The following is a 141887-nucleotide window of genomic DNA, read 5'->3' on the forward strand; positions in this document are numbered from 1 at the left end:
CCGAAATCAAACCTGTCCTAAAGCTCTAAGATCCTAGAAAAGTTTGTAGTACAGCAGTTCTGTTCATATTTGCACATGAATAGCATCCATGAGATCTATGAGTCAGGATTTTCGCCTCATCAGTACTGAGACAGCACTGGTTAAAGTAGTAAATGATCTACTACTAGCCTCTGAACAAGGTCGTGTCTTTTTGCTTCTGTTGCTTGACCTTAGTGCAGTTTCTGACACCATAGCTCATACTATTCTTCTCAACAGCCTAGAAAATGTTGTTGGAGTTAAAGGAACAGACCTCTCCTGGCCCACATTCTATTTGAATGCAAACTGTTATCAGTTTGTAGCTGTTAACTGTGTCTTCTCTATGTATACTAAGGTAATGTGGCCTAAAGGCCAATTTATGCTGACAACCCAGTCCTCGCAGACGGTGTCGCAGATAGCATCTGCGTAGCCCCCCCACCTTCACAGACGCTCTGCGCGCACCTCCCAAAAATTGTGACTACCGCAGAAGCCTCGCAGACAGCGTCGCAGACAAGAGGGCTCTGATTGGTCCACTCTACATCCGCTGTACACGCACTTCCGCTTCCCTACTTTCCCAGTTTGGTTTGTTTTCACGACTGGCATTTTTAAAAACACGAGCGAAGATGGAGCAGCACGAAGAGCGGTTGATCAAGGAAGTACGTACATCTATACGACTCCAGTTCTAGTCATTATAAAAAAAAAAGTTCTAGTCATTATAAGTAACCGGAGGATAAACACTCCACTAACCACACCCACCAACTACTCCTAGCGACTTCGCGCCCCCTTGCATTGTGCCGGTGAATAACATCGCGCACGCCGCTCAACAATAAATTACAACTGTCTGCGAAAAGCTATCTGCGAAAGCTTTGTCGCAAGAGCATGCAGAGGCCTTAAAGGTTAGGGAAGCAGCTTTGAGACTAAAAGGTCACCAGTTCAATTCCCTGGACCAGCAGGAATGGCTGAAGTGCCTTGAGCAAAGCACCTAATCCCCACCTGTTCCCTGGACACTACAGAGCTGCTCACTGTTCTGGGTAATGTGTGCACACATCCCCAGATGGGTTGAATGCAGAGAATGAATTTTACTGTGCTCTAATGTACATGTTGCAAATTATTTGCAAACATGTTATTAGCTTATATGGTTATGCTGATGACACACACTTATATGTTTTAACAAAGTCAGAGAAGAGACACCAGCTTCCTAAAGTTGAGGAATGTGTAAAGGACATGAGACACTGGGTTACATTGCAACACTGTTGAGTAACTTCCTCCTACTTACAGTAAGTCTTCCACTAAAGACAGAAGTATTTCTGCTGGGACCACATGCAGTTAGAAGTAAGCTTTCTGATTACACAGTAACTCTGGATGGCCTTTTATTTGCATCATGGCAAGCAGTAAAAGATCTTAGTGTGATTATTGACTCCAATCTCCATTTTGAAGCTCGTCTCGTCTTCTTCCGCTTATCCAGGACCGGGTCGCGGAGGCAGCAGTCTAAGCATGGAAGCCCAAACTTCCCTTTCCCCAGACACCTCGGCCAGCTCCTCGGGAAGAACACCGAGGCGTTCCCAGGCCAGCCGAGAGACATAGTCCCTCCAGTGTGTCCTGGGTCTTCCCCGGGGCCTCCTCCCGGGGGGACATGCCTGGAACACCTCCCCAGGGAGGCGTCCAGGAGGCATCCGAAAAAGATGCCCGAGCCACCTCAGCTGGTTCCTCTCGATGTGGAGGAGCCTCTCGATGGAGCCTTTCTCCATTTTGAAGCTCATTTATATAATATTATTAGGATAGCCTTCTTTCATCTCAGAAATACACTGAGTGCAGAATTATTAGGCAAGTTGTATTTTTGAGGATTAGTTTTATTATTGAACAACAACTATGTTCTCAATCAACCAAAAAGTCTCATAAATATCAAAGCTGAATATGTATGGAAGTTAGAGTGGGGCGTTTTTAGTTTTGGCCATTTTAGGAGAATATGTATGTGTTCAGGTAACTTTCACTGTGCAGAATTATTAGGCAACTTAATAAAAACCAAATATGTAGCCATTTCACTTATTTATTTTCACCAGGTACACTGATATGACAACTCCAGATTTGCAAATAAACATATCTGACATTCAAACACAAAACAAAAACAAATCAGTGACCAATATAGCCACCCTTCTTCATGAGGACACTCAAAAGCCTTCCATCCATAGATTCTGTCAATTTCTTTATCTGTTCACGACCAACATTGTGTGCAGCAGCAACCACGGCCTCCCAGACGCTGTTCAGAGAGGTGTACTGTTTTCCCTCTTTGTAGACCTCACGTTTTATAATGGACCACAGGTTCTCTATGGGGTTTAGATCAGGTGAACAAGGGGGCCATGTCATTATTTTTTCACCTTTCAGGCCTTTACTGGCTAGCCATGCAGTGGAGTATTTGGACGCATGAGATGGAGCATTATCCTGCATGAAAATCATGTTCTTCTTGAAAGATGCTGACTTTTTCCTATACCACTGCTTGAAGAAGGTTTCTTCCAGGAACTGGCAGTAGGTCTGGGAGTTGAGTTTGAGTCCATCCTCAACTCAAAAAGGTCCAACAAGCTCATCTTTGATGATACCAGCCCATAGCAGTACTCCACCTCCACCTTGCTGGCGTCTGAGTCAGAGTGGAGCTCTGTGCCCATTACTGATCCAGCCACAGGCCCATCCATCTGGCCCATCAAGAGTCACTCTCATCTCATCAGACCACAGCACCTTAGAAAAATCAGTCTTAAGATATTTCTTGGCCCAGTCTTGACGTTTTATCTTGTGTGCCTTACTCAGTGGTGGTCGTTTTTCAGCCTTCCTTACCTTGGCCATGTCCCTCAGTATTGCACACCTTGTACTCTTTGACACTCCAGGAATGTTGCAACTCTGGAATATGGTAGAACTGGATGCTAATGGCTGCTTGTTAGCTTCACGCTTGATTTTCCGCAGATCATGTGCAGTTATTTTGCGCCTTTTTTTTCCCACATGCTTCTTTCGACCCTGTTGACTATTTGCAATGAAACGCTTGATTGTTCGGTGATCACGTTTCAACATCTTCGCAATTTCAAGAGTGCTGCATCCGTCTGCAAGACATCTCACAATTTTAGACTTTTCAGAGTCTGTCAGATCTCTCTTCTGACCCATTTTGCCAGAGGAAAAGAGGTTGCCTAATAATTATGCACACCTGATATAGGGTGTTGATGTCATTAGACCACACCCCCTCTCATTACACAGATGCACAGCACCTGATATACTTAATTGGTAGTAGGCTTTCAAGCCTAAACAGCTTGGAGTGGGACAACATGCATTAAAAGGATGTTGTGGTCAAAATACTCACTTGCCTAATAATTCTGCACTCAGTGTATAGCTAAGATAAGAAATATAATGTCATTACATAATGCAGAAAAACTATTTCATGGTTTTGTTGCCTCAAGGTTAGATTATGTCTTGTTGTCTGAATGTCCAGTAGGTGCATAAACAAGCTCCAGTTAGTTCAAAATGCAGCAGCCAGAGTCCTTACTAGAACTAGAAAATATTACATCACCCTATCTTATCCGGACTGCAATGGCTCCCAATCAAGTTTCACATTGATTATAAAATACTACTTTTGACTTATAAAACACTGAGCAAATGTTTGGTCGTTTATGATCTGCCACATCTGTTTTGATCAAAAGGTGCACGCTCTTTCTTGGTACCCTGAATGATGAAGGCTTTCTTGTGCAAAGCCACACAATTATGTATCAGCCTTCCGATTAGTGTTCGGGACTCAGATACAGTCTCAGTCTTTAATGGTGTATTCACACAAGGCGATCTATATCGCACCCGAGTGTGTTTGACCCTCAACGTCCTGTTCATTTTACCACCATGCTCAGGTGTGGTTCATTTGGAAAGCTTGGAAAAAGTGCACTCAGGCACGGTTCAGTTGGGCTTGTGCACAGTGTGATTGCTAATTGCATGGAACTCGAACACTATAGTGTGCACTTTTCAATTCATTGGAGAATATTTGGTTTAATAACGGGTCTGATTCTCAACTTATTGATGAGCGCAAATTGTAGTCAGCGAATAAAGCTGCATCATGATAACGTAAGTGGACTCAGGACCAGAACATAAAGCATAGTTTTGAGGCCTGCAGCAGAGTTGAAAGAGGGGACAATCACTCTCAGAAGTGGTACAAGGCAATCCTTTCTGGTGTGAATACACCCGAAATCTAAGATGAAAACTTATTTGCATAGTCAAGCCTTTTGTTAATTGTTTCTGTTAAGTAAAGGTTCATATGTGGAAGGATCATGTGCATAGAGTGTTCTGGTAAACTGCTTTCATGCATTTACTTGGGTCTGTTGACAGTGGAGTGGCTTTATATCCCAGGTTGCTTTAATGTCTGTGTTACCTTCTGGCTCTCCCTTTTAGTTATGCTGTCATTGCTAGTATTGCTGAAGTCCCTGTTTGCACTCTGTACACACTGTCCACTGTCTTTAACCATTATGTGACAATGAGCATGCCTAATAATCTCTCTCTCTCTCTCTCTCTCTGAAAATCATTTGATGCTGCTGAAGATGACCTCATATGGATAGCCTACAGCTCATCATGGGTCTACTGTGGATGGTACCATACCACACAAACACGCTAAAGTTGGCTATAGATGTTCGTCTTTGGATAGCCTACAGCAAAAATCGCTAAAAGCAGTTTACACTCAAGTCTTAATCAATGAACAGTTGATAACTTCAGTTACAACAGAACTCGAGATATAAGTGACTTAAAATTAAAACTCTCATGATGCTCAGACTCAAGTTCCTTTTAACACACTTAGCTCTGCTTGACTTTATAGCAGTGGCACTTGCTTTAAGATTACATGGGAAACCTGGCTTCCCCTATCATTTCATTAAAATGCAGCATGATTACCAAAGTGTATATATTATTCACCAGCCTTGGTGTAATTCAATATATTAGTGAATCAAATGCTCAAGTATATCACTGCAATACTCTACAGTTCATTCGTTAACCTCAAATTGTTTTCTGATAAACAGCACAGCCTGCTTGAAAATTTCCTTTGATGCTTCCGACACTGAGATAACAGACACTTATGGAAGCCTGTGCATCAATTAGTGTCTGTTGGATTTTTTTTCCTACTGTTTTAATGGGACAAAAGATTAACACTTATTGGACAACAGACTGGGTGGCATGGTGGTGCAGTGGTTAGCACTGTTGCCTCACAGCAAGCAGGGTCTGGTTTAGAACCTGCCAGTTGACTGGAGACCTTTCTGTGTGAAGTTCTCTGTGTGAGTTTCCTCCTGATGCTCCTGTTTCCTCCCACAGTCCAAAGACATGCAAATTAGGTCAACTGGCTGCTCTAAATTGCCCTTAGGTGTGAATGTGAGTGTGAATGGATGTCTGTGTTAACCCTGCAATTGCTGGGTTTCAGTCAGGTGACTTTTCTTAGCGGTTTTACCGGAAGTGAAATAGCTGGTGGTCTAAATGGCTGCCGTAGTGCAAACAACTAGTGATAACTTATCAGAGTATGCTTGTAATATCGAAACCACTGCTTGCTTTAGATATATTCAGAAGATTGCTATGTGCAATGGAATAGACCCCTACAGTCTGGGAAAGAAAGATTTGTCATACGATCTCGAAAACTACCCTTCAGTCGAGTTCCCTAACATCTCAAACTATCTGGTGTTGCAGACATCCTTCTACACTGCAAAACAGATGAAAGCGTGGAAGAGTATGGAGGCTTACAGCCTTTTGTATGTGGCTGGGTAAAGGACCTCAGTATCAAGTCGCTGCCGAATGAATCCTGTATTGTTTTAGTCTGTGTAAGTATGTTTTTTTTTAACTTTTCGTTTGCGTCTTTACAACGAAGCGCTGCAAGTTGCAGTGTAAACAAACAACAGTTCGCTTGATTTTCACTTGTGTTCACTCTTATCTCTCAGGTAAATCATTCACAAAGATCATCAGAAACCCCTTTAAAGACCTGGATCTTAGTTAAACAAGATGGAGAAGTGATCACGGCGCATTGTAACTGTATGGCTGGGTAAGAATTTTGTCGCAACCTTCATGCATATGGACTTTATGAGTGAGGAGTAAACAAAGAAACAGCTGGGGACTTTAGCGCTTCATGACTAAAAAAAAAGTACCGTAAAATAATGACACACAGCAAGAAAAGTACTTGGAAAACACTAAGGACATAGCTGAGAGGGATATACAAACCTTTCATGAAGTGATCACTGCAAACTTGAGTATGCTTCGACTCGGCTCCCTTCGATTTCAGTGAGAGGTTCAAAAGCCACCTTTCTTGATGTCTTTTTGTGAAATCCTGTGTTAATTCACCCTTTTTTATTAGTTCACGGGAAGCCTGAAGAAACTTTTCAGTTTCACGGTTTGATCGATTCGAACAAACTAAAACAATGCAAGCGTAAGGCATTTTTCATGCAAGCAATGCACCTTCTTCATATAAACGCTTTGTCAAGTGAGCTTTGGTAGACCACCAGCTAAAGTTCTGAATAACTAATGAGGCAGATGTGACGTCACATGAACCCCAGCAATAAACTGGTGTCCTGTCCAGGGTGTACCCCACCTCTCACCTGAAGTCAGCTGGGATTGGCTCCAGCTCACCTGTGACCTGCAATGGATAAATGGCATAGAAAATGGATGGATGGACAACAAGCTTTTAATTTTGAGTCCTGCTTGAATGCACAGCTTCACTGGGAGTGAATACAGTGCGGGTGGGTATACTTTGCACAGAAAAAACCTGTCTCAATGTTTATTGCCAATGCTCTCTTGATTTGTCCTGCCTGGACACATGGCTTCATGATGACTGGTAGGCCTCTCAAAGGGACAGAACCTTGTAACCAATTGTCAATCAGTAAATCAGGAATGAACATGGCTCGCATCTCAAACTTAAACATATCGGCACCAGTTGGAATTGCTTGAAGCCTGCAGTGATGGTATAATTTGTAAATACTGCAAATAAATTGTAAGTATAAAGTTCTGTTTGATTATTTGCATTTGTTTCTGAAATTTGTTGTTTGTAAGTCTAACTAGCTAGCTGTCAAGTCCAAAGACATGCAGTTAGGTTAACGTGGGGCGGCCTTGGGCTGAAGTGCCCTTGAGCAAGGTACTTAACCCCTGACTGCTCCCCGGGCGCTCTAGTGTGGCTGCCCACTGCTCTGGGTGTGTGTGTGTTCACTGCTTCAGATGGGTTAAATGCAGAGGATGAATTTCACTGTGCTTGAAGTGTGCATGTGACAAATAAAGGTTTCTTCTTTCTCTGTCACTTCATTCTTCAGCTAGCAGCTTAGCTGTTTTATGGTATGAAATGGCAGACAATGTTGATCTGGTTTTAGAACGGACTTGTGATGATCGTACTTATCAGGAGAAGAAAATTAAACAAGAGAGCAGAATAGCAACCAAGATTTTAATTCAAATGTTAGGGAGCAAACTGTCTTGGTACAGTAAAATCAATAGTCAGTGTTTATTGTTAATCTAGGATTAGAATGATTAGTGAAATTAGCATATTCTATCCACATTCACTGGATATGAGCAATTGCATGCTCTGATTGGCTACTCTACTACTAGGCTATCAGCTCATATACCATGAGTAGAGAAAAACAAAATGGTGGAGCATGTTGCTGAACCAACCAAGGACGAAATAAAAACTCTACTTGAAAACAAAAACCCCCAAAATACAAAAAAGCAACAAAATATGGAATAAAAGTATTTGATGGTAAGAACATATCTTTTTTTATTTTTCAATAATTATTATTATAGCATTTTTCACAAATTGCTACTGTCATTTACATTCTAAGCAGAAATGATTTTGTCGGACATTTTGTATAAAGTTTTTATTTATTGACTTTGCAAAAAATAAAAATGCTCTGTTTCTCAAAATCCAGTGAATGTTGATAGAATAAAACAGTGCTATGCACCTTGTCGGGTATCAGCTCATGTACAATTCGATTTCGTGGAATAACTGTTAAATATATAGATAAAGTCTTGTTTTTCCTCTTCTTGTTCTTATTCTTTTTTATGGTTGCTCCTGTTAGTGGCTGGGGGGATATTTGATTTGGCATAGGTTTTTACACCGGATGCCCTTCCTGATGTAATCCTTCCCAATCTATCCAGGCTTGGGACTGGCACTAAGCACTGCCTTATGCAACCCCAGTGGCTGGGTATTTAATGATACATATGCAAGTATAATCCATCATATAAATTGTGCGTCTCTATTTTAATAACCACTAGCCACCACTGCCACCACTTATAGAAGAGAAATTATTTATAATTGCACTATCTGGTGTCACCCAGATGAGGATCTTTTGAGACCTTTTGAGTCTGGTTCCTCTCAAAACTTCTTCTTTTTATCTTCTCAGGGAGTTTTTCCTTGTCACTGTCCCCTCTGGCTTGCTCATTAGGAATAAATTTTAATTTGAATGTTATATCTGAACTTGGCGGCACGGTGGTGTAGTGGTTAGCGATGTCGCCTCACAGCAAGAAGGTCCGGGTTCGAGCCCCGTGGCCGGCGAGGGCCTTTCTGTGCAGAGTTTGCATGTTCTCCCCGTGTCTGCGTGGGTTTCCTCCGGGTGCTCCGGTTTCCCCCACAGTCCAAAGACATGCAGGTTAGGTTAACTGGTGACTCTAAATTGACCGTAGGTGTGAATGTGAGTGTGAATGATTGTCTGTGTCTATGTGTCAGCCCTGTGACGACTTGTCCAGGGTGTACCCCGCCTTTCGCCCGTAGTCAGCTGGGATAGGCTCCAGCTTGCCTGCGACCCTGTAGGACAGGATAAAGTGGCTAGAGATAATGAGATGAGATATCTGAACTTTCTATAGTGCTGTTTTATGCCAATGTCCATTATTAAAATCACTATATAAATAATATAAATGGACTTAATAATGTATGCAAATTGGTCAATGTGTATTTATAGAAATCTTGCATTCCAGTGCATGGGTTTACATCAGAACTTCATGACCTTAGTTTATGTGTATTAGCTGAACCAGGACTGAGTGCATTCATGACTAGACCCTGATCTCTGCCAAATATAAACCATCACATATGCAGGCTTTGTTGTGATCATACGTCATTGTGATTCTGCCTGGATTGATCTATTTATAGCAGGAGTGTTGATTAGCAAAGGCCCTTTTGTAAAGCTGTGACATTTTATTCCACAAGACACATGGGGCTGAGGTGTGGTTATGGGGTACGGGGTTCTTTTTGTGAAGCTAAGGGTAATGGTAACTCTTAGTCCAGTGGTCTAATGTACAGTCTGTTGCTTTTTCCTTTTGTTCAAAGGCATGAAAGATATAGTAGTTATGCAGAATTTTTTTTTTAAATTCTATTTTCTTTTAAACTGCAAGAATGCATGAACAGTGTTAATAATTGCACATTATGTTGGGTATGGATGGTACAGAACAAGTTTGTTTATATCTACACTCCCCGGCCACTTTATTAGGTACACCCATCCACCTGCTGTTTTATGCAGTCATCTAATCAGCCAATCCCTTGACAGCAGCACAACCATGCAGATACAAATCAAGAGCTTCAGTTAATGTTCACTTCAAACATCCGAATGGGAAAAATTGTGATCTCAGAGTGTGACTTTCACTGTGGCATGGGTGTTGGTTTGAGCCAGATGGACTGGTTTGAGTATTTCAGAAACTGCTGATCTCCTGGGGTTTTCACACACAACAGTCTCGCAACAGAATGGTGCGAAAAACAATAAACATCAAGTAAGCGACAGTTCTGTGGGTGGAAACTTCTTGTTGATGAGAGGTCAGAGGAAAATGGCCAGATTGGTTTGAGCTGCCAGGAAGGATATACAGTGGTGCTTGAAAGTTTGTGAACCCTTTAGAATTTTCTATATTTCTGCATAAATATGACCTAAAACATCATCAGATTTTCATACAAGTCCTAAAAGTAGATAAAGAGAACCCAGTTAAACAAATGAGACAAAAATATTATACTTGCTCATTTATTTATTGAGGAAAATGATCCAATATTACATATCTGTGAGTGGCAAAAGTATGTGAACTGTTGCTTTCAGTATCTGGTGTGACCCCCTTGTGCAGCAAGAACTGCAACTAAATATTTCCGGTAACTGTTGATCAGTCCTGCACACCGGCTTGGAGGAATTTTAGCCCATTCCTCCGTACAGAACAGCTTCAACTCTGGGATGTTGGTGGGTTTCCTCACATGAACTGCTCACTTCAGGTCCTTCCACAACATTTCGATTGGATTAAGGTCAGGACTTTGACATGGCCATTCCAAAACATTAACTTTATTCTTCTTTAACCATTCTTTGGTAGAACAACTTGTGTGCTTAGGGTCATTGTCTTGCTGCATGACCCACCTTCTCTTGAGATTTAGTTCATGGACGGATGTCCTGACATTTTCCTTTAGAATTTGCTGGTATAATTCAGAATTCATTGTTCCATCAATGATGGCAAGCGGTCCTGGCCCAGATGCAGCAAAACAGGCCCAAACCATGATACTACCACCACCATGTTTCACAGATGGGATAAGGTTCTTATGCTGGAATGCAGTGTTTTCCTTTCTCCAAATATAATGCTTCTCATTTAAACCAAAAAGTTCTATTTTGGTTTCATCCATCCACAAAACATTTTTCCAATAGCCTTCTGGCTTGTCCACGTGATCTTTAGCAAACTGCAGACGAGCAGCAATGTTCTTTTTGGAGAGCAGTGGCTTTATCCTTGCAACCCTGCCATGCACACCATTGTTGTTCAGTGTTCTCCTGATGGTGGACTCATGAACATTAACATTAGCCAATGTGAGAGAGGCCTTCAGTTGCTTAGAAGTTACCCTGGGGTCCTTTGTGACCTTGCCGACTATTACACGCCTTGCTCTTGGAGTTATCTTTGTTGGTCGACCACTCCTGGGGAGGGTAACAATGGTCTTGAATTTCCTCCATTTGTACACAATCTGTCTGACTGTGGATTGGTGGAGTCCAAACTCTTTAGAGATGGTTTTGTAACCTTTTCCAGCCTGATGAGCATCAACAACACTTTTTCTGAGGTCCCCAGAAATCTCCTTTGTTCGTGCCATGATACACTTCCACAAACATGTGTTGTGAAGATCAGACTTTGATGGATCCCTATTCTTTAAATAAAACGAGGTGCCCACTCACACCTGATTGTCATCCCACTGATTGAAAACACCTGACTCTAATTTCACCTTCAAATTAACTGCTAATCCTAGAGGTTCACATACTTTTGCCACTCACAGATATACTTGCTCATTTATTCCTCAATAAATAAATGAGCAAGTATAATATTTTTGTTTCATTTGTTTAACTGGGTTCTCTTTATCTACTTTTAGGACTTGTGCGAAAATCTGATGATGTTTTAGGTCATATTTATGCAGAAATATAGAAAATTCTAAAGGGTTCACAAACTTTCAAGCACCACTGTAGTAACTCTTTACAACCATGGTGAGCAGAAAAGCATCTCAGCATGCAACAGCAGAAGACCACTCCTGCCAGCCAAGAATAGGAATCTTAGAATCAAGAACAAGTTCCTATTCAAGTGTTCTGTGAGTGTATGTGTAATACAGTATTTTAACAATATGGAAACATAACTAGTGTAGCAATAGTTAAATATAAAACAAGCTGTGCACTCATGGTGCCCTTTTATTCTTATAAAATATTAACAAAACACTCCCTCAAGATTCATTAATCATTGCCGTCCCTAGCACTGTACACTAAAGAATATTAGTGTTCTTGTAATTCTCAGTGAAAGAAATTGGAGCAGGAATCCGTGTGCACTCATTGAGGTGGAGACCGGGGGGGGGGGGCTGTGTGCTCCAGGGCTGCGTCCCAAATCACATCCTGTTGTCCTAAATAGAGTACTATGAGAATGCTCGTGCAGCTGTGGTGTGGTGGCGCTCTGGAATGCAATCTCCTAGGATGGAATGCGGTTTGGAACGCAGCCCCAGGTGTCCTTAACCTTAGCGCCTTTCGTCCTGTCGTGAACGCGCACGAATGCACGTACGAGGCGGGATCCTGTTACCATGGCAATTACGTCAACATTGGTGTCGCGCGCGGTCGGGTAACTAAAGGTCAAACTAAAGACAAGCGACAGAGACGGAAGGAAGGAGGCGGAATGGCGGAGACTCGAAATTTGTGGCAGCAAGAGCAGGAGGAGATAAATAATAATTTTTAAAAAAAAGAGTAATAAAGTGTAGTGTAAAGCCGCGCTGCTGTTGAGAGCTGAAGAGTGAAGAGAAGTGACGGCGGATATAATGAGGTAGACTATACTGGAGTGAAAGGACACAGTCTGTGGGAGTTAGCTAGCCGTTAGCTAGCCGCTCTCTCTCTCTCTCTCTCTCTCTCTCTCTCTCTCTGTGATCTTCCACTCGGCTCATTAGCGGAATGACTTTGACTCGCCGTGTCTAGCAAGTGTGCTCCAACACTTTAATGCACAATAACGGCTCGGTTTTTTTCCGCCTGTAATTCTCTCTAAACTAAGTTTACAGCGGTTTTTGAGGAGCAGTCTGGTCGCACAGTCACAGTTAGCTTGTGAGCTTCCTCTTCGAACAACTTTATAACTGGGACAAAAAACAACTTGGCCTGGGTTTCAGGTTCAGGAGCTTTTTACAGGAGATGGCTGTTTTCTCGTTCTTGTCTGGGTTTGGGTACGAGCTTTAAAGGTGTTTTCTTACTTCCGGACTGTTATTGACTAGAATAGACATGTCTACTTGAAACCATTCTCTTTATAACACTGAAGTTTGGCTTTAAAACAAACACACACACATCTTGACATGTAGGGCTTTGGCAAGAATGTGTAGTTGCCAGAGGACACTTTTTTTTTTTTCCAGAGAAGTGATTTAGCTAAGCGTGCAAGTGAAGTGTGACCTGAATACTTGACTAATCACATTAAAAACTACTGTTTAAACAGACAACTTGTGTAGGCTTTGTTTTTTTTAAATCATGTGAATGTTCAGATCATGTTCCCTGCTGAAAAGGAGAATGAGGATAACTTTGTGTTTTTACCCTGCTTTGCTCTATAGAGGGCAGCCCACACCGCACTTTCCAACATTTTATTACTTCTCCTTTTTGTTTTTGTTTGTTTGTTTGTTTGCTGTGTTGGAACTGAGCCGGTTGTTTGTGATTGTAAACATCCCCGACTGGAAGCTGTGTGAAGCATTGAGCTTTCAGTTGGATGTTTGCTACCACTGACCACCACCACCATCATCATCACCACCCATACTTTGAGATGTCTCCATTTAGACGCAGAACAATCCAGTCCAATTACAGTAAGAAGCTGTTTTTTTTAAACAGATATGAAGTGCAAGGTATAGAAAGAACAGTGTGTGTCAAAGTGAAACAGGTTCCCGTGCAGTGCTGGAACACTTGTGATACAAACATGATAAAATACTTTTTTTTTTTTCTTTCTGTTGTGAGTTCAGTGCCAGTCCAGCTGCAGTCCATGTAAACATCCTACACTCAGCTTTAGTGTGGATGAAATGCTGAGAGGAGGGTGTTTGCTTTGACTGGCTGGAGATGCAGATTGACGACAAAATAGATACAAATGCATAGAATTTCACAAACCTTATAATCGGACACTCTGAGGACACTTTGTATGACTGATAACCCGAATAAACTTTGTTCTTTATTCCTGTTGTTTGCTGGGTTTGTTGTGAAGACAGTACAGAGACGTCAGCGCGATCAGATCGACACCACATGTTTTAAATAAGGTGTGGGTTCAGGAACAAAACAGAAGACAGTACAAAACTTTTGCCAGGTTGTGTTGTGTTCATAGTCTATTCTTGTAAGAATTGAACATGATGTGAAGGTCGCAAATTGCTTAATTAAAACATTCACGTCATGACTTCAGTTAACAGGATCTAGCAGTTTGTACAGAATTCATGACTTATTATTATTATTATAATACTGCTATAACTACTACTACTAATACTGGGGTGTGGTTGGTATTCCAGTTCATCATAAAGGTGTTTGGAGAAGACTCTGGAATTGGTCAGGTGTCCATGTACTTTTGGCCATAAAGCATGTACAAAAACTGATCACGTTTGCAATATCTTAATGTTCTTTTTAACACAGTGAGTGAGTGTAAAGATGTTCCAGTCTTTTGAACATTACTGTGGAGCAGCTTAATCATCATCATTGTCTTTCGGCTGCTCCCGTTAGGGGTCACCATGGTGGAGCTGTTCAGCATGTTTTGATTTGGCATAGGTTTTTACGCTGGATGCCCTTCCTGATGCAACCCTCCCCTAACTATCTGGGCTTGGGACTGGCACGAAGCATGCACTGGCTTGTGCAACCCCAGTGGCTGGGTATTTTACCTAATCTGCATGTCTTTGAACTGTGGGAGGAAACTGGAGAACCCGGAGGAACCCCACACACACACAGGAAGAACATGCAAAGAAAGGACCCAGTCAGCCGTGAGGTTCAAACCTGGAACCTTCTTGCTGTGAGGCAACAGTGCTGCTGTGGCACAGCTTAATGTTTGAATGAAAATCCCAGTACCACCATGCTGCCAAGACACTCAATTTTATCCTTTATCGTTTTGGATAAAACCGTCAGCTAAATAACACCATGTATGTAAGTGCTGTTGTGGAAAAAAGTTGCACACGAGCAGCTGATTTAAAGTGTGAATTATGGCTAAGGACAGTATGCTGGGGCAATCTGAAGTACATATACAGATGTTTTCACAAAATATATTGTTGTGATCTGCAACAACAGCTTTGATTTCAGATATGCTGTCCTATTTACAGCTTGAAAAATGGATTCTGTTGGGTATAATTTGTTTACTTCATGAACTCATCTGTTTTCTATGCACTTGTATGTCTTTGAAACTATTCACACCTTCTGTGCATGTTACCAATGCGTTAACATATTTTCATTGGGTGGGGTGTGGACTTTTTAAAGGGATTATCCTTTTATTGTTGATGTTCCTTTCTGGTGATCTTTGTTTAATCTTCTTTGTTAATCCAATCCTTTAAAATCACATGGATGCCTACGTAAAAACATACCAGAAAAGTGACACAGGTTAGTATGAGCTTGATGTGTAATGGTACTGTGATTTAAAGAAATCTGAAATGGATACACCATTAATGAATGTATTGTTAGACAATAACTACTGACGTCACAAACTTATCATTATTACTACTCACAAAGATAGGCAACATTTCTGCATAGTGTTCTGGTAAACTAATTAAAGAAGGCTAAATTAATTAGAGAAGGCTCAAAACGATAAACAAACACATTAAAAATAAATTCCAGCACTTTTCCTGACCACAATGTAGAATTAGAAGTAGACAGATAAAGCGAGATTGGTGGTGTGTCCCAGTAAGAGAGTTGTACACTATTTCCATGGTTTAACCTCCAGGCCGCCTGGTGGCGCTGTGACTAACCCGCGTTACATTCTTTTTGAACAGTTCCAAAAGGGAGACTCAATCCGCCATATGTGATGTCGCAGATTCGCCATAAATGCCTGCTAAAGTAATTTTAATACAATAAATTCTACTTAAAATGTTGTTTAGAGCTATAAACACAAATAAGGATCATTTGTTGTTTTTTGGACTATTGGTTTAATTCCGAAGCATGGACCCAGCGCGAGCAGGTAGGTAAAAAGCGCCTTGGTTTATAGTAATGAAAAGAAACAGCCAATGCCGATGATTTGATGAACAGCGAGCAGGTAAAACTAGCCAGTAACTTCACATCCGAAAGTTTAGCAGTTAATTAGGCACACTGAGGGGCGGCAGCGTTTCACTTTTGTCTTGCATTACAGCACTTATTTCTAAATTTTAACTCTTCATACGCTCTTGGTGGTCACTGGCATTTCCAGTTGCTTTAATTATCGCAGTTTAGTTCACACCCGAGTCTAAATGTTCGTCTCGAAACTAATAATAAGTGTTCAAACTCCTTACCATGAGCTGGTACTAACCCTCAGCTCGAATAGCCCTAAACGCCTCAGACTGTTCAACCCTGCAGGCACACAAACACTGTAATGCTAAATAAGTCTTCTGCATTTTCACCGAGTATAAAACTGAAAAATATATTACCAGAAAATGTTTTTAATTCTTAAGAAATGGAAAACTTACTCATTCTAAAAAAAAACCCCTCAGAACTATAAGATAATTATTCTTTTTAAAATGGTCCCTGAATTCCCTCATTTGCAGTGAGCAACACATTAAAAACTAAAATGTTTAATTCCTCTCATACAGAAACTATAACCATCCATCATACCCTCACTAACCTCCTTTTTCTAAGCATACAGTAAAAGTTATTCATATCTACTTATTAGTTGAGCGATTTTGTTTGGTGTTTTCTAAACTGTAAATGTAATCATTACACAGCCTGCTAAGACTCCAGAAACTCTTACAGTATAATGTTGATGTTTAACCCTTTCCCAAGGAGAGTTCATTAGATGAGTGGAGAAATAACTTGAATTTCCATTTGCCCTGACGAAATTCAGAATAACCTGGATATCTGAGAACATTCGTCAAAACAAACCCAAACACAGCTACTCAAATACCTGATGCAAAAAAAAAAAAAAAATCAGTATATGCCCTAAACAAGGACTGCAAATATGTAGCTTTTTCCTGATGATCACTTAAAATTGTTTTTCAAAGAGGGACTGGTATAAGAAACATGGTCAGAATACCACAAATAGATCTCAGACTAAACTGATGATTCCACATTACTCCAAAGAAGCAGCAGGTCAAACCACAAACCTGTCCAGACAAACCAGAAGCTCATCTATCTATCTATCTATCTATCTATCTATCTATCTATCTATCTATCTATCTATCTATCTATCTATCTATCTATCTACATTTGGCATGTCACTAAAGTGACTTCCATCAGAGTTTCTAGGGTTTCCCATTGCCTTCTACTGGATTATTATAGAGATTTTCTCCTTTCAACCATTCACACCTATGGACAATTTAGAGTAGCCAGCTAACCTAACCGCAGGTTAACTGTGGGGGAAATCCATGCAGACATGGGGAGAACGTGCAAACTCCGCACAGAAAGGCCCCTGCCAGCCATGAGGTTTGAACTCAGAACTTTCTTGCTGTGAGGTGACAGTGCTAACCACTGCATGACCATGACCATGCTGCCCTACAGTACAATATGCAGAGAGTGTTTTCTCTAGCAGGGGTCATTCCATATCAAATGAACCAAAAAACATTTAACTTTCATGCTCAAAAATTAAAATTTTCTTTAAACTTTTTTGGGTGAAGGGGACATGTATCCTGAGCCCAACTGCCAAGTTTTAAAGCTGAAATGTTACTATTAGCAGAGAGAAACTACTGGTTTGGGTTCAGGGGGTCAATTTTAAGAAATCAAACATATTTCTGGAGCCATTTGGAGGACCCTGTATGCTCAATTATAGACTATTCAGGTGAACTATTTTTCCCTCTAGCCCTATAGTACATACACTTCTGAAATATATAGTTTGAACTTTCTTTATTGTCACCACCTTCCAACTATTTAGGTCGGAAATAAAAAATATATATATATCACATGACACAAATTCGTGAGCGTTTTTTACTAGTTTTAAGGAGCTGTTTTCTAGAAAACTAAGCAAGTCTCAGACATGCTACTTGGTGACCAAAGTCTCAGTAAACTTTTCAGGCCAGGGCTATGTTAATATAGCTCTAGGATAGTATATGGCTGGTATTCAGGTGCCCAAAGTTGGCCCCAGCTAGAAAATTAACAAATTTGCCATATTTCATGGGGGGGTCCAGCTCGAAGGTCTATAACTTAGCAATTTAGAAAGTTGAGTATCTTTAGAGTAGGGTTTAATGCCTCACATTATGTGAAAACTGGCAATGGAAAATGTTTCCTTTTTGTTTTATTGGATGGTTTGTCATGGTATGGTTATTGGATTTTTACATGATATTAAAAGCATTGAAATTACTGGCCAAATAGTGAAAATCAGCTAATTATCTGATGATACAACAGTGTTTGTAAGAGAGAAATTATCAGTAAACTCATATGTGTAATGCAGTGATACTTGTACCTATGTAAAAATAAAAAAATTTAAATAAAAAAAAAATCAGTGAAATGCCTGGAAATATTGTGGTACTAGAACAACATAGATGCATTACATAGACATTTCAGAGGGAATTATAAGCAGCTTATAAGATTTAATGATATATAAAATGAGTAATAATGCTATTAGAAGAAGAAGAATGTACAAGACAAAAAGTATGTGATTATTGTACACATTTTAGCTGCTGTAACGGCCAAATCCGTCACATTATATAGTTATTGACAAGCTTTTTTAAAGCCTAGCATCATATATTTATGGTCCAAGATGACATTTTTCAGAAATTATATTGTTCCCCAAGTAAAATTACAAGCAGAGAATAATATATTGGGTAATGCAGGTATCTTGTGGGCTCTTTTACAATACCACAAACATGCCTGAACATGCAACTTAGTGTATTTCACACTGTACATATATACGTAGAAGCAATGCTTCATAAAACCATAGGGAACATTTTTCCATTTCCAGTTTTCACATATGTTAGGCCTTAGCCCCTACTCTAAATGTACCCAACTTTCCAAATTGTTAAGTTGTGGACCTTCTAAGCTGGACCCCCCCCCCCCCCCCCCCCCCCCCCCCATGAAATAAGGCAAATTTGTTCATTTTCCAGCTGGGGCCAAATTTGGGCACCTGAATATCAGCCAGATGCTATCCTAGAGCTATATTAACATAACCCTGGCCTGAAAAGTTTACTGAGACTTTGGTCACCAAGTGGCATGTCTGAGACTTGCTTAGTTTTCTAGAAAACATCTCTTTAAAACTAGTAAAAAACACTCGCAAATTCGCGTCATTGTGATTTTTTTTTTTAATTTCATTTTAGAACTTTTATAGAAAGAAAGAAGTCAAAATGAAGAAAGCTTATTGGACATTTTTCAAAGGTATGGGTGCCCAAGGGCCCAGGAAAAAAAATTGGGCTGTCTGCAATACCCAGAAGTGGGTATAAAAACCCCTCAAAAAGCCTCCAGAATGAAGAAAAATTAATAAAAATTGACACCTCCACCCCCTTGGGTTAAGTGGCTATATTTCAGTAACAGAAGCAAAACTGGGCAAAATATTTTGCCAGTGCTCTCCAAAGACATTAAGGGTGCAGTCCTGATTTTTTTAAGCAAAATTGATGATGTAAGGCATGAGACTCTGGTTGAATTGATGTGGGATGACCCGCAGGTATTTACTGTAAACACAAATGCACATCTGCACTCCACCTGTAAAGATGTGAATGCAGTGGCAGTTCTGCTGTACTGAATCCTGGAAGTGAGAGTGTGTTTGAGACATGCTGTGAGCACTGTTATCTGCGAGGTGAACTTGTAACACTGCTCTGTAAGACATGTTACATCACAGGGGCATTAGAATTGCCATCATACTTCCTACATTTGGGTGTACATACAATTACTCACAGCCACCACAAGGTCAGAACATTTATTCTTAGATGTTCATTTAGACCAAGGCCACAACAGATGAACTACTTGTAATTCCAAATGGTTGATTATAACACCATCAGCCAACAAGTGTGACGAGCTGGAGGCACTGGTGAGAAACCGACGACTCTACCGGAAGTGTAGTCTGATGTGCTTCACGGAAACGTGGCTGAATGATAACATTCAAGTCAAGTCAACTTTATTGTCAAATATGCGATACATGCTCAACATACAGCACAGATGAAATTTCAGTCCTCTCTGACCCACGGTGCAAACAGGCAATGCAATAAATAAAAATAGAATAATTGAAAAAAAACACTCTAGATAAGAACTAGACATAGACTAAACACTCAAACAAACAATCTAAACAATATAAACACTCTAGATAAGAACTAGACATAGACTAAACACACACACGTAAATTGGTGCAAATAAACAGTCAAGGGCACTTGAGGTATAGCAGGTAAACATGAAATAAGCAGTATAAACAAACTAATGGCTGTTAAGGTGAGGTAGTGCGGAATAGTGCAAATGAGCGAGGTAAAGTGAAATGTGCAGTCCCTGAGTTCAGTGTGTTAATGAACGTTGAGAGTATGTATGTATGTGTGTGTGTGTGTGTGTTGGGGGGGGAACTGTGAGGGTGACATGTCAGATGCTGAAGGAGGGGCAGGGGGGTGTGCGAGCAGAATCTGTGGCAGGGGGCAGAGGGGGGAGGAGTGGCAGAACAGGGAGGGAGTTGAGCCTCCTGACCACCTGGTGAAAGAAACTGTTCTTGAGCCTGCTGGTTTTGGCCCGGAGACTCCGCAGTCTCCTCCCTGACGGCAGCAGACTGAAGAGGCTGTGAGATGGGTGGGTGGGGTCACCTGCAATCCTGATGGCTTTGTGGGTGAGGCGGGAGTTATAAATATCCATTAAAGAAGGGAGAGAGACACCAATGATCCTCTCAGCTGCTCTCACGATGCGCTGCAGAGTCTTGCAGCAGGACACAGTGCAGGCGCCGTACCACACGGTGATACAGCTGGTCAGGATGTTCTCGATGGTGCCTCTGTAGAATATGTGCATGATGGGGGCCGGGACTCTTGCTCTCCTCAGTTTGCAGAGGAAGTACAGACGCTGTTGGGCTTTTTTGGCCAGTGATGCAGTGTTGTTGCTCCAGGACAGGTCTTCAGAGATGTGCACACCCAGAAACTTGGTGCTGCTCACCCTCTCCACTGCAGCACCGTCAATAGATAGTGGAGCATGCTGGGTGTGCGCTCTCCTGAAGTCCACAACAATCTCCTTCGTCTTCTCCACGTTCAGGCGGAGATTGTTGTCCTTGCACCACATGGCCAAGCGGCTCACCTCACTCCTGTAGATTGTCTCATCGCCATTGTTGATGAGACCCACCACAGTCGTGTCATCCGCAAACTTAATGAAGAGATTGGAGCTGGATGTTGGTGTGCAGTCGTGGGTCAGCAGAGTGAAGAGGAGGGGGCTTAGCACACATCCTTGGGGGGCCCCTGTGTTCAATGTGATGGTGCTGGAGGAGTTGCTGCCAACCCGTACAGACTGTGGTCTCCCTGTCAGGAAGTCCAGCAGCCAGTTGCACAGGGAGGTGTTGAGTCCCAGCTGGTCCAGTTTATGAATGAGTTGCTGAGCTAAAGTCTATGAGCAGCATTCTGACATACGAGTCTTTTGTCTCCAGGTGGGTGAGAGCTGAGTGGAGGGCAGTGGAGATGGCATCATCGGTCGAACGGTTGGACTGATATGCAAACTGGAAAGGGTCCAGGGCGGGGGGGAGGGCAGACTTGATATGTCGCATGACTAGCTGCTCGAAGCACTTCATGAGAATGGGAGTGAGTGTGACAGGGCGGTAGTCATTGAAGCAGGAGGGAGACGGCTTCTTCGGGACCGGGATGATGGTGGTGGCTTTGAGGCATGTGGGGACAACAGCCTGGCTCAACAAGATGTTGAAGATGTCTGTAAAGACATCTGTGAGCTCCTCAGCACAGTCTCTCAGGACACGACCAGGGCACGACCATGTTATCAGGACCCGGGGCTTTTCATGCATTTGTCATCCTGAGAGCTCTCCTCACGCTGTCTGGGGACAGCATCAACACCTGGTCACTGGGAGGTGGTGGGGTCTTCTGTGCTGTGGTGCTGTTGTCTGCCTCAAAGCGAGCGAAGAAGTCGTTCAACTTGATTCAGCAGAGATGTGGAGTTGTCACAGGTCTGCGGCGAGGGCTTGTAGTCTGTGATGGTCTGAATCCCCTGCCACAGGTTCCTGGTGTCTCTGCTGTCGTTGAAATAGTCAGCAATGTACCTGGAATACTGTCTCTTGGCCACCCTGATGCCTCGTGACAGGTTGGCCCTAGCTGTCCTCAGGCCCACCTCGTCCCCAGCTCTGAAGGCGGCATTCCGAGCCCACAGGAGCCTGTGGACTCCCCCTGTCAGCCATGGCTTCTGATTAGCCCGAATGGAGATGGTTCTGGTGACTGTAATGTCATCCATGCACTTCCTCATGTAGGCAGTGACAGTCTCCATGTACTCCTGTAGATCTGTGATGATGTTGTAGGTGGCCACTTGTCTGAACATGCTCCAGTCAGTGGTGGAAAAACAGTCCTGGAGTGCCTCTGAGGACCCCTCTGGCCACACACATATCTGCTTTGTAGCTGCTTTGGTGACTTTAACCAGCGGCCTGTATGCTGGCATTAGCATAACAGAGTGATCTGAGGCCCCAAGGTGGGGGAGGAGTAGGGCTTTGTAGGCATCTTTATGCATGGTGTAAACATTGTCCAGAGTATTGTTTCCACGTGTGGGAAAGTTATGTCCATAGAGTTTTGGAAACACGCTCTTGGGGTTTGCATGGTTGAAATCCCCAGCCAGGATGAGAAAAGCATCTGGGTGGGCTGTCTGCTGCTCACTGATGTGCTGATAGAGTTCATTCAGTGCTTCACTCCTGTTGTTATTGGAGCCGGGAGGGATGTATAATGCTACCAGCAATATGGCTGTAAATTCCCTCGGCAGGTAGAATGGCCGGCACTTAATAATTATAAACTCCACCAGTAGTGAGCAGTGTTTGCAGACCACAACAGCATCGCGGCACCAGGCATCACTGATGTAAACACAGAGTCTTCCTCTGCGAGTCTTCCCACCCCCCACCCCCCGACTAGCGCTCTGTCTGACCGGTAGCATGTTAGCCGGGCTAGCTGAATGGCACAGTCCAGGATGCTGTCGTTAAGCCATGTTTCCACAAACACGAGGACACAACACTCACTCAGACTTAAAAGATGAGCGGAGTAGGTGGACATAATCCAGCTTGTTGTCCAGCAAGCGTACGTTGGCCAGAGTGATGGTAGGGATAGCCGGCTGGTGAGGGCTAGCCGCTAGCCTAGCCTGGATACCGCCACGCTTGCCCCTCTTCTGCTTCCGCATGTTCCACCTGTGGTGCTTCCACTGTGGGCTGGATGCAGGAGTGGGGGTCAGTGATTGAGCAGGCCTCCGGGGGAAACCGGAGCATACCTGACTCCTGTGTGGACTTAGCCGGCTTCATTACTGTGTAAGCTAACAGAGACCGGAAAATGAGCGGCAAGAGCAAAAGTGGGGGTCTGATTCTGCTTGTAAACAATAGATGGCGTCACTCTGGACATGTTATGGTGAAGGATGTGATTTGCTGTCAGGACACTGAACTGTTGGTAGTCAGTCTTAGACCGTATTTTGTACCGAGGGAATTTTCATACATCGCCATTGTTGTTTACATTCCACCATGGGTGGTAGTGGCAGTAGCATGTGACATCATCTGTGAAACTGTCACAAGTGTTCAGACCCAGTATCCTAATGCTTTCATTGCAATAACAGGGGATTTTAATAACACCACTCTCACCCCACCCCCACCCCCCATCTGACTGGGTTTGTACAGTATGTGGACTGTCCCACGAGGGAAAATAAGACATTGGATCTGTTTTATGCTAATGTGAAGGATGCTTACAGTGCCCCTGCTTTACCACCACTTGGCACATCAGATCACAATCTGGTCTTTCTTCAGCCCACATGCAAACCCTGTGTAACGAGGCTGCCTGTTACCACCCGCTCATTCAGGAAATGGTCCCCGGAGACCAGCGAGTCTCTCAGGGACTGTTTCGAGTGTACGGACTGGAGTGTGCTGCTGGAGCCACAGGATAATAACATAGATGTGGACATTGACAGCAGGGTGGACATCATAATGGACTACATTAACTTCTGTCGGGATACTGTGGTTCCAGTAAGGACTGTTCGCTGCTTCCCAATAATAAACCTTGGATCACCAGTAACCTCAAGGAGTTTGTTAACCAGAAAAAGCAAGCATTCAGGGAGGGGGATAAGGAGAAGCTCAGTTGTGTGTAGCAGGAACTGAAAAGGAGCTTGAAGCAGGCAAAGGTGGATTATAAAAGGAAAGTGGAGAGTAAGCTGCAGCAGAATAACACCAGAGAGGTGTGGTGTGGAGAGGAATGAGGAATATTACTGGCTACTCAAAGAAGAACAGCCAGGTCTTGAATGGTGATGAGAGTAAGGCCAATGAATTCAACCTATTTTATAACAGATTTGATGGAATGGCCAATGCCCAGCCTGCTTTATCATCTGTCCTCCCTCCCACCACTTCAGCTGCTGCTCCTACTTCACTGACTCCTGTATACAACGGCTCTCCCACCATCACTTCAGATGCTGCTCCTGTTCCACTGTCCACTCTACTGTCTCCTGCATGCAACAGCTCCCCTACCAATGCAGCTATAACACCTACCACATCTGGTTACCTGCCCCCATCCTTCACAGTTGATGAGGTGAGAGCAGAGCTTAGGAGACTGCATCCAGGGAAAGCAGCAGGCCCAGATGGTGTGTGTGTCCAAGACTCCTGAAGGACTGTGCAGCCCAGCTAGCTGAGCCCCTCCGGTGGCTCTTCAACATGAATCTACTACTAGGCAAGGTTCTGGTGCAGTGGAAAACATCCTGTCTCGTACCAGTGCCCAGAGTAGGGCGACTGGTTGAAATAAACGATTACCACCCGGTGGCCTTAACATTCCATGTTATGAAGACCCTGGAGTGTCTTGTTCTCCACCTCATGAGGCCAGAGGTCGCGCATGCACTGGACCCCCTCCAGTTTGCCTACCAGGAGCATGTTGGAGTGGAGGATGCAGTCCTTTATATGCTGCACAGGACCCACACATACCTGGAGGAGCCAAGATGCTATGTGAGAACCTTATTTTTAAATTTCTCAAGTGCTTTTAATACAATCCAGCCCCTCGTATTGAGAGACAAGTTGGAGGGTATGGGTGTGGGTCCCTCCCTGATGTCCTGGGTAACAGACTACCTGACAGAATGACCTCAGTTTGTCAGGTTGGGGAACTGTGTCTCTGGCATGGTGAGGGTGCAGCACAGGGACCCCACAAGGGACCGTCTTAGCACCATTCCTGTTCACACTCTACATGGCAGACTTTAAATACAGCTTAAAATCCTGCTATGTGCAAAAATACTCTGATGATACAGCTATTGTGGCATGTATCAGGAGTGGACAGGAACAGGAATACAGGGACCTTGTGGAGGACTTCAGGAACTGGTGCAGTAGGAGTTGTCTCCACCTTAATACCTCTAAAACCAAGGAGATGGTGGTGGATTTCAGAAGATGTAGGCCACCCCATCTGCCAGTCTCCATACAAGGACAGGAAATTGAGGTGGTGCACTCTTGTTACCTGGGGGTCCTATTGGATGACAAGCTGGACTGGTCCCTGAACACTGATGCTCTCTACAAGAAGGGGCAGTGCTGGCTGTTCTTTCTGCGGAGGCTGAGGTCCTTTGTGTGTGATGAGATGCTGCACATATTTTATTATACTGAGGTAGCCGATGTCCTTTTATGCTGCTGTGTGTTGGGGGTGCAGCTTGATGGACAAAACCACCAAGTGGCTGGATAAGCTGGTGAAAAAAGCCAGCTCGGTGCTTAGCAGGAGGCTGGACTCACTTAGAACTGTGGTGGAGAGGGATATATTGAACAAACTGAAAGCTATAATGGACAACAGCGGACACTCTCTCCATAGCCTCCTTGTTGAGCAGAGGAGCAGCAGTGGCAGGTTGCTCCTCTCACTGCACTGCAGATCTGAGTGGTTCAGGAGGTCCTTTGTCCCCACTGCAGTAAGGCTTTTTAATGCCCTCTGACCCCCCCCCCTTCATCTTGCACTTTATCTATTTATTTATCATGTTTTTATTTGTTATCCCTATGTTTGTGATTGTTCTATTTATTTTAGTTTTTATTATGGTTATGATTGGTGAATATGATTTTTTTTTAATGAGCTGCTGGATATTTGAATTTCCCTTTGTGGATAAATAAACTATCATCCATCCATCCATCCATCCATCCATCCATCTATCCAACATGGCCTCCAGCAGTATGTGAGAACATTTCCTCATCAATGCAGATTTTCCCACATCAAGGCAAGCTAGATTAGATTAGATTAGATTAAACTTTATTGATCCCTTTGAGAGGGTTCCCTCAGGGAAATTAAGATTCCAGCAGCATCATTACAGATAAACAGAGAAAAGAAATAAAGAAAAACTTCTAGATAAATTAAAATTATTAAGCTAGGATGTGAAATAGAAAACATTCTTGAGAAATCGTGTTCTAGCTTGTTTGGATAATAAGAAATGCAATTACCATCTGCTTGTGAGAAGAAAGACATAATACAAGAGCATGTTAAAGTTATAAAAAACAGAGTGAAGACATAGACACTTCTGCCAGGTTGGTATGAAATGCAGTCAGTTCTCCCTCAGACACCTTCAAGCAGGTTTTTCTCAAATGGATGAGTATGACTCTGATGATGAACTGGACACACTGCAGAACAAGAAGTCTGTGAAGATTCTCAGTCATCCAGGTCATAGTAAACTGTTGGTGCTAAAGAAGGCAACTGGACTTGCTTGAAATTCTTGAAGATGTTTCACCTCTCATCTGAAAGGCTTCTTCAGTTCTGTCTGACTAGTGAGGAGTTCCAGGTATTTATCCTCTAGTGGATCAAAAGCAATGCTAAGGAGTCATTGAGGTCACCTGGATTGTTGAGTCATCCTGTAGGTGTAGATCACTGGGGGCCGTGTGTGAACGGTGTTAGCAGCCTAGAGAGTTGTTTGGGTGATCTGTGGGTCGTTGGCTCTCTACCATTATGTGCCATTGAAATCAGCTGAGTTTTGGTGTGGATGTGTATTCAGTTTTTTGGGAAGTGTGCCAAGGACTGCATTGTAGGTGGCTGATAAGTGGTGTTTCGGACCACCTCCTTTGTTTAGTGATGGTCATTCCAGGTTGATGAAGATGGCTTCTTTTACTCCTTTTTCAAACCACCGGTCTTCTCTGGCTAAAATGCGTACATTGCAGTCCTGAAATGAGTGTCCTTTATTATTGAGATGAAGATAGACTGCAGAGTCCTAGCCTGAGAAACTGGCTCTCCTGCGTTGAGCCATGCACCTGTGAAGCAGTTGTTTCGTTTCCCCAATGTACATGTCCGACACCTTCAAGCAGGTTTTTCTAAAATAGATGAGTATGACCCTGATGATGAACTGGACACACTGCAGAACAAGAAGTCTGTGAAGGTTCTCAGTCATCCAGGTCATAGTAAACCGTTGGTGCTAAAGAAGGCAACTGGACTTGCTTGAAGATGTTTCACCTCTCATCTGAAAGGCTTCTTCAGTTCTGTCTGACTAGTGGGGAGTTCCAGGTATTTATCCTCTAGTAGATCAAAAGTAATGCTAAGGAGTCATTGAGGTCACCTGGGTCGTCGAGTCATCCTGTAGGTGTAGGTCACTGGGGTCTTAGGCACACTTGGCACAGGGTGTAGGTCCTTGGCACACTTCCCAGAACACTGAATACACATCCACACCAAAACTCAGCTGACTTCCACACCAAAACTCAGCTGATTGCATTGAATTGTGTACACTGCGTTGTCCTGTTTGTGTCTAGGTATTCTGTCCATAGGGTGGACCAATTTCTGCCTCAGAGTGTTGCTGGATCTGAAGTGTACAGGAATGTTGTGTTTGTAGAAGATCCTCCTGAGTTTCTCAGATAGTCCAGAAATGTAGGGAATGATAATGTTCTTGTATTTGTTGCTGTTTTCTTCCCTTTCTCTTATGTTTCTTTTTTGGTTTTGATGAAAGCCCAGACTCTCACCACTCATTGGAACACAAATTGGGGATCATTAGGACCTTACATCACAGGGCTCAGAACATTCCTACAATGGTAGAGAGAAAAGAGAAGGTGCAAAAACACATCAAGGAAGCACTTGAGAAGTGTGGGTATCCCAACTGGGCTTTCATCAAGACCAGAAAAAGAAACATAACGGACAGGGAAGAAAACAGCAACAAATGCAAGAACGTAGTCCAGAAATGTAGTAGGGAATGACAATCTGAGAAACTCAGGAAGATCTTCTACAAACACAACATTCCTGTACATTTCAGACCCAGCAACACTCTGAGGCAGAAATTGGTCCATCCTAAGGACAGAATACCCAGACACAAACAGGACAACATCTCATCTCATTATCTCTAGCTGCTTTATCCTGTTCTACAGGGTCGCAGGGAAGCTGGAGCCTATCCCAGCTGACTACGGGCGAAAGGCGGGGTACACCCTGGACAAGTCGCCAGGTCATCACAGGGTTGACACATAGACACAGACAACCGTTCACACTCACATTCACACCTACGGTCAATTTAGAGTCACCAGTTAACCTAACCTGCATGTCTTTGGACTGTGGGGGAAACCGGAGCACCCGGAGGAAACCCACGCGGACACGGGGAGAACATGCAAACTCCACACAGAAAGGCCCTCGCCGGCCGCTGGGCTCGAACCCAGGACCTTCTTGCTGTGAGGCAACAGCGCTAACCACTACACCACCGTGCCGCCCACAGGACAACATGATGTACACAATTCAATGCGGTGAGGAATGCACAGACCTATACATTGGGGAACCTAAACAACCAGGTGCATGGCTTAACACAGGAGAGCAAGTTCCTCAGGCCAGGACTCTGCAGCCTATCTTCATCTCAATAATAAAGGGCACTCGTTTCAGGATTGCAATGTACGCATTTTAGCCAGAGAAGACTGGTGGTTTGAAAGAGGAGTAAAAGAAGCCATCTTTGTCAACCTGGAACGACCATCACTGAACAGAGGAGGTGTTCTGAGACACCACTTATCAGCCACCTACAATGTAGTCCTTGGCACACTTCCCAGAAAATTGAATATGGATTAGGCAGGATCAGACCTGTCTGATCCATCCTAATGCCCTATGTCTGGCTGGAGTCTCATCACCTTGCTCCTGTGAAGGACGGAGCATATGGACAGTCAAAAGTCGCACTTGGAAAATGGCTCTGGACTCTTACAGTAATGCTTTTATGGCTGAGGACTACAGTTGACTTGCTAATAGGTGTCATTAACAGTTTTGCACTCAAGTTTCCATCAATGAACAGTTTATAACTTCAACAAAACAGACTTCATGTTAAAACAAAAATGAATTTCCTGGTTTCACAGTTGTACTTTGTGACTATATACAGTGCCTTGAAAAAGTATTCATACCCCTTGAACTTTTTCACATTTTTCCACCTTACAACCACGAACTTAAAAGTTTTTATTGAGATTTTATGTGATAGACCAACACAGAGTAGCACATAATTGTGAAGTGAAACAAAAATGATAAATGGTCTTCAAAATTTTAAACAAATAAAAAATCTGAAAAATGTGGTGTGCATTAGTATTCAGCCCCCTGTACTCTGATACCTCTAAATACAATCCAGTGCAATCAATTGCCTTCAGAAGTCATCTAATTAGTTAATAGAGTCCTACTGTGTGCAATTTACTCTCAGCATAAATACACTTGTTCTGTGAAGGCCTCAGTGGTTTGTTAGAGAACACTGAAGAACAAACAGCATCATGAAGACTAAAGAACTCACCAGACAGATCAGGGATAAAGTTCTGGAGAAGTTTAAAGCAGGGTTAGGTTATTAAAAAATATCCCAAGCTCTGAACATCTCAAGAAGCACTGTTCAATCCATCATTCAAAAATAGAAAAAGTATGGCACAACTGCAAACCTACCAAGACATGTCCATCCACCTAAACTGACAGAGCGAGCAAAGAGAGCACTGGTCAGAGAAGCAGCCAAGAGGCCCATGATCACTCTGGAGAAGCTGCAGAAATCCACAGCTCAGGTGGGAGAATCTGTGCACAGGACAACTATAAGTCGTACACTCCACAAATCTGGCCTTTTTAGAAGAGTGGCAAGAAGAAAGCCATTGTTGAAAGACAGGCATAAGAAGTCCCGTTTGCAGTTTGCCAGAAGCCATGTAGGGGACACAGCAAACATGTGGAAGAAGGTGCTTTGGTCAGATGAGATCAAAGTTGAACTTTTTGGCCTAAATGCAAAGCGCTATGTGTGGCGGAAAACTAACACTGCTCATCACCCTGCACACACCATCCCCACTGTGAAACATGGTGGTGGCAGCATCATGCTATGGGGATGCTTTTCTTCAGCAGGGACAGGGAAGCTGGTCAGAGTTGATGGGAAGAGGGATGGAGCTAAATACAGGGCAATCCTGGAAGAAAACCTGTTGGAGGCTGCAGAAGACTTGAGACTGGGAAGCAGATTCACCTTCCAGCAAGACAATGACCCTAAACATACAGCCAGAGCTACAATGGAATGGTTTAGATAAAAGAAAATTCATGTGTTAGAATGGCCCAGTCAAAGTCCAGACCTAAATCCCATTGAGCATCTGTGGCAAGACTTGAAAATTGCTGTTCACAGATGCTCTCTATCCAATCTGGCTGAGTTTGAGCTGTTTTGCAAAGAAGAATGGGCAAAAATTTCAGTGTCTAGATGTGCAAAGCTAGTAGAGACATACCACAAAAGACTTGCAACTGTAATTGCAGCAAAAGGTGGCTCTACAAAGTATTGACGCAAGGGGGCTGAATACTAATGCACATCACATTTTTTCAGATTTTTATTTGTTTAAAATTTTGAAGACCATTTATCATTTTCGTTTCACTTCACAATTATGTGCTACTCTGTGTTGATCTATCACATAAAATCTCAATAAAAAACTTTTAAGTTTGTGGTTGTAAGGTGGAAAAATGTGAAAAAGTTCAAGGGGTATGAATACTTTTTCAAGGCACTGTAGAACATTGTTATAGAAGCAAATTATTTATAATCACGTTGTCTGTTATCACCCAAATGAGGATGGGTTTCCTTTTAAGTGGTTCCTTTCGAGGTTTCTTACTCATGTCATCTGAGGGAGTTTTCCTCGCCACCGTCACCACAGACTTGCTCAGTGGGTATAGATTAGGGATAAAATTAGTTCATGTTAAAAGTCTTTAAATTTTTGTAAAGTTGTTTTGTGACAATGTCTATTGTTAAAAGTGCTATACAAATAAACTTGACTTGAATACACATCCACACCAAAACTCAGCTGACTTCAATCAGTACGTTTACATGCGCATCCAAATCGAGCTGCTGTCGGTAATTGAGCAAAGGGTCCCAGCAGGGGTGCCAGAGAAATCCAATCCTACATGCATAGTGTGAAATCGAGCTATTGAGTGAGGTGCATTGTGCACCCGAGTCACAGGTGGCGCTACACGCCCCATCGTGTTGGTACACTTCCGGTTGTCGTCATGAAGAAGAGCTATTCAAGAATATAAACAAAGGGACTACAGGCGGAAATTAGCATGTACTGCTATAACCTGGTACAGACATCTGTCCTTGCCACAAGGATAATGTTTAATTTGTACACTGTCCCTTTTAAAAATAAAATAAACTCTAAACTCTAAGAAGAGTGTTTGTTTGTAGTTTGTATGTACGAACAGAAGTGTTCCTAATAAAGTGGGCAGCTAAGGTGAAGTGTCATGCCGACCGAGGCTGTTGTGTTTCCCGCTTGTGGTCTCGTCACTCGTCACTTCCGGAAGGGGCAGTGCTGAAGTAAGTAGATCGAATACGTAGCTCGATAGGGTTTACATGCACTAAGAAACTCGGCAGAAATCGCATAATCTAGGTCGTGTAGCTCGATTGCGAGAAATCAAGTTCGGTTCAATTTCAGCCTAGCTAAGGTGTTTACATGCCATTTAGAACTTCGATTTCAGACGAGCAACGGCAGAAATTCGATTTTCTCTATGTGCATGTAAACGCACTGTATGACTCCCACATGATGAGCCAACAACCCAACAGATCACTCTAATGACTCTCTAGGCTGTTAATACTGTTCACACCCGGCCCCCAGTGACCTACACCTACAGGATGACTCGACGACTCTCCTTAGGGTTGCTTTTGATTCACTAGAGGATAAATACCTGGATCTCCCCACTAGTCAGACAGAACTGAAGAAGCCTTTCAGATGTGAGGTGAAATGTCTTCAAGAATTTCAAGCAAGTCCAGTTGCCTTCTTTAGCACCAACGGTGTAGAACAACAAACATTGTAACACCTGCCTGATACATCTACACTCACTGGCCACTTTAAAAGAAATATCTCTCAAATAAACAAATTGAGCTAAAAGTCTGTCTTTATGTCTGTCCTTTATAAAAAAAAAAGCTACATGTTGAATTTGTTCTGAACAATATAAAAGCTAAAGTGATGAAAATAGACAGGACTATTTTTTTCTCAGGGAGGCCACCATAACTCCATCGTGTGTGAGGTCATTTTCTGCGAGCACAACGGAGGTGTACAAGTGAATGCTATACTAGACTATAGGATAATATTATGGTCTAGCTTGACTTCTTGGTCAGTTTGTTTGAATTTTTCCACAAAAATTATGGCAATGCAGTATTAGAAAAGGAATCAAAATAAAATAGTGGCTAGTTTATTGCCTGTTTATTAAAAAAACTTACATATATAATTGGGTTTATTTATTTATTTATTTATTTTTACCTGCTTATCTTCCATCCAGGGGCGGCACGGTGGTGTAGTGGTTAGCGCTGTCGCCTCACAGCAAGAAGGTCCGGGTTCGAGCCCCGTGGCCGGCGAGGGCCTTTCTGTGCGGAGTTTGCATGTTCTCCCCGTGTCCGCGTGGGTTTCCTCCGGGTGCTCCGGTTTCCCCCACAGTCCAAAAACATGCAGGTTAGGTTAACTGGTGACTCTAAATTGACCGTAGGTGTGAATGTGAGTGTGAATGGTTGTCTGTGTCTATGTGTCAGCCCTGTGATGACCTGGCGACTTGTCCAGGGTGTACCCCGCCTTTCGCCCGTAGTCAGCTGGGATAGGCTCCAGTTTGCCTGCGACCCTGTAGAAGGATAAAGCGGCTACAGATAATGAGATGAATGAGATCTTCCATCCATTTGATGGATATCGGTATGCTGTTGTGATGTTGGTGTTTTGTGGTGAAACAAAGTTGGGATCGCGTTTGGCTTCAGTTGTCATTTCTGCCTTGTGTCTCACTTCTTCCCAGTGATTTTTTCATACAAGTCCTTCACAAAACAATCTTCTGTAAAATGCTCACTGCACAATTTGCTGCTTTTTCCAGGAGTCAAGATTTCTCGTTTTACTTTACTACTTCTTCGAGAAGATATTGATAAAGACACTACTCCTTCACAAATCACTAGAATTATACTACTTAAAATGTAATACACAGACAAAATAATGCTTGAAAAACATGGAGAGTGATAATAGAATTGGCTGCATGCAATGGCAGATCCAGGATGGAATGAGGGAAGACATGCAGAATCCTACATCACACAGCGCCACCCTTGTTTTCATCTAATACATCCCTGTATCTGGCTAATCCAGTATGGCCGCACCCAGGGAAATGGCCCAATGGACTGGTGTTACAACTTTAACGGTTTTTAAGCTAAAGTCCACTTAATTTTTTTTCCGTCGAGAGCATCTTATTTTAATGTATAATGATGACATTTCATAACCCCGTAATTTCAAAATGTCCTGGTTAATTGCTTTAATAGGTACTTGTTCTTGATTCTAAGATTCCTGTTCTTGGCTGCAGGAGTGGAACCCAATGTGGTCTTCTGTTGTTGCATGCTGAGATACTTTTCTGCTCACCACGGTTAAAAAGAGTGATTTTATATTGCCCATATATGAGTTACTATAGCCTTCTTGGCAGCTCGAACCAATCTGGCCATTTTCCTCTGACCTCTCTTATCAACAAGGTGTTTGTTTCCACCCATAGAACTGTCACTCACTCAACTCAATGTTTTTTGTTTTTCGCACTATTCTTTGTAAACTCTAGAGACTACTGTGTGTGAAAACCCCAGGAGATCAGCAGTTTCTGAAATACTCAAACCAGTCCATCTGGCTCAAACCGACACCCATGCCACAGTGAAAGTCACACTTTGAGATCACAATTTTTCCCATTCTGATGTTTGAACATTGTGAACATTAACTGAAGCTCCTGATTTGTATCTGCATGATTTGATGCACTGTGCTGCTGTCAAGGGATTGGTTGATTAGATAACTGCATAAAACAGCAGGTGAATGGGTGTACCTAATAAAGTGGCCGGTGAGTGTGTGTATATAGGGATCAGTGGTGTCTAGTATGTATAGTAAGATGGATGTGAAAGAAAATATATCAAATAAAGAGAATTTCAGCTGTATTTTTGCGGCCACAAACGGGTTGTGAAAATTGGAAAATGAAGAGTGTGAAATGAAGTCTCCACACTCATCTCTCATCACCCTCACCATTCTCTTAGACTTTGTTTAAGCATTGTGTGGCACCAGGGTTTTTTTGTGCTGATTTCACTCTGAAGCTATTGTATTTACAGAGGGATCTTCAGTCTTCATGTGTAAAATATGCCACCTGTTCTCTCCCAATAAATCACTGCTCCTGTCTCATGTACTTGAGAAACACACTGATGAAGGTGGAGATACAGAGGACATTATTATCCCACTCAAACCTTTACAATCTCCAAATCTACCAGGTATGTCTTCTAAAGCATCAGTGTCTGCAAGAACCACATAATGAAGAAAAGTTTCAGATCAGTTCCATACAAGATTGATTGATTTTTTTTTCAACTTTTATTTAACATTCAGTATTATTATACAGTATACTATACTATTTGTATATTGTTATAGAGGGCATCAAACGAAAAAGAGGCAGACCAAAGGGATCCACTAAGAAAGCTCAAGCAGATGTCCAGATGCCTAATAAATTGTCCAGTCAACCAAAGAAAGAGATATCCAATGTGCTGTCAGAGCCTCCAGATAAACCACAACATTCTGAAGATGCCACTGGTTTGGAGTGCAAGAAATGCCAACGCAAATTCCGCAACAAACGGCAAATTTCCAAACACATCTGTTTTGCAGAACTCGCAGATGTTCCTGATGAGGATGACTTCCACAGTAAGAGTCTTTATAGTCTTGTTCTCATCAGCAAATGTATGTATTCCCATCATCATTCTGAGTACAACCATCTTTTAAGTATATAATATTGTCAACCCTTTGCTATCCAGGTGAGAATTTTGATCCTATTGAGACAGTAGATGAAGAAGATGAAGCTGTAGAATGCTCACCAAAGAAGGCAATAACAGTGAAGGCAGACAAGGTCTCTAGCATAAAGGACCCTGAGTCTACAGGCTGCACCAAAAACCCCATCGTCAGTGTGGTTCTTGCAGCACATGAAGCCATTCCTGGTGAGATATTATTATACATACGGGCCACTTTTTCCATGGAATAAAAACATGTATTCTATTCCTTTCTAGTGGGTTTGTGCAATATTGTTTGAATATTGCACATTGTCAAAACAAAACGACGTCACACATCGGCGCTCATGCGAAGATCCAGTGACAAAACTTTTATACTGCGCATGCGCAGAATCATTTCTTTGTTGGCCAGGAAAGCAAGAAGATGAGGCTAATCCAGTGCGAGGCTCATAGGCTTGCACTAAATAAATAAACTGAAAACTGAAACTAAAAACGCACTGCACACCCAAAAGGCTACCAAAACTTCATTATATATTCTTCACGCATATTTACAAGAGAAAAACATGCCAATGGACATTGAAAAACTGGAAAAGAGACACATCGGAGATGTACTAAAACTTCCATGCTAGCGAGTGACTGACAGTTTGCAAACAAACATGGACGCGAGGTTTGCTTCATTAAAAGAGGAAGATTTTGAGAGAATTTTGGCTGCCAGGTAGCTCTGTTGTGTGTAGTTGTCAGTTGATTTTAAAAGTAACTAAGTAAATTACACAGGAAAATAATAATAATAATATTCAGCTTGCCTGCACTAGCATTGGCCTTCGCTAATACTACACTAGCTAGAAGGTAAATGGACTGCCGTGCTAACAGCACCGAGTCACGGGTAAGCTAGCGTCGGCCTTCGCTGACACTACTGCTACGCCGGCTGGAAGCTAACTGGACTGCCACGCTAACAGCACAGAGTCACAGGTAAGCTAGTGTCGGCCTTCGCTAACACTACTGCTGCACTGGCTGGAAGCTAACTGGACTGACAGCGCTGAGTCGTGGGTAAGCTAGCGTTGGCCTTCAAGAATGTTTGTTTGTTTATATGAAGAGTGTATAATAATAATAATAATAATAATAATATTGGCTGGCTTTTTGTCGTGGTTTATCAGATATATTCCATTCAGCTAGCACAATATTGAACTTGTCTTCAACTCGTTCAATATCATACTAGCTGACTGGAATATAGACCACTCAAAGCCAGCCAACATTATTTAATTATAACGCTATAAAGCCACTTGCAGACATTAAATTTTTTATGAAAGTGTTATGAAGGTGCTGTTTTATTATAGGTGCCACAAAAATAGTTCCCATCGAAGCTGCTCCAGCTGAAGCGGTTATGCAACCTGATGGAACTGCAGGAGAATCCACACAAAAGAAAGGTTACCAAGAATATGCCATACAGCAAGCTGCTTATGAAGTGCCTCTGAAATCTAACAGGTACAAATTTCATTAGAAACAAGGCTGCTCAGGGCTCCTGGGCTAGTGCAATAGAAAAGTGTTTGCTCTGCCATTGGGAAATTGCAAGGTTGAATCCTGATGATATATCTGCCATCAGAAGCCAAGGGAGCAAAATTGGCAGTGTTCTCTACATAGGAGGGGATTGTGTACTCTTTCTCACCTGTCAATCACAATGACACTAGGTAATTGATGGTGTCTGATAGCTCATGTATGTGGAAGAGGGTAGGCGGCTCTGTGTGTGTTACGCTTCCCTGTGACACAGCATGAACAGCAGTTCAAAAGCTGCCTGACTTCATGTGTCTTGGAGGAAGCACGTATTAGCCGCCTTCTTTAGTGTTCTACCTGACGGCAGATCCAACTCTGACGTACAGAAGAGTTTCTAGGGAACATTACAATCCAGTGTCTACTGGATTATTATAGAAGTTTTCTCCTCTCAATCATTCACACACACGTTCACACCTATGGACAATTTAGAGTAGCCAGTTAATCTAACCGCATGTCTTGGACTGGAGGAAACCCACGCAGACATGGGGAGAACATGCAAACTCCACATAGAAAGACTCCTGTTGGCCACTGGGCTCGAACCCAGAACCTTTATGCTGTGAGGCAACAGTGTGAACCACACCACCACCATGCTCCCTGTTAGCCTTTACCCTCCCTGATTTGTAGCTGCTGTTTGACAGCGGAAAGCTGGCTGGATGGTGGGAATTGGCCAAAGACCAAATTGGGGAGAAAATAGGAGGTAAAACCCAATGCTGTTCAGATTTGCTGCAGGAGTAATCTGACTTTACCAACAAACAGCAGCTCTACATCCAGGTCCTGACATTTAACCATCCAGTCCATCATAATATACATTTTATTGTATAGGTGTTGTCTATTACTAAGTTAAGCCGTTACTCATCAAATGATTGACCTTTTTAACTGTGTTTTCACACAGGATAGGGCAGACCCAGTTGAAAATTTTCACCTGTGAATACTGCAACAAGGTTTTCAAGTTCAAGCACTCCCTTCAGGCCCACTTGCGAATTCACACCAATGAGAAGCCATTCAAATGCAGCCAGTGTGACTACGCCAGCGCTATCAAGGCCAATCTCAGCGTTCATATGCGGAAGCACACCGGAGAAAAGTTCAGCTGTGAGCACTGCTCATTTAACTGCCTGAGCAAGGGTCACCTTAAAGTGCATGTGGAGAGGGTGCACCAGAAAATTAAGCAGCACTGCCGCTTCTGCAAGAAGAAGTACTCCGACGTCAAGAACTTGCTTAAGCACATCCGAGAGAGCCATGATATGGAAGATGGGAAAGTCAAGGACTCTTACGACGAGTACAGGCTCCAAACTAGAGAAGGCAAACGACAGTTGCTATATGACTGTCATGTCTGTGATCGTAAATTCAAGTACGAGTTGGAGCGTGATCGACATCTGATGGTCCACGGTAGCAACCGACCTTATGGCTGTGAGTTGTGCGATCATGGGTCAACAAAGTTTCAGGCTCTTCAGGCTCATGTTAGAAAGCATCCCTTTGTGTATGTGTGCTCAGTTTGCTTGCAGAAGTTTGTCAGTACCACGCGCCTCAAGTTGCACTTCAGGGAGTCCCACCCAGGAATGGACGAATCCACGACTTTTGCTGATTCTATCAAAAGCAGTTTCTGCCTGTTGAAACCTGGGGATGACATTCAGCGGGACATGCTGAGACAAGATGAGTTGGAGATCAGCAAAGAGTTGTCCCTCCTCAATGCACAAGAAGTGCTAGCCACTGAAATGGACAGTTTAGAGGACCAAGAGGCTCAAGGTCCTGGCAGTTTAACTATAGAGGAACTGGTACATGATCCCCAAGAGGATATCACTTCAACGGAGATCAGCAGCTGCCCAGTTATTGATACTAATGCAGCTGTGGAAGATCAACTGCATGGGAGAGTCTCTGAGGAGTTGCTAGGCAAAGAACAGCTGCAGGATAATTTGCCAAACATGGACTGTAGTGTAATAGAATTTAATAGTCCTGGTGAGGTGAATACAAATTTGTCCACACAAACTTCTACATCTGAGATACCGTACATGTCACCTAAAGCGCAAATGCTGTCAGAAGTCACAATGGACATGTCAGTTACTCAGAGCAAGACTGAGTCTAGTGTTCCTCAAAGAAGCCCTCCTCCTAGTGGTATGAAGGACATGGAAATGACACAACTAGAAGAAAAATCTGCTTTTGTGCAGATTTTAGAACAAATGCAGAAAAGGCAACTAAACATGGATGTTTTTGAGAGAATACGGAAAGTCTACGGAGATCTGGAGTGTGAATACTGTGGTAATCTTATATGCAAGGCTTTTTTTTTTAAAACAACAGTTCTCTTCTTTGTTTTTTGACATCTTCTCTTTCTTTTTTGTATAGGTAAGCTTTTCTGGTACCAGGTACACTACAACATGCATGTAAGAACACATACACGAGAACATCTGCATTACTGTTCCCAGTGCAGCTACTCTTCCATTACCAAAAACTGCCTGAAGCGTCATGTAATCCAGAGACACAGTAATGTTCTCCTCAAGTGTCCTTCAGAAGGATGCCAATACTCTACCCCTGACAAGTACAAGCTGCAAGCCCATCTTAAAACTCACTCAGAAATTGTAAGTACTAAGGATGTTTGTCTGGGGAAAGAAAAGCAATGTAAGTTGCAATTTGCTAATTTTTTATTTTTAAACAACTCAAGGTTAAGAAGATCTTTGTTTGTCCCATCTGTAAGAAGACATTTCCAGAAGACAAACTCAGGCATCATATTAAATCTAACCATCCAGGTGAAAGAAATGAAGATCCCAGGCAATTTTCTTTGTCCCGGTTTGTAATAGAATTATAAGAAGTGCTCTTTCTGTTTAGATACATCACTAACAACCACTTTAGAGGCACTGGGAATACGTGCCCATGTAAAAGGTGCAATAGGAAAACGAGCCTCTAAATGTCCATACTGTGATTGCTATTTCACAAGAAATGGAACTGATATGCAGCAGCACATCTGGGCTCATGAAGGTGAGGTACAGTGGTTTCTTGTTATTCAAAAAACATCCTGCAACAAGAACCTAAACTTTGGATGCCAACTCAGAAAATAACATTTTCTCTCAAAAACAAGAACAAACAGTATTTAAAATGTATTTAAGCATAAGATCTTAAGATCTTGTCTTTTTCTGTACTTTTACATTAAAAATGTCCAGCCCATATACAGTATTTTAATTTTTCATTATTAAATATGTTTAAAATCTGTCTGTAATACACACATCAAGCTCATTGACTTATCTGTTTTTGTTCACACACGCAGGAGTAAAACCCTTTAAGTGCTCGTTGTGTGATTACGCCTCACGCAGCAAAAGCAACCTGAAGGCTCATTTCAACAGGCACAACACGGAGAAGAGCCACCTGTGTGATCTGTGTGGGAAGAAGTTCAAGTCCAAGTGCACGCTAAAGAGCCACAAGCTCATGCACTCAGCTGATGGTGAACCACTTTTCGTTGTCTCCTTAATACGAATAGCTCCCCAGTCAGTTATATAGGGAGATGGAAAATAAATATTTATCTCTTTCAGGAGTAGACTGTAAACTTCAGTGTATAAATGGCTACCACATAAAAACTTTATATGTTTATATTTATAATTATTTATACCCCCGCTCCAAAGCAAAGGGGGTATAGTGGTTTACCTCTGTTCGTCCGTATTTCCGTCCATCCGAAACACCTTTTTTCTCAGCAACCACAAATCATAGCCACTTGGTACTGTGTATACCGTTTTCATGTCTGTCCCACATCAACTTCCTGTTTACCGACTGAATGTATTTACGAAACATATAGGGTGGATTTTGACGCTATTTCAAGAAGCAAAATGCTATTTCAAAATGACTGTTTACCAGGATGCTGTTTGAAATCCCTGAGGAGAACACTGCTCTTTACTTACTAGTTTCAGGGTTAATTATTTGTTGAAGTCAACATTCATAATAAGTGTCCTATTCCTTCAATTGCTTGCAGTCTGATATAAACGAGAGCGGGGGTATATGTAAGTGAGCAGTAGCTCACAGTTGATCTTGTTATATGAAGTGAAAAACACTCATGAACACAACGAGAGTACGGAGAGCAGGAAGATGAGCAATGGATGTGTAAGACTTTGAGCGGGTGGGTGGAGCACAGAAGTACGGCAGGTCAGAACTGAGTTGCAAAAACTCTTTGTGACACTTTTCAGTCGACACAATCTCCCAGCCACACAGACATGCACACACACACATCAGTCGTCTGGTTGGGGAGAGAGCTCCCTTCCTCTGCTCTCTCTCTCCTTATATAGGGCGCGGTCACTGGGACAGACACACAAACACAGGTTAATTGACATCAGGTGCAGTGATTCTGCCACTTACCTTCCCTGACTCCGCCCTCCGGTCACAGACCGATGCTTGACCACGCTCCCGCTGCCACATACCCCCACCGCCTGACTCAGGCCGGGCAACCGTCTGGCCTGCAGCCGACCCCCCCCTCCCCCCCCGACGGGAGAGGAAGTCCTCCACGACCATCTGCGCCCCCAGCCTGTGGATCACTTTGAAGTTAAAGGGCTGGAGTGCCAGCTACATTCTTCATGCGGTGGAGCTACTGGAGGGGCGCGTGGTTCGAACAGAGGGTGAAAGGGCGTCCCAGCAGGTAGTAGCGGAGGGCGAGGACCGCCCACTTGATGGCTAGGCACTCTTTCTCTATTGTGCTGTAGCACCCCTCACGCACCGACAGCTTTCTGCTGATGTACAGCACGGGGCGATCCTCCCCCTCCACCTCCTGGGACAGAACAGCCCCCAGCCCTCTGTCCGATGCATCCGTCTGCGACATAAAGGGGAGAGAAAAGTCAGGGGAGTGTAACAGTGGCCCCCCACACAGTGCAGCCTTCACCTCAGAGAAAGCCCACTGGCATTGCTCTGTCCACTGGACCGGATCTGGTGCCCCCTTTTTAGTGAGATCAGTCAACGGGCTGGTGACGTCCGAATAATTAGGTATAAACCTACGATAGTAGCCAGCCAGCCCCAGGAGCTGTCTCACCCACTTTTTGGTCTTGGGCCTCGGGCAGGCCGCAGTCGCTGCTGTCTTATTAATTTGGAGACGCACCTGCCCATTGCCCAAGTGGAAGCCCAGATACCGTACTTCCACCCGCCCAATCGCACACTTCTTCGGGTTGGCTGTGAGACCCGCTCGCCTCAGCAACCCAAGGACAGCCCTCAGGTGTTGCAGATGCCGCGGCCAGTCATGACTATAGATTATGATGTCCAAGTATGTGGCTGCATAGGTGGTGTGGGGGCGGAGGACCCTGTCCATAAGCCGCTGGAACGTAGCGGGCGCCCCAAACAGTCCAAAAGGAAGTGTGACAAATTGGTGTAAGCCAAACGATGTGGAAAAGGCCGTTTTTTCCTTGGGATAGTGGAGTCAAGGGGATCTGCCAATAACCCTTTGTCAAATCCAGTGTTGAATAAAAGTGAGCCATGCCTAGTCGATCCAGCAACTCGTCAATACGAGGCATTGGGTACGCATCGAACTTGGACACCACATTGACTTTTCTATAGTCGACACAGAACCGGACCGACCCGTCGGCCTTGGGAACCAAGACCACCGGGCTGCTCCAGTCACTGTGGGACTCCTCGACGATGCCCATTTCGAGCATGGCCTCGAGTTCTTCCCAAACCATCTTTTTCTTGTGTTCGGGTAGCCTGTAAGGGCGGCTACGCACTACCACCCCTGGGGGCATCTCAATGTGGTGTTCTAGGAGGCGGGTGCGGCCAGGCAGGGCCGAGAACACGTCCGAAAATTCGGTCTGCAACTGGGCAACCTCCGTGAGTTGGGTCAGGTAGAGGTGGTCTCCACAGGGGACTGGAGAGGTAAGCGATGTCAATGTTCCCTTTTGAACCTCTGGCCCCAGCTCTGCCTTCTCTGGAACCAACGACACCAACACCATGGGGACCTCCTCGTTCCAGAGTTTGAGCAGACTGAGGTGGTAAATCTGTAGTGCCCCACCCCTGTCCGTTCGCCTCGCCTTGTAGTCAACGTCCCCGACTTGCTGTGTGACCTCAAAGGGTCCTTGCCACTTGGCGATCAATTTGGAGCTCGACGTGGGCAACAGTATGAGTACTTTATCTCCCAGTGCGAACTCCCTAAGGCGCGTACCCCTGTCGTACAGGCAGATTTGCCGTTCTTGGGCCTGCCACAAATTCTCCTGGGTTAGATGTGTGAGTGTGTGGAGTTTTGCGCGCAGGTCGATAACGTATTGAATTTCATTTTTGCTCGGTGAAGATCCCTCCTCCCAATTTTCCCACAGTACATCTAGGATGCCGCATGGCTTACGCCCATATAATAATTAGAACGGGGAGAACCCCGTGGAGGCTTGTGGGACCTCTCGCACTGCGAATAACAGGGGTTCGAGCCATTTATCCCAATTGCGTGCGTCCTCGCGTAAAAACTTTTTAATTATGTTCTTGAGGGTGCGATTGAATCGTTCGACTAAACCGTCCATTTGTGGGTGATAAACGCCGGTGCGGATCGGCTTAATTCCCAGTAACCCATACAGTTCGCGCAGTGTGGGTGACATAAACGAAGTGCCTTGATCAGTCAGAATCTCTTTGGAGATTCCGACTCGGGAGATGACGTGGAAGAGTGCTTCCGCAATACTACGTGTTGAGATATTGCGAAGAGGCACTGGTTCCGGGTATCGCGTTGCATAGTCCACCAGAACTAAAATAAAGTGATACCCTCGTGTTGACCGATCTAACGGCCTGACGAGATCCATCCCAATTCTTTCGAACGGGGTCTCGATCAATGGTAGAGGGCGCAAAGGCGCTTTTGGAATGGCCGCTGGATTTACTAATTGGCATTCGGGGCATGCCGTACACCACCTACGGACATCGCCGCGAATCCCTGGCCAATAGAACCGGGCCATTATTCGGGCTAGTGTCTTATCCTGCCCCAAGTGTCCGGCCATGGGATTAAAGTGAGCCGCCTGGAATACCAATTCCCGGCGGCTCTTTGGGATCAAAGGTTGTGTAATCGGCTCCTTAGTATGAGTGTCCTGCGTCACTCGGTATAATCTATCCTTCATAATGGAGAAATAGGGGAAGGACGGGGTGGCGTTTGGATGGAGCGTTTGACCATCGATTACTCTCACTTGGTCAAACGCATGCCGCAGAGTCTCGTCTCGCGACTGCTCTAACAGGAAATCCGCGAGGGATTCCCCGAGAGAGGGAGGAGGAGCCTGCTGCTCCTCACTCTGATGCGGTGATGACGTAGACTGCTCTGTGACAGCTGCTCCTGCCAATGCCACACCGGGACCTCCCCCCGCTAAACTGTGGCAGGACCCACTCTTCACTAAATGAGTCATTAATGCCCGAAATCCCGGCCAATCAGTCCCCAAAATTATCGAGTGGGTAAGGCGAGGATTAACCACCACCTTTACACTAAATTTTTCCCCTTGAAATAGAATGTGGACCGACACTAAAGGGTAGTTGTGAACATCCCCGTGCACACACAACACCTTCACCAATTGTGCTCCCCCCAATGCCTCGTCTTGCACCAGGCTTTGGTGGATTGAGGTCTGATTACAGCCGGAGTCCACCAAAGCCTGATATGTATCCCCTTGGACACTCACCGGTATGCAATACGCTCCGGCCCAAACGAGGGCGGTTCCTGGCGCATCGGGGATCTGGACCACCGCGCCCACCTCCATTGCCGAACACTGATGCTGGAGGTGCCCCGGCTCCCCGCAGCGCCAGCAAACCGGTCCGGGCTCTCTCTCTGCACTGGCGCTCTGGGGCTCACTCACCTGAGGGGGGAGAGAGACAGACACGGAAGCAGGAAACGGGAGGGCACCGCAGGTGCAGCGGGCCAGCTGGGGTGGAGCCAGCCCCCGCCTCCGCGGTGGGGGAACGGGGCGAGGAAGAGACACAGAAGGGGAGGGAGAGAGAGGGAGAGAGGAGATCTGCAATCCTGCCGTGGCAACAGCCGCCAAATGATCCTCCACCAACTCGATGGCCTGATCCAGCGATGCTGGGCGATGGCACTGGACCCACTCCGCTGTCCCTTTGGGAAGTCAGGCGATGAACTGCTCCAGTGCCACCAGATTGACGATTCCCTCGGTGTCACGGTTGTCAGCCCTCAGCCACCGCCGGCAGGCATCCCGGAGTTGCTGGCCAAACGCGAACGGGCAGCCAACCTCCTCTAGGCGTAGAGCGCGGAAGCGCTGGCGTTGTTGTTCTGGGGTGCGCCCCACACGCTGGAGGATGGCCCGGCGCAGGTCCGTGTAGACCAGCCAGCTGTTGGCGGGGAGCTGTAGCGTGGCCAGCTTCGCCTTGCCTGTTAGCAGGGGGAGGAGGCACGCCGTGCGCTGCTCCACCAGCCAGCCCCAGGCCTCTGCTGCTTGCTTGAAGAGCGCTAGGAAGGCCTCGGGGTCATCGTGCGGGCTCATCTTCATTAGGGTGAGGTGGGGAGGGCCCGTGGAGGTGCCGGACCCCACCGACGCGAGGAGGTGCCGGAACGCCTGACAATCTTCCTGTTGCGCCAGCACCAGGGCCTCGAACCTTTGCGCTTGCTCCTTTCGGAGGGCGACCAGCGCCTGGTGCTGGCTCTGTTGGGCCGTGGCGAGGGCATGGATCAGGTCCGCGAAGGGGGAGGACTCCATGGGGCTGTTCTCTTCTGTGCTCTTCCCGGGTTTCGGCACCACTGTAAGACTTTGAGCAGGTGGGTGGAGCACAGAAGTACGGCAGGCCAGAACTGAGGTGCAAAAGCTCTTTATTGTGACACTTTTCAGTCGACACAATCTCCCAGCCACACAGACACGCACGCACATTAGTCGTCTGGTTGGGGAGAGAGCTCCCTTCCTCTGCTCTCTCTCTCCTTATATAGGGCGCGGTCACTGGGACAGACACACAAACACAGGTTAATTGACATCAGGTGCAGTGATTCTGCCAAGACCTTCCCTGACTCCGCCCTCCGGTCACAGACCGATGCTTGACCACGCCCCCACTGCCATAGGATGAGAACAAGTTTTGAGTGTAATCCCCAACATGAATCCTGATAGAGGAGCTCTTATTAGAACTTGGTCTAACAAGTCAGGTTTGTTAAAAAAAAAAAAGAAAACATGGAACACATTTTTTAAGAAAGTGTACATTGATACCACACTGTAGAAATGATTTCTTAGCAAGTGAAGATATCTTGAATAAAGGAAACATTATCTATTTTTCATTGAGATTATTATATAACAAACATGTTTACTAATTTCAACATTACATTTTCTTATTCTAGTGGCAGATAGTTTCACTTCTTTCTAGAAATAAACATTTGAAATAAGCTAAGGCCACACCAATTTAATTAGTTGGTTCTTGGATTTTTTCAGGAAAAATATGAAGCGAGCGGGCGAAATAAAAATAAAAAAATGCTCTGATGGTAAAATTAGCGGTGGAAATAGACCAGACAATACAGGCAAACCAGTAAACAGATAGGCTAAATAAACGATTGAATTACAGTCAACTGAACATCTACAATTCACAGAAAAAAAAGATTTGACCAGGAGTAGGCTACTTCACAAGTCTTTAACAAAAGTGAAAGGGGCAATTTGATTGGTTTTCGACGTCACATGATCTCACGTCACGTGACCTTTTCTGTTGGCGGGAGTTTGATTTTGATTTTTTTTTTCATTTTTCATTTTCTTCAAATAGCGATTCCGAGAACCAACTAATCGAATTGGTGTGGCCTAAATTATCTGTTAATAGAATAAGACAGTGTCAAGCTTGAAGTGAATAAAAATAACCAGAAAAGGTGTAATAATGTTATATTGTTTAAAAGCAGCCCAGTAAATGGAAATATGTGTTGAATGCACAACCCCAAATCAGGAAAAAGTTGGGATAGTATGGAAAATGAAAAAAAGAAAATGGTGATTTCGAAATCTGTTTTGACTTGTATTGCATTGCAGACAGTATGAACCCATGATATTTCATGTTTTGTCTAATCAGCTTCATTTCATTTGTTAATATACATCCATTCCTGTGTTTCAGGCCTGCAACACATTCCAAAAAAAATTGAGGGGGCAATTTAGGGCTAGTAATGAGGTAAAACAATTAAATAACAATGTGATTTGAAACAGGTGATGTCAACAGGTGATTGTAATCATGATTTGGTACAAAATCAGTATCCAGGAAAGGCCTAGTCTTGGAGGAGCAAAAATGGGCCAAGGCTCTCCAGTTTAACAAATTCTTCTTCTTCTTTTGGCTGCTCCCAATTAGGGGTCACCACAGCGGATCTTTCGTCTCCATTGCTCCCTGTCTTCTGCATCCTTCTCTACCACACCTGCCACTTTCATGTCCTCTCTCACCACATCCATGTATCTCCTCTTTGGCCTTCCTCGTTTTCATGTGCCTGGCAGCTCCATAATCAACATTCTCCTTCCAACATGTTCTGCGTCTCTTCTCAGGATGTGCCCATACCATCTCAGTCTCATCTCTCTTAGCTTAATTCCCAAGCTCTCCACATATGCTGTCCCTCTGATGTGCTCGTTCCTTATCCTGTCCAATCTTGTCACTCCCATCGCAAACCTTAACATCCTCAACTCCACCACCTCCAACTTTGTCTCCTGTCTCTTCGTTAAGGGTACTGTCTCCAATCCATACATCATAGCTGGTTTCACTACTGTCTTATACATCTTACCTTTCACTTTTGCTGGGACTTTCCTATCACAAATTACTCCCGAAATCCTTCTCCAACTGCTCCACCCTGCCTACACTCTCTTTCTCACCTCACTATTGCAGCCCCCATTTTCCTGCATAGTTGAGCCCAGGTACTTGAATTCACCAACTTTCTTTACGTCTACTCCTTGCATCTTCACTACACTCTCATCCCCATTCTCACTGATGCACATGTATTCTGTTTTGCTACTGCTCACCTTCATTCCTCTTCGTTCCAATGCATACCTCCATCTCTCCAAACCCAACTCAACCTCCTTTCTACTTTCACCATATATCACAATATCATCCGCAAACATCATGTTCAATGGTGACTCTTGCCTCACTTCATCCATCAAGCTATCCATCACTATGGCAAACAAGAAAGGACTCAAAGCAGATCCTTGATGAAGTCCCACCTTCACCTTGAACCATTCAGTTGTTCCAACCGCACACCTCACTGCTGTTTCACTGTTCTCATACATGTCTTGCACCACTCTAATATGCTTTTCATTCACGCCACACTTTCTCATACAATATCATAACTCATCTCTCGGCACTCTATCGTATGCCTTCTCCAGGTCTACAAACACACAATGTAGCTTTCTCTGGCCTTCCCTGTACTTCTCCATTAACATTCTTAAAGCAAAAATTGCATCCGACGTGCTCTTCCTTGGCATAAACCCGTACTGCTGTTCACAGATTGCTACCTCTCTTCTCAGTCTCGCCTCCAATACCCTTTCCCATAACTTCATGGTGTGGCTCATCAATTTTGTCCCTCTGTAATTACTGCAGCTCTGTACATCTCCCTTATTCTTGTATATTGGGACTAGCACACTCTTTCTCCATTCATTTGGCATTTTCTCATTCTCTCGGATCTTATTAAACAATCTCATTAGGAACTCCACAGCCGTCTCACCCAAACATCTCCAAGTCTCAATCGGGATACCATCTGGTCCGACTGCTTTCCCAGTCTTCATTCTTTTCATGGCTGCCCTCACCTCATCCTTACTAACCAACTCTGCTTCCTGATTTGCTGTCTCCAACGAATCTGACCTTTTCTCTCTTGGATTCTCCTCATTTAATAAATCCTCAAAGTACTCTTTCCACCTTCTTAATACCAGAGGTGGACAAAGTACCCAACTTCATTACTTAAGTCAAAGTACAGATCCTACTGGTCAAATGTTACTCCGATACAAGTGAAAGTTGTACAGTCAAATTTTTACTTCAGTTAAAGTACTGAAGTAATTGCTTTTTTAAAAATACTTAAGTATTAAAAGTACATTTTCTGTCAACGCATCGTTGTATTATTACCACAGCACTTACAAAACCTAATGCCGTTACCAAAGACAGAAATGTGAATTCACAAAATTAACACATGCTGTGCATGATGGTGGTTTAATGTTAAGCTAGCTAGTCAGTGAAGCTCCACCTGACATGCTAGCAAACTCTTTTCAAACTTGAAATCATATTGGATAGCTAACGCTACTAGAAAAGAAAGATTTCTACATTCTGTTTATTTGGCAAGATTGTGCTAAAACATATTTCTGAAAGGACTTCAGGTAAGTTAATGTTATTCATGTTGGCATAACTCTGTTTTTACATGCTAACTAACAGTCTCCAAGTTAACTAGCTATGTGTAAATGTTAGCCGTGGACAAAACTACGGCAACTTGGCAGCCAAATCCATAGAAAGTCATGTGACTAACCAGACTGCATAGCTATTGCAACGTTATCGCTAGCTCTAAAAGTACAGACAACTTCATTGCAAGCTTTCTCTTGGAATTTATATAGATCAGTATGCTTCTGCAGGTTAGATGGCGAGTTTTTTGTAGGCCGTGATGTGGTTTGTTTTCGGCAAACATTTAAAATAAAATGAATCTTTAATCCATGCAGAAAAATGAAACATGGGTTCATGGGCCATGAGTGTGTGCACTCTCCAGAAGAACTGCCTCCTTCCATTCTGCCATCAACTGATCGTGTTCAAATAATGCTGCTGAGAAATCACTGAACTTGATTTTATACAGTCTGTGGATGTAACATTACCCTAGTGATTACTGATCGGCTGTCTCAGTGTCCCCTGTGAAAACAACAATCAAAGGAAGAGAAAAGAAAAAACATCCACTTTCAAAGCTGTTTCATAGTAACGAGGACCTTGATAGAAAAGTAGTGGAGTAAAAAGAATGATATTTGCCTTTCAAATATAGTGAAGTTAAAGTCACAAGTTTCCAAAAAAAAAAAATACTCAAGTAAAGTACAGATACTCAAAGTGTATTTAAGTACAGTACTCAAGTAAACGTACTTCGTTACTGTCCATCTCTGCTTAATACACTCTTGTTGTTTGTCAGCACATTTCCATTTACATCTTTCATCACTCTCACCTGCTGTACATCCCTCGCTTCCCTGTTTCTCTGCGTAGCTAGTCTGTATAAGTCTTTTAGGGTGTTCACACGGCACATATTTGCATCGATGCTGCACCGATGTATTTTGTTGCGATATATCTTACACCGGTGTAAATTTTGCGCAGCGTTCACACGTCACAATCCTGCTTACTAGAGAGAAGCGTGTTAGCACCGGTGCAGCCCCACTTGCGGTCACACGGCAGTTTCTGCGACCGTGTTATAGTAGCAAAAACTTTATTACTATCATTTCCTTTGATAGTAATAAAGTTTTGATATTTCCTTTTATTACTATCATTTCCTATCATTATTACTATCATTTCCGATAGTAATAATGCGGAAATGAAATATGCGCATGCGTGAAAATGTACTTCTTTTTCCTGGTTGTCATGGCATCACCAAGCGCCGGGAAAACAACGTGGATGAAGACACCAGTGTTGCCAGATATTGCTGACGTTTTCCATCCCAAAATATGTTCAAATCCGTCAAAATGCACTTAAAACTGCCAAATCTGGCAACACTGGAAGACATGCAGTTCTGTTGTTGTTGATATTCGCCATTTTGGAAGCGCAAAATACCAGGATGCAAGTTATGCAATGCCCGTATGTAATCAACTCTCCTCACGCGTAGCGAGTCTACCCCTGTAGCGTTCAGACGTCCCATTTTATATCGGTGCTGCCCCGCAAACTAGCATTTACTCCGGAGTAAATTTCTTAAACCACCTCCCGAGCAGGGTTAGATTTGCACCGGTTTAAGCAGCTTTCAGGGGCTACACCGGTATAACTTTGTACCGTGTGAACGCTCTACCGGGGCAGCCCCGGTGCTACACCGGAGTAAAAGTTGCCGTGTGAACACCCCTATACTCTCCTTCTTTGGTCTCCAGTCTTTCGTACAACTCCTGGTATGCATCTGCTTTGGCCTTCACTACTGCTCTATTTGCCTTCTGTCTCATCTCTCTGTATAACCTCCTGCTTTCCTCGTCTCTCTGATCGTCCCAGTTCTTCTTTGCGAGCCTCTTCTCTTTTATAATTTCCTGCACTTCTTTGTTCCACCACCATGTCTCCTTGTCTTCCTTCCTCCTTCCCGATGACCACCCTAGCATCTTCCTTGCTGCCTCTCTTACTAGTACAGCAGTAGTATCCCAATCTTCTGGCAGACCTCCATTACCACTCAATGCTCATCTCATTTCTTCCCTGAACTCCTTCTGATGTTCAACCTCTTTTAGTTTCCACTACTTAATCTTCGGCTGCACTATTTCACGCTTCCTCTTTTTCACTTTCAAGCTCATCCTGCACACGACCACTCGATGTTGTCTAGCTACACTCTCCCCTGCCATCACTTTACAGTCTCCAATCTCCTTCAGGTTACCCCTTCTGCAGAGTATGTAGTCCACCTGTGTAGATCTTCCTCCACTCTTAAACGTCACCCTGTGCTGCTCTTTCTTCATGAAGTATGTATTGACTATTGCCAAATTCATCTTCTTTGAAAAATCAACCATCATTTGCCCTTCCACATTCCTCTCTCTTACACCATATCTGCCCATCACGTCCTCATCTCCTCTGTTTCCCTCGCCAACATGTCCGTTGAAATCTGTGCCCATCAGCACGCGCTCCTCCTTCGGTATACTTTCTACCACTTCATCCATCTTTTCCCAGAAAGACTCTTTCTCTTCATTCTCACATCCAACCTGTGGGGTGTATACACACACACACACACACACACCATTGATTACCACTCCTTGAATCTCCAACTTCATGCCTATCACTCTATCTGACACCCTCTTCACATCAATCACACTGTTGACCAACTCGTCCCTCAAAACAATACCAACATCATTTCTCTTTCCATCGACTCCATAATAAAACAACTTGCATCCACCTCCAATGTTCTTGGCCTTGCTTCCTTTCCACCTCGTCTCCTGCACACACAAAATGTCCAACTTCCTTCTTTCCATCATACCTGCTAACTCTCTCACTCTGCCAGCCAGTGTTCCCACATTCAGTGTTCCTACCCTCAATTCTAAGCTCCTTCCCTTCCATCTTTCACGCTCTCTCCTAGCACGCCTCCCCCCTCTCTTTTTCCTTCTCCGTTTTGGTGCAACAGTAGCACACTTTCCACTGGCACCCTGTTGACCAACAGTACTGGAGGCGGCTGTTGTTAACCTGGGCCCCGACTGATCTGGTATGGTATTTTTCTTTTCAATCTGCATGTTAGATTTGGCACAGTTTTATGCCGGATGCCCTTCCTAACGCAACCCTCTCCAATTTATCTGGGCTTGGGACCGGCACCAAGAGTATGCTTATGCACCCCCAGTGGCTCGATTAGTTTGTTAACAAATATGTGAGAAAATTATTGAAATATTTAAAACCAAAGATATGAAGGGATTTGGATATTTCACCCTCTATGGTGCATAATATAATTAAATTATTCAAGGAATCCGGAGGAATTTTGGTGTGTAAAGGGCAAGGGCTCAAGCTGAATCTGAACACCTGTGATCTCCGATCCTTCAGAGAGCCTGCATCAAGAGCCGTCATTCATCTATAGCTGATATATCCACATGGGCTCAGGATTTCTTTGGCAAACCTTTGTCAAGCACTACAATACAGAGTTGCATCCACAAATGCCAGTGAAAACTTTACTGTGCAAAAAAGGAAGCTTTATGTTAACTGTGTCCAGAAGCGCTGTTGACTTCTCTAGGCTCGGAGGCATCTAGGATGGACCAACATACATATTGTGGTCAAACAAATCTGTATTCCAGACCAAAGATGAAAAGGACCATCCAGACTGTTGCCAAGTCCAAAAGCCAGGGTCTGTCATGGTGTGGGGTTGTGTCAGTGCCCTTGGCAAAGGTAACTTACACTTCTGTGATGGCAGCATTAATGCAGATAAGTACATTGAGGTGTTGGAGCAACGTATGCTGCTTTCAAGACAACATCTTTTCCAGGGATATTTCAACAAGGCAATGCAAAAACAAATTCTGCACACATCACAAAGGCATAGCTGTAGAAGAACAGGGTGCCTGTCTCCAAGAGAGAATGTGTGGCGAATTTTGGAATGAAAAATATGACAACGACGACCCCATATTGTTGCACACCTAAAGACCTGTTTGCAAGAAGAATGGGACAAAGTAACATCTGAAGCGGTTTATCACTTGGTGTCTTCAGTCCCTAAACATCTTTTAAATGTTGTGAGAAGGATTAGCAACGTTATAAAGTGGTAAATGCTTTACCGTCCCATGAATCAAAATTGAACTGTTTATTTTGAAAAAAAAAGTCATGAGGTAAAACATCAGATAATGTGCTGTTGTATTGTTTTGAGGGCAATACAGGTCAAAGGTCAAATCGTTATTTACAAATCGATTTCAGTTTTAATTACAATTTCAGCATACTGCCTCAACTTTTTCTGATTTAGGGTTGTATATTCAAGATATTTTACTTGGTAAGATTTTTTTTTTTTTTTTGCAGTGCACTTCAACAATATAAATTATCATTATGACTATAGCTGGGTTTCCATTAACCTGCTTAACATACAATTTGAACTTGTGAACTAAAAAACAATTAATGAAAACTCTCTCATATATCACAAAAATGTTTCATGCTTGCATGACATGGTTTTTTCAGACGATTCGCTAAAGCAATATTTCGCAAAATTGAAATGGAAATGCGTTTTTTGCATTTAAATCAGATGACATGAAGAGCAAATGGAAATGCTACATTTTTGGGAAAAAAAAGAGTGCTCTGTAAGAGCTATCACGAGAGGAGAAAACCCAGCTTTAGTTGCACAATATCCCTCAATGGAAACACCGATGATTGATTGATTCGCAATTGTGTTTTGTCAACATTTTTAAAGCATCACTTCTAGTTTGTGCAAAACGAGGGTTATGTATATAACCGCGGTTCTATTTCGTTTCTCCTGACCGCCAGAGGCGGTGCTTTCAGCACATGGATATCCATCACACGAACGTGCAGGTCGAGTAATAGTAACAACAAAGTCACGTGTGACCTGGGTGACATCACCCCGTGACCCTGGCATAAAAGACCGGTAAACCCAGGAAGTGACCTCTTGGCAAATCTTCTCGTGTACACTCTGAGTGACTGCCAAGCTCTGGCGGTCATCCGAAACTCATAGAACCGCGGTTATATACATAACCCTCGTTCTATTTCGTTTCTCCTGACCGCCAGAGGCGGTGCTTTCAGCACATGGATGACTAATACCAACCAGGTCATGAGGAGTGCCTACCCGTACTCAGTGCTGCTGCGACGGGCCTGGAATGACGGCCGTCGCCACAGGATTATGTGGGACGACATTAAGACGGTAAAACCTGGTGAAGGTGCAGCTGGAAGCCCAGGAGGCTGCGCTGCATATGTCTGAAAGGGGCACGCCCTTCAGTGATGCCCATGAGGCCACCATGCCCCGTGCAGAGTGCGCCCTGACAGTCGGAGGAATCGGGGAGCCACTGTGCCTGTAGGCATGTAATATGGCCTCAACTATCCACTTGGATAGCCTCTGCTTAGAGAGCGCCAGACCCCTCCTCGGCCCTGTGTGGCACAGAAACAGGGCGTCACTCCTACAGAAGCCCTCTGTACGGGATACGTACACCCTGAGGGCGTGAACTGGGCACAAAAGTTCCGACCTCTCACCATGGCCCGCCTTGAACGCCGCAAGGCTAAGGGGCTGGTTGACGAAGGTAGCAGAGAGGGTCTTCGGGAGGAAAGAGGGGTTAGGCCACAGAGTGACCCCACTGTCGCCGGAGTGCCACTGCAGGCACTCCCCACTGACTGACAGCGCGTGTAATTCCCTGACGCGCCTCGTCGATGTAATGGCCAGAAGAAAAGCAGTCTTCAGGGAGAGCCATGAAATGTCTGCCATGAGCAGGGGCTCAAACGGTGCATCGCAGAGAGCCTGCAGCACCAAGTGAAGATCCCATGTGGGTACCCGGCTCCTTCGGGGGGGTCTCAACCGGAGAGCACCCTTCAAGAAATGTGCCACCAAGGGGTGGGACCCCACGGTCCTTCCCCCAACTCTGGCATGCTGAGCAGAAATGGCAGCTGCATAGACCTTGATGGTGGCAGGAGTAAGACCCTTATCAAACAGAGACTGGAGGAACAGTAGAATGGTCGGCAGGGGGCAGCATGTAGGCTCCTCCCCCCGAGTTAAGCACCAGTTGGAGAAAAGCCTCCATCTGTTGGCGTAGAGGGCATTGGTGGAGGGTGCCCGAGAGCTTGCAATGGTGTTGACCACTGCCGGCTCACAAAGACCTAGCAGGGGGTCCGGCCCTTCAGTGGCCACACCCAGAGCTGCAGACGGGCTGGATCCGGGTGCCAGATCTGCCCTCCCAGCTGTGATAGTAGGTCCGTCCTCACTGGCAGGCACCAGGGGTCGCCGTTCAGAAGTTGCAGCAACTTGGGAAACCACACTCGGCCCGGCCACCGAGGGGCGACAAGCAGCAGCCCGTGGTGGTCCATCGCAACCCTGTGTAGGGTTGGCATGATCAGCGGCAGAGGGGGGAAGGCATACAGCAGTTGCCTCGGCCAAGCATGCGCCAGCGCATCCTGGCCCAGAGAGCTGGGGCCATGGAGGCTGAACCACAGAGGGCAGTGTGTCGACTCCTGGCAGGCAAAGAGGTCCACCTCTGCCCTGCCAAAACGTTCCCAGATGGCGAGAACCACCGCTGGGTTGAGTCTCCATTCCCCGGGATCGGGGTCCTGGCGGGACAGCAGATCCGCTGCCCTGTTGGCAGTGCCTGGCAAGTACATGGCACGCAGGCTCAAGAGATGTCGATGGGCCCACCGCAGAAGTTGGCCGGCCACTTCCAAGCACTGGAGGGACTTGGTGCCTCCCTGGTGGTTGATGTAGTACACTACCATAGTGTTGTCCATCCGCACCAGAATGTGTCTGCCGGCCAGGCCTGGGAGGAAGTGCTGTAGGCCGAGGAACACAGCCCGTAGCTCCAGCACGTTGATGTGCTGCTGTCGCTGCCCTGGACTCCAGCAGCCTCTGACGGTCCGGCATTGCCAGACTGCACCCCAGCCTCCCAGGGAAGCATCCGTGGTGATGACCTCCCTCCGGGAGGGGATAGCCGCCAGCGGAACACCCCGCAGAAGGTAAGCCCTCCTCCTCCATGGACGGAGGAGCCTGAAAAAAGTATCCGTCACCTTCACGAGCCTGTGCCCGTGCAGCACCGGGTGGAGGTGGAGACCGTTGAGCCACCTCTGAAGCGGGCGCAAGTCCAGGAGTCCCAGCGGGACCAGAGAGGAGGCTGCCGTAAGCATGCCCAGCAGGCGCTGAAAGGTCTTCAGGGCGAGTGACCTGCCCCGTCCGAAGCGGCCAAGCAGCAGGTGGATGTTGTGGATCCTGGTCTGGGAGGGGGTTGCCATCAACGACCTCGAATCCAGGTGCATGCCCAAGAAAGTCGTCTCCTGGCTGGGCACCAGCGAGCTCTTCTTGTAATTCACCCTGAGCCCCAGCTCTGCGACATGCGAGAGCACAGTCGCGATGTCGATGCGGGCCTGAGCTGCTGACCGTGAACAGACGAGCCAGTCGTCCAGGTAAGGCAGGACACGCAAACCCCTTGCCTGAAGTGGTGCCAATGCCGCTGCCACACACCTGGTGAACACACGGGGTGCCAGCGATATCCCAAAGGGCAGAACATTGAACTCGAAAGCCTGGCCCTCGAAGGCAAACCGCAGGAACTGCCTGTGGTGTGGCGCAATGGGAACATGGAAGTAGGCGTCTTTCAGGTCGATGGTGGCAAACCAGTCGCCCGCCTGGATGTGGTGTAAGACATCCACTGTACGCAGCATGCGGAATCTCATGGTCTTCAAATGGGAGTTGAGGGACCTCAGGTCAAGGATCAGGCGGATACCGCCGTCCTTCTTCGGAACCAGAAAATACCTGGAGTAGAACCCACCTTGCTGTCTCTGCCTGTCGACGGGAGAGATTGCTCCTTTCTCCAGGAGGGTGGCGATTTCCTGCCGGAGGACGAGGGACTTCCCTGGATGGCTCACGGTGGTGTGTTTGACCCCATGAAAACGCGGCGGTCGGCGGCAGAACTGGATGCGGTAACCCTCGGTGAGGGTCACCAGCACCCAGGGGTCTGGGGTCAACGATCTCCAGCTTTGGAGCTGTTCGCTGGAAAAGCGGCCGTCCGCCGGCGCGCTGATGTCAGTGCCGTCCAGAGCGCCCCCGTCGGTCACCATGGGGGCGACGAGGAGCGGACTGGATGTAGGGGGCGGCACCGCGGGTCCGGGAGGTGGTGGGGCGACGAAAGTCATCAACCCGTCTGGTCTCCTGGCGGGTGCGTGGCCGAGACAGAGTCGGTGTGGGCCCCCTGAAGGACTGGGCAGCATTGCCATGGTGGTGGACCTGGCGGAGGCCAGCAAACTGCTGTCGCGCCTGGACGACCTGGGCACTCCGGTCCAGGGCTTGCTGAGCGGCCTCGCCAAACAGCTCCCCGGGGACAACAGGGAGAGAGCGCAGCACACGCCGGTCGGGCTCGGCCAGAGGGGACTGTGCCAGCCATATCTGCCGGCGGGCGAGGGTGAGATACGACATCAGCCGGCCCAGTTCCCGCGACGAGTAGGCAAAGGCCTGGAGAGCCGCGTCGCACAGCTCCCGTGATGCCGCGCTCGTCCCCTCCAGCGTCTGGGCGAGGGCCAGCAGCAGATGGGACATGGAATTGTCAATACGACCCATTCGTGCCGCCGTGTCGTATCCCCGCACGATGAGGTCGTCGGTCGCACGGCATTGGGTGCGGGGGCATCGGGCGTCAGGCCGCAGAGCCTCGTTGGGCGAAAGGACGAGGGCAGCCACGGAGGGCTCAATGTTGGGCATCTGCTGGGGGCCGTAGGTAGGGGCGTCCTGCATTGCTGCCAGGGCCCTGCAGTCACTAGGGAGGTGGGAAAGGCGTCTAGGGTCCGCCCAACACCTCTGTAACTCCTCGATGTATGGGGCCGAGGGCGGAACAGACAACGAGGAAGGCTGTGTGGAACCTCTGAAGAAAACGCTCTGATGCTGGGCCACCGGGGGCGTGTCCAACCCCAGACGGGCCAATGCAGCCCTCAGCGTTGCCTGGATGGATGGATGAGCGTCCACCTTCCGATGCTGCCACGGTGCCATGGCTGGTGGCCTGGGAACCGGCCGGAGAGGTGGAGTCGTGACCGTCAGACCCACCGCAGTCGAAGCTCTCCGACGCCCGGATCGACAGTTCATCCAGGCCGCGTGCATCAACGGCCGGTGACAGAAGCGGTGGTGATGGTGAACGGTCGGGCTGCCAGACAGAAGGGGTGGCTGCGGGAACACTGCTGCCCTGTGGCGGAGGCTGGAGATTCGCCAGCAGGGCCTTCATCTCCTCCAGCTCGGTGGACATCACCTCCACCTTCCAAGTCAAATCGCCCGAGCACTTCTTTTTTGCCTTAGAAGCGGAGACGCGTGGGGGAGCCCTGCGGCGCTTGCTGGGCCCCACTGCTGCAGCCGGGTCCATGACACCTGGCTGGCAGAAGGGAACTTAAAAAATAGGGCGAGAACACCTCAAGTAAGTATCCCAAAATAAACAATCAGGCGGCAATGAAAAACGACCGGGCGAACACACCCGTGGTCGGGAATATTAACAAGGATAGGCGCCGTGCGCCACAGAACTGATAAACAGCGGCGAGAAACACCGCTTTAATTTAAATGAATGAAAACCGCTTACCTGAGCGACAACAAGCCGGCCTCCAGCGGCGAGGACACGCCTCGGAGGGCTAGTCAGCTAACTCCAGCAAGCGAGAGCACTCAGCTTAACGGAGTAACAAACAATACGGATACAACACACAAGACAGCCGGCCCGTGAGCAAGCCGGAGGCAAGGCTATACAAAACAAGGCGGTTGATAATATTAACAAGGATAGGCGCCGTGTGCCACAGAACTGATAACAGCAGCGAGAAACACCGCTTTAATTTAAATGAATGAAAACCGCTTACCTGAACAAAAAACAAGCCGGCCTCCAGCGGTGAGGACACCGCCCCGGAGGGCTAATCAGCTAACTCCACCGAGCGAGAGCACTCAGCTTAACGGAGTAACAAATCAATACGAATATAACGACAAGAGAAAAAGAATTGGTGGACTTAACGCAGTTTCTTGGAGGATGCGTAAGCACAGCCCCAACCCTACAGGTAACGAAACTAACACAGCGCTTTGTCCAAATTCCAATCCCACTCGCAACCTGCAAACGCGAGAAGATGCAAGAGATCACTTCCTGGGTTTACCGGTCTTTTATGCCGGGGTCACGGGGTGACGTCACCCAGGTCACACGTGACTTTGTTGTTACTATTACTCGACCTGCACGTTCGTGTGATGGATATCCATGTGCTGAAAGCACCGCCTCTGGCGGTCAGGAGAAACGAAATAGAACTGCAATGGAAACCCAGCGCATATGAATAGCCCATTATTTTTAAGGATTTTGTAGAACAATCAGAATGGAGTCTGTGCTTTCTTACATTTGGAGTGGTTCTCGTAAGAATACAAAGTACAGGCTGTTTTACCAGCATTAACAGGAGGCGGAAGGGCTATTATTTATGAATCTGTATTGAAACCGCTACTTGTATTTCACTCTACTGTAGGTAAGCAGTTCAAATGCACGGAATGTGATTTCACTGCAGCACAGAAGCCACAGCTGCTCCGCCATATGGAACAGCACGTCTCCTTTAAGGTAAATAAAATTTATCTTGTGTATGGAACTGCCTGCAACTTTTAATGTAATTCAACTTTTAACTTAAATTGCATTTTCCACATACTTAGTATTTTAGCTCAAGAATATAAGCTAAAATAAAAGAGCCTAACATTCATGAGTAGGTTAATAAATTAACATTTAGGGAGTTGTCCACACTAATGACACTTTTAAAGGTCTGATTTTGATATTTATGCCTCTGCCACCATAAGGTGCAGGAGGCATTATGTTTTCAGGTTGTCCGTCCCGAAACCTTGTGAACGCGGTATCTCAAAGGCTAATGAAAGGAATTTCACCAAACTTTCACCATTTGTGCGCTTTGGGACAAACATGAACTGATTAGATTTTGAGATCAAAAGGTCTAAGGTCAAGGTCACTGTGAGGTCAAATGTCTGTCCGAAAACCTTGTGAACACAATATCTCCAAGGCAAATGAAAGGAATTTCACCAAACTTTCACCATTTGTGGATTTGGGGACAAAGATAAACTGATTAGATTTTGAGATCAAAAGGTCTAAGGTCAAGGTCACTGTGAGGTCAAATGTCTGTCCGAAAACCTTGTGAACACAATGTCTTCAAGGCTGATACAAGTAATTTCACCAGGTCAAGATTACTGTGAGGTCAAATGTCCATCCCCAAATCAACTTAATAAGGCGTGTAGTCTACCGGGCGGAGGCATCCCCATCGACACCGTTGGCGTTGAGTTCTATCTAGTTTGTACTCTGGATTTAAATAGATACATTAGGAAAGAATTGTAGTCTACAGTAATGCTTTGCAAAGGATTTTCCCTGTTTCTTTGTTTCTGGCTTCTGCTAACATTTTCTGTTACTTTTCTGAAACTTTTTCTGGCCCAAAATTAGCCCCATCTATAGCAAGACTAGAGCTGCGGCTCCACCCCTTTCTCAGAAAAGGCAGTTCATAAGTGAAATACGGTTTGGGTAGGGGGTAGGAAAGCCTTGTTCTAAAAATTATAAAGTGCTTCTTTAGAAAGTACACTATAAAAAATAAACCGGGGGGAGTAATTGAAAATGCTAGTTATGAATGTAGTAACTGTGGTTCTATGGATGCCAGACGACCTGTCGGGGGGGGCTTAGCCTATGAAAGTACCCTTACATGTAGCACAGATTGAGTCTTTATACCAACAAGGTTGCGGGAGACATACGTCTGGATATAAATAGCATTGTCATATGTCCTATGTCCTCAGAAAATGTCTTGTGTTACACCCCACATGTTCTGAGTAGCGAGTAACTCAGGTGGTCATCTGGCATTCATAGAACCTCAGTTACATTCATAACTAGCATTCTGTTTCATGCCTCCTGACCACCAGAGGTGGCTTGGCCAGCATTGTCAAGCATGCCCCTGAAGATTGGACTGAATTTGAAAGGACAAAGTCCAAAGCCTTTTGGCAACAACAGTGTGTTGAAGTTCTTGAATCATCACACCAGTTAGCAAAGAGTTGCCAATGGTTTGCATATAACAGTCTCATTGAAGGAGCCCTTGAATTTTCAATAATATTTATAACTGCAAGGTCACAGTCTAAGGCTACGTTCACACTGCAGGCTGAAGTGACTCAAATCCGATCTTTTCGCCCATATGTGATCTGTATCCGATCTTTTATTGACAATATGAACGACACAGATCCGATTTTTTCAAATCCGACCCAGGCCGTTTGGATATGTGGTCCTAATTCCGATTCCTATCCGCTCTTTTCATATGCGACTTCAGTCTGAACCGCCAGGTCGCATTCATCCGACTTACACGTCATCAACAAGCCACAAACGTCACTATTCTGCGCTGAAGTAGGCGGCGGGTCTCTCAAAAAAAGTTACAACAACATGGCGCATAATGACATCAATGCGAGGGACACTTCGGGCTGTGAAGGTTCTGAATCTTCTCAATGGAAGGATGCAGAGGCTAGGGAGCTGATTTCCATTTGGGGGGATACAGCTATTCAAGCTAGATTGGATGGGTCATACCGCAACCGGGCGGTTTTACTTCCGTAAACACTGGCCATGCTCACTGCGTGTGATGTCGTCGTATCCTGCAATGCGCATGCGGAACACTTTTAGGTCGCTTTTCGTTCATACTGAGGATCACATACAAGTCGCATATATTTGTTAATGTGAATGACCTCACAAAAAAATCGGATTTCACAAAAAAATCGGAATTGAGCATTAAGCCTTGCAGTGTGAACGTAGCGTAATATGAGTTCACTGTTCCCAGAGACCATATTCATAGCTGAAGGTGTTCTGTGCAAGAGTGCCACACCTTGCCCTCCATATGAGAGAGCAGATCTGCTCCGAGGTAACTGCCATGGAGTTCCCTGCAGCAGTGAATGTAGTAGTGTAAACTATGACCTTGCTGGCCATCGTGATGCTAAACTAAGGCTACATCCACACGGCAACGAGATGTTATTTAAAAAAATATTGCGTCCACATGGGCAACGATCAGTAAAATATCAGGTCCATATGGCAACGCAACGCTTGCTGAAAACGATGCAATACACATGCCACACCTCTAGGGGCGCTGTAAGACGGTCCCTTCGGAGACACCAGAACAATAGAAGAAGTAAGGACGCATGCGCATAAACTATTATGCGCGAGACTTCATATTAGCCACAAAGTCAGAAAAATCTGTTCGTAAAATTACATTATAATGAAAAGTATACAATGAAAAGTATTTTTCCAGTCTCACCTGTGAAAGGTAATCCCATGTGATCTCGTTTGGACGGTAAACCTGTTGGTACAGTTAAACGCAGCACATGAATGAGGCATCTTTATTCTCTGCTTTGACCCATCCAATATGGCGGCGAGGATGACGTATGATTCTACGCGGAAGGCGGCGTCTTTAATGGTCCGGAATAAATTGAATGCTACACGTTGATGGATTAATTTGTTCTTCTACGCCCTTTTTGAGGAATGTATTGGAGGACTTAAACCAACATCTGAAGAGGTGAGATCGCTCCTTTTTTCCCCTATTTTTGCTGGCGGGATTGACTCTGCCCTAAGGGCTATTTTCTCTCTCTCTCTCTCTCTCTCTCTCTCTTTCTCACTTTGCACCATTACACAATAAATATTCACAGTGAAAATATTTTGTAAGCGCGTTTCATGAACCAAGTTATAGGATTTGTTGACAACTCGCATCGAGTTCGTTACACTTCTACCCGGCGTGAAGCACTCACAGTCATGTGGTTGTGACGTCATCGTAAACAAATCCGTTCTACTCATCCAGACGACTTCGCAACGGCAATGTTGCCAGATCTTTCCACTCTGGAACCCGTTCTCAAAAGATTGCGTTTTGGGGCACCCAAAACACTGGTGCCATGTGGACGCCAGGCCGAAACGATAAACAATTGTATCGGATTCACCTGAATCTGTTGCCGTGTGGACAGGGCCTAAATGAACTTGATGGTTGCGGTGGCAGATTTGAAGTAGCACTTCTAACATGAAGTGGAGACATGCACTCTTGGCTGATGGAAATCAACACATTCTTGTGTCAAACTGAGTCATACTTCCCACATCTGTAGAGGCTGCAGCTTGAGTAGGTCCATGGTATAATCTGGGTCACTGCTGTAAGCATGCCCTGAAGGCATAACAGCAGCCTGAAATATAGTTGGCACCCGTGATGAATTTGTGTAATTAGTCATGATGTCTTTTTCGGTTTCAGATATTTTTATTGCGAAGCAACAGTTAATACAATTCTCAGTATCATTGCTTTGTATAAGCATTGCTTCATTTTTACAATATTCAAAAAACAAAGTGAAAACATACCTAAATAATGTTGGGGAGATAAATAAGGCATAATAAACAAACAATGAGACCTCCCTCCCTATCCCACCTCCCCATCAAGTGCCACTCAGATCTGCGTCACATCTTAGAAGCGATATCATTGGTTTCCAAGTCCTTTTAAAGTCCTCCAGCCTGTCGTTCAGAGCATAACGGATCCTTTCCAAGTGTAACGTCTCGGTCAGTGCAGTTATCCAAGCCCTGAAAGTTGGTGTTTCTTTCAATTTCCAGTGTAAAAGGACAAGTTTCTTCCCACATAGGAGACCGTAAGATAGAAGGCGGCGTTGAGTGTTCTGTAGACTCCTTGAGTTTTCTGACGTCCCCAATATAACCAGAAGTGGATCTGGTCTTAATGTAGTCTTAAAAACCTTTGAGAAGAATGAGAAAATTGCTGTCCAAAAACCTTCCAGTTTAGGGCATAGTGCATAGCTGTGAAGTAAGTCTGCATCTGCCTGACTGCACTTTTCACAGATGGGTGACATTTCTGGAAAAATTTTATGTAATTTAACCCTTGAATAGTGTAACCTGTGCAGGATTTTAAACTGGATCAAGCAGTGTCTAGCATTCAGAGAGCAAATGTTGACATATTTCAGGCTTTCCTTCCAGATATCTTCTGCTATTCCCATACCCAGTTCTGATTCCCACCTCTGCTTTACACACTCCATATTTACTTGGTCCTGCTCTTGCAAAAAATCATATACGAATGAAATTGCATTTCTTTCCGTTGTGCAGTCTCGGAGACATCTGTCTAGTCTATCAGGTGTAGAGTTTTCAAAGTGAATCAAATAGGTCCTTACAAAATGCCTGATCTGAAGATATCTAAAAAAAAATCATTTTTCGACAGGCCATACTTCTGCTGCAGTAGCTGAAATGATGAAAATGTCCCATTAGTGTAAAGATCTCCTATACTGCGCAAACCAAGTTCTTTCCACCTATCAAAACCTCCATCTATGATAGAAGGGGTGAATGATGGGTTTGCTGATATCGGGAGTGCAAATGATAGTTTCCTAAGTTTAAGCTGCTTTGTTATTTGCCTCCAGAACTGAATACTACTATGAATGACCGGGTTATAGTTATAACAAGATTTTTTAAGGTGGATGGGAGACATTATAACAGCACCAATTGAATAGGGAATACAATCCTCTTGTTCCATATCTAGCCAGCTGGCGAGCACAATCGTCTCATCCAACCAATAGGAAATGCAACGGATATTTGCTGCCCAGTAATACTTTATAAAATCTGGGAGGGCCAGCCCGCCCTCTGTCTTACTCTTCCACAAATGCCCCTTTCTGGTCCTATGAGATTTGTAATTCCAAATAAATGAAAGAATCATAGTATCTAATCTCTTAAAGAAGGTTTTACTCAGAAATATAGGTAAGTTTTGGAAGAGCTACAGTAACTGAGGTAGACATATCATCTTCACTGCATTTACTCTTCCTATCAAGGAAATGGGGAGGGTTTTCCAGAACTCCAATTTATTTTTGAACTTATTCAGTATAACCATAAAATTAGCTTCAAATAACCCGCTGTATTTTTTTGTAATTTCTAACCCCAGATATGTAAATTTTCCCCATGCCAATTTGAATGGAGTCCTCTCTAACACACCCGGGTCGCTGCATCGTACAGGCATCAGCTCACTTTTCCCCCAATTTATTCTGTATCCTGAAAATGAGCTAAACAATTCAGTTGTCTCCAGTAGAGCAGGTATTGAGGTTTGTGGCTTTGTAATAAAGGTCAAAATGTCGTCTGCGTACAGTGATATTTTATTTGAGGTGTAATCTGTGTCATAACCATGAATCTCTTCCTTTGCGCGAATTGTTGCTGCTAAGGGTTCCAACGCAAGTGCAAATAGCAAGGGGCTGAGCAGGCACCCTTGTCTAGTGCCTCTGTGAAGGTTAATCGAGTCTGAAATTGTCTGATTAGTGAGGATTTTGGCGTTAGGATTCGAATACAGTAATTTTATCCATGAGATAAATTTTGTTCCCAGTCCAAATTTCCCTAGCACATCATGTAGGTATGGGAACTCTACACAATCAAAAGCCTTCTCGGCATCTAAGCTTAAAATGAATAAGTCCTCCTTTGGATGTCTGGGCGAATATAGGATATTAAAGAGGCGTCTAACATTTTGAAACAAGTGTCTGTCTTGAATAAATCCGGTCTGGTCAGGGTGTATCAATTTGGTGACAAGAGGGCTGAGCCTTGATGCCAGTGTCTTGGGCAGGATTTTCAGATCAGAATTTAACAGTGACACTGGTCTGTATGACCCCACCTGCTCTAGGTCCTTCCCCTTCTTCGGTATAAGTGTAATGGTAGCCTCGTTCAGTGACTGTGATAGTTTGCCAACCTCTAGGGATTTATTGTACATGATGTCTTTTTCATGCACTGTGGTGGTAAGATGGCCATCATGCCTATAAATTGAATTGTTTGATTTGGAACAAGTGAGCTCTTTTCCAGGTTGATATTCAGCCTCAGTCTTGTGATATGTTGCTATAGGGCAGCTATGTCCGCAAGACTGGGCTCCTGTGTTGGGGAACAGATAAGCCAGTCATCCAGGTAGGGAAAGATTTTCATGCCTGCCTTCATCGGGGTAGCAGTATGTATGTATGCATCTTGAGAACACCCTTGGCACCAGGAAAAGGCTGAATGGTAGGACAAACTGGTAGAGACAACCCTGGAAGGTAAAATGTAGAAAGCAACAACTGGCCTGGTTGATGGGGATATGGAAGCAAGCATTCTTTAAGTTGAGAGTTGTGAACCACTCATTGAGAGAGATTAGCCTCACGATATCTGCAGTGTGTAGCCTTTCAAATGGTAATCTTTTTAAGTAACAAATTAGTCCAGGATTGGACTTTAACTGCCATCCTTTTTTTGGAACAAGGAAATAAACTGAACAGAAGCTGTTGGACATCATAGAACTTCCTACTTCCTCTATGGCTCCTTTTGTTAACAGAGAGTTCATCTCCATTTGTAGGGCCATAGATTGAGCAGAACTTTTTACAATTGTGGACCTGAGGCAGGTCTTTGGGGGGGCAGATGCTTGAACTGTAGCTTGTAATCCTCTGATATTGTCATAAGACCCCATGGGGCTTGGGTTATTTTGGCCCATGCAGCCAGTTGGGATTCTGAATACAGTCCACCCATTGGCCCTTGGCCCTCAACAGGGGGATGAATTTAAGCTTTGTGCCAGAGTTAGTGGGGGGTTGGGGGTGGCTGGTGATGAAAATGCACTATCTGTGACATGCCCACATACGGTCTTTGGACTTCAGACACAAGGGCCTGACATTCTAGGCCATCTTTAGCAGCTGGCCTGAACAACTGGCCAGGCACAAAGTGGAGCTTCTGCAGTGTAGCTCTGCATGCATCTGGCAAGGGGGTTTTGGAGAGCCAGACCTGGCAGCACGCATGCAGCAGAACTGCCATAAGACAGCCCAGATCCTGGGTGATGAAACCCATTCCATGGAACATTGCCGCTACTGTCTCCCTCACAACTGGATCTGCATTGCTCTGCTATAGAGATGATTCTACAGCTAGCAAGAGATGAGCGATAGTATTGCCAATCTAAGCTGCATGGTTATAGACCCTGATGATGTCATCATCTGTGCACTTGCATGCCCTGCTAGGGCAATGTACCTGAGCGTGCACACCTTCATCTAGGGAGACCAACAGGAAACTGATAAAGGTATCCACTGGGTTTTTTTTTTGATCCAGCCGAAATGGTAGGGTGGCACCATGGAAGTAGGGTGTGAGCGAATGGCTGCTGCTTTGAAAGTGGATTGAAACTCCTTTTACAAAAGCCTCACTTAGGGATGAGTGTAGAGGTCTTTGCCAAGGAGTGCCTGAAATATGCACTAACCCCTGTAGCTGGCTGTATTGATTGGAAGCTATGGTGTGCTAGAGCTGATCAAATAGCACCCATTAAGGAATGAGACCCCACTTGATATACTCTCTCCACCTTCATCTGAGAATGCATTGAAATGAGTGTCTTCAAGGGATGTATAGTAGAGTGGGGAACCTGGTGGTGCATTAGACTCACTGTCTCCTGCTGAAGTGAACAAGGAATTAGTAGTGGTGGTGATCACATCATCATCAATCCATTCTTCATTAGGGGAAGAAGCAGGTGGCGTGACTGGAGTGGCGCCTGCTGGTGGTGTGCTGGATTGTGGGTACGCATTCTGGACCTGTAGCAGCAATGTTTCAGTGTGATTCACTGCTGTGGAGAGATCATCCACTGTCTTACTGAGCCCTGAATTAGTGTGTGCCTTAAGACTTTCCTTAGGCAGCTCTGTGGCTGCAGGATCTGGAGCTGTGCGTTTCAAAGATCAGTAGGAGACCAGCAATCCAGATGGTGGCAGCTTAGCATCTTTACTGACCATGTGATCTGTGAGCCTGTGCTTGTGGATGGCCAGCAGTAGGACAGCACAGTGCACACATGGTTCTGTCAGTCTTGTCCTAAGGTGATCTATACAAGGCAGGATGGACATTCCAAGTGGCCATCCTCAATTTCAAGGGGTTCCATACAAGTGTTGCAGCAGGGAGAATTCGTAGGCTATAGCTTGTGTACAAAGAAGCTTCTGTCCAACATTATGTAACTGAATTCTCCCTGCTTGGCTGCTACCAACGCATAAGCATAAATAATAATGCAATAAAAAGGAGCAAGAGCAGCTATCACTGGAGTTTGCTACAAGCCACCATGCAATCGTGGACTAATCTTTATTAAGTAATGGTTAGGATACAGTGCGAGGCAAGGAGCCACTGTGCAGCCCAGGGTTATTGTATGTGTGGAAGTGGACACTGGGAGCTGCTGTGCAATCTCGGGATGACCTTTACTCTGCTATGGTTGGAAAACCATGCAGGGGAGCTGCCATGCAATCTGGGGTGACTGGGCTTACTGGATGTGTGAGGTGAACACGGGGTGTGCTATCCTGTATGTTTGTGATTTAGGAGTGAACACTGAGGAGTCACCGTGTAAAAGACTTCAAATGGGAAACTTCAATATTTATGCCAGGGCAAGAATTTTGCAACTCTGCTATAGAACTATGAAATTGATCTAAATGTGAGAAAGATAAGAGAATGTATGACTTACAACAATGCTATTTATACCTGGAGGTATGTCACATGACCATGTTGGTATAAAGACTCCATCCATGCTATGTATAAGGGTAAGATTATTATGTTAAGTTGCTCTCTGGTGGTCAGGAGGCATGAAATAGAATTTGTAATTGGCATGCTATGGCTTGTAGATCAAGCTAATTCACAGTTCAACATGAAGGCATGTTTATATTGGAATCAAAAGTCAAAGTCCATCCCGTGCCAGGACCTGGTTTTCCCACATAGTCTCCTATCCTAGTACTAACCAGGCCCCTAAGGTGCATTGAGCGGTGCCGATCTGTGTCACGCCAGATGGCAGTAGGTACCATTTTTATGATGGTTTTTGGTATGACCTGACCATGGGTATGACCCAACTGGTCAAGAAGCAGACATGCTAACCACTAGGCCAACTCATGGTTTACATTGGAATAGTATTCCTTTAATTTCTTAACTGCTTTTTCTATACATTATATGGCCAGAGGTTTGTGGACAGCTGACCTTCACAGTCACATATGGACCTTCCCCAATCATACAAGGCACAAAAGGGGCTGTGATGTTTGGGTGTCCACATACTTTTGACCATGTAGTGTATGAACATATGCTCACCAAGCACTTTATTAGGGATGCTAGATTAATACTGGGTAGGGCCTCACTTTGCTCTCAAAACAGCCTCAATTCTTCATGCCATGCATTCCACAAGATGTTGGAAATATTCCTTTGAGATTCTGGTCCACGTTGATATGATTGCATCATGCAGTTCCTGCAGATTTTTTCAAATACACTTTACAAATGCTGTGAATCTCCCATTCAACCCCATCCCAAAGGTGTTCTATTGGATTTGGAGCCAGTGACTGGAAAGGCCACTGAAGAACACTGAACTTATTGTCATGTTCATGAAACCCATTTGAGATGACGTTTGCTTTGTGACATGGTGCACTATCATGCTGGAAGTAGCTATTAGTAGACATTGAGCCTCAAGGTTCGACATGTAGTGCATTCTGAGATGCTTTCTGCTCACTACAGTTGTACAAACTAGTTATCTAACTTACTGTAACCTTTCTGTCAGCTTGAACCAGTCTGGCCATTCTCTGTTGACCAATAAGGTATTTCCATCCATAGAACTGTGACTCCATCCATCCATTATCTGTAGCCGTTTATCCTGTTCTACAGGGTCGCAGGCAAGCTGGAGCCTATCCCAGTTGACTATGGGTGAGAGGTGGGGTACACCCTGGACAAGTCACCAGGTTATTGCAGGGCTGACACAGAGACCATTCTCACACTCATTCACACCTACGGTCAATTTAGAGTCACCAGTTAACCTAACCTGCATGGTTTTGGACTGTGGGGGAAACCGGAGCACCGGAAGAAACCCACGCAGACACTGGGAGAACATGCAAACACCACACAGAAAGGCCCTCGCCGGCCACTGGGCTCAAACCCAGGACCTTCTTGCTGTGAGGCAACAGTGCTAACCACTACACCACTGTGCCGCCCCTGTGACTCAGTGGATTTTATTATTTGTTTGTTGCACCATTCTGAGTAAACTCTAGAGACTGCTGAGTAGTTATAGAAATACTCAAAGTATACTCAAACACTGTGTTAATATTTGTAATATTGCCTTTTCAGCCATTCCATTGTGCACACTGCCACTACTCATGCAACATCTCAGGTTCTCTTAAAAGACACTATAACAAGAAGCATCCTGGGGAGCAGTACAGCAATGCAGGTCCTGGAACACCCACTTCAGAGACTGTGATAGAGCAAGGTCTGTTCTGTATTTCATTTTCAGTGGAAAATATAACTGTAACACACTGTTGTGTGAAAAGTCTCTCACTGAGTCTCTTCAGACTGAGATGCGGTGTGTTGTAATGCCTTTGGGTTGTATATTTGCAGGGGGAGTGAAGTGTCCAGTCTGTAACTATGTTTATGGAACGAAATGGGAAATGAACCGACATTTGAAGTGCAAGCATGGACTCAAAGTTGTTGAGAATCAGTGGGAGGTGAGGAAAAAAACAACTTCACTCGCACCTTTATTGAATAATCTTGTTTTTCGTACAGAACACATGTAACATTTATCATGTATACATGCAGTATATGAAGTGTAATAGTAATTAGTTAACTCCAGCTAGTTGGTTAAGCAAAAAAAGAAAAATGTTTATAATGTTTGTTAACAATAATAGATTAATTGAATTTGTTCTATAAAATAATTGTCCTTTTTATTGTTTCTGAGTCATAAATGAGGTTCTAGTTTAAAAAAATTCTGATATACAAGTATTGGATAGGAGAGTGGTTGTATTTTGACCATGTACTGTACCAAGTTCACATGACATGTCCAAAACATCTTCTGATCAAGGATTATGGGGATGATTCACCAGCAGTCCTTTTTTCCGGGGAACTTGTTAGAGTTTGACTGACTGACTGACTGACTGTATAACAATAATCCAATCTATGCTCTTTTGCGTCTTCAGGTGGTAGAATCAGCAGAGGAACCAAACGCACAGTATCTTCAAATTGCTGAGACGGAGGACGTGCAGGGAACAGAGGCTGCTGTTTCAGTACTGCAGAACCTTCGCTTTAACACCCACAACGGTCTGTATCAGGACTTTGAGATGTAGCTACAAAATATTCAGTGAAATGTGCAACTATCTTCATTCTGTTGTTTCGCAGGTGTTGTCTCAGCCACAGCTGCAGACAGACTGGATCCAGCATCAGTTAATATTCTTCAGCAGATAATCGAGCTTGGCACAGAGAACCCCGATGCTGTGGCCTCCGTGGTTGCCATGGCGCCTGGAACAGTCACCGTGGTGGAGCAGGCGAGTGTAGTTGCTTAAGCATGATGGAGTTTTTCAATAATGATTGAAAAGGTTGAGAAAATCCACACTGGTGTTTGGAACAGAAGTCAAGTTTATTTTTATCATGCTTTTAACAAAAGACCTTCGCAAAGCAGCTTTACAGAAAATTAAAGACTTTAAAGGGCATATTCTGGACCAATTTCGGGGTTTTTTTTATATGGAAATATGTCCCTTTACACACTCATCTGGAAGGGTAATTTTGCACAAGGCCATCTGTCTACAGCAGAAAAAAATAAAATAACAAAACACGTCTGGAAAAATCCCAAGGGAGTCTGGAGCCAGAATCGTGACATTACCTGCGGAACCGTCAGCGGGCTGCGCGAGCTCACGCAGTTTCAGTACACAGCCTGTGTAGACAAAGCACTCCCATTTCTCTCTCATTGTTCGGTCTTTTGGAAAACGATGAGTACTAATCCCATCATGATTGGTGTTGCTACACCCTCCTACGATACATCTGTTAACCATTTTAATAATTATGTGATAACGTTGAAGAAATTTGCAGAAAACCACCAGGTCGTTTTTACATAAACAAACCAGCGCTGATGTAGGATTCAGAGGGAGGCATCCCTCACATGACGTCACGAAAATCAATGTTTCCCGGGAAATTCAAATGCAAAGTTTTTTCAGAGGCGGACCAATTTGCCTCAAATGGCTTGATTTCAACTGAATTTTTCTAGTATTGTGCAAGGTAAAAAAATTGCAGAGAATGCAAAATGTTACAGATATTTGACCAAAGTTTAATATAAAATAGGAGAATTACATTGATCTTGCTCCTGAATTTACCCGTGATATGCCCTTTAAACATGAGCCAGGGATGAGAATTTTCCGCCGATCGGCGGATTTCCGACTTTTTCAGACCAAAATGATCATTTTTGAGATCAATGTAAATCCATTGAGAAATTTTCGGGGGGGGCGGTGTATGGTTAACGATCTGTGGTCACCTTAAAACGTCTTGATTCTTGGTGGGCTCCGGGTTAACACACACGAGTCTTTCGACATGTCGTAATTAACATTCACTTTTGCGACAATTTTCGACTTATTTGCAGTAGAATTTTCAGGAAATCCCATCACGTGCAGTGTATAAACACAAGTACGCATGCTCTCCACACGTGGCTTGCAATCGCCGTTCACCGACCGTGCACACTGTTTGACGATACGCATTGGTAACATCGGAAAGACACGTATTCAGGCGGGATATTTTAGCATATCGACAATGGCAAAAGTCCTAGATAAGAAAGAAGAGGATCGAGCGAGGGAGACTGATAAAGGTGCAGGAATAAAGAACTGTTTTCGATGGGCTTGGTTAGAAAGAACACTGAATGTTGAGATCAACAAGCAGACTGTCACAACGAAGCTCGGTGATCACATACGGAAATTAGACATCCCAGGAAAAGTACTTTGCTCATTGTGTTCTGACATGATAAACTATGCTAGTAGAGGGGCAAGGACTATCGAACTTCACATATACACCAAAAAACACAAAGGTAGGTCGAAAATCATTTTGCCTGTTCAGTGATTCATTATATTATTTATAATGTATATCGCACGAATCAGTGCCATGGTTTGTGTGTGTGTGTGTGTGTGTGTGTGTATATATCTCAAATACATGTCATATATAAATGTGTATCTTTTATAAATGGGGTTAGCTTATCTAATGTAGCATGTTGGGGAGAATCATAGTATCATATCTATTTCTGATAAAATTTTAGGTATGATACCATGTATAACTCTCCTATTTATTGCTCATTTCATAGGGGGATGGGGGGGGGTTTGCTGGCATGTGCCGCGCGGGAGTGTCTGCCCAAATTTTTTAGGCCGAGATGAACTTATAGCTTTTGATTTAAAAAAAATTTCCAATATGTAATGCCAATTGTACATGCCTGTTCTTTAATTCAAAATCACCATCTTGATCTTCAAATTGACCATATGGTATATGTATTACATTACACAACATCCTGTCCAGATAAAATCTAGTTAGTACACACAACAGTTGAAAGGGAAGTGATAAGTGATGTTGAATGCTGCCTGCTTAATATGCAAGACCTCCTGCTAGCATGATAACATCAGAAGAAAGCTTAAGAGAATTATATGATAGAACTTTTTTTCTGGTTTGCACTTCATTTTAAAGGATTAGAGTATTCAAAGACATGAATAGCAAAAATGCAGAAATATAATACTGTAGAGCTCATTTATCTTAAAAGGTGCATTGATTTTTTTAAATCATCAAATGTGAATTGATTAAAAACAAGTCTCTTGTACCATATTAATCATTTTCACCTGGTAGTCCACCAAGAAGGGGAATTTATTTCCAAATACATTGCAACTTTTTGCTGATAAAATTAATGGTTTTGGGGTTTAAAAAAAATAGCCAAAAATCATTAGCTCCCGCCCCCTGGGCCCTGCTGGGTGCCTGCGGCCCCCAAACCCCCGACTTTTTTCAGACTTGTTAAATATTTTTCATTCTCATCCCTGATGAGCTAATTTTATCCCTAATTTATCCCCAATGAGCAAGCCTGTGGTGACGGTGGCAAAGAAAAACTCCCTCAGATGACATGAGAAAGAAACCTTGAGAGGAGCCAGACTCAAAAGGGAACCCATCCTCATTTGGGTGATAACAGACAACATGATTATAAATAGCTTGCTTCTATAACAGTGTCTGATATAGTCACAAAGTATAACTGTGAAACCAGGAAATTCATTATAGTTTTAACATGAGGTCTCTTTTGTTGAAGTTATAAACTGCTCAGTGATGGGAACTTGAGTGCAAACCTGTTCATGACAACTGCAGTCCTGAAGTTAGCAAGTTAACTGTAGTCCTCAGACATAAATGTATTACTGTAAGTGTCCAGAGCCATCTTCCAAGTGTGACTTTTGATTGTCCACATGGGGCCATCCTCCACAGGAGCAATGTGATGAGACTCCAGCCAGACGTAGGGCATCGGGATGGATCAGGCAGGTCCGAGGAGCAGAAGAGGTCAGCATCTTGGTCTCAGGATCGACATGTAACTCAGAGGGACAGAGTGAAGGGGGGAGGGGAGAAAGCAAGAGAGAGAGAACACAGGTTGTTAGGTATGCCCAATATCACCTAATGAGTAAGAACAGTGTACATTTTGCGTTGAGTGCAAGCAGGGATTCTGGCAAAACTACAGTGGTGCTTGAAAGTTTGTGAACCCTTTAGAATGTTCTATATTTCTGCATAAATATGACTTAAAACATCATCAGATTTTGACACAAGTCCTAAAAGTAGATAAAGAGAACCCAGTTAAACAAATGAGATAAAAATATTATACTTAGTTATTTATTTATTGAGGAAAAGGATCCAATATTACATATCTGTGAGTGGCAAAAGTATATGAATCTCTAGGATTAGCAGTTAATTTGAAGGTGAAATTAGAGTCAGGTGTTTTCAATCAATGGGATGATAATCAGGTGTGAGTGGGCACCCCGTTTTATTTAAAGAACAGGGATCTATCAAAGTCTGATCTTCACAACACGTTTGTGGAAGTGTATCATGGCACGATCAAAGGAGATTTCTGAGGACCTCAGAAAAAGCGTTGTTGATGCTCATCAGGCTGGAAAAGGTTACAAAACCATCTCTAAAGAGTTTGGACTCCACCAATCCACAGTCAGATAGATTGTGTACAAATGGAGGAAATTCAAGACCATTGTTACCCTCCCCAGGAGTGGTCGACCAACAAAGATCACTCCAAGAGCAAGGCGTGTAATAGTCGGCAAGGTCACAAAGGATAATCCCGGGTAACTTCTAAGCAACTGAAGGCCTCTCTCACATTGGCTAATGTTAATGTTCATGAGTCCACCATCAGGAGAACACTGAACAACAATGGTGTGCATGGCAGGGTTGCAAGGAGAAAGCCACTGCTCTCCAAACAGAACATTGCTGCTCATCTGCAGTTTGCTAAAGATCACGTGGACAAGCCAGAAGGCTATTGGAAAAATGTTTTGTGGATGGATAAGACCAAAATAGAACTTTTTGGTTTAAATGAGAAGCGTTATGTTTGGAGAAAGGAAAACACCGCATTCCAGCATAAGAACCTGATCCCATCTGTGAAACATGGTGGTGGTAGTATCAGGGTTTGGGCCTGTTTTGCTGCATCTGGACCAGGACAGCTTGCCATCATTGATGGAACAATGAATTCTGAATTATACGAGCGAATTCTAAAGGAAAATATCAGGACATCTGTCCATGAACTGAATCTCAAGAGAAGGTGGGTCATGCAGCAAGACAACGACCCTAAGCACACAAGTCATTCTACCAAAGAATGGTTAAAGAAGAATAAAGTTAATGTTTTGGAATGGCCAAGTCAAAGTCCTGACCGTAATCCAATCGAAATGTTGTGGAAGGACCTGAAGCGAGCAGTTCATGTGAGGAAACCCACCAACATCCCAGAGTTGAAGCTGTTCTGTACAGAGAAATGGGCTAAAATTCCTCCAAGCTGGTGTGCAGGACTGATCAACAGTTACCGGAAATGTTTAGTTGCAGTTATTGCTGCACAAGGGGGTTACACCAGATACTGAAAGCAAAGGTTCACATACTTTTTGCCACTCACAGATATGTAATATTGGATCATTTTCCTCAATAAATGAATGACCAAGTATAATATTTTTGTCTCATTTGTTTAAACTGGGTTCTCTTTATCTACTTTTAGGACTTGTGTGAAAATCTGATGATGTTTTAAGTCATATTTATGCAGAAATATAGAAAATTCTAAAGGGTTCACAACTTTCAAGCACCACTGTAACCATGACAGCATAACTAAAAGGGGAGAGCTAGAAGGTAACACAGGCATGAGGGTGCCCTGGGACATAAAGCAACCAGCCACTACACTGTCAACAAACCCGAGTGAGCGGAGAGGCTGACAGCATCCATACATCCCAGTTTACCAAAACACTCTATGCCTGAGGACCCTCCAGATCTACTCCTTTACCTAATAAAACTATTAACAAAAGACTAAACAGATATGTTTTCAGCATAGACTTAAACACTGAGACTGTGTCTGAGTCCCGAACACTACTTGGAAGGCTGTATAACTGTGGGGCATTGTAAGAAAAGGCTCTGCCCCCTGATGTAGCCTTCACTATACGAAGTCCCAGCAGATAGCCTGCACCTTTTGATCTAAGTAGGCGTGGCGGGTCATAAAGGACCAGAAGTTTGCTCAGGTACTGTGGTGCGAGACCATTCAGTGCTTTTAAAAGTCAATAGTAGTATTTTATAATCAATATGAAATTTGATTGGGAGCCAACGCAGTGTGGATAATACAGAGGTGATGTGGTCATATCTTCTAGTTCTAGTAAGGACTCTTGCTGCTGCATTTTGAATTAACTGGAGATTGTTTGTGCACTTATTGGAACATCCAGACAGTAAGGCATTACTCCAACCTAGAGATAACAAAAGCATGAACCAGTTTTTCTGCGTCATGTAGTGACATTATATTTCTTATCTTAACAATATTTCTGAGATGAAAGAAAGCTGTCCTAGTAATGTTATTGACATGAGTTTCAAATGAAAGACTGGAGTCAATGATCACCCGAGGTCTTTTACTGCTGCACATGAAGAAACAGAAAGGCCATCCAGAGTTACTGTGTAATCAGAAACCCTACTTCTAGCTGCATATGGTCCGAGTACAAGTACTTCTATCTTGTCAGAATTAAGCAGAAGGAAGTTAATAAGCATCCAGTGTCTAATGTCCTTTACACATTCCTCAATTCTGTTAATCTGGTGTCGCTCATCTGGTTTTGCAGAAACCTACAACTGTGTGTCATCAGCATAACAATACCATGCGTATGAATAATATCACCCAGAGGTAACATATATAAAGAAAAAAGCCGTGGACCTAAGACAGAACCTTGTGGAGCACCAAACTTTACCTCAGTATGTCTAGAAAAATTACCATTTACATCAACACACTGATAGCGATCAGTTAAATAAGACCTGAGCCAGGAGAAGGCTGTTCTCTTAACTCCCACAACATTTTCTAGTCTATCCAAGAGAATGGAATGATCAATGATGTCAAAGGCCACACTAAGGTCAAGCAACACAAGCAGGTAGACACAGCCCTGATCAGACGCCAACAGTAGGTCATTTACTACTTTAACCAGTGCTGTCTCTGTGCTGTGATGAGGTCAAAATCCTGACTGATACATTTCATGGATGTTATTCCTATGTAATTATAAGCATAACTGCTGTGCCACAGCTTTTTCTAGGATCTTGGAGATAAAGGGGAAGTTTGATATTGGCTGATAATTGGATAGCTCAGAGGGTCGAGGTCAGGTTTTTTAATCAGGGGTTTGATAACTGCTAGTTTAAAGGATTTGGGTACATAGCCAATTCTAAGGGAAGAATTTATTATTTTTAGAAGCGGTTCAATTGCTTCTGGTATTATCTGTTTGAAGAGTCGTGTAGGTAAGGGATCTAGTACACAAGTTGAGGATTTTGTTGCGGAGATTAATGAAGTTAGTTCGATTTCCCTAAGGGGAGTAAAACATTCTAATAGCTGATCTGATATACGTAGCAGCTATATTGTTAACTACAGGGTTACTTAAATTGTCTGGCCTTAAATTAGTAGTTTGAATTTTTTTGTCGGATATTTTCAATTTTGTCACTGAAAAAAATTCATGAAGTCATTGCTATTACATATTGCAAGTGTGCATGTGTTTATAGTGGTCTTTTTCCTACTTAATTTTGTATTAAATAGGAATCTAGGATGATTTTTGTTATCTTCTATTAGGGTGAAGAGATATGTTGCTCTAGCAGCACTAAGAGCTTTTCTATACTTCAGGAAGCTCTCCTTCCATGCTAATTTGAACGCTACCAATTTTGTTTGACACCATTTTCGTTCTAATTTTTGAATGGTCTGTTTTAAAGTGCGAGTGTAATCATTATACCAGGGTGCTAATGTTTTCTCTCTAATCATTTTCCTTTTAAGTGGAGCTACATTATCTAAAGTATAGCGAAACGTTGACTCTAAACATTCAGTTGCCTGATCAAGTTCTGCGGGGGTTGATAGTGATCCAATCAAAGTTGATAACTCTGGGAGATTATTTATAAAACTCTGTGCAGTAGTTGACATGAATGTACGTTTAATAGAGTAGTGTGGTGAGGTGCATATATTATTGCTGAGACATATTTTGAATAAGATAATGATTTGAGATCACTTCACCCTGTGGAAGTTTGGCTATATTTTCTATATTTAACCTGAATGTTAGTATTAGATCGAGAGTGTGACCACCATTATGGGTCGGTCCTATGATGTTCTGATTAATCCCTACTGAATCTAGAATGGACACGAACGCTGTTTTCATAGGATCTTCATGTTTATCGAAGTGAATATTAAAATCTCCAACAATTAAAGCTTTGTCTAAGGAAATGACAAGGCCTGAGATGAAATCCGCAAATTCAGAAAGAAACTCAGAATATGGCCCCAGGGGCATGTAAATAATAAGTATTGACTGGGTAGACTTATTTTTCGAGACTACATACATTATATTAGTATGAAGAACTTCAAACATATTAAATTTATAACCAGGTTTGTGTGTTACACCTAGATAATCATTATAAATAACCGCGACACCACCTCCTCTGCCAGTTAGATGAGGCTGGTGTATATAACTGTATCCAGGAGGACTAGCTTCATTTAATGGTATATATTCATTTGGCTTAATCCATGTTTCAGTGAAACACAGTACATTAAACTCCTGATCCAGTAATAAGTTCATTAACAGTTAGTGCTTTAGATGTAAGAGATCTAATATTTAATAGCCCTACTATTAGATTAAAGGTGCTGGCAGTGGATGTACAGTCAGTATGATCTAATTTTATATTAATCAGGTTAGTAGAACAAACACTGAGTATTTTTCTACTTTTTGTTTAGCTCGGGGAACAGACACAGTCTTGATATAGTGGAACCTGAGTGACAATTCTGTGCAGCTAGCAGACCGTTGGTTTAGCTTGTTCATCTGCTCCCTGGCCTTGGCTTGTCATAAGTTAACTAGGCCTGTTCTGAGATTATGAGCTATGCTACAAGTAATGAGAGCAGCACCTTCTCAAGTGGGGATGGATGCTGTCCCGCCCTAACAGGCCAGCAGTGCCCTCAAAATTTGTCCAATTATCTATAAAGCCCACACTGTTTTCAGAGCACCACCTGGACAACCAGCAGTTCAGTGACCATAACCTGCTGTAAGCTACATTGCCACGCCGCATTGGGATCGGGCCAGAGCACACTACAGCACCGGACATTACCTTTGTTAATTTAAACACCTCTACAAAGTTACTTTTAGTAACTGTTACTCTTAGAAGTAAAGTGTTGTTAAAGCTGTGGAGGTAAAAATAGTATTAATAAATAACTCCTTGAGAAAATCAACAGGTTTCACGTCATGTAGCTTCACAAGCACTTTGCTTCCATGACACATCTTGGAAACCCTGTTCGGTATCGGTCTTATAATGGGGAGAGCTGACTTGTGGGTGGGGGTTAGTAGAAGGCCATATTGGATAGAAAATGCAGAGGGGTGTGTGGCTCCCTTGTGTTCATCTTGTGGCTGCTTCCCAATGCATTGCATGTAACACGCATAGGCGGTTGAGTAAATATGCTTAGGGTGAAAACAGCCTAAATTCTAAGCACAGTGTATCAAATTTTGTGGGGCACTACATCACCTTTTGGCACATTTATCAGCTCAATGTCTTTATCATACTACGGTAGGTGACTGAGGAGGAGCAGCAGACAGACCATGCCATGATGATCCATGATGCACTACAGCAGGCCAGTGTAGGTTTGGGAGAAGAGCATCACTTGGTGGTGTCTTCAGACGATGTGGAAGGTATCAAGACAGTCACGGTGTACACACAGGGTGAGGACGCGTCGCAGTTCATTGTCTATGTTCAGGAGGCTGTCCAAACTGAGGAGAGCACTACAGAGGTGACCTAAAAGACTTTTGAACATTCAGAAAGCTATACAAATGGAAAGGCTTTCAAAGGTTTGGAAGGATGTAGGAAATGAAATGAAGTGTGTCGAATGTAAACTGATAGCTAATGCATAAAAAAAAAATAGAGGCAGTAGTTGCAATGCAGTATACAAAAAATGGCATATGATTTTTATTTTTATTTTTTCAGTGAAATACAGAATGAGTGTACTGAAAATTTCATTCACACTCATTCTTTTGTAGCTTTTTATAATACAGTGATTTTGATGGGTTTCAGCATTATTGAACGGATTTGTTTGCTACGTTATCTGTACCTGAGGGAGTCACACATTGTTTTTTACTGTTTTATAACAGCTCATCTCAAAAGTGCTTTATTTCTTAACTATTTAACATTTTTGCCTTGAATCTTATACAATACAGATGTTGTGTCTGAATTCATCTTTTGATATTTGGGACTTGAATATTTCAGTTTAAAATATTCAAGCCATAGAAACTTCTGCAGCTTCTGCATGTGACTGAAAGTTTACAAGAATCATCCAGGAAAGAGCAAACAGACCAGGATGTGAACAAACTCCTCAATGTTGCCAATTAACAGTTGTGAAATAGGCAAGGTCATTAATCAAACTATTTAGCAATTTGTGTATGTAACTATGTAAATACTGTATCATGAAATTTTAACAAGTAAATACTTGTGTCAAATGCATTTTTTTCTATGTTAACACACATATTTTTGTCCCATTAACATGTTACAGTGGTCTTGTGCTTAAAGGGGCTGGCTCACCCTTCCCAGAAGTATTTGCACTAAAAAGCGAATCGCCATTTTCAGTGCCATCAATATTCCACAATAATGCGCAAACAGCTATGTGGACAGCAAAGAAGGAAAGAAAATATCAGCATATTGTGTTCAAAACTCCCACGTATAACACGTGGATGAAGAAAAGGTTCGAGGTGGGGTTCAAAGAGCTCACTAACATTTGAATTTTTGAAGGTTTTGCTGCAATGCTTACGAAATAGCCTGTATGTAAAAAAATAAAAAAACGTATTGGATCCTGGGAAAAGTAAGCTTGCCCCCTTAATGGCTGTTTCCATTTTTGTTTTTGGTGAGATACATCTTACTGCCACCTATTTGCAATAAGTGGTGAAGCCTGACAGCTCACAAATGACAGAGACTGATGAAATAGCGGAAAATTAATACTGAAATGAAAAATGAATGTAAATTCATATCAGATGAATGTAATGTAAGTTTTCATATCTAAGGATTTCTGAAATGTCTGTCTACTTCTGGAGCTGTCAGTGAAGTACCACAATATCGGAGTAATATTTTACCTTGGCTATTATATAGTTTTCAGTATTATATTACTTAGTAATATATTATTGTATAATAACAGGTCAGGTGACCTAGTTAGAGTAATAAAGTGGTGAAAGATGAAAAAGCATTTTGGTTGGTTAAAAGTGCGATGTCTCTGTTGTGTGTTTTTTTTTTTTTTAAACTTAACAGCTTATCTAGCTTGTGTGCTTTTACCAGCCAGTAACTGATGGGAAAGAACAGGAATCTGAGATTACACATGCTCAGTGAAACTGGACAGATAATCGGACAAAAAAACAACAAGAAGGGCCTCATTTATCACTCATCCATATGCATAGTTTTATGTGTAAACCTTGTGTACACAAGTGTCCATGTATTCAATGTGATTTATCATGTTTTGCTTATGTGTGAGAATCTTCGTATATTTCCAGACACTCCTGACTATACAGTGGTGCTTGAGAGTTTGTGAACCCTTTAGAATTTTCTATATTTCTGCATAAATATGACCTAAAACAACATCAGATTTTCACACAAGTCCTAAAAGTAGATAAAGAGAACCCAGTTAAACAAATGAGACAAAAATATTATACTTGGTCATTTATTTATTGAAGAAAATGATCCAATATTACATATCTGTGAGTGGCAAAAGTATGTGAACCTTTGCTGTCAGTATCTGGTGTGACCCCCTTGTGCAGCAATAACTGCAACTAAACTTTTCCAGTAACTGTTGATCAGTCCTGCACACCAGCTTGGAGGAATTTTAGCCCATTTCTCTGTACAGAACAGCTTCAACTCTGGGATGTTGGTGGGTTTCCTCACATGAACTGCTTGCTTCAGGTCCTTCCACAACATTTCGATTGGATTAAGTTCAGGACTTTGACTTGGCCATTCCAAAACATTAACTTTATTCTTCTTTAACCATTCTTTGGTAGAAACAGGCCCAAACCAGGGTACTACTACCATCACCAGTGGAATGCAGTGTTTTCCTTTCTCCAAACATAACGCTTCTCATTTAAACCAAAAAGTTCTATTTTGGTCTCATCCCTCTACAAAGCATTTTTCCAATTGAGGTTTTTTACCCACGTGACCAAGTCATGTGATGCATCATTAGGCTGCCATTTTGGACGTCACGGCTCGAATCAGTTTGAATGCGAGGAAGGCGACAAACGAAAAACATAAAAGAAAAAGGAGCGAGATGCAGAAAACACCTTCACTATCCAGCGACGTAGGGCATTTACAGGGCGAGCAGAGGGAGAGGTATTTGCAAAAATTGAGGTTAGCAGGCTTAGAGAACGACGTTTACCTGCTTCCACCAGGATTGTTCACTGACGTACGGAAGTACACGAAGCCCTTGTCTTTACCTGACTTCGGCCCACATGATCTGTATACCTATGTCGTTAAAAACCCATCGCCATACACAGGTATTGATCTGAAAGCGTATAAGAGTTTGGATGCCTACAAATATTTTGTGTCAGGCTGGGTAACATGCCTACATCAGTGGGTCGTCCCTGGAGCCGGTGGTCGCCATCTTATTACAGCTAAGGTTTGTTCACATTTTCATTTACTTTCGGTCCTCAGGATAAACAAAATGTTATTAAATGTAATTGAAATAACTTCTTAGTCCGTTGAGACATGGCCCGTTATAAATTTGCTGTTACCAGGCAATGACCAAGAACTGTATTATTAGGGTCGGTGTCTGTGTTGTAGCAGTGTACTAGCAGCTAGCTGTTAGCACTAGCTAATGTCAACAACATAGTACCTGGTATGTTACTGTAGCAATGTTTACGTTCAGTCATTTGGATGACTGTTAAAACCTTTCAGTCTCAAGTTTTTCCTTTACTCTATTTACTAGTTTACTGTAATTATGATCCGGCAGCTATTTACACCGGATCCAGTGTAAATAGCTGCCGGAGCGCGCTCCGGAACCTCAGCCGGAGCACTTCGGGAGCAAGCCGGAGCGCGCTCCGGAACCTCGGCCGGAGCACTCTGGGAGCAAGCCAGAGCGTGCTGCTTAATTTGAGGGGGAGCAAGCCGGAGCGCACTCCGGAACCTCAGCCGGAGCACTTCAGGAGCAAGCTGGAGCGCGCTGCTTAATTTGAGGGGGAGCAAGCCGGAGCGCGCTGCTTAATTTGAGGGGGAGCAAGCCGGAGCGCGCTCCGGCAGCTATTTACACTGGATCCGGTGTAAATAGCTGCCGGATCATAATTACAGTAAACTAGTAAATACAGTAAAGGAAAAACTTGAGACTGAAAGGTTTTAACAGTCATCCAAATGACTGAACGTAAACATTGCTACAGTAACATACCAGCTACTATGTTGTTGACATTAGCTAGCTTGACCTTCAAAATGGCGGACACCGGGGTGTCACGTGACCCTGTGACGTCAGGTGGAAAACCTCAATAGCCTTCTGGCTTGTCCACGTGATCTTTAGCAAACTGCAGACGAGCAGTAATGTTCTTTTTGGAGAGCAGTGGCTTTCTCCTTGCAACCCTCCCATGCACACCATTGTTGTTCAGTGTTCTCCTGATGGTGGACTCATGAACATTAACATTAGCCAATATGAGGGAGGCCTTCAGTTGCTTAGAAGTTACCCTGGGGTCCTTTGTGACCTCGCTGACTATTACACGCCTTGCTTTTGGAGTGATCTTTTTTGGTCGACCACTTCTGGGGAGGGTAACAATAGTCTTGAATTTCCTCCATTTGTACACAATCTGTCTGACTGTGGATTGGTGGAGTCCAAACTCTTTAGAGATGGTTTTGTAACCTTTTCCAGCCTGATGAGCATCAACAACGCTTTTTCTGAGGTCCTCAGAAATCTCCTTTGTTCATGCACTTCCACAAACATGTTGTGAAGATCAGACTTTGATAGATCCCTGTTCTTTAACCTCCTAAGGCCCAAGCTGTTTTTTTACATACATTTTTTTATTTCTCTTTGCTATTTGGGCTTATTAGAACCTGATTAGAATAAAAACTAAGCATCATCTTTTGATAAGATGTACTTTTAGAGAAAAAGTATGTCCACATATGTGGATTCTTGTTCCGAATTTCTAAAAAGTGCTGTCCACGCATATGACCGCTAAGCCCTAGGAGGTTAAATAAAACAGGGTGCCCACTCACACCTGATTGTCATCCCATTGATTGAAAACACCTGACTCTAATTTCACCTTCAAATTAACTGTTAATCCTAGAGGTTCACATACTTTTGCCACTCACAGATATGTAATACTGGATCATTTTCCTCAGTAAATAAATGACCAAGTATAATATTTTTGTCTCATTTGTTTAACTGGGTTCTCTTTATCTACTTTTAGGACTTGTGTGAAAATCTGATGATGTTTTAGGTCATATTTATGCGGAGAGATCTCATCTCATCTCATTATCTCTAGCCGCTTTATCCTGTTCTACAGGGTCGCAGGCAAGCTGGAGCCTATCCCAGCTGACTACGGGCGAAAGGCGGGGTACACCCTGGACAAGTCGCCAGGTCATCACAGGGCTGACACATAGACACAGACAACCATTCACATTCACACCTACGGTCAATTTAGAGTCACCAGTTAACCTAACCTGCATGTCTTTGGACTGTGGGGGAAACCGGAGCACCCGGAGGAAACCCACGGGGAGAACATGCAAACTCCGCACAGAAAGGCCCTCGTCGGCCACAGGGCTCGAACCCGGACCTTCTTACTGTGAGGCGACAGCACTAACCACTACACCACCGTGCCGCCGAAAAACAACGTTCATTTTTTTTAAAGTTAAATTTATCTTGCAACTAGCGGACAACTACCTCGCAACTAACATTAACATTGTCCGCTATGTTTAAACTGACCTGATTGTTACGTGAGGTTCTATTCAGATTCCTGTTCTAAATCCCTTGTTCAGGCCTCCAGGCTGATCTGAGGCGGTCTGGGCCACGGCCTTGGTCCACCTCAGAAATGGAAAGGCAAAAATTCTGAGGCTTTTCCCCAGACAGCGGGATTTCACTCCATAGTGGAAGTGTGCCTTTAGGGTTCTCTTTTAAAAGGTGAAGAACTAGTCTGCAATATTGCTGAGGTCTACTCGCGTATCTCAAACAATTTGAATATTGTGGAAAAAGTTAAATATTTTCCATCAGTTATTTAAGAAAGTGAAAATTTAATGTATTCTAGACTCATTACACAAACTATATTTTAATTTTGATAATTATGGCCTACAGTGCAAAAAAAAACCCCTCAATACTAGAGGATTTTATTTCAAGTTTGAGTAAAACAGTATAAATTCCTTGTTGGCCTATCTCTCGGTCTAGTTCAGTACACACAATCATAATCATAGGGAAGACTGCTGACTTGACAGTTGTCTAGAAGATGATGATCAACATCCTCCACAAGGAGGGTAAGCCACAGAAGGTCATTCCTGAAAAAGCTGGCTGGAAAAGGTGCACAAGCAACAGGGATGACAACAATCCTCTCAAGGCTACAAAGAAAAGTCAATTTTAAAAAATCGGGAGAGCTTCACAAGGAGTGGACTGAGGCTGGTGTCAGTGCATTAAGAGCCACCATGCACAGACATCTTCAGGAAAGGGGCTACAACTGTCACATTCCTAATATTAAGCCACTCCTGAACCAGAGACAACGTCAGAAGCGTCTTACCTGGGCTAAGGAGAGAACGAATTGGACAGTTGCTCAGTGGTCCAAAGTCCTCTTTTCAAATGAAAGTAATTTTTGTATTTCATTTGGAAATCAAGGTCCAAGAGTCTGGAGGAAAAGTGGAGAGGCACAGAATCCAAGGTGTTTGAAGTCCAGTGTGAAGTTTCTGCAGTCTGTGATGATTTGGGGTGCCATGTCATCTGCTGGTGTTAGTCTGTGTTTTATCAAGTCCAAAGTCAACACAGCCATCTACCAGGAGATTTTGGAGCACTTCATGCTTCCATCTGTGGACAAGCTTTATGGAGATGCTGATTTCCTTTTCCAGCAGGACTTAGCACCTGTCCACAGTGCCAAAATTATGACCAAATGGTTTGCTGACCATGATATTCCTGTGCTTGATTGGCCAGCCAACTCACCTGACCTGAATCCCGTAGAGAATCTATGGAGTATTGTCAGGAGGAAGATGAGAAACACCGATCCAAAAATACAGACTAGCTGAAGGCCGCCATCAAAGCAACCCAGGCTTCAATAACACCTCAGCAGTGCCACAAGCTGATTGTCTCCATGCCACGCTGCATTGATGCAGTAATTCATGCTAAAGGAGCCTCAACCAAGTATCGAGCGTATAAATGAACACACTTCAGAAGTTGGACATTTTCTGTATTGTAAATCCTTTTTGATTTATCTTAGGAAATGTTCTAATAATTAGAGATATTGGATTTCTGATTTCCATGAGCTTTAAGTCATAATCATCAAAATTAAAACAAAAAAGGCTTAAAATATTTTCACTTTACGTTTGATGAATATAGAATATGAAAGTTTACCTTTTTTAATTAAATTACAAAAAAAAGAACTTTTTCATCATATTGTAATTGTTTGAGATACACTAGTATACAATGAAATATAGTTCTTCGCTCTCAGTAATGCATTGTTTACAGCTGAGGCTATACGTTTACGTACATCGAGGCTAAAGTAAAAAAAAAATCATAATTTCATACATTTCCTGTGTTAAGTATATTAGGGAATCATCAGAGGTCACTTAAAAAATAATAGATGACAAATTTACTTCAGTTTTTACAGTGGAGGAAATAATTATTTGATCCCTTGCTGATTTTGTAAGTTTGTCCACTGACAAAGAAATGAACATTTCTATAATTTTAATGGTAGGTTTATTTTAACTGTGAGAGACAAAACATCAAAAAGAAAATTCAGAAAATAACTTCATATAAAATATATAAACGGATTTGCATTTCTTTGAATGAAATAAGTATTTGAACCCTCTAGCAAACAAGACTTAGTATTTGGTGGCAAAACCCTTGTTGGCAAGCACAGCGGTCAGACGTTTCTTGTAGTTGATGACCAGGTTTGCGCACGTCAGGAGGAATTTTGGTCCACTCCTCTTTGCAGATCATCTCTAGATCATTAAAGTTTTGAGGCTGTCACTTCGCAACTCGGAGCTTCAGCTCCCTCCATAGGTTTTCTATGGGATTAAGGTCCGGAGACTGGCTTAGGCCACTCCATGACCTTAATGTGCTTCTTCTTGAGCCACTCCTTTGTTGCCTTGGCTGTATGTTTTGGGTCATTGTCGTGCTGGAAGACCCATCCACGACCCACTTTCAGCGTCCTGGCAGAGGGAAGGAGGTTGTCACTAAGGATTTTACAGTACGGTACATGGCTGTGTCCATTCTTCCATTGATGCGGTGAAGTAGTCCTGTGCCCTTAGCAGAGAAACACCCCCAAAGCATAATGTTTCCACCTCCATGCTTGACAGTGGGGATGGTGTTCTTCGGGTCATAGTCAGCATTTTTCTTCCTCCAAACACGGCGAGTTGAGTTAATGCCAAAGAGCTCGATTTTGGTCTCATCTGACCACAGCACCTTCTCCCAATCACTCTCAGAATCATTCACGTGTTCATTGGCAAACTTCAGACGTGCCTGCACATGTGCCTTCTTGAGCAGGGGGACCTTGCGGGCACTGCAGGATTTTAATCCATTAATTAAAATCGGCGTAATGTGTTACCAATGGTTTTCTTGTTGACTGTGGTCCCAGCTGCCTTAAGATCATTAACAAGCTCCTCCCGTGTAGTTCTAGGCTGATCTCTCACCTTTCTCATGATCATTGATACCCCACGAGGTGAGATCTTGCGTGGGGCCCCAGACCGAGGTCGATTGATGGTCATTTTGTATTTCTTCCATTTTCGAACTATTGCACCAACAGTTGTCTCCTCACCCAGCTTCTTGCTTATGGTTTTGTAGCCCAGTCCAGCCTTGTGCAGCTCTACAATCTTGTCCCTGACATCCTTAGACAGCTCTTTGGTCTTGCCCATGTTGGAGAGGTTGGAGTCTGATTGATTGATTGATTGATTGATTGATTGATTCTGTGGACAGGTGTCTTTTATACAGGTGTCAATTTAAGACCGCTGTCTTTAATGCAGGTAATGAGTTGATTAGGAGTGTCTAACTGGTCTGTGGGAGCCAGAACTCTTAATGGTTGGTAGGGGATCAAATACTTATTTCACTCAACGAAAAGCAAATCAATTTATATATTTTATAAAATGTGATTTTCTGGATTTTCTTTTTGATATTCTATCTCTCACTGTTAAAATAAACCTACCCTTAAAATTATACTGTTCATATCTTTGCCAGTGGGCAAACTTACAAAATCAGCAAGGGATCGAATAATTATTTCCTCCACTGTATTTATTATAGCAGATTGTCTGTCAGTGAATATACGATGTCAGTACTTGGTGGCACAGCCTTTTAACTGCTTGAGTGTAGACTTCCACAAGCTTTTTTTTCGAGGTTCGCCTTGAAAGCTGTGAATATTAATCGAAATAATTTATATTCTTTCATATAAACACTAGTAGGCCCTACTTTTGAGAAATACAAAGGCCTACAGAGCACAAAGAGGGTATTAGAATTATTATTTTATTACTTTGTTTATTTTGAGAGAGAATGGTAGATGTGAATGATATTCAGTGCTTATTTATTCATATTTTATAATTAAGATTGATTTCTCCTTCTTTGTAATGTATAAATGAGAGTTAATATCAGCTTTATATGGCACAAATAAAGCCATCTGGTGAAACTTTGAAGTGTACCAATTTAACATTCTATCTAATTAGTATAATCAATGCTAACTAAATACTAATTTGCATAATTTTTTCTTAATTTTTCAAACTTTGTATTCAGTATATAACCATCTACAGTATGTGCCTGCCAAGTTCCATGTAAATATCTTGAAAAATAAAAAAAAGTTATTAAGAAAAACATTTGATCTCATTTGTTAATAAGGCCCATTTTGGACCATGTGATCCTCATACCGAATATTACAGCAGTTTTCTATAAATTAAGCCGTTTCTTCAATCTTTGATTTGTAATATCTCAAGAACGGATACACATTTTAATTCTGTAAAAAGTATGTTGTTTAGCATTCAATGAAAGCAGTTTCAAGCAATTTGGGTTGAATTTTCACTTACTATGCTTACTCATGATGCCTATTTTCTAAAGTGCACCCCCACAACGTGATGCTGCTGCCCCCATGCTTCACAACTGGGCTGGTGTTCTTTGGATTAATGCTTGATACCTTCAACAGCTCTTTGGATTTTCCCCATAATATTAAGGGTAAAAAGGCACTAGCCCTAAAGATAGGCCCTTAATTAGTCACAGTTGCTCCCAATTAACTCCTAATTATGACAATCGGCCAATGACGAGCTTTAAAATATAATTACATAAATTTCTGGAATCTTCCAGACTGTTTAAAGACCATCAACTAGAATTATGATATAGTTAATTAAAGCTGGAATAAATATGTCTCAAAATGACTGACTGTTTTAAGATTACCTCTGATGTGAACAGAGTAGTGACCCTAACTGATCTACCTGAAATTGATGTATCCTTGGTCTACGTGTAGGTCAACTTTCCATCTCAATTGTATTAACAAATTAATTAAGAAATAACTGAGCTGATCAAAATGCAAGTGAATTATAAAGTCAAGCAATAAACAGTGTAGATTTGATTTAAAAAAAAAAGTCATGATCATTTATCATCATTCTGTACTTAAATTTATTACCATAAAATATCATTGCTGGAGAGCCCAGCTTAAATCCAACCAGGTAAGTGACAAAACACAGGCCAAGCTGGTCAAACTCCATCCATCCATTATCCGTAACCCCTTATCCTGTGCACCGGCGAGTGGCCTAGTGGTTAGCCTCTTGATCGGGAGATCACGAGTTCAACTCACGGTCAGGTCATACCAAAGACCATCATAAAAATGGTACCTACTGCCGTCTGGCAAGGCATGCTGCAATACAGATGTGAGTGGGGAGTCAAATTCTCGCGGTTACCAGCCCCCCACTGTAACCTTAGCTATGTAATAGGCAAGAGGCAGAGGGCTATGGAAACGGAGATCGGCGCCGCCCTATGCGCCACTTGACGTGGGAAGGACTTTGGCTTGGTTTGGCTTATCCTGTGCAGGGTCGCGTATAGCTATCCCAGCTAACTATGGGTGAGAGGCAGGGTACACCCTAGACAAGGCGCCAGATCATCGCAGGGCTGACACATAAAGACAAACAACCATTCACACTCGCACACCTACAGTTAGAGCCACCAAATAGCCTAACCTGCATGTCTTTGGACTGTGGGGAAACCCATGCAGACATGGGGAGAACATGCAAACTCCACACAGAAAGGCCCCCGTCAGCCACTGGGCTTGAACCCAGAACCTTCTTGCTGTGAGGTGACGGCGCTAACTACATCACCGTGCCGTCCGCTGGTCAAAACGGTAGACTATTTGACATTTTCTAATTGGCTTGCTGTTGTCTCACGTACTGTATGCTGTAGTTTTAGTAAAAGTATTTCAGAAACTGTTTCCTTTCTATCAGCACTTACCATCTGCAATGATGGTCTCCTAGCTTGGCCTGTGTTTTCGCAGCTGGTCAGAATAAGATGGGCTTTTCAGCAGGGTCTCACATACACATGTGAAAAGGCAATGGAAAAGCATGTGATTTGATTGTAATAATTTGAAGTTATTTTAGTTAACTCTAATCATTTATGCATGTTAATTATCTTATCTATCCTTTGCAGTGAGTAATTATTGTTCTTACTCAAATCGCTGTCTTGCCCCAACCAATAACATCTATTCTGCATACCCCTTAGTTCGTGCCCTAGAACCTCCCACAATTTAAAATAGTTAAGTCAGGAGTAACATAAGCAAAGTAAAAAGAAAATACCCATATGGAATTTTATTTTTCACAAAAATACCCACAATATAAAAGTAAGCAGACCAAAATGCTTACTAAGATGAGAAAATGACACGGATGTAACAAACATCCCAAGAGAAATAATTTCTCTGTCTCAAGTTGAATTTCAATTCTCTTTTCCAATGGTTCCTTTCATCATGTCCGCTCTGAGGCCTGACTGTCCTCTGTGTCATACTCGGTGCGATATTGCTCATCCTGCTCTTTCTGAAGCTGCCTCATGAGCAGGAACTCCTTGGGTGTGATGTCATCATCTTTCAGTTTCTTCGCTTTGCGTTTCTTTTTCTCGACAAGCTTCTGCTTCCTGATCTCGGCTAACGTGTCTAGCTGCTCTTGAGTTAGAGACGCTGAGTTGCTGATCTCTGAGCTAGAGCTGCTCGACCGCTGTTTATAGTCTTCGATCTGTTTATAGAGCGCGTCGTGATCAATACCAAACACGAATCTCTTCTTCTCCACTGTGTGCACACTTGTCCTGTGGGAAATTTTGACAAGTTTTTCACTCAAAGAAATTCTCAGTGTTTTTGTTTCTATTAGGGAATGCTAGACATGGGCCGTAAGTAAATATTATAGTGTCACTGCCAATTAATTTGCCAGTATGTTATAAATACGGATCAAAGAATAAATAAAATCTGAATTCTTACTCAGCATCTTTCCCATTAAGGACAAGATTCTCCGAGTCATCACTGGGGCCATAATCAGCAATATTTAGAAGATTTTCCACCTGACATCAGGAAGAAAAATTGTAAAATTGTTTGTTCATTTTGGCCATCCTAATCACATGATTAAACAAGTCAAGTTACCTCTTTCAGAGCCGCATACTGTTTATCTAGGATAAAAACTAATGGAGGAACACTGCCCAAGATCTGCTGTGAGATGAGAAGGTATCTGAAAGATACAGCACATTTTACAATTACCACCTCCTTGTTTCACAACATAACTGTATGTTCAATTACATAATTATAAACATGCCAATATTTCAAAACAGAGAGAGAAAAAAAAAAGACATACCGTATTCGTGGGGCACATTTGTCCAAAATCTGCTGAATCTGACTGTCTTGGTCAGAGGACAAACTTGTCTTCCAGTAGATTCGACAAACAGTGTAATCTGCTAGCAGAGAAACCTTGCAACAAAAATGGAGAACTTTTTTTTTTATTATAACATAAAAGGTTGTATCTCTTGGTTCTTTTATCTTTGGTTCAGAGCACGAGGCAGTAGTACATGCAACATTCCAGCTAGCATTAAATATTACAATCAACAACAAGTCAAGAATACGGGGCAGCATCAAGAACAGGACATCCCTTCCAAAATAGATGAAAGGACATGGTGACCCTGCCAAGAGACCAACAGCAAAATTAAAGGAGCTGCAGGAATATCTGTCAATTACTCTCTGCATGTGACAACAATCTCATTATTCTTCGTCTCTCGGCTATGGGGTACAGTGGTGCTTGAAAGTTTGTGAACCCTTTAGAATTTTCTATATTTCTGCAGAAATATGACCTAAAACATCAGATTGTCACACAAGTCCTAAAAGTATATAAAGAGAACCCAGTTAAACAAATGAGACAAAAATATTATACTTGGTCATTTACAACCCCGATTCCAAAAAAGTTGGGACAAAGTACAAATTGTAAATAAAAATGGAATGCAATGATGTGGAAGTTTCAAAATTCCACATTTTATTCAGAATAGAACATAGATGACATATCAAATGTTTAAACTGAGAAAATGTATCATTTAAAGAGAAAAATTAGGTGATTTTAAATTTCATGACAACAACACATCTCAAAAAAGTTGGGACAAGGCCATGTTTACCACTGTGAGACATCCCCTTTTCTCTTTACAACAGTCTGTAAACGTCTGGGGACTGAGGAGACAAGTTGCTCAAGTTTAGGGATAGGAATGTTAACCCATTCTTGTCTAATGTAGGATTGTAGTTGCTCAACTGTCTTAGGTCTTTTTTGTTGTATCTTCCATTTTATGATGCGCCAAATGTTTTCTATGGGTGAAAGATCTGGACTGCAGGCTGGCCAGTTCAGTACCCGGACCCTTCTTCTACGCAGCCATGATGCTGTAATTGATGCAGTATGTGGTTTGGCATTGTCATGTTGGAAAATGCAAGGTCTTCCCTGAAAGAGACGTCGTCTGGATGGGAGCATATGTTGCTCTAGAACCTGGATATACCTTTCAGCATTGGTGTCTTTTCAGATGTGTAAGCTGCCCATGCCACATGCACTAATGCAACCCCATAACATCAGAGATGCAGGCTTCTGAACTGAGCACTGATAACAACTTGGGTCGTCCTTCTCCTCTTTAGTCCGAATGACACGGCGTCCCTGATTTCCATAAAAAACTTCAAATTTTGATTTGTCTGACCACAGAACAGTTTTTCACTTTGCCACAGTCCATTTTAAATGAGCCTTGGCCCAGAGAAGACGTCTGCGCTTCTGGATCATGTTTAGATACGGCTTCTTCTTTGAACTATAGAGTTTTAGCTGGCAACGGCGGATGGCACGGTGAATTGTGTTCACAGATAATGTTCTCTGGAATTATTCCTGAGCCCATTTTGTTATTTCCAATACAGAAGCCTGCTTGTATGTGATGCAGTGCTGTCTAAGGGCCCGAAGATCACGGGCACCCAGTATGGTTTTCCGGCCTTGACCCTTACGCACAGAGATTCTTCCAGATTCTCTGAATCTTTTGATGATATTATGCACTGTAGATGATTATGTTCAAACTCTTTGCAATTTTACACTGTCGAACTCCTTTCTGATATTGCTCCACTATTTGTCGGCGCAGAATTAGGGGGATTGGTGATCCTCTTCCCATCTTTACTTCTGAGAGCCGCTGCCACTCCAAGATGCTCTTTTTATACCCAGTCATGTTAATGACCTATTGCCAATTGACCTAATGAGTTGCAATTTGGTCCTCCAGCTGTTCCTTTTTTGTACCTTTAACTTTTCCAGCCTCTTATTGCCCCTGTCCCAACTTTTTTGAGATGTGTTGCTGTCATGAAATTTCAAATGAGCCAATATTTGGCATGAAATTTCAAAATGTCTCACTTTCGACATTTGATATGTTGTCTATGTTCTATTGTGAATACAATATCAATTTTTGAGATTTGTAAATTATTGCATTCCGTTTTTATTTACAATTTGTACTTTGTCCCAACTTTTTTGGAATCGGGGTTGTATTTACTGAGGAAAATGATCCAATATTACATATCTGTGAGTGGCAAAAGTATGTGAACCTCTAGGATTAGCAGTTAATTTGAAGGTGAAATTAGAGACAGGTGTTTTCAATCAATGGGATGACAATCAGGTGTGAGTGGGCACCCTGTTTTATTTAAAGAACAAGGATCTATCAAAGTCTGATCTTCACAACACATGTTTGTGGAAGTGTATCATGGCACAAACAAAGGAGATTTCTGAGGACCTCCGAAAAAGCGTTGTTGATGCTCATCAGGCTGGAAAAGGTTACAAAACCATCTCTAAAGAGTTTGGACTCCACCAATCCACAGTCAGATAGATTGTGTACAAATGGAGGAAATTCAAGACCATTGTTACCCTCCTCGGAAGTGGTCGACCAACAAAGATCATTCCAACAGCAAGGCATGTAATAGTTGGCGAGGTCACAAAGGACTCCAGGGTAACTTCGAAGCAACTAAAGGCCTCTCTTAAGCATTGGCTAATGTACATGAGTCTACCATCAGGAGAACACTGAACAACAATGGTGTGCATGGCAGGGTTGCAAGGAGAAAACCACTGCTCTCCAAAAAGAACATTGCTGCTCGTCTGCAGTTTGCTAAAGATCATGTGAACAAGCAAGAAGGCTATTGGAAAAATGTTTTGTGGACGGATGAGACCAAAATAGAAATTTTTGGTTTAAATGAGAAGTGTTATGTTTGGAGAAAGGAAAACACTGTATTCCAGCATAAGAACCTTATCCCATCTGTGAAACATGGTGGTGGTAGTATCATGGTTTGGGCCTGTTTTGCTGCATCTGGGTCAGGACGGCTTGCCATCATTGATGGAACAATGAATTCTGAATTATACCAGCAAATTCTAAAGGAAAATGTCAGGACATCTGTCCATGAACTGAATCTCAAGAGAAGGTGGGTCATGCAATGACCCTAAGCACACAAGTCGTTCTACCAAAGAATGGTTAAAGAAGAATAAAGTTAATGTTTTGGAATGGCCAAGTCAAAGTCCTGACCTTAATCCGATTGAAATGTTGTAGAAGGACCTGAAGTGAGCAGTTCATGTGAAGAAACCCACCAACATCCCAGAGTAGAAGCTGTTCTGTTTGGAGGAATGGGCTAAAATTCCTCCAAGCCGGTGTGCAGGACTGATCAACAGTTACCAGAAAAGTTTAGCTGCAGTTATTGCTGCACAAGGGGGTCACACCAGATACTGACAGCAAAGGTTCACGTACTTTTGCCACTCACATATATGTAATATTGGATCATTTTCCTCAATAAATAAATGACCAAGTATAATATTTTTGTCTCATTTGATAACTGGGTTCTCTTTATCCACTTTTAGGACTTGTGTGAAAATCTGATGATGTTTTAGGTCATATTTATGCAAAAATATAGAAAATTCTAAAGGGTTCACAAACTTTCAAGCACCACTGTAGGTGGGGTGGATAGATGGAAGCCCTTTCTCTTGAAAAGAAAAACTTTTCCAAAACATAAGGAAATGCTATGATCTGATCAGACCAAGGTATCTTCTTTTTAAAAGATAAGTGCAAAATCAAGAGACCATACCCACAGTGAAGCGTGGTGGTGACCATATCATGCTACGGGGCTGCTTCTCAACAAAGTAATTCAGAGTAATTCATATATTTAGCATACTTGCAACTGGTACAGGCTGGTCTGATTGCTACTTGCTTTGGTTAATTAAATCTTTGAGATTTATCTTCGCCCGTCTTTCTTCTTTTCATAAGACTATGATCCTGACGGGTGATGTAATAGTACATAATGTCTTTCTTCTTTCATCAAGTAGTGTTGTCTAAACCAGTGTTTCTCAACCACCGAAGCACCATTTAGTGGGCTGCGAATTTTTTTTTTCCAAGTTGAAGCTAATTTTTTACTTGTAGTAGGGTACAATTGCTGGGTTGCATCCGACGTCACATCCGCTTCATTAAGCTATGGTCACACTACAGCTTGCGATGCTTTGCGATGGGTTATCGATGAAAATGAGGCATTTTGGTGGCGATATACACGTGAGCTAAAAGTTGTGGTCACACAGCACGTGAACACTTGACTGTCATGCCTTTATGTTGTGCACATGCTTGGGACCCAGTTGTTATGGGAAACACCTGATACTGATTTGAGCACAATCAGCACGCACAGATACGGATGCTGTTTTCACAGAAGCTTTGCAAAATATCATCATCATCATTATGGTCACATTTGTTTCTAACCATGTTTCTAACGCTGTTTAAATACTCTGCTTTTGTTTTATTTTTGTAAATATTACACCTGCTAATAAACACTCTTCCTGCACTTAGATCAGTCTACTGCCGTCCATCTTGTAGTGTCCTGATCCCCAGATCTTGAACCCAGCCACGTATAAAAAGTTGTTCGCCTCCATGCTCTTTCAAGTTTTCATCTGTTTGTCCGTGTACAACAATGTCTGCAGCACCAGGTAGTTTGAGATATCGGGGAACTCAACAGATGGATAATTTTCCAACTTGTAGGAAAAATCCTTCTTTGTTAGCATGTAAGGATCTATCCCATTGAGTGGTTTCTGTATCCACTTCTTTTGAGTGTAGTTCTTGGCTTTAATATTATTAAATTATTATTAATTAATATTATTCTCCAAAATGTGTGTCATTGGTCTACTAACGCATCTAGTGTAGTGTGCTTGTCACCCTTCCGCTTTCAGCCACTGCCGCTGGCTAGCCTTGTAAGTAAAAAGGAAGCAGAGTGCTTAAGTCTTCCCTGCCAGTACACAGCCTCTCTGTAGACAAGCTCTATGCAGTGCCTCCTCATGGTGACACATGGATACTGAGCACCTTGTGGCCTCAGGCTAAACTGCAAAAGACTTGGAGGAGATCTGCCCCCAGATGTGTGGCATACTAGGTGCAATGCACTGATGAGCCACAAACAGACCCCCAGCTATGGGCAAATAGCTAAGGGAGTAAACCTTGACAGAAAATCCTGGTCCTCCAGGTTGGGGGTTGGGCTTGGGCCTAACACCCCCATCCTGTAAAACAAACCTTGTTACGGAAACATCAACAAATGCCCAAAAAATGGAGACGCCTTGTTGATGCCTTATGTCCCACTCGGGACGATGAGGACTAACTAACTAACTATTCTCCAAAATGACCTACTCTGCCTTTAACAGGGGTGTGTCTTTTTTCTTTTAAATATCCACTGTAGTACACTGTGTGTGGCACACAGAGGAAAGACACCATGACTTAAAGTCTTTTACATAAATTATTCTAATAATTTAAGTTACACAGGTCAAACCATGTAGAAATAAAGACCTAAGACAAGAGAAAGCGTACAGACAGGGCTTAACCGTACTTTAGTGATCTCCACGTTGTAACTGGGGAGCTGTGCATGAACCTCATGAGAGGACAGCAGGTCTGAGATGGACTTATAAAGAATGGTGTTCAGGGTTCGAACCCGTAAACTGTCCTCCAGGCTTCTTTTCTTGGCTGGTTTCATGAAGCCAGTCTGACCTGTGAGTACAGACTGAAAACATACTCAGTAAATCTTTGTCCATCTGCAATAATGTTCCTCAACTGCACAGGAACTTACCTGAGGAGCTTTATACCACTTCTTCTTCCTGTTAAGAGACAGTGCTGTGGTAGTCAGCTGTTTACAGTATTGTTTACTGTTTTAATGACATGTACAGTATTAGCTGATCCTCACCTCTTGTTAGTGAGCATCTTCTTCAGCAGATCGCGACACACACCAGCAGAGGTGTGAAGGTTTGTTACTCCGAGACTCTGATGTGGAAATGTTCTCCTCAAAGACATGTCTTGATGTCTATCTGATTTGATATAAGTCTCCAGCCTTATTTGACGCATTGTGCTCACTACAGCACCAGCATGGCGAGGTAACAAACATTTCTGAATCCAGTGATGACTGTTTAGTACAAACATCATTAAATATTACACTGGTATTGTTTACACGAGGCGAAACAAGCTAAGCGGTCAAAATCCTCTGAGCTCGAGATAAAATCTGGAGAGCTCACAGGCTCGTCAGAGTGAAGCCATCTGGCCGCCATCTTACCACTCGCATCGCGTGTATTTGGTTTGTGTTAAACCGTTGTATCTGATCAAACTCGTCCCAAGAAAAGTATCCCCTGACTTTTTCCCCCTTTCATTACCTCCTCTTATTTTCTCAACTTTACCCCCATTCTTTACATATCTTGATAGCGCTCATCTTCGCTATTATTTTTTTTTCCTTTTCCAGTTCAGCCTCTGATCATTTTTGAACAGCTCTTTTACAACTCTAATTACTTTTACGGAGATTTTCAGTTTTTCATCTTATACAGTGCATCTTTCTCTTTCATATAGTCCTTCTCCCTTTCTGTCTTATCTATTATTATTATTATTATTATTATTATTATTATTATTATTATACCAACACAAAGGCTGTACAATTCTTCCTTTCTATTTAGGGCAGTTGTTGAAACAGGATTATTTTCTCGTGTTATTTGCCATTTTCACTTCATTCTCACAGTCATGTCTGAACAGTATTTATTGGTTACATAATTGACTGTTGCAATATTCATGCAGCTTGTGACCAATATGACCAATAAGTACTGTTCAGACATGACTGTGAGAATGAAGTGAAAATGGCAAACAACATGAGAAAATAATCCTGTTTCGACAACTGTCCTAAATAGAAAAGGAGAAGAAAGAGATACACTGTATAAGAGGAAAAACTGAAATAATCTCCGTAAAAATAATCATAGTAGTAAAAGAGACGTTCAAAAATTATCAGAGACTGAACTGGAAAATGGGGGAAAAAATACAAATGAAGGGGAGTGCTATAAAGATATGTAAGGAATGTGGGTAAAGTGGAGAAAATAAGAGGAGGTAATGAAATAAAAAAAAAAGTCAGGAGATACGTTTCTTGGGGCAAATTTGATCGGATACGACGGTTTAACACGCAAGCCAAAGACACGCGATGTGAGTGGTAAGATGGCGGCCAGACTCTTCTGTACAGTGGGGCATAGGCTAGGACTTCTCCAGATTTTATATGGAGCTCAGTGTCAAAATCCCGCCTCCTGTGCTAGGACTGGCTAATAGTATCCGCCAGAATGATGAACCTATAGCCAATCATGGCGCAGGAAAGCCATATTGTAGCCACTCATAGCGCAGAGGCGGGTTTTGTCAGAAAGCACGTGGTGAAGCGATTTTCGCCTGAATCTAAAGGTGAAACCAGACTATTATAGTATACTGTATATGTGTATATTTATGTACAGTTCATAGTAACACCTCTATAAATTTGTTTTAAAGCGCCATTTAACTGGTATTTGAACGTTGTGCTCTCATTGCCTACATGACAAATTTAGCATTACATAATTTAGCTTTAATTAAACTATTAATAAGCCTATCAGGTCAGGTGTTCATCTTAGCAGACATTAAGAGTGTTTTTTTTAAGCTAAAATAAATCTATCTATTTCAGCTCCACCACCACATTATAATTATGTTATAAGCTATATGCAATAACATTTGTTCACATGTTCCTTTTTCATTTATTTACTTGCATTTGGCAGCATGGTGGTGTAGTAGTTAGCACTGTCACCTCACAGCAAGAAGGTTCTGGGTTCGAGCCCAGTGGGCCCATGGCCTTTCTGTGTGGAGTTTGCATGTTCTCCCCGTGTCTGCGTGGGTTTCCTCCGGGTGCTCCAGTTTCCCCCACAGTCCAAAGACATGCAGGTTAGGCTAATTGGTGGCTCTAAATTGACCGTAGGTGTGAATGTGAATTGTTGTTTGTCTCTATGCGTCAGCCCTGCAATGACCTGGCGACTTGTACAGGGTGTACCCCGCCTCTCGCCCATAGTCAGCTGGGATAGGCTCCAGTTTGCCTGTGACCAGGATAAGTGGTTACGGATAATGGAAGACTATTAATAAGCCTATCAGGTCAGGTGTTCAGTGTAATAATAATAATCTTAGCAGATATTAAGAATGTTCTTGTGCATTGATTTTTTTTTTTTGGCCAAAATCTATATATCTCAGCCCTCTCACCTCATTATAGATATATTATAAGCTACAGGCATTAACATTTGTTCAAATGTTCCTTTTTCATTTATTTATTTGCATTTGGCAGCACTGTAATAGTTTACAGTAGTTAGCACAGTCACCTCAAAGCAAGAAGGTTCTGGGTTCGAGCCCAGTGGCCGACAGAGGCCTTTCTGTGTGGAGTTTGCATGTTCTCCGTGTTTGTGTGGGTTTCATCCAGGTGCTTTGGTTTCCCCCACGGTCTAAAGACATGTGGTTAGGTTAACTGGCTACTCTAAATTGTCCATAGGTGTGAATGTGTGTGAATGGATGAGAGGAGAAAACCACTATTCAGTAGAAAGCAACAGGAAACCACTACTGTAATCCTTCCCTAGAAGCTCTGATGGACTTCATTAGAACACTAAAGAAGAGGACTTCTATTAAAAAAAATAAATTAAAAAAAGTCAAATTTAGGTATAGGACAGAACTTCATGGCCTAAAGGTTAGAGAAGCAGCCTTGGGCCCAAAAGGTCACCGGTTCAATTCCTGGGACCAGCAGGAAAAATGTGAGGGGAGTTGAGTGAATGAACAGCACTTTCCTCTCCCTCTGTATCATGGCTGAAGTGCCCTTGAGCAAGGCACCAAACCCCCAACTACTCCCCATAGTTGCCCACTGCTCTGGGTATGTGTGTGCATGCGTGTGTTCAATGTTTCAGATGGGTTAAATGCAGAGGAGTATGTGTGACAAATAAAGGCTTCTTCTTCTTCTTCAATTTGCTTTCTCTGAGGAAGGAGCTCAGGTCCATTTTTATTGTCATCCTTACCATAGAACAGACACATTGTCATATGAAATCTAAAGCCGCCATGACCAAATGGCAATGTTACAAGACAATAAGTCTAAGTGTACAAAACTAGTTACAGTAAACACAGGACTGTGTGGAGAACCACACGTTAAACACTACACAGGTACAGGATCAGCCTCATAGCAGGCTTTAGCTGTTTTTATCTATCTATCTATCTATCTATCTATCTATCTATCTATCTATCTATCTATCTATCTATCTATCTTCTCAGTGCAAGCAGATGGTCTGAGACTGGAGAAATTGTGAATAATAATAATAATAATAATAATAATAATGTCTCTGTCCACTTCTAAAACTATTGGCTGCTTTTAATGAATTCACCATCATGTTATGACAAATTCCTATAGCTCAGATATGTTAAATCAATACATCTTTCTTCTGTGACCTGTCAAAATGCATTATTAAACAAGCCCCACATTACTTTCAGTTCTAGAAAATGGCATATTTGTCTGTTAATGCTTTGAGTAATGAAGTTTACTTTGTGATGACTGTCAGTTTTGCATGACGGAGCACTTTGCAACCGCACAGGACTCGTTTCGTGCTCCTGATGAACAACACTGCACACTAACATTTTACATCAACAGGAAAGTACAGCATTTATTCAACATGCAGTAACACGTATCACCTTGTATCGTCATCAGTTTTTTGAATTTCGGTTATAATGAAAAACATTCGGCAAATCATTTCAAGAGAACAGAAATTATATACAAATTATTTTTTTTGGCAAGATTTCTGGATGGTTTCTAGCTAAACCAAACTCTAAGGTGGGACAAAGATAAGTGTGTTAAACAACCTCGGCTTTGGCTCGTCAGTATTCACATGTAATCATAGGTATGTATTTGTGGGTGTATTAAAGAGTAACTGGTTCATGATGGGCTCAGTAAGTCTAAAGTATTTACTTTATATTGTAACAGTTCTCTCTCATAAACCCCAGTCATACAAGCTGAACCTATAAAACGGCAACATTTTTTTATTTAAACCCTAAAATGTGTATCTCATATGGAGTCTGTCAGGTGTGTGGCTACCAAGCAGCTTTAGACCTTTCTGTTTTTGTAAAGATATTAGTTAGCCTATCATTCAATTTACTGTACCTGATTTACCTAGCATGTACCTAAATATATTTATTTATATACTAATTTTGGAAAAATGAATTTACATCAACTGCCATAGAATAACTAGATGGACAAACATGTCATGACTTCTCACTTATGCCAAAAACAATCCACTTATTTGCTGGAGAAATAGTAGGGATTCATATAAAGTAAAAATATTTTATGTAATATTAAGAATATACGATTCAACAGGATTAATCATCACTGTTTCTCACAATGGTTCACACTACTATCTTGAAAGAAACTCTCCATTAGATTATGGATTCAGAATAGAACACAACCCATCCCAAATAGTCTTTTTAATTAATAGAATATTAATGGTTTTAAAAGGCAAACATTTTTTTCTATTAGTACACTCAACATGGAAAAAAAAGCAGTTTTGTCTATCAATACACTGAACTTCTCAAAAGGTATTAGTGGTAAACCTACACTCACTGTCCACTTTAAAAGGAACACCCATACACCTGCTGTTTTATGCCGTTATCTAATCAGCCAATTATGTGACAGCAGCATAGCGCATCAAATCATGCAGATACAAATCAGGAGCTTCAGTTAAACGTTCACTTCAAACGTCAGAATAGGAAAAATTGTGATCCCACAGTGAAGTGTGACTTTCTTTCACTGTGGCATGGGTGTTGGTTTGAGCCAGATGAACTGGTTTGAGAATTTCAGAAACTGCTGATCCTGGGGGTTTTCACACACAACAGTCTCTAGAGTTTATACGTGGTATGAATGGTGCGAAAAACAAAAAAACAAAACCGCGCGTACGACAGTTCTGTGGGTGGAAATGCCTTGTGGATAAGAGAAGTCAGAGGAAAATGGCCAGATTGGTTTGAGCTGCCAGGAAGGACATAGTAACTCCAAGAAGAAGAAGCCTTTTTCACATGCACACTCAAGCACAGTGAAATTCATCCTCTGCATTTAACCCATCTGAAGCAGTGAATACACACACATACCCAGAATAGCGGGTAGCCATACTACAGCGCTTGGGGAGCAGTTAGGGGTTAAGTACCTTGCTCAAGGACACTTCAGTCCAAGGCCGCCCCATGTTAACCTAACTGCATGTCTTTGGACTGTGGGGGAAACCGGAGCACCCGGAGGAAACCCACGCAGACACGGGGAGAACATCCAAACTCCACAGAGCACCCCCCCCCATTAGCCACTGGGCTCAAACGCAGAACCTTCTTGCTGTGAGGCGACAGTGGTAACCACTATAAGGGCAGCATGGTGGTGTAATCACTCTTTATAACTGTGGTGAGCAGAAAAGCATCTCAGCATGCACAACATATCAAACCTTGAGGAGGGTGAGCTACAACAGCAGAAGTTGAAGTTTAAAGGGAACAAAAATAAATAAATAAATAAACACCCACCTGGTCTTTTTCCAGTCTTCACTGGTCTAGTGTGGGTCAAGTCTGTGATAAACTCAGATTCTTGTTTTTGGCTGATAGGAGTTGAACCTGTTGTGGTCCACCTCAAGGTTTGATGATGTGCATTCTGAGATACTTTTCTGTTCACCACGATTGAAAAGTGTGATTATTTGAGTTACTATAGACTTCTTGTCAGCTCAAGTCATTCAGGTGATTCTCTTCTGATCTCTCTCATCAACCAGAAGTGTCAGCCCGCAGAGCCTCGTCTCACATGATGTTTTTTTGTTTTTCACACCATTCGGTGTAAACTCTATACTAGAGACTGCTGTGTGTGAAAATCCCAGGTGATCAGCAGTTTCTGAAATACTCTAACCAACCTATCTGGCACCAACATCTTTGCCAAAGTTAAGATCACACTTTTTCCCTATACTGGTGTTTGATGTGAAGCTGTTACTGCACGATTTTATATGCATTGTGATGCTGCCACATGTTGGGCTGATTGGATAACTGTATAAGCGAGCAGGAGTACAGCTATTTGTGGACAGTGGAAGGTGAGTGCATATCATTTTATACAGAAGTAATGCATTGCAACTGAACAAAATGCATACTACAGGTATCAGAAAGCACTTTTACATAAGAATGTACAGGGGTGCATACACACGGGAGCTTTTACAGAATAGCTGTGTAAAAAATAATTCTAACATCACTGTCGCCAACTTACAAACTGGCTTAAGGAATATCGTAAATGATAACCAAACATTTAATATATCTGTAATTATTTACACACACATACTCCTTACACAAACCCAAGAAGTACATCTTCAACATGTTACTTAAGGATGAAATTCCAACCCTAGGGGGCCAATTCATTGCAGTTGAGTGCTGCTCTTACTTTAATATATGCATCAAGCTGTTTATGATGTAAACAGAGTGTGCTGAAGAAGGGCAAACTCTATAATACGGCCCTCCAGAACAGTTTGACACGTCTGATAGAAATCACTGAACTTTAAATGAACATGAATTCTAACTTAAGCATGCATACACTAGCTCATCGGTTTCTTCAGACAGCAGGCTCCACCTCTGGAATCAGAAGGTTATGTTTCACTTTATTCACCTCAGTCATGTTGAAGCCCAGTAGTACTACAGTTCGCCTCTTCTGGATTGTTTTCATGCATCTGCTCCGTTTCATACCGAAGTGATGAAGCACATCAGTCTTGTTCAACCACAGACGGGCAGCGAGAGTTAGCATCTCCATTTTTGATGGGTAGGGCTTATTGTGAAAGTACTTTGTGAGGAACTCTTTCCTGTCCTCAAACGATTGCATCTCCAATCCTGCTGGGTCCAGGACAAGCTCGACTGGGGCACAAGGCTCGTTCTTGTAGGCCTTGATGCTTCTGTTGGAGTTTCTCTCAGCAGTGGACTCCCTCTTGGTCTTTTCTTTGGCAGTTTGTTTCTCTTCTGCATTCAATATGATGTGTGGCTGGAAACTCTGCTGGACAGAATTTACCATATCACCATTGACGTGTGCGTATGTGTCCGGATTCAGCCGCTTCTCTGCTTCCTTGATGCTCTTGGGAGCACAACGACAGCGCTGTACATGAACAGAAATGGTTTTGGGGGTCGACTTTTCAGAATACACCCCAAAGCAGTAGATACACTTGAAGGCAGGAGATTTCAGTATGGCATGGATGGTGGGCACAATATGGTGTATTGTTTTTAAATGGTGCTCATAGTCCTCCAAAGTCTGCAGCTTCATCTGGCAGAATGGACATACTGTAGTTATGGTTCTCAGTGTGGGTGGGTAGACAGCCTTCGCAGAGTCTGGGTACATCTTGATGTAGATTTTCTCTTGAGCACTAGTGACCAGCACAAGGTTCAGCTCTCGGTTATCCAGCAGGTCTTTGGGCACGTCTGTGTTCAAACTGAAGGTGGAAAATTCAATATTGCCTTCATCATCGCAGTCAAGTTTGTACTCTCCTTTGATGAAGTCTCGGTTTTTCTTTATTTTCAAGTTGTGTTCTTTGTTTGAGTGCTCCATGATCTGCTTGAAGGAGTAGAACATCAGAGGGCAAAACAGGCACCTCAAACCATGCAACAAATGCTGAAAGATCCACTGCTCAGTCAACAAAACCTTGCACCGTGTGCATTTTACAGTATCGTCGTTCTGTTTCTTTAGGAATGGTGCAAAGACTGCCAATTTGTTTGGTCGATTTTTTTTACGTGACATTTCTGTCAGGCCTGAAGATGCTGGTTTAGCAGGCTGAACTGCAGCCTTTGATAGACTGATTACTGAGGACTGAGGCCCATTCGGTGTCATGACTATTGGTGTGCGACCGACAACTTGACTAGCGCTAGGCTGGCTAGATACTGTGTTAACTTGAACAGGAGCCAAAGTGTACGTTGGGACGCCATTCACTTTGTTGCCTGTAGGAATGAGTCGGACAGACTGAGAGGCTATCATTGGCTGTCTTGGAGTAGGTTGGTTTAGCTGTAGCCGGTGAGTATAAAGCACAGGTGGACGTACACCGGTTTTGCCTGGGAGGTTGACCTGAACTGCTGGTGGTAGAAGCATCTGTTGGGCTGACTGAGGCTGCGAAAGCCTAGGCACCGTCATGGCCACTGGTACCTGTTTAGAAGCATTCTGCATATTTGGCATCACCATATTTATAGATTTAACGAGCGAGGAGGAAGACATGGTAGTCAAACCTTGATGGATCCCACTAGAGGCCTGCTGTTGTAGTAAAGCTGGAGTCTGGGAGGAGAGGTAGACCTGCCTCCCTCCAGCAGAGCACAGAAGGCTTGTTGGGTTGGTTGGCCCTGCCATTAGCATCGTGCCATTAGATTTAGCTACCGAATGTCCTTTCATTTGCTTGGCGTGTTGCTCAAAGTTGGATCCTGTGAGCATACTTAAATTTTTAACCTGATTCAAATTTGGCGCAAGGTTCAGCATGTTCACCCGGCCAGCATTTTGACCAGAGACGGTCTTTTCACTGATAAACGGCATAATATGCCAGTGGAGATCCTTATGCTTATCCGAGCTCAAAATGTGATACAGGAGATGTTCTATGGTCTCTGCTGGCAATTTACACTCCTTGCAGTAATACTTAGAATTCAGAACTCTGGCACTTTTGTTTTTACCATCTGTGTTTTGGACACTTTCCAACCTGTGCCCAAAGTAACGGTTCAACAATGTAGCATAATGGTTCACCAAAACATGTTTCTTCATCACATAAAGTAAAGAGTCAGCGTAGCCACAGTTCACACACATGTATCTATCATCTGCCAGGTTAGAAGAAGAAGGTTTCTTAGGTGGCTGAATAACCGACAGGGACGGTGTGGATGCTGCTTTTGGAGGTGCCGGGTGAAAATACTTGAGATGCTGATTTGTGGTTTCTGGGCGGCCGACAAAAGGACAGTTGGGGCAGGCTAAAAGTGCCGCGAGGTCTAGTTCCTCCCTATGACATCGCATTATGTGACTTCTGAAGGTGTGAAAAGACCGTGTGAAAAACCAACACAGGTTGCAGCACAGCGATTCCGTCCGGTATTTCCACTTAGTGAAGAAAAAAAAAAGCAGCAACAGTAATTTCCATGTTAAAATGATGCAACACTGAATCGTTCAAGCAGTTAACACTGACCAAATTTTCATTTCAAGATGCTCTGATGAAGACCAAGTTACTAGCTCGTTCAGTTTTCAATGTAATGCATCATTCATTTTTTCAGGGAATACAAATGACCTCACTAATTTACTACAGCTGCGAAGATTAAGTAACAAAATTACTGATGCAAATCATAATTTAAAACAAGTTAGTACGATGATAAAACACCATTAAAATATCAGGGTGCCCAGTTTAAAGAAATTTACTTCTCAATTACCAGTGTGAGATTTTAAATTATTTTGACTTGCATAAGAACCTGGTGTTTGTAATTCTGCACACATTTTGTGAACATTTATGAACATGTCTTAGTTTGGTATTGGTTAATGCAAAGCATGTTTTCAGTGGTACAGTACAATTTGGAGTGAATAAAATGGGCCACATTATTTAAAAATAGCTTTAATACGTTTGTTTTTTTTTAAATAGAGTTAGAAGACTGTCTGTTGCTCACTTGATGATGCGACATCCATAACTAGGTAGCTTATTAATCAAATTCAAATATTTGTTTAAAGACTAATTGTACTTAAAGCAGATACGCAGAACCTTTATTTTTAAATACATTTCTGACTGGATAGTATCTCCATCCTTGACTTTGTATGCTGCATAAATGGGAATAAAAAAATATATATTTTTGAGAGTTAAAATTGACCGTAAAGTTGGCATTTGAGCTGCCCCGCTGAGCTAGTCGGTCCTGAGTGCATAACGTCACTGCGGTAACCGGTTTTAAGGCCGAGGCCTTTTACAGCTATAGAACAAAGTCATATAAATAAAAATTTATGGTGAAAGTAAGAAATACCATTACCGACTTGCTCAATTAAGACTGATTTGACTTCATTGATTGTGGGTTGACTCTCATTAAAACAGGATAGGTGTTATAACTATATGCAACATACATGTACACGCATGCATTTTCACTGATAAAAAATAAAAGGCTAATTAAATAGTCAGATGAACTGAGACAATCACATTCTGAAGCAAATTAAATAATCTTATACCGGTAACTTGAACACACAATACAAGTTACACGTCTTAATCTAAATGCAGGTAAACAACGTATTGTTTTGTTGTTTTTTTTTTATCCAAATGAGAGTCGGACCTTACCCGTCTGTGTCCTCGCTTCTTGAAGGCCGACCTTGTGGCCAACTGTTTTGAAACAATCTGACTTTCAGTTGTTCGTTCGGTTCTCCGTTCATTCACTTCTTCCACGTAAGGGCGAGATGGCAGCAATATCCAGTAATATCCAGTTTAGAAATAAGATGACTGTTACACTCATTCTCTCCATACTGTGTATTCTGCCATTACTGCTCGACTCAGGCAATTACTAAACCCGGGACGGAACGGGATGTCGCTGGTTTTAGCAGCAACCGCAGGGAGGTCACTACCCGAGCGATATGTCCCGTCCCGGGTTTTAGCAACAACCCTCGGCTCATGCTCCAGGAGGACTGGTGCAACTGAACTCACTTTAAAAAAATAAAACAAATACTTTCCTTTTCTTGTTTTATTTTTCTTTAATTATTGATACTGCACCCTCTTTCAATATGGGCTTATAGCCAACACTCCTCAACAGATCAGAAGTTTCATACGAGTCTTCAGTAAAATGTACAGAGCAGAGAGACCACTTCATAGGTGCCCAAGTTATCCGTGAACTTCTCGCAAAACATGTCCAAATCTTTGCAGTTTGAACATTCTTGGGCCATGAATGCAACTATAAATCCACCTTCTGTCGTGCTGCTGCACCAACCAAAAACACAGCTACGTGGCATGGCGATACATTAGCTCAAAATGGAGGATCAGAGTTGCAGTCAGCTCTGTTTTTTAGTATAGCGGAAATGCCGATGAGACCGATAGACTTCCTGTTGTGACCAGGGCTTTGAACCGGTTCAAGGAACGAAAACGAAAACCGGGAACTTTTTCTATTTCACATGGAACAGAAACGAAACCAGAAACTTTATTATTTTTTATGTTCCGGAACAGAAACGCTTATTAAAAATAATGGTAACCGGTTAATACCGGTTTTTATTTCGTTCCTCAAAGTTTCCGTAGCCTACAAATAAAAAAGCCATGAGTGTCTGAGCAAAGAAGAGCCTGAACGTTGCGACCTCCCTATTGGCTGTTTGTAAAAATGTATCAGTTGTTGCCCTTCCCACGGGAATCATTGCGGGCTCGAGAGACGAGACCTGACGAGTTAGTTCGTTGGTAGCAGAACAAAATGTCTGGACACAAATCGGGTTTTCAGAAAAGGAAAGAAAATAAACGGAGGGTCGAAAATACAAAAAAGGAGGCAGAAAATGCAAAACGAGTTTTAAGGTAGGACAAATGGTTACTTTTCTGAGGCAGCCCGCCGTGGCTGCAGGCTTTCAGTTGTGTCATAGAATGGTTACTTTTCTGAGGCAGCCCGCCGTGGCTGCCTGCAGGCTTATTTATTATAGCCCATTTAGTTAAAATAGTTGATATAAAATGTTTATAGTTATAGTTATGTGATGGTTGTCCTGATTTAGACTGGTGTTTTTTTTTTTTTGGGGGGGGGGGGTTGCGCGATGTTGCACCCGGGTCCAGATTAGGGCAGAACCGGCCCTGGCTACATTTCAGGTGTAGTTTGTTTTATGTATGTATGTACTTGCATAGATGTGTACTTGGTCTTCCAATATGGTGCCTAACAAAATCCCGCGGCGCGGTGACATCATGCGGTAGCCCTCTATAGGGCCTGACTAGCCTTTGGTAACACACTAAACGAATTATCTTTCATTTTTGGCACTTTTTCTGTTTGTGTAGATGGGAAGACATACTGAGAATCCAAATCGCCAACATTTGAAATAATAATTGTTTTGAATTATTTCTTGTCTTATTTAATGAAGGTTGTAATAGAATTAGCCTACATTTGGCTTAAGCTGGATGAGACAGAGACATAATTTTATCGCCATTTGTGAAACAGCTGACAGGGAACGTAATTAACCGTTCCGGGAACGAAATTTTTTTGTTCTAACCGGTTCGGGAACGTCTATTTAATGGTGGAACCCAAAACCGGAAACGTTAAAATTCCGTTTCTGTTCGGAACGAACCAATAGGAAAAAAATTCTGGTTCAAAGCCCTGGTTGTGACGTTACGGATGTCAAGGTCATTCACTCAGACCGCTACCTATATAAATCACTTTAATCGTAAAAATTACAATATTAGATTTATTGTTGGTGCTTAAAACTATTCCTGTGCCATTCTTGAGGTCTCAAGGCATTTATAAACGAAAGTAAGGCCATGATTCTGCGTATATGCTTTAAATGTACTTCAGACTCATGCCAATAATGACCATGAAAATAATAATTAAAAATTAATTACAGCCCTACAGTTTATTGAACCGACATTCAATATGCCATCCTATTTGAAAAGGTTATTTGATCAGGACCCACAATTGAGGGCATTGCTCAGCTGAATACGCATCGCAGGACAGTGAACAACAATGCACGCTTACCTTTTTTCTCCTCTTGCCAACAGGAGTAAAATCGCTCCATTCTGTGTTGTTGAAACTTGCCTCGCCAGCATCAAAAGGTCTGTACTCCTGTTCACAATGATTAAATAAGAGTAAAGCCCAAGAGAAAGTTTTGATCTCAAGTATCCTTGACTTTTCTCCTGAACCCTTACCTCTATCAAGTCCTGACAATTCTGCAGTGCAATGTCGCACAGAATACTCTTCACTCTTTTTCGTGATCTTCTCAGTCTTGACAAATCATTCACTGGTACTTGATACATTTTGTTGGTGGCCCTGCAAGGTACAGAACAAGCAATCATTAACGCCTCTATCCTCAATTCATTAGAGTAGGGGTTCTCAAAATAGGGTCCATGAAGCATAGCCATTACCTTTTTTTAAACACTGGTGGAAATTACCTTGTCAAATTTATTATATTTAGGGGTCCAAGCACCAAAATCAACTCAGACCTAACGTCTTCAATCATACCCCTTTTTGACCAACAGGGAATGGGTACTTGAACCAGTTCCATTCAGGATTCTTTGAACCTTGGTGCCAGCTAATGAACCGGCCCACGTTTTCACCAGTTTTGAGTGAAACTCTTGTAATCAGGGAATTGTTATGAATGAAGGGCGTTGCACAACACACAATGGCAGTAAACAGTACTAGCAAGATGCACTGATTACCTGCGAAATTTTTTCTGTTAGTGAAGATATTTGTTTTCAACTCCATTTTTTTCTGAAGATGTGTCCTTTTCTGTTGCGTTCTCCATTGCTGTGCTCATCTTCCTCTCCAAACTAATGACATGCCCATTGATGTCGTCATGATTCGTGCTGGAAAAATCCAGTTCCAGGTGGGAATCAAGTTTTCAAGGTTCCGAACAAATTTATTTTTGGTTGAAATACTCTAAATGGTTCAAAATTTGGTGCATGAATCAGAACGGAACCCGTTCCCTGTTGGTCAAAAAGGGGTAAATGTGGGGTCCATGAAGTATAGCCAGGGGGTCCATTACTTTTTTTTTCTTTTTTAAACTGGTGGAAGTCACATTATGAAGGTCACATGATCAAAGTTCTATTTAGGGGTCCAAGCACTTTTCACTCTTCTTCTTTTGACTGATCACGTTCGGGGTCACCAGAGAGGCTCATCCTTCCGAATTTTGTATGATTCGAGGCGGCACAGTGTCACCTCACAGCAAAAGGGTTCTGGGTTCAAACTTCACGGCCGACAAGGGGCCTTTTTGTGTGGAGTTTGCGTGTTCTCCCCGTGTCTGCATGGGTTTCTTCTGGGTGCTCCGGTTTCCCTCCCACAGTCCAAAGACATGCAGTTAGGCTAACTGGCTACTTTAAATTATCCATTGATCAAGCTTGGAGAGGGATGGGCTCTGCCAAGTTTAAATGCCCTAGACACACCCATGATGGTGCCCCTATGGCCTTTGCTCGCTATGGGAAATTAGAAGATGTTTGATTTGGCCTGGATGCAATTTTTTCCAATCTATCTGGGCTTCGGACCGGCACTCTGGAAACTCCTAGCTATAACAAGCCTAACGTGTTGTTCTTCATCCTATTGCCAGGTTGGGTCCACATGATCCACGTCATATTAATTAACTGGAGCACAGTTTTATGCCAGATGCCCTTCCTGCTGTTGTTTCTGGGTTTGGGAAACAACCATATGGGCAATTCAGAGTAACCAATTAGCCAAACTGCATGCCTTTCAACTGTGGGAGGAAATCCATGCAGACTCCACACAGAAAGGCCCCTGTCAGCCACTGGGCTTGAACCCAGAACCTTCTTGCTGTGAGGTGACAGTGCTAACCATAACGCAGTCTATGAGTGGAAATTTCCAGAATAGAAAAGTCTACAGCTGCAAAGAAAAACATCATGAACAATACATGACAATTTTCATGAAATAAATCTATAGGGGTTGTTTTACAATCAGGGTACGCAAGCTAAAAATCACATTTAACACTTATCTTCAATCTCAAAAGGCTTGACTAAATAAACTTGGTTGTTTATTGTAGCCCTGTGATAGCTCTATTTACCATGCAAAAAAAAATTTGGTGATAACGTTATTTTTGGTGAATGTATGGCAATATGTGTCACATTTAGCAAAATTACTCGTGTCATTTAGAAAAAGTGCTTTTTTGACCACAGGTAGCTCCAAAAGGGATGCACTTAAATCATTCTTTATACCATAAAACAAATATTTGGTTCCATATCACTGGAAACATACTTAAGTTTTAATGTTGAATGCCAGTAAGTTTTCAGACTACTTTGATCAAATTAGTATGTACTTGTGTCAAAAAAAGTCCTCTCCGAGACAGCTAATTTTTCAATATAAAATAACGTATCTAAAATGATTATTTTCATCCTAAAATGTGGTCAAGATATTGGGACATAAATATTAGAGACGACAAAGCGTACAGCCTTGTATTTAAAAGCACTATGGAAATAGTGGATTCTGAATTGTCAAAAAAAAAATGTCCTCTCCGAGAATCACTTCATTTGTTTCTCCCATCTTATAGCAGATTACACAAAACTACCATACACATACGCTACCGTTCAAAAGTTTGGGGTCACTTTGAAATTTCCTTATTTTTGAAAGAAAAGCACTGTTCTTTTCAATGAAGATCACTTTAAACTAATCAGAAATACACTCTATACATTGCTAATGTGGTAAATGACTATTCTAGCTGCAAATGTCTGGTTTTTGGTGCAATATCTACATAGGTGTATAGAGGCCCATTTCCAGCAACTATCACTCCAGTGTTCTAATGGTACAATGTGTTTGCTCATTGCCTCAGAAGGCTAATGGATGATTAGAAAACCCTTGTACAATCATGTTAGCACAGCTGAAAACAGTTTAGCTCTTTAGAGAAGCTATAAAACTGACCTTCCTGTGAGCAGATTGAGTTTCTGGAGCATCACATTTGTGGGGTCGATTAAATGCTCAAAATGGCCAGAAAAATGTCTTGACTATATTTTCTATTCATTTTACAACTTATGGTGGTAAATAAAAGTGTGACTTTCCATGGAAAACACAAAATTGTCTGGGTGACCCCAAACTTTTGAACGGTAGTGTATGTCAAAAAAATTACCTGAAATCTGTCTTGTCCTTCACTTAAAAACTGGTACAAGAACCAGTTTGAATTTTGGACCCCTGTGACACAAACTTTGTACCCTGATTGTAAAACAACCCTAAAATCAGAGACGTAGTGCTGTGGGTATAAATATTAAACTGGTTTTCGACATACATAAAAGGTGAATGTGATGTTGGCTAGTTTTTGCTTGGGTGAAAATGTGTCATCAAAATGATGTCGACTCCATGGAGTACAGGAGCTATGATATAGTTACAATAATGATAATAAAACTATAATAATGAATGGAGTCCATGAGCTCCTTGTCGTTAGCTGGTCAAGTCCCAGCAGCTGGGTGAGGGGCCTGCTGTGAATGAGGGCTGCTGTGAAGTTGATGCGCCGCTTTCAGTCCAACACACTGACTGGAGAAAACACTACACATTTGTGGTGCTACACTGACACTGAGCATTGTGTAAAATGACACACTGCCGCCGTGTGCAACCGGGCGGTGTGCGTGTGTGTGTGTGTGAGAGAGAGAGAGAGAGAGAGAGAGAGAGTCTGTCTCTCTACCTTCAGCGTCCGCTCAGGAGGAAGGCGGTCGAGTTTGATGCTTTTCGGCTGCGTGTGTCGTCTTCCGGCGTCACCGAGAGGCGCGCGCGCAGTATGATGTTTATAAAACCACGCCGTCCACAGATTCACGTCTCCACGCCGCGTGGATTATTTGTGATTACTGTTTCTATTATTTTTACGCTTTTGTTTCCACCTTAATGCAACACTAGTCCGCTCTTTCTGGAAAACATGGCGCACAGGAAGACGGGAAGTGACGTAGGCAATTTGCGGATGGGATGGCACAGTGAAAAAGTCCTTAGATAAAAAAGTAGGCGTGGTCAAACTCGAAACGTCACATTTGAGTGGCGTTTATGATTTGAGTTGATGGGGAATGAGCACCTTTTCAACTTACCTGGTTACTCACCTGTAGCCAGACCTTCATTATCCATGGTGTCACAATCAGATGATTACTCATGTCATGTAACACATTAATAACTAAAGTCTTGCTCACCTCATCACTGGCCCTTGGTGTAATTCTGTCAGATTAGCATAACATCATGATGCTAAACTCATATACACTACCGTTCAAAAGTTTGGGGTCACCCAGATAATTTTGTGTTTTCCATGAAAAGTCACACTTTTATTTACCACCATAAGTTGTAAAATGAATAGAAAATATAGTCAAGACATTTTTCTGGCCATTTCGAGCATTTAATCGACCCCACAAATGTGATGCTCCAGAAACTCAATCTGCTCAAAGGAAGGTCAGTTTTATAGCTTCTCTAAAGAGCTAAACTGTTTTCAGCTGTGCTAACATGATTGTACAAGGGTTTTCTAATCATCCATTAGCCTTCTGAGGCAATGAGCAAACACATTGTACCATTAGAACACTGGAGTGATAGTTGCTGGAAATGGGCCTCTATACACCTATGTAGATATTGCACCAAAAACCAGACATTTAGTAGAATTTAGCTAGAATAGTCATTTACCACATTAGCAATGTATAGAGTGCATTTCTGATTAGTTTAAAGTGATCTTCATTGAAAAGAACAGTGCTTTTCTTTCAAAAATAAGGAAATTTCAAAGTGACCCCAAACTTTTGAACGGTAGTATAAGTATAATACGTCCCATGATAAACTCCGAACACGACTAAACCAGAAGCCTAGCTTTTTACATTGAGTTGTGTCAGGTTCCACTCCGGTCATCCAACAAGAAGAATCTGATGGGTCCTATCATATAATTTATCCAGTTTCTGTGAGTCTGTGCCCATGATAGCGTCAGATTCTTGTTCTAGCTTGATAGGAGTGGAACCTGGTGTGGTCTTCTGCTGCTGTAGCTCATTCACCCTCAAGGTTCAGTGTTTTGAGATGCTTTTCTGCTCACCACAGTTGTAAAGAGTAATTACATGAGTTACGACTAAATATCCTTCCTGGCAGCGCAAACCAATCTGGCCATTTTCCTCTGATCTCTATCATCAAGAAGGAGTTTCCACCCACAGAACTGTCGTTCACTCAGTGCCCCCACCCCCACTCTAGAGGCTGTTGTGTGTGAAACCCCCAGGAGATCAGCAGTTTCTTCAATACTCAAACCAGCTCATTTGGTACTAACAACCATATTACAGAGATAACATTTTTTCTCTATTCTGATGGCTGATGTGAAAATTAACTGAAGCTCTTGATTTGTATGCATTGTGCTGCTGCCACGTGATTGGTTGATTGAATAACTGCATAAATGAACAGATGCAAAGTTGTTCCTATTAAAGTGGACGGTGAGTGTATGTTTATACATATATGATTTTACTAGTGGGCGGCACGGTGGCGTAGTGGTTAGCGCTGTCGCCTCACAGCAAGAAGGTCCTGGGTTCGAGCCCCAGGGCCGGTGAGGGCCTTTCTGTGTGGAGTTTGCATGTTCTCCCCGTGTCCGCGTGGGTTTCCTCCGGGTGCTCCGGTTTCCCCCACAGTCCAAAGACATGCAGGTTAGGTTAACTGGTGACTCTAAATTGACCGTAGGTGTGAATGTGAGTGTGAATGGTTGTCTGTGTCTATGTGTTAGCCCTGTGATGACCTGGCGACTTGTCCAGGGTGTACCCTGCCTTTCGCCCGTAGTCAGCTGGGATAGGCTCCAGCTTGCCTGCGACCCTGTAGAAGGATAAAGCGGCTAGAGATAATGAGATGAGATGAGATTTTACTAGTATGGTATGCCCATTTAAAACACTAAAGCTAGAACAATCATGTAATATGATTTTCAATTCAATTCAGTTCATCTCATCTCATCTCATTATCTCTAGCCGCTTTATCCTGTTCTACAGGGTCGCAGGCAAGCTGGAGCCTATCCCAGCTGACTACGGGCGAAAGGCGGGGTACACCCTGGACAAGTCGCCAGGTCATCACAGGGCTGACACATAGACACAGACAACCATTCACACTCACATTCACACCTACGGTCAATTTAGAGTCACCAGTTAACCTAACCTGCATGTCTTTGGACTGTGGGGGAAACCGGAGCACCCGGAGGAAACCCACGTGGACACGGGGAGAACATGCAAACTCCACACAGAAAGGCCCTCGCCGGCCACAGGGCTCGAACCCAGACCTTCTTGCTGTGAGGCGACAGCGCTAACCACTACACCACTGTGTGGCCCCAGTATAATATGTATTTATCATAAAAATACATGCATGTATTTATTATTTTGAAAACCCACCAGCCGACTGATCTGGCACGCTTTAATTGTGCGACAGTAATGACGTAAATACCAGCGCAACAGACTAGTGTCCTAAAGCATTTTTTCATTTTACCAATGAGCTCACTATATAGTCCTCTATATAGTAATTCCCTATATAGAGAGTAGGGCGTAGTGAATGAGTGAGCGATTTCGGACACAGGGACAGTCTCAATATAGTGGAGCCTGATTGATGACACTGTGCGGTTAGCAGACAGTCAGTTTAGCCTGTTTGTCTCCTCCCTGGCCTTGGTTCTGGATTGTCACTGATTAAATAGGCCTGTTCTGAGACTATAAGCAATGCTGAAAGAAATGAGCACACCATCTTCCTGAGTGGGAGGGAAACTGTCCCACCCTGACAAGCCAGCCTTGCCCTCAAAACTACTCCAATTGTCTATAAAGCTCATATTGTTTTCAGAACACCATCTGGACATCCAGCAGTTCAGTGGCCATAACCTGTTGTGAGCAACAGTTTAATACAGTTGGTTCTAAATTTCAACCTAATTTTCACAATAATTTTCAACTTAATGCAGTTGGTTATATTTCATCTAGCCTATATAAACAAGTACTATAATATATTTTTATTTCACAGTTACATTGCAATTATAACATGCATGTGCGCGCGCACACACACACACACACACACACACACACACACACACACACACACACACACATACATCAGGTGTATCCTTAAGGCAAAGAGCTATGTGTGGCTATTATAAAAGATACAGTATTTATTGGGAATAATTTAGATTAGATATATTGGTATTTACAGTTATTCTATGAAATTAAAATGGATGTCCAGAGTTAATGTGGTATCTATTGTGAAATGATGTATACAATAGGATGGTTTATATTCCATAAAACTGAAAAAAAGTGCCCATAAAGTGCCATAGCAGTACAGATTTAAATAAAGTTAGTATCATACAGTAATAACAGTTCCATCCTCCTCCATGCCCCCTTGAGGTATCATGAGGCGCTGCCGCAGATCTGGGCTTAGTGTGCCCAAGATGTCAAAGGTGCTAAATGTGTTCTGTCTGAATCCTGGGTTGCTCCTATAATGCTTCTGTGAGCTCATTTCTCTCTGCAATGAAATGCTGGACCCAGAATATGCTGTGTAATTGAGGCAGGGCTGTGAGCGGCACAATTCTTGAGAGTTGGGATGGCCAAGTCTGTGACGATTGTGAATGCTAGTTTGAGAAGATGGGGAAGATACTGTAGCACTGTAACACTGGGATGAGGGTTTCACCATTTTCTCCACAACTATGTCTAAATCATCATCACTTACAGAGCTGTTACGTGTCCAAGCATAGGCTCCCATAATCATAGGAAGTCCTGGGTAGCTTATAGAACCCTCATCATCGAGCTGGAAATCTGGGTTAGGGGAGATGATGGGATTTATTATGTTTTTGCTCTGGTTTGCCGGTTTCACAGTGATGATCAGATTGTGACTGTTAGCAATCATCATGTCTGTAACCTGATCCAGGGTCTTACTTATCACCTCAATACCATTTACCTCTAGGATCTGGTCATCAATGGCCAAAAGACCACAGCTCTCAGCCAATCCACCAGGAACCAATCTTGAGATGAAGATTCCTGGAACTTTCTCAAGTCCATGAGGAGTTACATTGATTGTGATTCCATCACGGATGTAGAAACCCAGAGGCCTGTCAGAGCCCTGGTGGTACAGACGAACCCTTCTGTGGCATTCAGGCAAGATATCAACATCAATTATTGAGGAGACTGGACGGAAGTTCTGGGGCACTCCAATCTGAACGTGTCCTCTGCGGCTGACATCAGCACAATCTGTTATGGTGGACTTCTTTGTCCTGGTCACACTGTTGGTACTCATGTGAAACTGGTCCATTTCCTCTGTAAAACACCAATGTTTCAGACAGGTGTGAAATGCCATGATAACAAACCAATATGATAGTTTGCAGTATATTAGGGTATCTCCTTCAAATGTTACATTTACAAAGAGAAAAACATTAAATGACATCACCGCAACAAAACTCCATCCATCCATTATCTGTAGTCGCTTATCCTGTGCAGGGCCACGGGTAAGCTGGAGCCTATCCCAGCTGACTATGGGCGAGAGGCAGGGTACACACTGGACAAGTCGCCAGGTCATTGCAGGGCTGACACATAGAGACAAATAACCATTCACACTCACATTCACAATTTAGAACCCCCAGTTAGCCTAACCTGCATGTCTTTGGATTGTGGGGGAAACTGGAGCAGCCGGAGGAAACCCGCACAGACACAAGGAGAACATGCAAACTCCACATAAAAAGGCCCCCGTTGGCCACTGGGCTCGAACCCAGAAGCTTCTTACTGTGAGGCAACAGTGCTAACCACTACACCACTGTGCCGCCCCCGCAAAAAAAGGGAAAGAATTAAATTCACTTAGTGAATATCTAAAACAATCAACCTACTCTCAGCAGTTAATCAAAGCTACAAATACTATAGAAATATAATTTTGACTGTATATGTTTTTTGAGTGGCCCAGTGTTAAAAGTATTAGCACAGCACACCTGAAAATACTGTGATTTAGGATATCTGTATCTATCCTGGTATTGCATCATATATACTGCAGTATATGAAGTACCATTTATTTATTTATTTACTCAATAATTTATTTTCCTGTTGTGAGGAAGAGCAAGAACAATAAAATACTGGATATAAACACACATAAAGAACAATATGAAGAACACTTCCAGATAACCTTTCAAACTACACATACACTAGTGGAGACTACTATGGTACAGAAATTCAATGCCCCAAAAGTTTGTGGACACCTGATTGTGACACCTATATGTGGGCCTTTCCCAAACTGTTGCAAAGTTGGAAGCACACAATTATCTAGAATGTCTATGTATACTGTCACATTAAACAATTAATATTAAATTATAACATTCCCTTCACTGGAACTAAGGGGCTCATCCCTAACATGTTCCAGCATGACAATGTCCCTGTGCACAAAGGCCATAAAGACATGATTTGTGAAGATTGGTATGGAAGAACTTGAGTGACCTGCAAGGAGCTCTGACCCTAATCCTTTTGAATGCCTTAATGCAGGCGGCACGGTGGTGTAGTGGTTAGCGCTGTCGCCTCACGGCAAGAAGGTCCGGGTTCGAGCCCCGTGGCCGACGAGGGCCTTTCTGTGCGGAGTTTGCATGTTCTCCCTGTGTCCGTGTGGGTTTCCTCCGGGTGCTCCGGTTTCCCCCACAGTCCAAAGACATGCAGGTTAGGTTAACTGGTGACTCTAAATTGACCGTAGGTGTGAATGTGAGTGTGAATGGTTGTCTGTGTCTATGTGTCAGCCCTGTGATGACCTGGCGACTTGTCCAGGGTGTACCCCGCCTTTCGCCCGTAGTCAGCTGGAATAGGCTCCAGCTTGCCTGCGACCCTGTAGAACAGGATAAAGCGGCTAGAGATAATGAGATGAGATGAGGATAAAATGCAAACCAGTCATTCTTGCCTAACATCAGTGCCTGACCTAACTGATGCATTTGTGATTGAATGGGCATATTGAATTTGGGCACAGCTACGCTCCAAAATCTAGTAGAAAGCCTATGGTTTTGGAATGGGATTTTCAACAAGCACATATGAGTCAGGTGTCGACATACTTTTTCTCCTTACAGTGCACTGACAGTATAAGAATGACTACACTGTACATTAAAATCCTCTGTTCAGCATCTTTGTATTAGCAGGACATACTTAATACTTGTATGGTCTTTAGTTTTCAGGGACTGCTTCAAATAAGTGCAAATAAATATGACTGGAAGACTTGGTCATGCAAACAAGTCTATCACAAAACACCACTAAGAAATTACACTTAAGTACACATAATTCCTGTGGAGATAAATTGCTTCCTGTTTCAGACAGAGAGACTGAAACAAAAACACATGGCTTGATGAGCGCTCTGATAAACAGCCATTACATCAAGTAGATAATGGAAAGAAGTAGTTATGGGATACTTTCAATCCAACAAGCAATCTTATATCATACTACATAACAAAACAATGTATATAATTTTTTACCGTAGAATAAAAGAAGAAGTTTAAGTGTCTCTATTTCTTCAAAACATTTTATTGTACATATTTGTGTAAGAGGCGGCATGGTGGTGTAGTGTTTAGCACTGTTGCCTCACAGTAAGAAGGTTCTGGGTTTGAGCCCAGTGGCTGATGGTGGCCTTTCTGTGTGGAGGTTACATGTTCTCCCCGTGTCTACATGGGTTTCCTCTGGGTGTTCCGTTTTCCCCCACAGTCCAAAGACATGCAGGTTAAGTTAATTTGATGGCTCTAAATTGACCGTGGGTGTGACTGTTAATGGTTGTTTGTCTCCATGTGTCAGTCCTGCAATGACCTGGTGACTTGTCCAGAGTGTAGCCCATAGTCAGCTGGGATAGGCTCCAGCTTGCCTGCGACCCTGTAGATCAGGATAAGGCGGCTAGAGATGATGGGATGAGATGCGATATTTGACATGGCAGAGGTTTTTACACCATATGACGCAACTCTCCCCAATCTATCCGGGCTTGGGACTGGCTTGTACAATCCAGTGGCTGGGTATTTTTTTTAAACCTAATTTGCATATCTTTGAACTGTGGGAGGAAACCAGTGCATCTGGAGGAAACCCACGCAGACACAAGAAGAACATGCAAACTCCACACAGAAAGGCCCCCGTCGGCCGTGAGGTTCGAATCCGGAACCTTCTTGTAGCAGTGCTAACCACTTCTTGCAGCAGTGCTAACCACTACACCACCGTGTTATTTAAACAGTACATTCATCCAATATTGTAAGAATTTAGTAAACACTGAAAGCATTAAATGAAGATTTTGGTGTCTACTTATAGCTTCTTTTACACTACATAATAAATTGATAGTAAAAATACAGTATGATTAGTTTGTCACGGGAAAGCAAATACTACTTATCTAATACTACGTAATACTAAAGTAGACTAAAATGGCGTATAATAACATTATTATTATTATTATTATTATTATTATTATTATTATTATTATTATGTGAGATATATTCTTATATAGCCCATATTCTCTTAAAATCTGTATCCATGATGTGAAATGTACAGAGGCAGCAGTAAATATGTTCCGTCCCCATGTTCCCCTTTTTAGACCAAATGTGACACTATACCTTGCAAATGGATGAAGATGCGCAGTAGTGTCTGTGTAGTAGACACTGCTTTACAGAAATTGTCATCATTATTTATTGGCAGTAAGTCTCCATGAATGTCTGCATAGCTGATGTAGATTTCTGTAGGAAATAGGTGGTGTAGATTCAGGATAAACTGCCAAAAGTCCTGAAACACACCAGGCTCATAGCGATCCAGAGAAAATCTCCTAAACTCTGCACCAAACTTCATAAAAAAAAGAAAAAAATGAAAAAAATATATAATGAGTATTACAGCAAAGTGTTATGCCACTGTCCAATTGGACACAAATGAAAACTAGTAAAGTGAATGAAAATGTATTAATTCACAAGTTAATGTGTCGCTGAATAGGATCTAAATGATGATACTGCTTGTTTGAGTACTAAAACTTTAAGGTCTATACCTAGTTTTGACATTTTGACAATTATTTATGCGCAAGCAATGACTGGAATATAAATTTACATTTCTGTTAGCAAAGTAACTAAGGTTATGAAAGGAAATTCCAGGAAATCTCAAACCAAAACATATGATCAGCAATCTTTAAATTGCTATTTTAAACTGACAAGCATGTTTTATAAATGTATTAGTACTGATGAATTATAATGAACTACGCATAAGTAAATTAATCTACCAATCGACTAGCATTAACTTACTTTGCTTTTCACTTCAACGACTGTGCGGCAACGCCAAGCTGATGATTTGCACAAACTTCGGATCATTTTCCTTTTACAATCAGGTCCTGTAGAGTTTTGTTCTATGACTGTATCCAGAAAATGCCTACAATCCAGGATACAGGAAAACCAGCACTGATAGTTGTCTAATGCACTGAGGAGGGGTGTGCAAATGACTGTGACGACATCATTTCCGATGGGAATTAAGCTTTGACCTTCAAAATTGTTGAGTGTAATTTTCTTCCAGTGTAAGATCTCTTCTAAAAGCAAGCCTACAAAAATGGAGGAAGTAGGCAAATAAGCACTTAAGCACTGAGATTATCTGAGATTCATGTTCTGGGAAACCTGAAATGTGTTTTCCAGTTTTCTAGTCATGCAAAATGTGAAAATGAATCAAAGCTCCTAGAAATAATAGTAGGATTCTGGAAAATTGGCTTATAAACCACTAAGATTCTTTGTATTTTCTCTCTTGACTACTGTCCTGAGAATAGTATATCACATAAATAATATCTGGCCAGCACTGGACCTATGGTAGCCCCTTTTCATGGATGGGGATAAGGGGACTGACAAACTGTTCATAGCAACAGATGGGCTACAGTCAATTTACAGTGGTGCTTGAAAGTTTGTGAACCCTTTAGAATTTTCTTTATTTCTGCATAAATATGACCTAAAACATCATCAGATTTTCACACAAGTCCTAAAAGTAGATAAAGAAAACCCAGTTAAACAAATGAGACAAAATATTATACTTGGTCATTTATTTATTGAGGAAAATGATCCAATACATATCTGTGAGTGGCAAAAGTATGGAAACCTTTGCTTTCAGTATCTGGTGTGACCCCCTTGTGCAGCAATAACTGCAACTAAACGTTTCCAGTAACTGTTGATCCTGCACACCGGCTTGGAGGAATTTTAGCCCATTCCTCTGTACAGAACAGCTACAACTCTGGGATGTTGGTGGGTTTCCTCACATGAGCTGCTCGCTTCAGGTCCTTCCACAACGTTTCGACTGGATCAAGGTCAGAACTTTGACTTGGCCATTCCAAAACATTAATTTTATTCTTCTTTAACCATTCTTTGGTAGAACGACTTGTGTGCTTAGGGTCGTTGTCTTGCTGCATGACCCACCTTCTCTTGAGATTCAGTTCATGGACAGATGTCCTGACATTTTCCTTTAGAATTCACTGGTATAATTCAGAATTAATTGTTCCATCAATGATGGCAAGCCGTCCTGGCCCAGATGCAACAAAACAGGCCCAAACCATGATACTACCACCACCATATTTCACAGATGGGATAAGGTTCTTATGCTGGAATGCAGTGTTTTCCTTTCTCCAAACATAATGCTTCTCATTTAAACCAAAAAGTTCTATTTTGGTCTCATCCGTCCACAAAACATTTTTCCAATAGCCTTCTGGCTTGTCCACGTGATCTTTAGCAAACTGCAGATGAGCAGCAATGTTCTTCTTGGAAAGCAGTACCTTTCTCCTTGCAACCCTGCCAAGCACACCATTGTTGTTCAGTGTTCTCCTGATGGTCGACTCATGAACATTAACATTAACCAATGTGAGAGAGGCCTTCAGTTGCTTAGAAGTTACCCTGGGGTCCTTTGTGACCTCGCTGACTATTACATGTCTTGCTCTTGGAGTGATCTTTGTTGGTCGACCACTCCTGGGGAAGGTAACAATGGTCTTGAATTTCCTCCATTTGTACTCAATCTGTCTGACTGTGGATTGGTGGAGTCCAAACTCTTTAGAGATGGTTTTGTAGGCTTTTCCAGCCTGATGAGCATCAACAATGCTTTTTCTGAGGTCCTCAGAAATCTCCTTTGTTTGTGCCATGATACACTTCCACAAACATGAGTTGTGAAGATCAGACTTTGATAGATCCCTGTTCTTTAAATAAAACAGGGTGTCCACTCACACCTGACTCTAATTTCACCTTCAAATTAACTGCTAATCCTAGAGGTTCACATACTTTTGTCACTCACAGATATGTAATATTGGATCATTTTCCTCAGTAAATAAATGACCAAGTATAATATTTTTGTCTCATTTGTTTAACGGGGTTCTCTTTATCTACTTTTAGGACTCGTGTGAAAATCTGATGACGTTTTAGGTCATATTTATGCAGAAATATAGAAAATTCTAAAGGGGTTCACAAACTTTCAAGCACCACTGTACATGATCCTATGATCATCGGAAGAAAACTGAAATACTGTCAGGTTAGTTAACTGTCAAAATATGTGTACAGGAATTACATTGGCTTGCTACTTCAACAATACCTCAAAATCTCAGACATGCCTTCTGTTTCAGATTTCCAGTTATACCTAATGGAAGATTTATACAAAAAATGAAAGTACATGAAAAATTCATTTAAATAAAATGGTAACAAGTTTCCTTTTCTATATTGTCATTCTTTTTCTATTGTTCTGCTTGAGTGGTGTTGGAAGCTGGGAGTTTCCATCAGATCACTGTCAATCAAGTGCACTTAAGTCATTTGAAAAAAAGCATGGAACTGCTTATGAAATGTAACACTTTCATTGAAAGTACTAACAGTGGTGGTTCTGGCTTGTATAGTGCCCTGAGCGAACCCTCCATTCAGCACTTCCTCTTTTTTCCTAAACTGGGCATCTGATGGCTGACCCTAGATGTTTTCTGATCCATTTGTGTTGATTTGGCACTCTAGCAGGCAGCATGGTGGTGTAGCCTCACAGCAAGAAGGTTCTGGGTTCGAGCCCAGTGGCCGACAGGGGCCTTTCTGTGTGGAGTTTGCATGTTCTCCCCATGTCTGCATGGGTTTCCTCTGGGTGCTCTGGCTTCCCCTACAGTCCAAAGACATGCAGGTTAGGTTAATTGGTGGCTCTAAATTGACCGTAGGTGTGAATGTTTTTTTGCATCTGTCAGCCCTGTGATGATCTGGTAACTTGTCCAGGGTATACCCTGCCTCTCACCCATAGTCAGCTGGGATAGGCTCCAGCTTAGGGGTTGAATCAGTGACTAATACTGAACTGCTGGCGTAATAGTGGCTATGACTGACACTGTGGAGGTATCAATGACTCCTTCAGCTGGCGGCCCGCGGGCCACATGCGGCCCGCCTCCTTACTCCGTGTGGCCTGTAGATCATTTATTAATTATTATTAATTATCGGGAAAAAAAATTAACCGCAGCCTTTTTTTTTTACCGTTGTAATTACACTGTTGACCGATAGAGGGCGCTTCCTATGCAAACAATATCGGGGCCCTGGGCCTTACCCCCTTCAGCGAGGAAGAGAGACAAGAGAGCCATGGCTACTAGCAGTGCAAAAAAAAAAAAACTCAATCAAGAAAATCATACCTTTCAGTCAAGATGGGAAGCAGATTATCTCTTCATAGAATTCAAAGGCAAACCCATGTGTCTGGTTTGCTTAGAAACCATAGCAGTCATGAAAGATTTCAACTTAAGGTCACCACTACAACACCTTGCACAAAGTTAAATATGAGAAGTACACTGGAGTTGCAAGGGCCACTGTTGTAGCTGACCTCAAATCAAAAGTAAACCAACAACAGCAACTTTTCACCAGAGCCACAACTACACAGGAATCAGCACTCAAAGCCTCTTATGCTGTTTCACTTGAGCTTGCCAAAGCAAAGAAGCCATTGTCAGATGGGGAAATTGTCAAGGTGTGCGCCATGGAAATGGCCAAAGCTTTTGGTGACGATAACATGGTTAAACACTTTGAAATGGTCTCTTTGTCCTGACGCACAGTGACACACAGAATTTTTGACATTCATGATCATGTCGAAATTAAGCTGAGAAAAGTCATGCATGACTGCAAGTACATCTCCTTGGCTTTGGATGAGAGTACAGATGTGATGGATGTTAGCCAGCTACTGATTTTTACAAGAACTATTGACAGTTCATTTGAAGTGCACGAGGAGCTATTAAAATTGGTTTCTCTGCATGATACGACTAAGGGCACCGATATATTCAACGCCGTTGACAGTGTTGCAAGTGGATATGGTGGCTTTGACAAGCTGTCAACTGTTGTTATGGATGGCGCACCCGCGATGCAGGGAAGACACAGAGGTTTCGCAGGGCTCTGCCCTATAATGCACTGTATCATACATCAGGTGAGTAGCCTCACATTAACTGTGAGATGTAGGCCTGAGTTTGACATGGCAGGACAAAAATATTTTTTTAACATGCCATGCATTTTATCTCTCCAGGAAGCCCTCTGCGCGAAGACACTGAACTTTAATCACATTATGGATTTAGTGACCAAAGTAACAAATCTCATCAGAGGGGGGAACAGGTCCCTTTGTCACAGGAGGTTCATTGCTTTTTTGGATGAAGTGGACGCCGTGTATGGGGATTTACAAATGCACACTGAGATCAGATGGATGAGTCGAGGGAAATGTCTGGAGCGTTTTTTTGCGCTGCGCTCTGAACTACCAGTGTTCTTGGAGAACAGTGTTAGTGGTGATACAAGCGCCTACTGCAGAAAATTCAAAGACACACAGTTTTTTTCCGACATGGCCTTTTTGACAAACATCACCTCGCATCTCAACCACCTTAACACACACTTGCAGGGGAGAGACCAAACTGTTTGCGATCTGTATGCACACAACTGCATTCCAGTGTAAACTCGACCTGTTCATAGAAGGATTTTCTTCCCATCATCCAAATTTGGCACACTTTCCCACTTGTGAGGAGATGCGAAAAGATAACCCCAGGTGCGAGAAACTACTTCAGAAGTATAGGGCCGACATCGAAAAATTACAGGAGCAGTTTAACGATTGTTTCCAAGATTTTCATGTGATGAAACCACGAATTGCGCTATTCACGGACCCCATCTCTGCTGCTGTCAGCGAGCAACCATCAGGACTGCAGCTCGAACTCTGCGAGTTGCAGTCAGATCCGTATTTTCAAGCAAAGCGCAATGAGAGGGGAATTTCATTTTAGAGACTGCTACCAGAGGCACGATTTCCACTCCTCAGAGATTTTGCTCTGTCAATGGCCAGCATATTTGGGAGCACTTACATTTGTGAGAGCAGCTTTTCAACAATGAAGCACATTAAGTCAAAAGAGAGGAACAGACTCACGGATGATACTCTTTTTCATTTGATGTGGATTGGATGCACAAAGATTGACATTGATATCCAGTCTATTGTGCGCCAGCAGGCAAAACCACAAGTATCTCATTAAGTTGCACTTAATGTTGGGCCACTGTTTTTTTAGTTTTGTGCCTCATTGAATGTGAGCCCTTTGCACTTTGTTTCTTTTAAAACAAACTTGTGTTTGTCGTTTAACAAGACAAGAGCATTATGTTAAAAATGCATTTCAGTGTGGAAAATATTAAATAAATGTATGTTGGTTCAATAAACTTACAGACATAAGAATATACAAATATTTTGTTCTTATTTAAAATTCTTTTGTAACCTCTCATATCCGATTAGTTGAAGTGCGCGGTCATGTGGCCCTCTGATGGTGATGATGAAAAATTGTGGCCCTCTTTATCATGCAAGTTTCCCATCCCTGATCAAAGTGACCAGACGTTGTTCATTTTCTCTGTGAGCCAGCGTCTCTTGGCAGCAAGCAGTGGCATGACAGTTGGCAGTGTGTCTTGGGCAGTGAGGGGGTCAGAATAAAGTTGAAATCCGGGCAACTTTTTGGCAATGAGCTATAATGAGGTTTAGCAACAACCAATCAGAATTTAGAAGTGCTCTGCTCTAAAGAATACTACAGAACACAACCGTGTAGCTGTAGTAAATGGTAGAAAGTTCCATTTAATCCATCCCAAGTACAACCCCGATTCCAAAAAAGTTGGGACAAAGTACAAATTGTAAATAAAAACGGAATGCAATGATGTGGAAGTTTCAGAATTCCATGTTTTATTCAGAATAGAACATAGATGACATATCAAATGTTTAAACTGAGAAAATGTATCATTTAAAGAGAAAAATTCGGTGATTTTAAATTTCATGACAACAACACATCTCAAAAAAGTTGGGACAAGGCCATGTTTACCACTGTGAGACATCCCCTTTTCTCTTTACAACAGTCTGTAAACATCTGGGGACTGAGGAGACAAGTTGCTCAAGTTGAGGGATAGGAATGTTAACCCATTCTTGTCTAATGTAGGATTCTAGTTGCTCAACTGTCTTAGGTCTTTTTTGTCGTATCTTCCATTTTATGATACGCCAAATGTTTTCTATGGGTGAAAGATCTGGACTGCAGGCTGGCCAGTTCAGTACCCAGACCCTTCTTCTACGCAGCCATGATGCTGTAATTGATGCAGTATGTGGTTTGGCATTGTCATGTTGGAAAATGCAAGGTCTTCCCTGAAAGAGACGTCGTCTGGATGGGAGCATATGTTGCTCTAGAACCTGGATTATACCTTTCAGGATTGATGGTGTCTTTCCAGATGTGTAAGCTGCCCATGCCACACGCACTGATGCAACCCCATACCATCAGAGATGCAGGCTTCTGAACCGAGTGCTGATAACAACTTGGGCCGTCCTTCTCCTCTTTAGTCCAAATGACATGGCGTCCCTGATTTCCATAAAGAACTTCAAATTTTGATTCGTCTGACCACAGAACAGTTTTCCACTTTGCCACAGTCCATTTTAAATGAGCCTTGGCCCAGAGAAGACGTCTGGGCTTCTGGATCATATTTAGATACGGCTTCTTCTTTGAACTATAGAGTTTTAGCTGGCAACGGCGGATGGCACGGTGAATTGTGTTCACAGATAATGTTCTCTGGAATTATTCCTGAGCCCATTTTGTGATTTCCAATACAGAAGCATGCCTGTATGTGATGCAGTGCCGTCTAAAGGCCTCTGCATGCTTCTGCGACAAGGCTTTGTGCTGTCGAACTCCTTTCTGATATTGCTCCACTATTTGTCGGCGCAGAATCAGGGGGATTGGTGATCCTCTTCCCATCTTTACTTCTGAGAGCCACTGTTACTCCAAGATGCTCTTTTTATACCCAGTCATGTTAATGACCTATTGCCAATTGACCTAATGAGTTGCAATTTGGTCCCCAGCTGTTCCTTTTTTGTACATTTAACTTTTCCAGCCTCTTATTGCCCCTGTCCCAACTTTTTTGAGATGTGTTGCTGTCATGAAATTTCAAATAAGCCAATATTTGGCATGAAATTTCAAAATGTCTCACTTTTGACATTTAATATGTTGTCTAGGTTCTATTGTGAATACAATATCAGTTTTTGAGATTTGTACATTATTGCATTCCATTTTTATTTACAATTTGTACTTTGTCCCAACTTTTTTGGAATCGGGGTTGTACAATGGAGTAGAAATTAACAATTGTGGTGGCGGGTTTCCCCATTATTTATGATGTGTCACTGTTTGTATACAGGAACATAATAATAATAATGACAACATAAAAAAGCAAAGCATAGACTAAGGTGTCTGAAATTCTAGGTCTTCACCTAGGGTTATTGTAGAAGTCAAAGTGAGTGGGTGGAGCACAGAAGTACGGCAGGCCAGAATTGAGTTCCAAAACTTTTTTATTTTAGCTTTTCAGCTTTAACTTTTCACACTCTCCCAGTCACACACACACACACACACACACACAAAAAAAAGCTTTCTGGTGCAGAAGAGAGCTCCCTTCCTCTGCCCTCTCTCTCCTTATATAGGGCGTGGTTGCTGGGAAGACACACAAACACAGGTTAATTCACATCAGGTGTAGTGATTCTGCAACTTACCTTCCCTGACTCCGCCCTCCGGTCACAGACCGACGCTTGACCATGCCCCCACTGCCACATACCCCCACCGCCCGACTCAGGCCAGGCAGCCGTCCGGCCCGCAACCGACTCCCCCCCGACAGGAGAGAAAGTCTGCCACGACCATCTGCGCCCCTGGCCTGTGGACCACCTTGAAGTTAAAGGGTTGGCGTGCCAGATACCAACGGGTGAGCCACGCGTTGGCATCCTTCATGCAGTGGAGCCACTGGAGGGGCACGTGGTCCAAACAGAGGGTGAAAGGGCATCCCAGCAGGTAGTAACGGAGGGCAAGGACCGCCCACTTGATGGCCAGGCACTCCTTCTCTATGGTGCTGTAGCGCCCCTCACACACTGACAGCTTCCAACTGATGTACAGCACTGGGCGATCCTCCCCCTCCACCTCCTGGGACAAAACAGCCCCCAGCCCTCTGTCCGACGCGTCCGTCTGCAATATAAAAGGGAGAGAAAAGTCAGGGGAGTGTAACAGTGGCCCCCCACACAGTGCAGCCTTTACCTCAGAAAAAGCCTGCTGGCATTGCTCCGTCCACTGGACCGGATCTGGTGCCCCCTTTTTAGTCAGATCAGTCAGCGGGCTGGTGATGTCCGAATAATTAGGTATAAACCTACGATAATAGCCAGCCCCAGGAACTGTCTCACCCCCTTTTTGGTCTTGGGCCTCGGGCAGGCTGCAATCGCTGCAGTCTTGTTAATTTGGGGACGCACCTACCCATTGCCCAAGTGGAAGCCCAGATACCGTACTTCCACCTGCCCAATCGCACACTTCTTCGGGTTGGCTGTGAGACCCGCCCGCCTCAGCGACCTAAGGACGGCCCTCAGGTGTTGTAGGTGCCGTGGCCAGTCATTACTATAAATAATGATATCGTCAAGGTACGCGGCAGCATAGGTGGCGTGGGGGCGGAGGACCCTATCCATCAGCCGCTGAAACGTAGCGGGCGCCCCAAACAGACCAAAAGGAAGTGTGACAAACTGGTGTAAGCCGAACGGTGCGGAAAAGGCCGTTTTTTCTCGGGATAATGGAGTCAAGGGGATCTGCCAATAACCCTTTGTCAAATCCAGTGTCGAGTAAAAGCGAGCCGTGCCTAGTCGATCGAGCAACTCGTCAATACGAGGCATTGGGTACGCGTCGAATTTAGACACTGTGTTAACTTTTCTATAGTCTACACAGAACCAGACCGACCCGTCGGCCTTGGGTATCAAGATCACCAGGCTGCTCCAGTCGCTGTGGAACTCCTCGACAATGTCCATTTCGAGCATGGCCTCGAGTTCTTCCCGAACCACTTTTTTCTTGTGTTCGGGTAGCCTGTAAGGGCGGCTACGCACTACCACCCCCAGGGGCGTCTCAATGTGGTGCTCTATGAGGTCGGTGCGGCCGGGCAGGGGAGAGAACAAGTCTGAAAAGTCGGTCTGCAACTGGGCAACCTCTGCGAGTTGTGTCGGGGAGAGGTGGTCTCCACAGGGAACCGGAGAGGTACGCGATGCCAATACTCCCTTTTGAACCTCCGGCCCCAGCTCTGCCTTCTCCGGAACCACTGACACCAACGCCACGGGGACCTCCTTGTTCCAGAGTTTGAGTAGATTGAGATGGTAAATCTGTAGCGCCCCACCCCTGTCCATTCACCTCACCTCGTAGTTGACGTCCCTGACTCGCCGTGCGACCTCAAAGGGTCCTTGCCACTTGGCGATTAATTTGGAGCTCGATGTGGGCAACAGTACGAGTACTTTATCTCCCGGTGCGAACTCCCTAAGGCGCATACCCTTGTCATACAGGCGGGTTTGCCGTTCTTGGGCCTGCCGCAAATTCACCTGGGTTAGGTGCGTGAGTGTGTGGAGTTTTGCGCGCAGGTCAATAACGTATTAAATTTCATTTTTACTTGGTGAAGGTTCCTCCTCCCAATTTTCTCGCAGCACGTCTAAAATGCCACGCGGCTTACGCCCATATAACAATTCGAACGGGGAGAACCCCGTGAAGGCTTGTGGGACCTCTCGCACTGCAGACAACAAGGGTTCGAGCCATTTATCCCAATTACGTGCGTCCTCGCTTACGAATTTCTAAATTATATTTTTGAGGGTGCGATTGAATTGTTCGACTAAACCGTCCGTTTGTGGGTGATAAACGCTGGTGCGGATCGGCTTAATACCTAATAACCCATACAGTTCGTTCAGTGTACGTGACATAAATGAGGTGCCTTGATCAGTCAGAATCTCTTTCGGGATTCCAACTCGGGAGATGACGCGGAAGAGTGCTTCCACAATACTGCGTGCTGAGATATTGCGAAGAGGCACTGCTTCCGGGTATCACGTTGCATAGTCCACCAGATCTAATATAAAGCGGTACCCTCGTGCTGACCGATCTAATGGCCCGATGAGATCCATCCCAATTCTTTCAAACGGGGTCTCGATTAACGGTAGAGGGCGCAAAGGCGCTTTTGGAATGGCCGCTGGATTTACTAACTGGCATTCGTGGCACGCTGTACACCACCTACGGACATCGCCGCGAATCCCTGGCCAATAGAACTGGGCCATTATTCGGGCTAATGTTTTATCCTGCCCTAAGTGTCCAGCCATGGGATTAAAGTGAGCTGCCTGAAATACCAAATCCCGGCGGGTTTTTGGAATCAAGAGCTGCGTGATTTGTTCTTTAGTCTGAGTGTCCTGTGTCACTCGGTATAATCTATCCTTCATAATAGAAAAATAAGGGAAGGACGGGGTGGCGTTTGGCTGGAGCGTTTGACCATCGATTACTCTCACTTGGTCAAACACATGCCGCAGAGTCTCGTCTCACGACTGCTCTAACGGGAAATCCGCAAGGGATTCCCCGAGAGAGGGAGGAGGAGCCGGCGGCTCCTCACTCTGACGTGGAGATGATGTAGACGGCTCTGTGACAGCTGCTCCCGCCAAAGCGACACCGGGACCTCCCCTTGCTGAACTACGGCAGGACCCACTCTTCACTAAATGACTCATTAATGCCCCGAATCCTGGCCAATCAGTCCCCAAAATTATCGAGTGGGTAAGGCAAGGATTAACTGCCGCCTTTACTCTAAATTTTTCCCCTTTGAAAAAAATGTGGACTGACACTAAAGGGTAGCTCTAAACATCCCCTTGCACACACAACACCTTCACCCCCTGTGCTCCCCCCAATGCCTCGTCTTGTACCAGGCTTTGGTGAATTGAGGTCTGATTGCAGCCAGAGTCCACCAAAGCCTGATATGTATCCCCTTGGATACTCACCGGTATGTGATACACTCCGGCCCGATCGAGGGCGGCTCCTGGCACATCGGGGATCCGAACCACTGCACCCACTTCCATCACCGAGTACTGCTGTTGGAGGTGGCCCAGCTCCCCGCAGTGCCAGCAAACCAGCCCGGGCTTTCTCTCTGCACCGGTACTCTGGGGCTCACTCACCTGAGGTGGGGAGAGACAGACATGGAAGTGGGAAACGGGAGGACACCGCGGGTGCGGCGGACCGGCTGTGAGGGAGCCGGCCCCCGCCTCCGCGGTGGGAGAACGGGGTGAGGACGAGACACAGAAGGGGAGGGAGAGAGAGAGGAGAGAAGCAAAGAGGGGATCTGTGATCCTGCCATGGGAACAGCTGCCAAATGATCCTCCGCCAACTCGATGGCTCGATCCAGCGACGCCGGGCGATGGCACTGGACCCACTCTGCCGTTCCTTTGGGAAGTTGTGCGATGAACTGCTCCAGTGCCACCAGGTCGACGACTCCCTCGGCGTCGCGGTTGTCAGCCCTCAGCCACTGCCTGCAGGCATCCCGGAGTTGCTGGCCAAATGTGAACGGGCGGCCGACCTCCTCTAGGCGCAGAGCGCAGAAGCGCTGACAATGTTGTTCGGGGGTGCGCCCCACACGCTGGAGGACGGCCCGGCACAGGTCCGCGTAGACCAGCCGGCTGTCGGCGGGGAGCTGTAGCGCGGCCAGCTGCGCCTCGCCCGTTATCAGGGGGAGGAGGTGCGCCGCGCGCTGTTCCACCGGCCACCCCGAGGCTTCTGCTGCTTGTTCAAATAGCATGAGGAAGGCCTCGGGGTCGTCATGCGGGCCCATCTTCGTCGGGGTGAGGTGGAGTGGACCCACAGCAGTGGAGATGGTGGCCCCCGCCAACGCAAGGAGGTGCCGGAACGCCTGACGATCTTCCTGTTGCGCCAGCACCAGGACCTCGAACCGTTGTTCTTGCTCCTTTCGGAGGGCGAGCAGTGCCTGGTGCTGGTTCTGTTGGGCCGTGGTGAGGGTGTGGAGCAGGTCTGCAAAGGGGGAGGACTCCATGGGGCTGTTCTCTTCTGTGCTCAGTCCTGGGTTTCAGCACCACTGTAGAAGTCAAAGTGAGTGGGTGGAGCACAGAAGTACGGCAGGCCAGAACTGAGTTCCAAAACACTTTTATTTTAGCTTTTCAGCTTTAACTTTTCACACTCTCCCAGTCACACACACACACACACACACACACACACACACACACAAGCTTTCTGGTGCGGGAGAGAGCTCCCTTCCTCTGCCCTCTCTCTTCTTATATAGGGCGTGGTTGCTGGGAAGACACACAAACACAGGTTAATTCACATCAGGTGTAGTGATTCTGCCACTTACCTTCCCTGACTCCGCCCTCCGGTCACAGACCGACGCTTGACCACGCCCCCACTGCCACAGTTAGTCTTACCACACAAATGGCTTTTAATTAAGTCAAGTCAAGTTTATTTGTATAGCGCTTTTAACAACAAACATTGTCGCAAAGCAGCTTTACAGAATTTGAACAACTTAAAACATGAGCTAATTTTATCCCTAATCTATCCCCAATGAGCAAGCCTGTGGCGACGGTGGCAAGGAAAAACTCCCTCAGACGACATGAGGAAGAAACCTCGAGAGGAACCAGACTCAAAAGGGAACCCATCCTCATTTGGGCAACAACATGTTAGGACTGGGACTGTTTTGGCCTCTAGAGGCCGCTGTTATTTCCTTTCCTTGTCATGTTTGTTTTGGCCTCTAGAGGCCGCCACTGTTTCTGTGTTTTATGTTTGTTGTTTTCCATGTGTCTTGTGCCCCACCTAGTCCTCATTAGTGTCACCTGTGTCCTATTTTAGTTTGTGTATTTATACCCCTGAGTTCAGTCCTCTTATCACGGAATCTTTGTGCTGTTATGTTTAGCTCCAGTTACCTCTGTCCGTGTTCCTTGCCTTTGTCTTTTTGGTTTTGCACTTTGCTTTTCTTTTTGGACTTTTTGGACTTTGTATTTACTGTTTTTTGGATCTTCTGAGCGTTGGTATTTTGCCTTTTCTTTTCTAGTTTTTTGGCTTTTGTATTTGACTTTGACCTTTTGGATATTTTATTTTTCCCTTCATCTTCTGAGCGTTTTTTGGATTATTTTTTTTTTTGGACTGTAAATATTGTAAATAAACTTTTTGATACTTTTCTACTTCCGCCTCATGCCTCTGCACTTGAGTCATCCCCCTGGTGGCCTAGTGGGGGTTTGCTGGATTATCACACCAGCGAACCAGGTTCGAATCCCAGCAAAACCCTAACAGAAAGACTCCGTCATGACTGACTCAGCAGAGGCTGCTTCAACTGTCTACCCGGCCAACCTTCAGGGAATTATGGCAGCTTTGACACGCTTCGGAGCGACCATGGACACTCATGGACGAATGCTCACAAGCCAATGTGAGGCCCTTGCTCCCCACGAGGTACTGCTTCAGCAAATTGGGAAAACCCTGGCACAGCTGACACCTCTGCCTGCATCTCCTCATCCTGCTCCTGCTCCAATGCCTCCTGCCACACTGTCTCCTTCACCTCGTGAACCCAGCCTTCCTGCACCACAGAGGTATGACGGCAAGCACGGTGAGTGCCGGGAGTTCCTTACCCAGTGCCAACTTACCTTTGAGCTCCAGCCTACCACCTACACTACGGATCGCTGCAAGATCACCTTTGTGATAACCTTGTTAGCTGGTAAGGCACAAGCTTGGGCAACAGCTATCTGGCAGAGACAGGGACCCGAGTGCTCTGATTTTGAACTGTTTACTGAAGAGATGCTTCGGGTCTTCGACCAGGCGGACATCAGTACCGACGCAGCCAGAAAGCTCATGTCCATCCGGCAAGGAGGAAGCGTCGCCGACTACGCCATATCGTTCCGGACGCTCGCAGCAGTCAGCGGATGGAATGAGGCTGCCCTGGTTTCAGCCTTTCACCATGGTTTGTCTGACCCCATCAAGGACGGCCTGGCCTCTATTGGATGCCCAAGTGACCTCGAAACTCTGATCTCACATGCTATTCGTCTGGACAACAGGATTAGAGAACGCCGCCAAGTCCTGAGCCTCCCTGGCCTCACTGCCTCAACATGGAGCCCGTCTACCTCCTCCAGTGACTGTCCAGAGCCCATGCAAGTTGGCCGTACTCATCTCTCCATAGCCGAGAGGGAGCGCAGAAGGAGAGACAAGTGCTGCATCTACTGTGGCAAGCCTGGTCACTTCCAAGCATCATGTCCCGAGCTCTTGGGAAAAGGACCGCCCCGTCCAGCCAAGGGAGGGTTGTGACGGGGCCTACCCTCTCTCCCGGACTCCCTGGCCAAGGAATCTACATCCCAGTCTCCATCTCCTGGGGTGAGTCTGTCCACTCTTGTCAAGCCTTGTTAGACTCAGGGGCGGCTGGAAACTTTATGGATATTCACTTCGCCCAAAGTATCAATGTCCCAACTGCACCTCTTGAAGTCCCACTGTCTGTGTCTGCCCTCGATGGCCAAGCGTTAGGTGATGGAAGAGTCACCCAAGTTACTTCTCCAGTCTTCCTCCAGTCTCAAGGTCACAAGGAAGAAATATCCCTGCACCTGATTCCTTCACCTGAGTTCCCAGTTATTCTAGGTCTTCCTTGGCTTACCCGCCACAACCCTCATATAGACTGGGGCACTAGCCAGGTTGTGGAATGGGGCCCTGCGTGCCATGCCTCTTGTCTGCTCTCTATCTCTCCTGTGTCTCCTGCCGAGCCCCCTGATCTCACAGAGCTATCTCAAGTTCCCACAGAGTACTGGGATTTGAAGGAGGTATTCAGCAAGAGCAGGGCCGCCGTTCTTCCTCCGCACCGGGCCTACGACTGTGCCATCGACTTGCTCCCTGGGACTACCCCTCCTCGTGGCAGACTGTTTTCCCTCTCTCAGCCAGAACGCAAGACCATGGAGGAATACCTCAAAGACGCCCTGGTCTCTGGGTTCATTCGACCCTCCACCTCACCTGCTGGTGCCGGCTTCTTCTTTGTCGGCAAGAAGGATGGGGGGCTCCGACCATGTATTGACTACAGGGGCCTGAACAAGATCACTGTGCGCAACCGATATCCCCTTCCGCTGATGTCCACAGCATTTGACCTGCTCCAAGGCGCCACCGTCTTCATCAAGTTGGACCTACGGAACGCATACCACCTCATCCGTATCCGACAGGGAGACGAATGGAAGACTGCCTTTAACACCCCGTCTGGGCACTACGAATACCAGGTGATGCCCTTCGGACTCACCAACGCACCAGCTGTTTTTCAGGCCCTAATCAACGACGTCTTGAGGGACATGATTAACCTGTACGTTTTTGTCTACCTCGACGACATCCTTATCTTTTCCAAGACCGTGCAGGAGCACCGCCACCATGTCCGCCAGGTTCTCCAGAGGCTGCTACAGAACAATCTGTTCGCCAAGGCCCAGAAATGCGAATTTCATGTTCCCGAGGTCTCCTTTCTGGGTTTTATTGTACGGACAGGCCAACTCCAAATGGACCCAGCCAAGACCCTGGCCGTCTGGGACTGGCCCACTCCCAAGTCCGTCAAAGAGGTTCAGCGGTTCTTAGGATTTGCTGACTTCTACCGCAAGTTTATCAGGAACTTTAGTTCTGTAGCAGTACCCATGTCAGACCTCACCAAAGGGACAGGTGGATCTTATGTCTGGTCTCCTCAGGCGGAAAAGGCGTTCAAAGACCTCAAGCACCGCTTCTGCACGGCACCCATTCTGGTCCTCCCGGACACCTCCCAACCATTCATCGTGGAGGTGGACGCCTCGGACAGTGGTGTCGGCGCAGTGCTCTCTCAATGTTCGGAAGGAAAGCTGCACCCCTGCGCTTACTTCTCCCACCGCCTGAGTCCTGCGGAGTCCCGGTACGATGTGGGGGATCGAGAACTGCTAGCGGTCAAACTGGCCCTTGAGGAGTGGAGGCACTGGCTGGAGGAAGCGCAACATCCATTCCTGGTTTGGACTGACCACAAGAACCTGGAGTACCTCCAGCAAGCCAAGAGACTGAACCCACGACAGGCTAGGTGGGCCCTGTTTTTCAGTCGGTTTGACTTCACCCTCTCGTACCGCCCCGGCTCCAAGAACACCAAACCTGATGCACTGTCCAGGCTGTTCTCTGCCACTAACAGGGAGAGTGAAGTTGGGCCTATTATCCCTGTGTCCCGGATTGTGGCCCCTGTCCGCTGGGGAATTGAGGAGGCCGTCCGACAAGCCCAAAGCCAGGACCCCGGTCCTGGGACAGGGCCACCGGGCCTCTTGTATGTCCCACATCAAGCCCGGGCCAAGGTTCTCCAGTGGGGTCACTCTTCCCCTCTCACCGCCCACCCGGGAGCTCGGAGGACCCTGGACTTCCTGAAAAGACGCTTCTGGTGGCCTAACATGGAGAAGGAAGTAAGGTCATTTGTCCTGTCCTGTGAGGTCTGCACCAGAACCAAGAATCCACAACAGCATCCCCAGGGTCTCCTGCATCCTCTGACCATTCCCCGGCGTCCCTGGTCCCATGTGGCAGTCAACTTCATCACGGGTCTCCCTGAGTCTCAAGGTAACACTGTCATTTTGGTTATAGTCGACAGATTCTCGAAGGCCTGCCGCTCCATACCACTGTGCAAACTCCCTTCTGCTCTTGAAACAGCCAAACTTATTTTTAATCATGTCTTCCGAGTCTTTGGTCTCCCACAGGACATCATCTCAGACCGAGGGCCCCAGTTCTCCTCCCGAGTGTGGCACGGGTTCTGCAAGGTCATCGGAGCCACTGCCAGCCTCTCCTCTGGGTTTCACCCACAGTCCAATGGCCAGACGGAGAGGCTCAACCAGGACCTGGAAACCACCCTGCGAGGCCTGGCTATGGATAACCCGACATCGTGGAGCACCTGGCTGCCATGGGCAGAGTACGCCCACAACACCCTGCAGTCATAGGCCACCAGGTTGTCGCCATTCCAGTGCCAATTCGGGTTCCAGCCACCTCTGTTCCCGGACCAGGAGGAGGACGCGGGGGTGCCCTCGGTCAACCAATATGTGAGACGGTGTCGCAAGACCTGGAGCAAGGTCAGGAAGACCCTCATCCAGACCTCCAGAACCAACCAGACTCAGGCCAACCGCCATAGAAGACCTGCCCACGCTTTCCGCCCTGGGCAGCGGGTTTGGCTGTCCACTAAGGACCTTCCGCTGCGGGTGGAGAACCGCAAGCTTGCTCCTTGCTACATTGGCCCCTTCAAGGTGGTGCGCAGGGTGAACCCTGTCGCCTACCGGCTCCAGTTGCCCCGGACTCTGAGGATCAACCCCACATTCCATGTTTCCCTGAATGCGGCCCGTACTGACGTCCACGTATGCCCCTGCCCCTAGGAACCCCCCACCCCCCTGCATCTTCCAGGGTCAGACTGTGTTCACCGTGCATCGCCTGCTTGACTCCCGCTGGGTCCGCGGCGGGCTTCAATATCTAATGGACTGGGAGGGCTATGGTCCTGAGGAGCGCTGCTGGGTTCCCGCTCGGGACGTCTTAGATAAAGAACTGTGTCGGGACTTCCATTCGGCCCATCTGGATCGCCCTGGGAACGTCAGGAGACGCTCCTGGGGGGGGGGGGGGGGGGGTCCTGTTAAGACTGGGACTGTTTTGGCCTCTAGAGGCCGCTGTTATGTCCTTTCCTTGTCATGTTTGTTTTGGCCTCTAGAGGCCGCCACTGTTTCTGTGTTTTATGTTTGTTGTTTTCCATGTGTCTTGTGCCCCGCCTAGTCCTCATTAGTGTCACCTGTGTCCTATTTTAGTTTGTGTATTTATACCCCTGAGTTCAGTCCTCTTGTCACAGAGTCTTTGTGCTGTTATGTTTAGCTCCAGTTACCTCTGTCCGTGTTCCTTGCCTTTGTCTTTTTGGTTTTGCACTTTGCTTTGCTTTTTGGACTTTGTATTTACTGTTTTTTGGATCTTCTGAGCGTTGGTATTTTGCCTTTTCTTTTCTAGTTTTTTGGCTTTTGTATTTGACTTTGACCTTTTGGATATTTTATTTTTCCCTTCATCTTCTGAGCATTTTTTGGATTATATATTTTTTTTGGACTGTAAATATTGTAAATAAACTTTTTGATACTTTTCTACTTCCGCCTCACACCTCTGCACTTGCGTCATCCCCCTGGTGGCCTAGTGGGGGTTTGCTGGATTATCACACCAGCAAACCAGGTTCAAATCCCAGCAAAACCCTAACACAACAGACAGCATGATTGTAATATTAACATTTTTAACATGAAATCAGTTTTGTTGATGTTATAAACTCTTCATTGATGGAAACTTGAGTGCAAAACTGTTCATGACAACTGCAGTCCTAAAGTTAGCAAGTCAACTGTAGTCCACAGCCATAAAAGCATTACTGTAAATGTCCAGAGCGTCCTCCAGGTGTGACTTTCAACTGTCCTCATGGGGCCATCCTCCACAGGAGCGATGCGATGAGACTCCAACCAGACACAGGGCACCAGGATCCAGGATGGATCAAGCAGGTCCAAGGAGCAGAAGAGGTCAGCATCTCGATCCCAGGACCGACATGTAACTCAGAGGGACAGATTTGGGGGGGGGGGGGGGGGAGAGAAAACACAGGTTGTTAGGTATGCCCATTGTCACCTGAATAAGTGTAGGCAATGTCTAAAAATAACAAGTATTAAGTCTGTGTGGTAGGCTTGCAGAGACGAGAGTCCTGACATCAGGCATAATACACACCAATGGCATGTTGATATGGTTAAAAAATATCATGAGCTGCTCTGGCTGGATGCTTGATTGGGTGATGGGAGCACACTCCTCAGCAATGAGACAGTTGGAATTATAGATCAGAGCGAGTGCAGGCAGATGCAGATGGGACCCTTAGGGCTGGCCAAGACAATTCAGTTACATTTCACTGGGTCTGGGACATGCGACAGAATGTCTGATGGCCGATTCCCTGCAGGCTATGAGAGACAGTCGAGGTGTCCACCCTCTCCACCAAAAGATTTCCTTTTGACTCCATGTAACTCAGAGGGACAGATTTGGGTGGGGGGAGAAACACACGTTGTTAGGTATGCCCAATGTCACCTGAATAAGTAGGAACAGTATACATATTGCACTGAG

The 141887-nt window shown here is 43.7% G+C and overlaps 4 protein-coding genes across 8 annotated transcripts; 1 reads left to right on the plus strand and 3 right to left on the minus strand.

The window, feature by feature from the left end:
• Window positions 1–13527: 13527 nt before the first annotated feature.
• On the plus strand, window positions 13528–81255 carry LOC132886553 (zinc finger protein ZFAT-like). Of its 3 annotated transcripts, XM_060921331.1 has the most exons (17): window positions 13528–14005; window positions 14172–15606; window positions 34188–34343; window positions 34498–34764; window positions 34875–35054; window positions 36179–36326; window positions 37285–38645; window positions 38730–38962; window positions 39046–39130; window positions 39210–39359; window positions 39646–39819; window positions 59037–59125; window positions 69641–69779; window positions 69908–70014; window positions 70483–70603; window positions 70682–70827; window positions 79581–81255. In XM_060921331.1, the coding sequence occupies exons 2-17, from the start codon at window positions 15588–15590 to the stop codon at window positions 79803–79805; spliced, it is 3600 nt and encodes a 1199-aa protein (XP_060777314.1). In that variant the 5' UTR covers window positions 13528–14005; window positions 14172–15587; the 3' UTR covers window positions 79806–81255. The 3 variants fall into 3 exon arrangements, with proteins under 3 accessions (XP_060777314.1, XP_060777315.1, XP_060777316.1); XM_060921332.1 differs by having other exon boundaries at window positions 13528–15606; window positions 37285–38633; XM_060921333.1 differs by lacking the exons at window positions 70483–70603; window positions 70682–70827; window positions 79581–81255 and having other exon boundaries at window positions 13528–15606; window positions 69684–69779; window positions 69908–69992.
• Window positions 81256–90955: 9700 nt separating this feature from the next.
• On the minus strand, window positions 90956–98206 carry rbfa (ribosome binding factor A). 2 transcript variants are annotated; one of them, XM_060921326.1, is made up of 7 exons: window positions 97870–98206; window positions 97756–97783; window positions 97519–97689; window positions 91994–92106; window positions 91786–91870; window positions 91627–91706; window positions 90956–91457 (listed from the first exon to the last, which is right to left on the minus strand). In XM_060921326.1, exons 1-7 carry the CDS (start codon window positions 98103–98105, stop codon window positions 91124–91126), a joined length of 1047 nt encoding a protein of 348 aa, XP_060777309.1. In that variant the 5' UTR covers window positions 98106–98206; the 3' UTR covers window positions 90956–91123. The 2 variants fall into 2 exon arrangements, with proteins under 2 accessions (XP_060777309.1, XP_060777310.1); XM_060921327.1 differs by lacking the exon at window positions 97519–97689.
• A 2540-nt stretch (window positions 98207–100746) lies between these two features.
• On the minus strand, window positions 100747–114499 carry adnp2a (ADNP homeobox 2a). 2 transcript variants are annotated; one of them, XM_060921329.1, is made up of 4 exons: window positions 114268–114499; window positions 110801–110921; window positions 110631–110717; window positions 100748–107064 (listed from the first exon to the last, which is right to left on the minus strand). In XM_060921329.1, exons 2-4 carry the CDS (start codon window positions 110906–110908, stop codon window positions 104575–104577), a joined length of 2685 nt encoding a protein of 894 aa, XP_060777312.1. In that variant the 5' UTR covers window positions 110909–110921; window positions 114268–114499; the 3' UTR covers window positions 100748–104574. The 2 variants fall into 2 exon arrangements, with proteins under 2 accessions (XP_060777313.1, XP_060777312.1); XM_060921330.1 differs by lacking the exon at window positions 114268–114499 and having other exon boundaries at window positions 100747–107064; window positions 110801–110920.
• Window positions 114500–117591: 3092 nt separating this feature from the next.
• On the minus strand, window positions 117592–122923 carry pard6ga (par-6 family cell polarity regulator gamma a). The gene is made up of 3 exons (XM_060920440.1): window positions 122791–122923; window positions 122122–122344; window positions 117592–118840 (listed from the first exon to the last, which is right to left on the minus strand). Exons 1-3 carry the CDS (start codon window positions 122854–122856, stop codon window positions 117891–117893), a joined length of 1239 nt encoding a protein of 412 aa, XP_060776423.1. The 5' UTR covers window positions 122857–122923; the 3' UTR covers window positions 117592–117890.
• Window positions 122924–141887: the final 18964 nt, after the last annotated feature.

The sequence above is a fragment of the Neoarius graeffei genome, chromosome 5 (genome assembly GCF_027579695.1).
Source record: "Neoarius graeffei isolate fNeoGra1 chromosome 5, fNeoGra1.pri, whole genome shotgun sequence".
Taxonomy (NCBI): Eukaryota; Metazoa; Chordata; class Actinopteri; order Siluriformes; family Ariidae; genus Neoarius; species Neoarius graeffei.

Excerpts from the sequence above, each read along its gene's own strand:
- LOC132886553 (XM_060921331.1), top strand. Across the intron at positions 59,126-69,640 it reads AACAGCACGTCTCCTTTAAG|CCATTCCATTGTGCACACTG; the intron begins GTAAATAAAATT and ends TTGCCTTTTCAG. Across the intron at positions 70,604-70,681 it reads TCGCTTTAACACCCACAACG|GTGTTGTCTCAGCCACAGCT; the intron begins GTCTGTATCAGG and ends GTTGTTTCGCAG.
- rbfa (XM_060921326.1), bottom strand. The coding sequence starts at position 98,105 with ATGATGTTTGTACTAAACAGTCATCACTGGATTCAGAAATGTTTGTTA. Across the intron at positions 97,690-97,755 it reads AGTGGTATAAAGCTCCTCAG|TCTGTACTCACAGGTCAGAC; the intron begins GTAAGTTCCTGT and ends GTATGTTTTCAG. Across the intron at positions 91,707-91,785 it reads AGTATGCGGCTCTGAAAGAG|GTGGAAAATCTTCTAAATAT; the intron begins GTAACTTGACTT and ends TCCTGATGTCAG.
- adnp2a (XM_060921330.1), bottom strand. The coding sequence starts at position 110,908 with ATGTATCAAGTACCAGTGAATGATTTGTCAAGACTGAGAAGATCACGA. Across the intron at positions 110,718-110,800 it reads ATTGTCAGGACTTGATAGAG|GAGTACAGACCTTTTGATGC; the intron begins GTAAGGGTTCAG and ends CATTGTGAACAG. Across the intron at positions 107,065-110,630 it reads TTGGCAAGAGGAGAAAAAAG|TGGAAATACCGGACGGAATC; the intron begins GTAAGCGTGCAT and ends TTCTTCACTAAG.
- pard6ga (XM_060920440.1), bottom strand. The coding sequence starts at position 122,856 with ATGATCCGAAGTTTGTGCAAATCATCAGCTTGGCGTTGCCGCACAGTC. Across the intron at positions 122,345-122,790 it reads TCGTTGAAGTGAAAAGCAAA|TTTGGTGCAGAGTTTAGGAG; the intron begins GTAAGTTAATGC and ends TTTTTTATGAAG. Across the intron at positions 118,841-122,121 it reads CATCTTCATCCATTTGCAAG|AGGAAATGGACCAGTTTCAC; the intron begins GTATAGTGTCAC and ends GGTGTTTTACAG.